At 40.3% G+C, this 107,796-nt stretch overlaps 7 protein-coding genes and 1 long non-coding RNA gene across 17 annotated transcripts; 5 read left to right on the top strand and 3 right to left on the bottom strand.

The window, feature by feature from the left end:
* The first annotated feature begins 1,968 nt into the window (after positions 1-1,968).
* On the top strand, positions 1,969-2,679 carry LOC137589654 (axonemal dynein light intermediate polypeptide 1-like). The gene has a single exon (XM_068307517.1). It carries the CDS (start codon positions 1,969-1,971, stop codon positions 2,677-2,679), a length of 711 nt encoding a protein of 236 aa, XP_068163618.1.
* A 2,636-nt stretch (positions 2,680-5,315) lies between these two features.
* On the top strand, positions 5,316-11,426 carry LOC137589732 (NACHT, LRR and PYD domains-containing protein 3-like). The gene is made up of 11 exons (XM_068307573.1): positions 5,316-5,602; positions 5,694-5,717; positions 5,841-7,593; positions 7,685-7,858; positions 8,061-8,234; positions 8,326-8,499; positions 8,774-8,947; positions 9,093-9,263; positions 9,502-9,675; positions 10,026-10,072; positions 10,864-11,426. Exons 1-11 carry the CDS (start codon positions 5,338-5,340, stop codon positions 11,424-11,426), a joined length of 3,693 nt encoding a protein of 1,230 aa, XP_068163674.1. The 5' UTR covers positions 5,316-5,337.
* Positions 11,427-13,253: 1,827 nt separating this feature from the next.
* LOC137589735 (angiopoietin-related protein 5-like) lies at positions 13,254-17,135 on the top strand. The gene is made up of 7 exons (XM_068307577.1): positions 13,254-13,500; positions 13,770-13,844; positions 13,945-13,969; positions 14,081-14,172; positions 15,058-15,175; positions 15,762-15,941; positions 16,481-17,135. Exons 2-7 carry the CDS (start codon positions 13,776-13,778, stop codon positions 16,777-16,779), a joined length of 783 nt encoding a protein of 260 aa, XP_068163678.1. The 5' UTR covers positions 13,254-13,500; positions 13,770-13,775; the 3' UTR covers positions 16,780-17,135.
* A 1,051-nt stretch (positions 17,136-18,186) lies between these two features.
* Positions 18,187-23,508, bottom strand: LOC137589733 (NXPE family member 3-like). 2 transcript variants are annotated; one of them, XM_068307575.1, is made up of 8 exons: positions 23,428-23,508; positions 23,062-23,193; positions 21,921-22,014; positions 20,281-20,718; positions 19,817-20,112; positions 19,439-19,509; positions 19,162-19,368; positions 18,187-19,077 (listed from the first exon to the last, which is right to left on the bottom strand). In XM_068307575.1, exons 3-8 carry the CDS (start codon positions 22,008-22,010, stop codon positions 18,530-18,532), a joined length of 1,650 nt encoding a protein of 549 aa, XP_068163676.1. In that variant the 5' UTR covers positions 22,011-22,014; positions 23,062-23,193; positions 23,428-23,508; the 3' UTR covers positions 18,187-18,529. The 2 variants fall into 2 exon arrangements, with proteins under 2 accessions (XP_068163676.1, XP_068163677.1); XM_068307576.1 differs by lacking the exon at positions 21,921-22,014.
* Positions 23,509-24,689: 1,181 nt separating this feature from the next.
* LOC137589601 (anoctamin-4-like) lies at positions 24,690-48,808 on the top strand. Of its 2 annotated transcripts, XM_068307455.1 has the most exons (29): positions 24,690-24,900; positions 26,268-26,333; positions 29,403-29,621; positions 32,842-33,009; positions 33,484-33,620; positions 33,736-33,885; positions 34,696-34,796; positions 34,962-35,006; positions 35,078-35,209; positions 35,356-35,462; positions 35,629-35,684; positions 35,795-35,916; positions 36,011-36,145; positions 36,438-36,534; positions 36,641-36,701; positions 40,473-40,555; positions 40,782-40,922; positions 41,005-41,169; positions 41,275-41,311; positions 41,395-41,506; positions 42,105-42,162; positions 43,387-43,484; positions 43,746-43,888; positions 44,585-44,737; positions 44,816-44,963; positions 45,102-45,221; positions 46,246-46,351; positions 46,926-47,156; positions 47,654-48,808. In XM_068307455.1, exons 1-28 carry the CDS (start codon positions 24,690-24,692, stop codon positions 47,118-47,120), a joined length of 3,366 nt encoding a protein of 1,121 aa, XP_068163556.1. In that variant the 3' UTR covers positions 47,121-47,156; positions 47,654-48,808. The 2 variants fall into 2 exon arrangements, with proteins under 2 accessions (XP_068163556.1, XP_068163555.1); XM_068307454.1 differs by lacking the exons at positions 24,690-24,900; positions 26,268-26,333; positions 29,403-29,621 and adding an exon at positions 30,656-30,717.
* Positions 48,809-60,689: 11,881 nt separating this feature from the next.
* On the bottom strand, positions 60,690-64,451 carry LOC137589476 (amphoterin-induced protein 2-like). Of its 3 annotated transcripts, XM_068307274.1 has the most exons (3): positions 64,315-64,423; positions 64,174-64,206; positions 60,690-63,620 (listed from the first exon to the last, which is right to left on the bottom strand). In XM_068307274.1, the coding sequence occupies exon 3, from the start codon at positions 63,544-63,546 to the stop codon at positions 62,035-62,037; it is 1,512 nt and encodes a 503-aa protein (XP_068163375.1). In that variant the 5' UTR covers positions 63,547-63,620; positions 64,174-64,206; positions 64,315-64,423; the 3' UTR covers positions 60,690-62,034. The 3 variants fall into 3 exon arrangements, with proteins under 3 accessions (XP_068163375.1, XP_068163374.1, XP_068163376.1); XM_068307273.1 differs by lacking the exon at positions 64,174-64,206 and having other exon boundaries at positions 64,315-64,451; XM_068307275.1 differs by lacking the exon at positions 64,315-64,423 and having other exon boundaries at positions 64,174-64,300.
* Positions 64,452-70,535: 6,084 nt separating this feature from the next.
* LOC137589026 (uncharacterized) lies at positions 70,536-76,516 on the bottom strand. Of its 4 annotated transcripts, none has more exons than XR_011034128.1 (6): positions 76,365-76,516; positions 75,735-75,928; positions 75,455-75,506; positions 74,702-74,889; positions 74,448-74,572; positions 70,536-72,206 (listed from the first exon to the last, which is right to left on the bottom strand). It is a non-coding gene; the product is annotated as an uncharacterized lncRNA (long non-coding RNA). The 4 variants fall into 4 exon arrangements; XR_011034127.1 differs by having other exon boundaries at positions 76,183-76,515; XR_011034129.1 differs by having other exon boundaries at positions 74,453-74,572; positions 76,187-76,515.
* On the top strand, positions 75,849-102,330 carry slc38a4 (solute carrier family 38 member 4). 3 transcript variants are annotated; one of them, XM_068306407.1, is made up of 16 exons: positions 75,849-75,942; positions 87,898-88,115; positions 88,275-88,371; positions 88,573-88,688; positions 89,833-89,906; positions 90,556-90,648; positions 90,788-90,869; positions 90,951-91,033; positions 92,049-92,107; positions 92,294-92,551; positions 92,794-92,873; positions 93,022-93,122; positions 93,225-93,349; positions 97,765-97,909; positions 98,769-98,866; positions 98,981-102,330. In XM_068306407.1, the coding sequence occupies exons 2-16, from the start codon at positions 87,991-87,993 to the stop codon at positions 99,083-99,085; spliced, it is 1,641 nt and encodes a 546-aa protein (XP_068162508.1). In that variant the 5' UTR covers positions 75,849-75,942; positions 87,898-87,990; the 3' UTR covers positions 99,086-102,330. The 3 variants fall into 3 exon arrangements, with proteins under 3 accessions (XP_068162508.1, XP_068162510.1, XP_068162509.1); XM_068306409.1 differs by lacking the exon at positions 75,849-75,942 and adding an exon at positions 84,391-84,507; XM_068306408.1 differs by lacking the exon at positions 75,849-75,942 and adding an exon at positions 84,860-84,960.
* The last annotated feature ends 5,466 nt before the right edge of the window (positions 102,331-107,796 follow it).

Genomic DNA, 107,796 nt, shown 5'->3' with positions numbered 1-107,796 from the left:
ATACACACACACACACACACACACACACACACACACACACACACACACACACACACACACACACACACACACACACACACATATATATATATATATATATATATATATATATATATATATATATACATACATACATACATACATATATATATATATATATATATATATATATATATATATATATATATATATATATACATACATACATACATACATACATATATATATATATCCAAATTCCTGATTCTGGAAAAAGTGACTATATCCATGTTAATCTCAGAAATTCCAACTAATTTTACAATAGACAGTAAGACAGCTCAAGTGTCCAGTTTTTCCAGCATTACGTGTTGCTACCAAAGGTCATGTTGATCTAAAATACAAGTTTCTCTCACACCATACAATTTAATATGCAAACAAACATGTGCATGCCAACATTAATTACATCATGTTTAAACAGTGACTTGCATGAACATGTGGCTTTCAGGGCCTCTTTCTGGGTCAACGAATAATAATTTAGGTTGTGGTTGAAACAGCACACTGTAAAACAAACAGTTCCAGTAAACGGCCAGAAACTGCTCATCAGGTGAGACGCTGCTTTGAACATCCTGTAGTTCAATGTTTGGACCCCAGGTGAGATGTATAAATCTTTTTGCCGCAAGATATTTATGTAATTAAAATTTAAATTATAAGACAGGAGTGAGGGAAAAAACTGTCCCCCAAAGATAACTGGTATGCTAATACATGGGCGGAAGCACACACTCTTAGTAAGACTAAGTAAGTCTTAGTGTTAGTCTCCTCCTTCATTTTAAATTTCGATAGAGCACAAGAAAAGTCACAATTGAGTAATGATGTATGTAAAGATTTAATGTGTGCCAGAACACAGAAGCCTTTTTCCTGAGTGCAAAAATAAAAAGAGAAACAAGAACCAGTGCAGTCAGAGACTGCAACATCATGCGACACCCCTGAATTCAAAATTTTACCGACCTACTTGCATAGATCAAAGATCAAAATTAGTGCTCTGATCAAAGCACTAGCTTTGATCTATGGTCGTACTCTCACTGGTCTTCTCCCTCATTTTTCTATCTTATCCAGTTCTTCAGGGTACAAAAGTTGATATTTGACGAGACCTAATTTTCTCAAGGTCATCATCTCATTTTCATCCCCTTTGCCGCCTGAGTAATTTTAAGCTTTTCGTTTCATCTTTCTATCTGCAACAGGTGCGAAGATATTTGGTGGACAAACGAAGAGACAAACGAACACACGAACACTGACAATCACAATACATCACCGTATTATAAAGTATACTATATCTTTTTGTACTATAAACTACGGTTTTCTACCAAAATCCTCTGAAAATACAATTTCATTCTCATATTTTATTGCTAGTATTTATAACATACTCCCTCTCTGTCAACAAACGTGGTAATCACTGTTTGTTGACTTCCATAACAAACGTTGAACACTTTTATACATATCTGAAGATTTAAATGACATATTGTTCACATTGAACAGTATGTCTCTCTCTCACTAGAGCGGTTCTTTCGTGTTTTTTTACTGTCTGTGGGTTTGAGAGGACTGTAATTTCATCTGTGCTGTATGTTGTGCATATATGGTACATTTGACAAGTAAGTTGACTATGACTATGTAGACACCAAGCCCTTGGAGAGAAAAAATTTGTGTTGTGGTCTAGACAACTCAAAATATGAAATCCAATGCTTTGAAATTATTTCAATGACTTTGAAATGTGGATTTCAAAGGCTTTGATCAAAGGCACAACATATATAGTATACATACATATATATAGCATATACACAGATATGGCAATATTACCTTTTTGATTCAACCCAAACTATGGCTCAGAAAACAGATACGTTGTATAAAACCATTAAACATGATCCACCGGAATCACATGGCGTAGCAGAAAAAAAAACTTGTACGCTTTCTGCACCGGAGACATGTGCAGAACCAATGATTACACCTCCTAAGTCATTACTGAAATATGAAAATCCAGTGTTGATTAGAACCACAGATACATCAAAAGACCCTTCAAGCATTGTACCACCATCTCGATTCCCTGATGGGGCAAGCACCAGTACCAGTTTGGATATCCTGAACGCCATCCTTCCACCTAGGGAATGGATGCAGGATAACCAGCTGTGGGTGCAGCATGTTTCTAGTGCACCTTGCACGAGAATGGAAGTTGTCCAGCTAGAGGAGCATCTGTATAGACAGTTGAGGCAAAGGCAGGCTAAAGAAGTTGGAATCTGTCCGATACGCAGGGAGCTTTATTCCCAATGCTTTGATGAGCTGATCCGACAGGTGACCACGTCCTGTGCGGAGAGAGGCCTGCTACTAAGGAAGGTTCAAATTGAGATTAACAGTACTCTGGATACTTACCAGACACTGCATGAAAGCAGCATTGCTTATGCTATTAGGAAAGCATTCCAGGCTGTGGAGAACAAAGCTGAAGTGGAGCAGAGGAATGCTGAACTGCTGAATCGTCTCCAAGACCTGCAGAACCAACTGAAGATGAATAAAGCTAGATGTGATGAAATTGAAAGGGAAGCAAAGGAAGAAGCAGAAAATGACAAAGAAGTTTTCATGGCAGAAATTAATGATATCATGGAAATCCGCAAAAACCTTAAGGCCAAACTTGAAGAAACGTTTGTCCAGAAGTAATGTGTAGGCAAGATCGGGCATCAACATCCAACCCAAAGTCCCCCTTTGAACCCTACCACACTCATTTTTGAATGCCCCTAAAGAAGTGTCTTACCTTTTTTTTCCATCCCATTTCTTGTCATTAGTAACTCAAGTGGTAGGAAATGGAATACCAAAAAATGGTGACCCAGATTTGGATAAGCAGGTAAAGACACTTAACTAATTCTGCTCTTCTTGAAAATGCGATGATTATGATCTCCATTTTCAAGAACAGTAAAACTATTCCTCTTCAATCGTAATTGTAGCAAAGAATGAGAAAATTTTAAGGCTACAGTGTAATTTTGTAGATTATCTTACTGAAAGCACAAGGTGAGATCATCTATCTATCCATCAAAAGATTTAGGGCAACACGGATGGATGGATGGATTGACGTGTTGCCCTATATTCTGTTTGGGTTTACTCCGGGTTCTCCGGTTTTCCAACCTTCCAGATGTTGAAGCAGTATACCCTATAGTGTATCTTTTAAAAAAACAATTCAGCAGGTATGTTTTTAAGGATGAACATGAGTGGATGAATGAATAAAAACATACCTGTATCATTTCAAAGGTGGACGGATAGATGGATGGATGAATCAGTTATTTTTCAGTCAGGTTTCATTGATAGAACGTGTCTTGGAGCTTTCAACTGACCATCGCCTGGTGATGAGTTAGATCTTCTGTTGGAGCTGTGGGTCAAACAGACTCAGCAGGCGCAAACATGTCATCAGGGCCTGTTGGGAACATCTGACCAAACCCTCCAGCAGTCCCAAGGGGTCAAGGAGGCAAAAACTCAGACCAGATTGCACAATTGTGGCAAAACATTTTTGCTTGGATGATGCGTTTTTTTGAAAACTGTTCTTCTGGACAGGTGATGCGTTTGTTCCAAACTGGTCCTCTTCAATGGATGAATCAATATCTTCAGAACATTCCTCTTGAACAGATGAAGCAGTTGATGTGGAACATTTCTCTGGAACAAATTATCCGTCTTACTGATGAAATATTTCTTATTAACTAATACTGTGTGGTTAACATTCGCGATGCACTGACGACACAACCAGAGCGTACCCCGCCACTCACCCTACCTTAATCTAATAATTATAATTAATAGTTAATTATAATGTGGGTCACGGCACATTAGTTTGCTGTGAGCATCAGGTGCACCAAGGGAACTAATCCACTTTGACTTAATTGGTCTAAAAATTGCCATTGTCGACAGTCTGTGATGTAATCTACATTCTAGTGACTGGCAGAGTAATGCAATACTCTTCCATACCACTGTGTGACAGCATGTAACTAAGTACCTGCTGGCATCGACAGCCCTGTCATTTTCAGATAAGAGAATTAGTGATCTACGCACCAGTTGGCGGTGACAGTGACGGAGTTTTTCAAACTTAAAGTCTGCTCAGTTTGTATTTGGCCCTGGACAAAATTCGGACCCAGATGAAGGCTGTCTTTCCACCAGTTTTGCTTTCAGTGGTGGTACAATGACCTGAAAGCTCTTGTGTTTATTTCACTGTCTATGTTCACAACAAAGTTTGAAGTGACACACTTCTGATTTCCTCTTGAATCTGAACTTTTCCCTTTTTTCTTCACAATTTTCCATTGGAGGTGTGATCATTAATATTAGTGTTGTTTGCTGTTTACTGCAGCAGTGGTAACAGTCATGGTGAGGATATATCATCTAACTGTATTATAACTGTATTATGGGCCGGAAAGCAAAAAATGATTTTGACCGAAACGTTTAGTCACCTATCAACTAAATTTAATTTCATATTTCCCAGCTGTGATTCTTCATATTTAAATTCCCCATTAATGTGAACATGCTCTCATTGAGACATAATGTGATGGCTCAATTATCAATCAGTACTGAACCAAAGAAATATGTCCAATTTCAGTGTATAATAATATACTGCATGTACATAAAGAGAGTTATCGGTCTGTCCCCCTCTTCCTCTCACTCTGCCTTTCAGTTCTTGTTTCAATTTCCTTTGTCTAAAGAAACGCCGTTTATATTGCTCTAAAGTTCCAGCTGGGGTAATGATTAATGTGAGAAACCTGGTCTCATTCTGTAGTAAATAGCGATTGTATTAAATGTAGACATGATGCAGTGAATTGTTCTAGTCAGTAATCCTTAATCAATGTATTATTTGAATTAAGGGGTCCACTGCCTAGACCTGATCATTTATTAGTCTGTCAAATATTTCATGAGGTTGTATCGCTATAGCTACAGAGCTAGTTTGCAAATTCATAGTACATGTTTGCTCATGATTTTATGGCAGTACAACTTTTGATCTGCCATAAATCCATATCTACATTTACTTCAGTGTTATTCCTTTTTTGGGCAGGTTACTATCCTCACACACTAACAGTGTGAACTTGTTTCATATTACGTGGAGCAACAAATTACTATGACTACAAGCTGATACAAGTGAGCAAGGGACTGTTTACTGTAAAACAGAGTTGTTGTGATCTGTGCTGGTTGTGCAATCATCTGTGACTTTAACAGGAACTGGAGCGTCAGCAAATAAACCAACCTGCATCAACTCAAAACTGAAAGTGTGGCTTTTTTATTTTTTAAACTTTGTTTCCGTGAAGATTGTCACAGAAGAGCACGCTGGCTGATGCAACTCACAGATGCAAAATGGCTTGTGTTCCAGAGCTGCTCCTCGCCACTTTGGAGGAACTCCTTGAAGAGGAGCTGAGGACCTTTCACTTTTTTCTTCATAGTAAAGTTCTTGAAGGATTTCCTCACATTCCACGGAGACGTGTCACTGGCCTGGACAGGACAGGCACTGTGGATGTTTTGGTCCAGGCATATGGCTACGACAGCGCCGTTATTGTTACAGTGGAAATATTGACGAGGATGCAACTGAACCTGTTTGCTGAGACACTGAAGAACAAGTATGGTAATGGTAAAAAAAAATTTAAAACTTGACTGTGTTGGTTGTAAGAACTTGTACGCTTGACAGCTATCTCTGTTCTTTGTCTTTTTATCAGTTCCAAACACTCAAGCAGGCAAAGGTAAGAAGATAAAGTAACACATTGATGTTGATGGATTCAAACGTTTCTTTCATTACGAAGACAGAAGATTGAAAATGTACCACACTAAAATGAAATAATTTAAAAAAATAATTCTTTGTACAGAAACTAACTACCTTGCCATCCAAGAAGAATTGAAATCCACCCTGAAGCAGAAGTACCAGAACATTTATCAGGGGAACGCTAATGAAGGAGACACCATTTACCTGAACAAAATCTACACCGAGCTGCATGTCATTGAAGGAGCCTGGGGAGGCTTCAGTGAAGAGCATGAAGTCAGACAGCAGAGAACCAACCAAATAATAACAGAAGAAACGTCCATTAAAGTTAGTGACATTTTCAAACCCAAGCCCAACCAAGAGAAGCAAATCCGAACTGTGCTTACCCAGGGAATACCTGGAGTGGGTAAAACTGTCTGTGCACAGAAGTTTACCTTGAGCTGGGCAGAAGGAGAGGAAAATCAGGACATCTCTTTTGTCTTCCCACTTCCTTTCCGTGAGCTGAACCCCAACATAGGAGAGAAGGAATCTAGTCTGATACAGCTGCTCCATCAGTTCTTTCCTGAGATGAAACCAGTTGAGAAACTGGGAACAGGATGCAAAGTCCTCTTTATATTTGATGGTCTGGACGAGACTCTTCTCCCCTTAGACTTTAAGTATAACAAGGTATTGAGAGATGAGACCCAAGCTGCCTCGCTTGATGTCATAATCACAAACCTCATCACGGGAGATCTGCTCAGCAACAGTCTCATCTGGATCACATCCAGACCTGCGGCAACCAACCAGATCCCTCGAAAGTACATTCACCAGTGGACAGAAGTGAAGGGGTTCAATAATGAACGAAGGGAGGAGTACTTTAAGAGGAGTCTACGCGATGATGACCTTGCCATCAGGGTCATCAGTCACGTGAAGTCATCAAGAAGCCTGTATATCATGTGTCAGATACCAGTGTTCTGCTGGATCACAGTGACTGTAATGAAGAAAATGCTGAGCAACAATGTGACAGGAGTTGTGCCCACCACCCTGACTGAGATGTATGCCTACCTACTTCTCTGCCAGACCGACCGGATGGTAGAAGGGCACTACAGTATGGAAAGCAGCAGTGTTGTTTTAAAGCTAGCTCAGTTGGCCTTCCGTCAACTAGTAAAAGGGAATTTGATCTTCTATGAGGCTGATTTGAAGGAGTGTGGCATTAATGTCAAGGAGGCGACCGTCTACTCAGGAGTTTGCACAGAGGTCTTTGTGAAGGAGGGAAGACGAAGGAGAGAGGTTTTTAGCTTTGTGCATTTAACCATCCAGGAGTTTCTAGCTGCTGTGTATGCTCATCACTCCTACATTGAAAGAAAGGAAAATGTTTTTCTTGGATTCTTCGGAAACATGTCTGCAAAATGGTTCCCAAAGTGTGTGTTCAGTTTTTACAAGACAGCCATTGAAAAGGCTTTGGAGAGAACAGACGGCCACTGGGATCTCTTTCTTCGCTTTCTCTTGGGTCTGTCGCTCAAGTCGAACCAGGAGCTTCTGAGTAGAGTACTGCATTTGGAAGCAGGAGCGGAGGAAGATGTGGTGAGAACCATCCAGTTCATCAAAGAGAAGATCAAGGAGGAACCAGAGGCTAATCTCAACCTGTTTCACTGCTTAAGTGAGCTCCAAGAAGAGTCTTTGGTGAAGGAGGTCCAGAGCTTTGTGAGTTCTGGCAAACTTGCAGCCAGAACGTTGTCTCCAGTCCAGTGGTCTGCTCTCACATTTGAACTGATGACATCAGAGGCAACGGAGCAAGAGTTTGACTTGAAGAAGTACATAAGGTCAGAAGAGGGGTTACAGAAGCTTTTGCCCGTCATTAATTCCTCTACACGTGCACTGTGAGTTCACCTACATGGAAAAAAAATCATTCCTTTTTCATTTTGATTTTGTTAAGAAATGGGAAGTGTCATTCACATCAATATTTTTCAGGCTAAATTGCTGCAAACTCACAGAGAACTGCTGCACAGTTTTGGCCTCAGCACTGAACTCACCTTCTTCCCACCTGCTAGAGTTGGACCTGAGTGAAAATAACCTGAAGGATTCAGGAGTGAAGCTGCTTTGTGTTGGATTTGGGAGTCCACATTGTAAACTAAGGAGTTTAAGGTCTGTTTCAACTGTTGGCAATCTTCTCTGTACTAGTGAATATGCATATGTAGAATCTTGCATCCTGTGGCAACTACTTCTTGTAGTTAAAAGGCATACAAATTAAGACAAATAGTTGTTTGTTGGCAATTATTGCTATTAAAATCCAGAAAGTGTGTTTATTAATCAACGGTTTAAAACATATTCATTCTTTTCTTGTTAGATTACGTAAATGTAATCTGGAAGGAGATTGCTGTGAAGCACTGGCTGGAGCTCTCAAGACAGAGACAACCGATCTTAAAGAAATGGACCTGAGTGGTAATGACTTCAAGGAAACAGGATTTAAGGCTTTGTGTGTCGGACTATGCAGTCCCCACTGCAAACTAGAAAACATTAGGTCAGATCTACAGAGAAACTTGGAATGACTTGAATTTAATCCAAATAAATTGTTGCATAGAATAATGCCTTTTGATTTTGTTCTCCTGTAGTTTGAATCGGTGCAAGTTGAAAAAAGACTCCTGTGCAGATTTAGCTGAAGTTCTGAGTTCAGGTACTTCTCAACTAAAAACTGTTGACCTGAGCAACAACAGCCTGAAAGATTCTGGTGTATCACTACTCACCGCTGGACTGAAAAGTCAACACTGTAGAATGGAACGCCTAAGGTCAGTGTCATCCTTTGGTTGCTATTACTAGCTGAAAAGCTCAGATAACATGACGCAAACCTCCCCAGCTCCAGAGGAGGTTAACAAGTTGCTGGTGAATATAGCAGAGCGTTAAAGGAGGAGGAATATGACCTTTGACCTTTCCCTTGGGATCTAGTGAGGAACAAAGCACGACTTGTGGACTAAATATCTATCACTCAATCTTTTCACATTAACCCACACTGTTACATGCAGCATACTGTGTCTTCACTTCAAGTCTTCTTCCATCTGTCAGGCTCAACAGGTGTGGCCTGACACAGAAATGCTGCAATGACATTGGTTCAGCTCTGAGCACTGAGTTCACCCATCTGAGTAAACTGGACCTGGGGGGAAACGATCTGCAGGGATCAGGCCTCCAGCTGCTGTGTGCCGGGCTCAGAAGTCCACACTGTAAACTGGAGACATTAGGGTCAGGTCATGCAGATATTTCTTATCAATGAATGATTCTAAATCAGCTATGCGTTTATGTAAAAGAACAAGGCATCAGATGAGTTCAACATGTGTGGTTAATATAGCATACAGTACAACTGAACAAAATGTATCTTCACCTGTAGGTTAACTGAGTGTAATCTACAAAAATGCGGTGCTGATCTGTCCTCAGTCCTCAGCTCTCAAACATCCCATCTGAAAGAGCTTGACCTGAGTGGAAACGACCTCCAGGACCCAGAGGTGATACTGCTCTCTGGTGTTTTGGCAAGTACAGACTGCAAATTAGAAACGTTAAGGTGAGATTTTTGTTTTTTATGTTCAAAATGAGGCTCAGCTTTTAAAAAAAGATAATGAAAAGGTTCTCAGTCAAAGATATCAAAATATAAAGTTCTAGGTATATAAGGTGGAAAAGTAATTAGTAAGATTTTAGTATTATGTTTTTGTATATTACTTTATAAAACATTTTATTACATATTGCATTAAAAAGGGAAATATTGTTCTTTGATTAAATATGAGTTCCTAACTTCTCCACAGATTGTCTTTTTGTGAACTCACCAAGGAAGTCTGTCCATATTTGTCCATGGCGCTGACCTCCAACCCTTCGTACCTGAAGCACCTGGACCTCAGCTACAACTATCTGCAGGACTCTGGAGCGAAGCTGATCTCTGTGCATTTGAACAACCCACTCAGTAATCTGGAGAAGCTTTGGTAAACCAGTCTCTTATTGTTAATGTTTAAATGTCCTTCATCTTAATTTGTTTAATATTCCTGAAAATGAAAGAGTAAACTTTTAAATTATCATTATGATAAATCAACTTTTAAAAGGCATAATCCCAAAAATTGCTATGTATAGCTTAACGTTTCATTTGGTGATCAACTTTCCGGTGTTTATTGCCTCTCAGTTATCTATTAAAGTTTATTATAGGGGAGAAGCTCAAACATTACAGACATGATAAACAGGAAAAAGAAACCACACGAGAGGAAGAAAAGTCAAGATATGAAGTAGTATAACCGTCTGCTAAGCATTATTCTTTGTATGTCTACATTATTGTCTGCAGTTTGGACTACAATGCTGAGTGCTTCTTGAAATCAAGGCTGAAAAACCGTAAGCGACCGCATTTTCTGATCATATTCATTTTATTGACTAATAAACAAGCAGCAACATTTTGTAATGTGTGCAGGTGACCCAGTTTCTGGCAGCAAAAGCCTAGACACAGCTGCTTATTTCCAGCGTTACAAAATTATTCTACTACGTAATAAAACATCATTGAGTCAAATGCTATAAAGGATTGTGATCATCAAAATGACACATTTATATAATATATTATATTTAAATACATTGTTTTTAGTATTGGGCTTTATTACATGAACATGTACCAGCAGGTTTGCATGCTGTATCTTTTGTTTTATCCAGCAGATGTCAGCAGAGATGTTTACCTCCTACAGTAAATTCCACTATTCTGATCTGGTCTTCTTGAATTTCTGTCTCCTTGCCTTTCTTTAGATTAGACACAGGTTAATCTTAGACCTCAGAGGGAAAAATGACTTATTCTTTCTTGTTTTCCTTTCCGCTTGTCCTTTCAGCGAACCAGTTGCCTGATTCGCGTGTTTGATTTGAGAAAAGTTTTTGACACCGGATGCCCTCCCTGACGCATAAAAAAAATGCGTCACAGCCCTTATCACATGATTCATAAGGGCTGTGAAAGATATGGGAGCACAGTGTGGAAATTTTTTCATTTGATTGTGGAGATGTTTGCTGTTAGTTAACACACTGCCAGACCAGATTTTATTCTATATGAAGTTGAAGCTCTGTTTTGTAGACAGGAGATGGAAATTATTGTTTTATATTCTCTGTATTCTTTCTTTTTTATACTCTTTACCCTTTTTTTCTTTTAGATGCATGTGATTTGATGTTGGACAAAAATACAGCAGCCAAGTCTCTCTTTCTGTATGAAACTGGTAAGCAGGCGACATGGGTCAGGGAGAGCCAGCAGTACCCTAATCACCCCGATAGGTTCGAGAGCGTCTCCCAGGTGTTGTGTCACCAGGGCCTCACCCAACGCCATTACTGGGAGGTGGAGTGGCATGGACGTTGGGTGGATGTCGCCGTGGCTGTGAGAGGAATCCGCCGCAGAGCAAGCTCTCACCTTTGTGGATTTGGCTCCACAGACCAGTCGTGGAGTCTGTACTGCTCTGAGGATCATTACAGTGTTCAACATGACCGCCAAAACGTACAAATACCAGCACCTGTGTCTCGCTCCCACAGGGTTGGAGTGTACCTGGACTGGCCAGGTGGCACCCTGTCCTTCTACAGTGTTTTCTCTGGGACCCTCAGCCACCTTTACACATTCTACGGCACCTTCACTGAGCCTCTCTACCCTGGATTTGGGATGGAAGAGGATGACTGTTCTATAACTATTTGCACAGTAGAGGGTGTCATTTCTCCATCAGCAAATTGAGGAATTTTGAGAACATATTGGTCTGAGAAAAAAATGTAAATTTAAGTGAAAGAAATGCTGATTTGGTTCTTTGAGGGCTTCCAGATAATAAGAGCATGTAGGCAGTCTACATAAATAACAAAATACAGTTTATGTCTACAGCAGCTCTAATGGGTTGTACTGTGGCACAAAGGCATAATAATTGTTAACTGGAAATACAGTGTGAACAACAAAAAAATTCTGTCTCTTAAGCTGATTTCTGGATGTAAATACATAGTTTCAATCAGGCTAGAATAATATAAAAGATAACATGAGACACATATACTGTAGATAAACTAATGGCTCAAAATGGACCATAGGCAATGCAAGCTTCCTGAGCACACTGAGGACCACTGTGAATGTGAGCAACATCAGATGTGCAACGCTGTGGCCTCGCACCAGTATCACACTTTGTTCAAAACCTTGGATCATAGCAAGTTACATGGCTTATTAAAAGAATCAAACTACAGCAGCAAATTTCATGAGTTAACTTTTAATGTAAGTGATGTGGCCCACTTGAAATGAAAAAGACAAAAAAAATTTGTTCTTCATGAGATGCGTAGTGTGAGGGTCTCGCTTTGGACATGGGAAGAGTCCTGCTTTGGCCGGTGAGGTCCAGTTGTGGTCTGGTTTAGGGTCCTGTTCTGGAAGAAATGACACATATTTACCTTTCAGATATAACATTTTGTTCTCATTAAAACAGTCACATTTTGCACAATGACGTGTGTTGTTGCTTGTGATACAGAATAAATTCCTGTAACTCTTCGTCTGTAAAATATCTAATTACTCCTTTTTTTATTAGCCTTTCTACTGCCCAAAAGTATCCAGTAGTAACAGCATTTATTATTCAAAAATAAAAAAATGTGAATAAAAGTAATTAGAATATGCACAAATCTGACTTAAACTTTACCTCATTTTTCACGTGGTTGTACACTTTGTCCAAGTTAATGGCTTCGTCTGCTTCATACTTTGAACTTTCTCAAAAAGACAAAAAATCTCACCCAGTTTCACCGCTTGTTCTTCTATTTGCATATACAGCACTCATTCCCTATGAAAAGACCCTTGAAACATCTGTCGCTGCCCGTTTGTTTCGCCATGATCGGGGTTGTCTGTGTAGGTTCTCAGTTGTCCAGGTTATGGTTATCCAAAGCTGTTTAAATCAATCCACTGGATTTTAAGAAAGTTTCTTGAAGACGTTTCACTGCTCATCCAAGAGGCTTCTTCAGTTCATCAGAACGATAGGCTATTGCCCCTCTGTGACCCTAGAAAGGATTGTGCCTATATGTAAATTGCCTCTTGAAGCAACAGCTCATCCCGATCCAGAAGGTGCCGTTCACTGATCTGCAGGTGAGAAGTAGGGTGACTCTGACATCAGCAGCAAACTGTGAGCGTTGGCATGGACCACAGGTTCCTCTTCAAAGATCCAGAAACCAGACACTTCTCACAACGCCTGCATAGCAAGTACCAGTCCTTTAGCGTCATTAAAGGGATCACAAAAGGTGAACATTGGCAAACATCTGGGGGAAAAAAAACATTTGTTTATTCGTAAATATAAAAATAAAGTCAAGAGTCATAAAATAACTAATACAGAAAAGTACAGAGGCTGTTCCTAAACAGAGCTACGGACGTCACGTGTGTTGGTTGTTTCATTAGTAGGATTTAAAAGGAGACGGATTCTGTCCACCGGCGTGCATCAACATGTCCAATAATGTGGCTGCTATCTGAGTAATTGCTCTGTTGACTTCAGTAAAGCTGCTGTTGCTTCAATGAGTCACTCTTGAGGTCTGTTTGCTGTGAGAGGTGTTGCAAATGTTAGGAAAAAAAGGGGAAGGAAAAAGGTCCCATAAACGTACTATGGTAAAATTTCACAGCCGTGTAACTGGTTTGTATAACGACAGAGTTGAGAGGCATACAGGTGACGGATGAATGGGTCTGTTGTTCAGAACTTCACGGTGGGGACATTTGTGAGGAACATGAAGGAGGTGTGGTCTTTCACTTAGTGGGATAACATTGTTGTTGTGTTTGAGCTGGGATACAAGGTTCATCCAGCAAGCAGGTAGGAACTGTTGGCTTTCCTCTGCAGTTTTTCTTTACTTTAACTTTTGTACAAGGTCAATCTTTAATGTTAAGGCTTTCTGTCGTTTGTGCTCCAGTCTTGTTTAAGAGTGAAGTTGTAAACTGAATGTTTCCTGGAAGCATTGCAGTGACCTGGTTGTACTTGTTCAGGGGGAATCAAAGGACTGGAGTTTTCATATGATTATTTATGTATCTACAAAATCCATTATCTATAAATTCTAACATGAAACTTTTAAACCCTAAAACCAGGTCATCATGAAGAGTCTGGTTATGTGTTGTGTGTTTACCTTTCTATATCTTTTGGGTGCCACAGAACAGGCTGAGGTAAACAACAACAACAACAACAATAACAATAATAATACTAGAATAATGTATATTATGTGTTTAAATAGATAAAGTCTAATTACTTCTTTGGTATTTCTAGAAACAGACTGGAGATATTTCTCAAGGTACGGTGCATGTTCCCACAACTATTTTATACTCTCATGATTTTGCTGTCTAGAATTTATTTCACAAAACAGTAAAGATCAGTTTTTCCTCCTTTGTCTCACTAACCTCAGGATCAGACTGCACACAGATTAAGACTCTCTCTCCACAAGCCTCCAGTGGGGTGTACTCAATCCAACCCGCTGGATTCAGGACCCCATTTAAGGTATCAAAAAAGATCCTATAAAGATGGCATGTGATGCACAAAGTAAACCCTGTTAAATGTTCAAGATGCTGCTGCTCTTAGAACAGAAATTCACTCATTTATAGAAATTTCACATGTCTGAGATAAATTAGCTAGCTAAAGAAAATTAATTATGATGGGCGCCTGGTAGAGAAACATAGATCACTCAATCCCATGGATGATCCTGTTTATCTTATTTATATTATAGTTTAGCACTAGTGTTACAGGTATGATGATGTGTATTATATTATTACATATTTGTTATACTTATCAATAAAGATGCACCATAAAATATGTTGAGCCTCTTCTCCAAGTAGATGTCTTTTTGCCATTCAGCGAAGTTTGATTGATTTCAATAAAGATACTGAAGATAAAGATATGTTAATCTACATCTTACAGAAACAGCCAGTCACAACTGAACTGTAAGACTGTAAGATAACTTACGTTGTACATACAAGCATTAGACTGGTAACAGTCAAGTTTTTTACTCCTAGAATGTGTAACTGTGTAAATATTGGTTGCATAATATGAGGATAAAGAATATATTGTGGCATCTGTAATCAAAACACTGCTTGTCACCTGCATAAAAACTGTGATCTAGTCGTAGCGGCTGTATTTTAAACGGGCTTTTCCGTGTGGTTGGACATTTTTACTCTGAGGGGTCCAGCTGTCTTTGTGTGTTTCACTTATCATACTCAGGTATGATTCAGCAGTCAAATGTTTGTGTGGCACGCCACAATAAAAATTAAATCACGCTGTTTTTAAAGAAAATAATATGTCATTGTCTCTAGCTTGGTAAAAAATGAGTCATTAAGTTGTGTCAGAAAACCCAAACAGCTCTTTAACGTATATTTAACACCTCCCCAGGTGTTTTGTGAGATGCGGAGAGATGGAGCTTGGACTGTATTTCAGAGACGCACAGGAGGAGCCGTTTCCTTCCAGAAAAACTGGGCAGCATATAAAAATGGTTTTGGAAACCTGACCAGTGAGTATGTGTGGCTGTTTAGAAAGATGTGAGGCTATAATGAATTTACCGTGATGGAGAAATGTGTCACTTCATATACATAGGATAGATTATACAGTATATTCCAGAGACATTTCAGGTTGTAAATGTAAATGTGTATACTTTATTAATCCCCGTAGGAAAATTATTAGCACACTCTAGATCACACTGTTAGTTTTAGTCTCAAACATATATACAGTAGTGTGTACAGGCTCGTAACACACACACACACACACACACACACACACACACACACACACACACACACACACACACACACACACACACACACACACACAATGGGCCGGTAGGCAGCTCCTTCTGTGGTGTGGCCCAATGAGCAACTTATAAAGGGGACGGCGCCTTGCTCAAGGGCACCTTGACAGTGCTCGTTTAGGAGTGTGGTTGCGGGATCGAGTCCAGCTCTGTGTGGAGTTTGTATGTTCTCCCTGTGTCTGGAATTAGCATGTTTTGTTGCATGACTGTCAGAGGGGGATTCACCCCCAAAACCTATTTGTAATAGGTTAGTCCATTGTGATGGGCCTAACTATTTGCACTGAAACCACAGATGACCACTGGCTCGGCCTGAAGAAGATTTTCTCTCTGACCAAGACCAAAGGCAGGAAGTGGATCATGAGGGTCGACCTGTGGGACCATGGCACAGCTTTTGCCCTGTATAAGAAGTTCAGACTGGGCAATGAGAGAACAGCCTTCAAACTGAAAGTTGGGAAATACAAAGGAAATGCAGGTAATGTAGGTTTTTCTCACCTTCAACTTAGTTACACATCGTTTCTTCACTTTGGATTTTATTGACTCACGTATGTTAATTCCATTAGTAGTAGTGGGAGCCATGTTTTTGCTGCATCTGAGTGGTCTTTCCACTGTTAACCATGCTTAAAATCCTTTTCCTCTCCCCCCCCGCAAGTGGAATGTCAGCAACATTTCAAGAAAGCTTTCTAGAATTATTCTCAGCCTAACCCTTAACGCTTGATCCTCTTTGTCCATTATCATGTGAGCAGAGGATGAAAGTGAACCTTTTTGGATGTACTTTTTGGAACAGATTGGTGCTTTTCTTTTACAGCTGTTCATTCCTAATGTGTTTGTCCTATGAAAGTGGCTTGATGTAGTAGTTGTGTGACTTGGTGCTTGTACTTGTAGCTATCCGTTTCCCATAAACACATCAAACTCACAGTTAAAGTTTGAGATGAAAAGAAGGGGTTGTGATGTCATTTAGTGACACACAGTGGTCCCTGTCGATCAAAGGTTTCCTCCTGAATTCTTCTTCAGGTGACGCCATCCGTGGGACCTATCGAGGCATCGATCAAAACGGCTTTGGCTTCAGCACCATTGACTCTGACAATGACGGATGTGACCCATGCATTTTTGGTGACATTGCTGAGATGGACTGCACATCTTCAAAAGGAGGTGGTTGGTGGTACAGCCGCTGTGGCTCTGCTGGTCTCAACGGCGACTGGCATCGTGCTGGTGACAACATTGGCTGGGCATCTGGGATCTACTGGAGCACCTGGAAAAAAGAGGCGCCTTACTCCCTAAAGGCCTCCAGGATGATGATCAAGTCTGTCTGAGGTGCTCATGTAATCCCAATACTTCTTTGCGTATGAAAAGATACTTCTGTTCATGTATGAACTGTGCAGCTGTTATGTGAAGCCATTGTTGATGTATTCCATAAAAGAAGCGGGGGTGACAGATGCCTGTTAAATATTGCATTTGGTGATGGGAAGTTTAAACACGCAGATGGCATGGCAGACAGGCAATACCTGACGCTGATTCTCACTGACTCCAAAACGTGCGTGAAATGGGTGAAAGTTAAGTCTTTATAAGCCACTAATATAAAACACTTTAAATTCATGCTCATTAAATGCTTTGTTTGCAAAATTCTTATTTTGTCTCATATCCTTGTCCCATTAAAATATCTAAGATATCTCAGTTTCACACTAACTTTGCTTCAGCATTTGGAAAAGAAGTAAAAAATAATGTTATTCCAATGTGCTTTTACGTATAGATCTGTCTTTAAATATAGTGTATGATATTGGCGTTAACTCATCAAACACAGACTCACCCGTATGCTAAATGATAAGATTGATATTGTTTCTGTTTTGTCTGCTGTGAGAAATGGATGCTTTCTGGCTGGGATGCCACCAGGTTAGTTAAGTTTTTCAATAGGCATATTGCGTAGGTAAGAGTAACCTAAAATATGTGGAAATAAATAATTTAGCATTAGTCTTGGATTGTAAAAAAAAAAAGCCGTTCATATAAGCTAATTTGTTAATTTTATTAATCCATCCATCGGCTACTACTTCATCCGCTGTGGTGGGTCACTGAGAGCTGAAGCCTATCCCTGCTGGCTTAGGGCGTGAGCCGGGGGGAACTCCGGGTGCGACGCCAGTGCACCACGGAGTCACACAGAGAGACAGACAAACATGCACACACTCACTCACTCCTACGGGCAATTTCATCCATCCATCCATCTTCCACGGCTTATCCCGAGTCGGGTCGCGGGGGCAGCAGCTTCACCAGGGAGCCCCAAACTTCCCTTTCCCCGGCCACATCCACCAGCTCTGACTGGGGGATCCCAAGGCGTTCCCAGGCCAGTGTTGAGATATAATCCCTCCACCTGGTCCTGGGTCTGCCCCGAGGTCTCCTCCCAGCTGGATACTTAAATACTTAGATACTTAAACTCCTTCACCTGTGGAAGGACCTCATTCCCCACTTGGAGAAGGCAGTCCCTTGGCTTCCTGCTCAGGACTATGGCCTCAGATTTGGAGGTGCTGATTCTCATCCCCACCGCTGCAAGTTGGACCAGTGATTTTGCAGCCAAGCGTGTGCCACAGGAGGCACACATTATAATGAGTGCTCTTCACTGTTAGACTAGAATTAAAACTGTTTGATGAAAAAATAAATACACTGAGTATTTATCAGAAAACAAAAGAACAATCTCAGAATTGACGTTTGTATCAATATTTTAATCACAATGGTTTATTAATTACTGACACAGCATGTTTGTCTAAATTTACTTGAATAGACTGAACATGTAGTCGGAAAGATGCAGTTCACCTCCCGAGCACCGCCCCCCACAAGATGATCATTGGTTGCTATGTGCCAGCCCGTCGCTCTACCACTCAATATTCATGCCGTGCGCGTGCGCGTGCGTGTGTGTGACCAATAGTGTGACCAATTCACCTGACCTGCGTCTGAGGTCAACCTCCTTGCTGTGTGGCAACAGCGCACCCCACTTTGCCGCCCATGCATAGAACCATAGGGGTAAATGTGTGCTGTAAGTGACTCTGAATTGCCGACCCCTAAACACCTCTAGCCCTACATTTGAGGGCATATATAAGACAATACAACATCAATCATATCTTTAACAATTGGAGGTTGTGGGTGAAGGCTGTGAGGCAGATGATGGGCTAAAACCATCTGCCAGGCATCCACCAAATGGACGTTAATCCCTTTGAACATGGCTCTGAGCACCTTGTCTCGCTGCATAGAGTACCAATCACTGTTGGTGAGCGCCTCATAAAGTGTCAAAGCTTTGAGGTTTGCTGTTCGGATGACAACCACAGTGCCTGGTTCCCTGTCCAGCAGTCGCAGCACCGCCGTACGGATGCTGTGCAGCCGTCGGATGTAGAGCTCAACAGGAAAAGTGCTGAAGTGAGACCAGATGCCAATAACTACGACAGTGTTGGGGCCTCCAGTTAAACCATCTAGTTCATTGGCAATGTAACGGAGCTCACTTGTTGGGACACTGGCAAAACGGATGGGAGGGCCATGGCAGCGGTGTGTTACTAATATGTTGTTCACATTGTCCAAAGCCATGAAAGGACCAACTTGCTTTAAGTTGTGCAGGTCAAACTCTTTAAGATCTAAAATATTAGAATATGATGTAAGACATAACAGATTAAGATGCAGAATGACAACAGTGAAAATAAACAGTAAGGGCCAGCTACCTGGGAGTGTTGCGGTAAGGTGTTCAAACCACTGCCTGATAGTGGAGTCCCCGTACAGGTGGACCACCTTGCCCCTCAGACACTGACTGATGGCAGAGATGGAATTGAATTGTCGAACTGCAGTGTCACCTAAAGCACGCCACACATCCTGGTAGTAATAACCAGACAGTCTCAAAGTCACAATCCTGCTCTCCACCTCTTGCTGATCTGAAAGGAAGACCAACGATATGCTAATAAAGGGTTATTAAAGTTGGTAGAAAATTGATTTATGATTTACCTTCTAATTTAGGAAGCACAGTGACACTGGCAGGTCCTGAAGCCGGAATAATGACTTTCATGTTGACACCACTGAAGAAGAGCACACACAATAAATATCTCACTAGCATGTAATGAGGGGGCCAAAAGTGGTCAAAAATGAGAATGTATTTTTACATTTTTGAAAAGAAGAAGCTAAAAATGGACAATAAATTGAGTCAACAACAACAGTCAACAAAGTTAAACCAACAAGCGTAATTCTCATACATTCATTTGATTTTTGTTGCACTCAGTTTTAAACCCTTTTCAATTAAAGCTTTACTTGTAAAATGTTTAATCTGGACAAAGGGAATAGTATTCTTACATACTACAAACAGTATTTTGGTCTCTGTTCCCTCACCTTTGAAAGAGTTTCTCCTCATTGGCCTTGAGTTTTTGTTTGAATTCTCCCTTGAAGTGGGAGATCCTGGTATCACATCCCAGATTCTTTGGTTTGTAGCAGAACCAAGGTTCACCTGTTCCCAGATCAGTGTAGTTGCACAGTCCTTGCTGTGTTGGTCTTAAGCAGATGTTACAGGTGGTAGTTTCAGAATTTGAGCCAGAGTGGAAGAGGCTTTGGAAGCTAATCCTGTCTGGCTGTTCTTTGGTCAGCCTGTGCAGCACTGTGATAGCCTCACTGGGATGAACCAGTGTCACCTGATAGGACAAAGTTTTCAAGTCCAATGAAGTTCCTTCAGATCAACAGAAAAAACAAAAATCTACTAATACTAATCTACGTCTTCACTCTTCCTTCACCACAACACAACTCTTCCTTTAACACAAGCATGTGTTAAATAAGAACAATCAAATGATTCATGGCATTACCTCAACTTCTGCACTTCCTTCCCAAAGTAAAGGGAACACAGCAGTGTAGCTACCGTTGAGATGATCCACCACCTGTCCACCAACACCTGCACCAAGTTTTGAGTTGTGCAGCCTGGCAACAAAGAAATCTCCCCCAGAGTTTTTAGGAATGCCACTGAAGTCATACATCTGTATGATCACCTCCAGCTGATCCCCTACATGCCACTGTCCTCCTGTCCTCCTTGGGAGGATGGTGAATTTGCTGTGGGCAGGATCACTGGTCTGCTTCAAGGAAAGATGATCTGGCAAGAGTGGAATCATGGGCCAGGCAATGCTGCACAGTATGAAGTGTTCCTCCTGAGCGTCCAGTGGAGGCAGTGGTTTGAAGGTGCAGAAATCATTACGCATTTCAGGGTCAGTGGAAACTCTGTTGAAGTCAAGTTTGAAATCCACTTTGTGCTGCAAATGAGGGAAATTGAAAGAGAAAATGTTGACAACAATGCATCCTATACGTGGTCAAACAGTAAATCACGTCAATGTTTAGAAACCTTGTAAGAACTACTGGTCAGTTGGTTGTGTGTGTGTGTGTGTTTCCGTGTGTGTGTGTGTGTGTGTGTGTGTGTGTGTGTGTGTGTGTGTGTGTGTGTGTATGTGTGTGTGTGTGTGTGTGTGTGTGTGTGTGTGTGTGTGTGTGTGTCTGTGTCTGTGTCTGTGTCTGTGTCTGTGTGTCTTTGTTTCTGAGTGTGTTTCTGTGTGAATTTCCAGTCACATATCAAAATTTCTTCTGGAACTATCAATTTTTTTCTGTAATTAAAAAAAAAACCTGAGACTTAAGTCTTAATTTTTTCATTCATTTGATCCACTCAATCATGTGTGTTGCCATGGGAACCATGATGTCATGGAACTATGAATTGAAGGACACTGAAATACTGTGCTCACTCTCTCCCAGTTTGTACATGTTTGTGTTTATACACAATCATGTACCGCTCACATTGACCCAAGAAGAAGAATGCTCTCCCTTAAAATTCCAACATTGAGTATTTGTGAGAATCTAGCCATATCCGCTCTTAAGGATATAGTACTCGAGATTATTTTCTTTACATGGCTATATCAAAGGAATTTTTTCACCACGTGTCTTGAAATGAGGAAACGCAGGCACAAATATATGAAGCAAACATAGAGACTGTTCTCTTTCCTAACATCTAATAACTGTATAACTGAGCGCCTGGACCTGATCATTGTTAGAAATATTTAGAACGGCTATATTTATTTTCCAAATTATGTTCCCGTTAGTGATTTAACAGCCTAACATGGTTACTGTGTCCTCTGCTCTGCTGCTTCCTGTGCTGTTTATGTAATGTAACCATAATATGTGAGAGAATTTATTCAATTTTCCATCTGTGCTGTCTCTTCCAGAAGTAGAAGTTGACCCCCCCTCCCCCCTGTTGAAATAAATGTGGATATTTTTCATAATGTGCTTTATAACCAGTAAGTTTGTGAATATGCAATATTTGGTCAAATCTGAGGTCTGCAATCCTCTCCCCATCCTGTTCAAAAAATCAAGTTCCTGTTAATAAGTAACAGCAAGTTTCAACGCTCTAATAACCCACATTTGAAATCAGTACATATTTCAAAGCCTCCCAGTGAAACAAAGTTCTCACCTCCAGGAAGTTCATGTTGACCAGCACAAATATGAAGACCAGCACAGCCAGAAGGATGAAGATGGTGCAGTACTGTGAAAGGGTGGGCATTGCTCTATGTCCAGATAATCAATAGATGAAATAGTGATTATTATTATTATTATTATTATTATTATTATTATTATTATTATTATTATTATTATTATTATTATTATTATTATTATTATTATTATTATTAATATTAAAAACCCTTCAAGTGTACTGTATGTACCCCTTGAAAGGCAACAGAAAGAAATCTACTGAAATATAAAAGTCACATGTGTTTTGCATACATATCGTATTTTCTGGACCTATAGCTGTATTCACTGCAGACATGTCCAGGACTTTAGATTTTAGTTTATATCTTATATTAATGTAAATAGTTATTCATGTAACTATTCATCCCGCCAATTGTGGATCACATGAAAAGAATGTTACACTGAAAACATTATTGTACATCAGGTATTCAAATACACACCTTCAGGTAATATATATACAAAAAAGAAGTACTGTACAGTTAACTTAATTTTAATATATCTACAAACAAAATGTACTTATATTCATCACTAAATAAACTGAGGGTGGCACAGTATAGTGCAGTGGGTAGGGATAGATGAATGAATGAATGAATATGGTGTATAAACTGTATATGAAAAGCTGAATAATGAATGTGAAGCTTAAAGGCAGCAGCTCAGTCTTACTAGGAGCATTTAACTGAATCAGGGCAAAACAAATATTCCATTCAGTACAGCTTTGTTATACTTAACTTATGCTTCTTCATATCTGTGATTTTTTTTTTTAGTATATATGATCAGTATGTTTCAGTATGTTCTAATTATGTACGTATTTCAGTATGTCTAATTATGGATGTCACTCAGTATGTTCGAATTATATGTCTTAATGGTTTGTTCACTTAAATAGAAAAAGTATCCAAAACTGTCAAGTAATGTCAAAATTTTACATTTAACGCAGTACAAAGTACAATAGTTTCCTTTTAGGTGCAGTAGAGTGGAACAAAAGAACAGCAAGAAATGGAACCAGAAAAACAAAAAGGCATTCATGTAAAGTCAGTTAAAGGTCAGATTGACTAATACATGTGGGGTAGTATTATGGATTTTCTTACCTTGGCAGAGTCTCACTGGGGATGACAGAAGAGTTTACGAATTTAAATTTGTTAACATCTGACCTTGTGTCTGTCTTCTTTCTCCATCTGGGGGAAACACCGTACTGTGGTGGTTTAGTTTCACTTTTACAGCTGCTTAAAAAAGCACAGGAAGTAGAAGGGTGTGTGAAATTTTGGAAACACCCAAATGAAATAAAAGCAAACAGATAAAACACAATACACATACGTGGATGTGATATAACATAATTGCCAGAAAATTATATGTTGAATGTGAAATTATTTTGCTGTTTGTTTTTTAAATCAAATTTTTGATTTAAGAGGGTTAAAAAGACAGAAAGATAAGGAAAAAAAAATTCATTCAATTACCTTTTTATCCGCTTCTTCCGCTTTTGCACTGTCAGAGGGGTTACTGGAGCCTAACCCAGCTGACTTACGGGTGAGAGGCAGTTGCTATCTCTAAAATATACATGGTTTGCGTACTTCTTTATTTTGCTGACAGTTTTATTCACAGGCTTTCCGCAAAATGCCACACACTTCAGTCATGCCAGCTGATATTTTTACGTCCAGTCGGCGTCCTACTGGAGCAAATGAGGCCTCAAGAAGCTTTGTAGTGGAGTGAAGCAACTGGATGAAAGGCTTAAAAGCTTCATGAAGCTAGAAAACATAAAAGCCACATTAACATATTAAAAACAGCCCAGTTTACAGCAACATATGCAGCAATCAACTCCTGAGCCGCATGTTGCAGTGTGTGACTGCGTTGGTTCCTTTTTTATTTGTGCTGCACCACCTGTACACTGACACACGTGCTCAAACTGTATTTAAAACTCTTATATGCAACAGACATCCTCAGATGACTCCTGCTAGAGATAATAACAGGTGTTGAGTTGATTCCGAGCAGAACACACTACAGGTGACACTGTTGGATTACCTGGCTAATTATGGTCTGCACCGTGCTTGTAAATGTGGAGCATTGTAAAGGATTTCCTCCACAGCAGAGGTGTCAGTGGACAGATCTGGGCTACTTCTCTTGAGCCAAGGGGAATTCCTCAAAATAATTGTCTTCCTTACTGTTGGAGTCCTCCACATTTTACTGCCAACATATTACTGGGTCATCAGTGCATCTCTGGGTATTTAATACTGGAATTTGGTGTTCACATTTTTGCTCCTACACCTTTCATTGTTGATGATGTGCTTTTGACAGTGATTCCAGTGCATTTCCACGGATGCCGGTTTATTCTCAACAGCAATCATGTACTATTACATGTACTATTAGTTCACATTATATTACTGTGACTCTGTGTCACCATTCTCACACTGCCACAATGGAAAATTTGTTCATGGTTTACAGCTTATTTTCAGTCCTGGCTATAGTTTTGAGTGTGTTTTATCTCTCTAAGGATGTATTTGGTTACATGCTCCTTAAATCTGTATTTTAGCAATAATGATCCTATAATAATAATAATAAAATATATATATATGGAACGGAGATGACCTGATGAGGGGGGGGGGGGTGGTTCGAACAAACATCCTTGGATCTAGCGGGGTGGGTGGAGTTTAGAAGACCGACATTGCTGCCTTCAAAGGTTGGAGCCATGCGTAAAAAACGGTGACCGACGCCGGTGAGGAGAATGCTGGACGCAGGAGCAGACGTGCAGATCAGCCAGCAAGGTATGAAGATTCAGCCTGGGGGGGAGCACATGGGCTGCGGTAAGGTGGGGGAGAACCAGGACAACCAGGTCTTGTGTTTGCGATGCCAAGACGAGGTGATGCGGGTGTGTCCGGGGAGTCCGCGCAGTCCTCGCCGCGCCATCGCGACGCGCGTCTCCTCCGGATCCGCAGGTACGCAGGTGTGACGTATGGAGCCAGAACAGGACTTTACATGCATTCTATGTCATTACATTGTTGGGTAGATTGTTTAACATAGTAACAGTTTATATACTGACCACAATATTCGAAGTAAATTTCTATAATTTATCGGGATTTTAATTTTCAATTAGGAACTGAAAATTGAAAAATTGTAAAAGTTGTTTTTGATAATTGTTCATGACACAACAACTAGTGACACACACACACACACACACACACACACACACACACACACACACACACACACACACACACACACACACGTGCTAGTATTCCCTCCATGATCACTCTGTCATCAGTGTACTGTATATGACTGATGTGATTTAAGGTATAAATATGTAATATAATGTAAATGTTTTTGGTAGAACCCATAAACCCAACCTTTGTAATGAAATAAATGTTAACTGGAAGCTGCTCCCATGCTTGTCTTCTGTGAAAAATTATACGAGCAACTTTATCTCCAAACATGCAAGGTGCAGTGGTTCCTGGACAGTGATGAATGTTGCTGTACGTTAGTGACTGTAAAGTCAGTGTCGTCAGAAATCCTATTGTGGTAAATGAGAACGAGCTTATTTACACCTCTGTAAATAGGGAATTTTCCAGTGTTGATTTAACCTTCATCTCCCTGCAGTTCCACATTAAGCTTTATTTTAGTGATCGAAGACAGAGCATACAATGATGCACTCTGTACTTACTGTTCTTTTAGTCACTGATTCACACATGTAAGTCTGTTAATTTGCAGCCTGGTTGAAAGATGAAATCCATTAGTTTCATCAGGGATGAAAACTAATGGCAAATCAACTGGAAAGTTAGGGAAACACTGCGTTTCATTCAGTGAGACTGAGGCTGCAAAAAGGCAAATACAGCCAGCATTTTATTGAATCAATAAAAGTCCATTAATAATGAAGCAAAGGAAATTTTTGCATTCAACTCCATCAGACACGAGGCGAGTCGAAGTGCTTTACAGAATCACAGAATGAATTAAAGTTGAGCTACGAAGAACATTAGGAATAAATACATTCGGAGTGTGAGAGAAAATGAACACATTCAAATACTCCAAATGTGATAATGAAAACAAACATGCTTGTCAGTTAAGATAAGCAAATTAACATAGATTAAGAGAAATAAACAGAAGTAAATCCACAAATATGAGGAAGGAAGGAAGGAAGTAGCGAACAAATATCATGAACTATTCAGAGGACAGGCGGGAAAGAAAACACAGAAAGTAGAAAGTGAAGTTGTTCTGAATAAAACAGTCCAGCTTGTATCATACTGTATTTATTAAAAATAAATAAAGAATAAATCCTGCAACTTACGTTCTACCTGCCTGCCTGTTCCAGACCCCAGCAGCAGCAGCTACGTGTCTTCAGGAACCTTCTATAGCTGCGTCAGTCAGATCACCATCGGTGAGTGATGCTTGTTATCTTTTTTAATATCACCTGCTGTGTGTTCTCCATTGACCATCACCTCTGTGCTACTGGCGGATCGGTAGGCCAGAGAGAGATTAGATATAGAGAGACATACTGTATGTTCCGATGCAGATAAAATTCAACCAATCTTAACATGTTTGTGGTAATAAATGAGCTGCTGAAATGATGGTATTGAGCATTTTTGTTGCATCAGCTAACAGACAACAACATGAAGCCAATCACTGACTCAGTCCAACATGTTATTTAATGAAGTCATGACTGTTGATAATGCTGTATTTACTGAAGACTAGCTCACTGTCATAGGTGTAAATAAATGTGCTGTTTGTGCACACAAATAGACAGATTATCAGTGGTTAAACTGTGTGATTCTGACAGTTTTATAACTGCATTGATCAAATAATCACTTTTAGTGTGTGCTGTCAAAACATTATGTATATACATCTAGTTATTGTACAGCAACGAGTAATACAAAAAGATCCGTCACTGTGCTGACAGGAGGCTGGGGCTGGATGGGAGATTTCCCCTGACATGCTTCTTTTATTATGGAACAGGAAATATAAAAGTTTTTCATTCCTGCCCAAAAACTGGAACCTCCTGCACTCCAAGTGTAACTTTTCTTAGGTGTAGTTTAGAGCCTGATTGGTGAATAACAATCTTGTGATTGTTGTAATGGTTAATAGTTTTAGTTCTACCTGCAGGCCTTCCTCTCTTCTCTCTCTGCTAAAAAACAAAAAAACTAATGAAGTGCTGTGGGAGAGCTGTGGACCGTTGAGACTTTCTTTGTCTGACAAAGGAAAAGATCTATGGCCTTGCCCTGCATCTTGAAAAAAGTTTTAATGTACCGCCTGAGATTTAAAAATCCCCGGTCTGTATTTTAGAGGAAAGTCCTAGTCAGCATCAACAAAGGTTCTTCTGAAAGTCCTAATCATCCTCCTTCATCGTTGTTGGGCTTTACTGCAGTCATTGTGCTGATAGACGGTGCCAATCTTCATCCTGAGGCAGGGGGTCGGTGATCACTGATGTATACGTTCATAAAAATGAGGGATCAGGTGAGCTCATACAAATTAAAATTTCCTACCAGTGGAGGCCAACATCCACCTGGACCCAAGGGTCTGAATTTTACTCAGTGTAACTAAATCTCACATAAATAACATAATAAAATGATGAGGTAAAGATGTTATACATCAGATGTCACCTTCTCTGAAACATCTTACTCTCTTGCTGGCCATTAGTCAGCACTCAAACTCAAGAAAAGGAAACACATGATGCTGCTTGTTAATGCTCATTAAGACTGTCAAAGCAAACGTGGAGCTCTTGTTGCACGGCAACCTTTTCTAATCCCTCCAGATGCTCAGCTTCAAACGGTTGTTGGATATTTCACCACGTGGCCCAGATATCTGCACCTGCATTTGTTTTCTTACCTTTAAGGGTGTCAGGAAGTGGAGGTGCTACATATGTAGGTCTCGCTCACCTCAGATAGCAGCGCTGGCACTTTTTGTGATGAATGCGACATAGATATTGCTTAGAACACACAACTCCTCACTGGGGGAGAGGAACTACACAAGAGCTAAGGGATAACTGTCTGATAAACCATAAACACCATAAACACTTTAACTCTTATGCTTATTTATGCCTTTTTTTATTTGTGTATTTTATGATGTGTCCACTTTTAATATAGTATTTTATATCTTGAATGGTGCCGTACTTCTTTCAGTTTGCTGTTGTGTGCTCACTGTGCTGCGTGTAGTGACGGAACCTCCTCAAGGGATCAATAAAGTTACTACTACTACTACCACTACTACTACTACTACTACCACAACCACTGTCAGAGGTCATTCAGGTACATGGCAGGTGTAGATTACTGCCCTTTCCAGTGACTTTCAAAGTAAAGCAGCAGCTAAGGCCGCAGATGCTTGAGCTGTTTTTGTTGTCTTTGTCGATTATTAACCTCCTCATAAATAATAATTCAAAATTTTAACTCAACATTTTCGAGGTAAAATGTTGAGTTAAAATGGAACCACAAGCAATTGACAAATTCCACTATTTTCTTTTATACTACATTGTACAGTGTTATTGATTTCTGTTCCCCTCTGGAAGTGAGAATTATTCAAGCATTGGTTCCACTTCTGCTTGTTGTCCTCCTTTCAGTTCTGGACACCCAGACTTTGCTGGTTTAAAGGGGCCCAAATGAGGTTAAATGTTTATTCTGAAATTGGTCAACTAGTTTTGCAAAATAGATGGATGATTTATCATAGATGCTATCATTGAAATAGTTTATCAGCACACAAGGTACGACTAAAGGACACTTTTATTTGTGTTATTAGTTCTATATTCAGATCAATAAGGAACCTTGGAGTTCAACTTCAATTCACAGTGCTGGTTTAGATCTGGAAGAAGAAAAACTAAATTCAAGGCCAGTTTTGGCCTAGCCTTGCTTCCAATTCACTGAGATAAGAGACCCGCCAGCCCAGATATGACCTGCGTCGGGTCGCTGGTTTCAGAAGCCTACCTGTTGAAGTAAAAACAAAATGTGTTACCAACATTTCATTTCATGTAATTTTACCATCCACCTATAGAAATCAAATTCTGTAACAAAAACAAGCACAGTTAAGTTAAGAAAAGGATTTTCCGATAACAATTTATTGTTGATTTCATTTTTATTGTGTTTTATTGTTTATTTTGTCCTAGTAAATATGACTCTGGCAGTTTTAAAATAGTTAAACACATCCTGCTCTTTTTAAGCTCTTGGTTAATTAACGCTTGCTTATCGTTTTAATGGTGTTATCAGCTTTCACCACTAGAGGGTGACATTTCTCAGGAGTATCTTGTGATACTTTTCATGTTTACTCCAGATTTTAGAGTACTGTAAGTTAAAATGTCAACAATAACAAGTACTTAACAGTAGATTAGGAAAGCAAAAGCATGAGAAAATGTATCCGTCATCTCTGACTCATTCAATAGAGCGACTGTAGAAAGAGCTCTTTGTTTATGATAAGACAAGAAATGAATGATAGTGAAAGGCCTATTTTTGGTTTTTTTTGCCAGGATTTGACCCTGGGGGTCAAATGGCGATCGGGTTCTCTCACTGGAAGAGTCCTTTCCCGGAGAGCAGCCTCTCCAGTCCGGACTGCGTTCACTCTGAATCCTCCGCTGTACCCCCCACCAGCGAGCATCTGGAGCCGGCGTCCTGCCCGGCGTCGCCGTCGGTCAACCCGCTGCCCACCTTCAGTTCTAGTCAGGAGACGCTTGGCGACAGCAGCACATGTATGTAGAGTGGAGTTCAATATGTTTCATCCACTGTGTGTGTGTGTGTGTGTGTGTGTCCACGTGTAACGGAGGTGTGGTCTCTACACCACCTCCTCCTTCTTCTCCTCATCTTCAAAAAACAAATGAATTTAGTGACTTTTCACACAAGTGTTTCAGGAGCATTAAAGGTGTGTGTATTTGTTCGTTCCTTCTCCTTCTTTTTCTTGGTTTATTTTTTATATACATTTGATCTGATTACATTTTTAAGTCATTTTGATATAGTTCTCACTAGATCATAAATGTTTCTGTAAATTTTCTCATTCAGGACAAAGACAGAATGTGTATCAGACCCATGACCAAAGCTGTTCTCTATTCTTTTTTTTTTTTTAATAAACCTTCTAACAAACCAACCAACCACAGACAAGGTCAACAAGATAAGCTGTCGGGTAGTAATTTTGTTCCATATAAATTTGGACAATTTTTATTTTATTTGCACAAACTGCTGAACCCTCTGTCAGCTCATCCCTTACCCTGAAACTAGTGTCGATATCATACTATGAATTTACTCATGTGTGTGTCTGTGTGTGTGTGTCCTTGAATGTCCCTCAGGGGACGTCCTCCTGACGGTGTCTCAGTGCCGACTGTCTTTGTTACAGCAAAACTGACACTCTTTCTTCTGATTGGCCTCTGCCAGAGCAGCATGACATCTGATTGGCTGATTGGAATGCGATTACTCCCACCTCCCTCTCTGCTGCTCTCGGTGTAAACATTCTTCTCATGCTGCTGTTCTCTCTGACAGCTCTCAGGAGCTGATCCGCTGCCTGCGTAATCCTGGTGTTTGGATGTCGTATCGATAGATTCAGGAGGAAAAACGTGAGGATGCTGCTCCTCCTCGCGGATATTGGTGGTTGGTTATTCTCCTCAGGTCATACTCTCTGCACGCTGGGGCTCCGGGAGGGTGGGAGGAAGGGTGACTGCTGTTTGTGTGCATGTGTTCACGTATGGGAAGAGTCCTCCAGCGGTTTGGGCACCTGCTGTAACTCCCACAGAGCATTTCTTCTCTCCACCCCTCTGAGGGGGTGAAAGAACCGCTCTACCTCTCCACCTTCACACGGTGAGTGTTGTCTAGTTTGTCCTCAAGCAAAAGCATGGTGATCTCCAGAGTGGATGTGTGTTCTTCAGAGCGCTTGTGTGTGTCGTGTTCCTCTTGATGCTGATGGAAGCATTTGACCTTCACCTACACGCTCTCCCAATTTCTGTCCGACGTGTTCTCATTTCTTTATACTCTCACCTTCATCCTCCGTGATGCATGGTTTGGATTATGCAGAAATAGGTTGTGACTCTCTGGAGCCTATATGTGTGCCACGCTATGGAGGCACCAGCAGCAGGTTGGCAGCTGCTAAATCCCTGTTGTTTTGCCATCAGGGAGAACATGCAGTCCACTGGGCGCCCCAGGGCATGATGGGAGCATCCATATGGAACAAACCATCCCTCCTCACCATATAGTGACACCTGATCCCTTTGGCAACATGCTGCCCACCCCTATTTCCCATTCTTCCATTTCCCGTTCCTTTCCATCTACAGATGGGCTTCTGTGGTGCGGTTTAACTGCAATGTTACGGAATGTGGTTTTTTTTAATATTCCATAATAAAAAGACAGATAAGATGAATGATTTATTATTTCTGAAATAATGAAATGATCAACATCATTAATAAAGCTACTCTTGTATGGTGCTAACGCCTGCCTAGCAAAGCAGAAACAAACATGGTTTCAAGCTTTAAATGTAAATGAGATCAGCTATCTAATATACAGTATATACTGCTAAAATAGCTCCAGAAACACAATCCAAACTCAACAAGATGTATAAGATTTACTTGTATATTAAGAAGGAAAAAAAAAATACAAAATACAACCTTTAAATGATATGAACAACAGAAGATATGAATCCGTCCATCATCTTCTTGTAGTACAGCTCAACTGGTTATGGGCAGGATGCAGGGTACACCCTGGATGAGATACCGGCTCATCACAGGGCCAAACGAAAGACAAAGCATCAGTCACACACTCACCTTCAGACAGTTTGATGTGATCAATTCACCTGAAGTGCTTTTTTTGGACGTGGGAGGAACCCAGACAGAACCCATCCACACATGGAGACAACATCCAAACTCCACACTGAAATCAAACCTGTAACCTTCTTGCTGTGAGGCATCAGCGCTACCCACTGCGCCACTGTGGCCCATAAAATATGAATATGTTGATTAAATATGTATCTGACACCCTGAAGGGTCAGCATACTTACTTCTGAATGTGTTCATTTTGATTAGCAACGTCTTTATAATGCTGAAGACCCTGACGTGAAACTACTGAGATTTTGAGATTTCATCGTCTGATGATGTGATTTAAGCGCTTCATAAATAAAGGTCGATTGGTTGGATTGATTGATATAGTTTTCACAGTATGACATTATGAAGAATTCAAACAGCAGGAAATGTAAGGATTGTCCTATCACAACTGTCTACAGGTGAGAGGTGGGTTACACCCCGGATGAGACGCCAGCTCATCGCAGGGATGTCAGGACTGTGAAAGTCTAAACTTACTGAAGCCATTGTGCATTTTGTGGATTTGGTAGTGACTGTCTGTCCTTTTACTTGTTAAGAACAATTTCGTACCAAATTTTAGTTTATGAAAAATACGAGGTTGTATTTACTGAGATTTGACGGAGGGCAAACCGGTTTCACCTCTGCCTGTGTGCTGGACCGCGTTGATGGAAGCTGTGTCTTGGGTTGCAGATGAACTGCATGGTTGTTAAAGTTTGATGTGTCCATTGTCTGACCAGCAGCATGATGAGGGCTAATCTGTAGTGTCGGTCATCTGAGAGCCCAAAAATTTCTAGTAAGCAAATGTCTTTGTTTTAATGACATCTGCATTTGTGTGCTGAGAAATGTGTTGGAGCAGATTCAAAAGCAGGTGAATTAACATAGTTTGTCCACATATGTACTGTTTAAGAATAAAAAACAAACAAACCCTCCTTTCGCTAACATAATATATACTACCAGGATTAACATTATGAGCACCTGTCTAATATTTCTTCACTGTACTCTTTGCATCTTTACTATGAAAGCAAATTAAAAAAATCATAAATGTGACAAGTTATTCAAATAATTTCATTTGAAAGGCTTGGAAATCTAAAGAAACCAAGTGTAATGAGGACTATAACAGAAGTCTGTCCTGCAGGTGTGAGTTTGTCTCTACATGGGTCTGGAGTCCCACTGCAGGCCTCAGCATCCGGCTGCTACTCAGCAGACCGACCTCTGACCTTCTCCTGGGGACAGACCAGCATCATGGAGGACTACTCAGCTGAAGCCCCAGATTCGAGCACTCAAGATGATGCTCCTCCGCTCGGTGAGACCTGGGCTAAGAATCTCTTTCAGACTTACAATTAATTGTTAAATATTCCAGTGTGAAGATATGTTAGCTGGTCATCTTCACATGTTTATTTTCAGTTGAGAAAATACCCCCAAAACTTTGTTAGACTTAATTTATAACTATTGCAACTGGTGTAGGAAAATGAAGCTAATTAAAATACAATAAACCAGAAGCAAATTGTAATAATAACTTTCATTATTATTTATTATTGTTACACTAAAATCAATATATAAAATTATCAGATGAAATGTAAATACAAACAAAACTGCTGAGATGTGTTGTTTAAGTGAACACATGTGTGGTCATGTGACAGTCAAAGCATGGACATGTATGTTTTTCAGGACAGTTTTCTGTTTTTGTGCAACAACATGACTTTTATTGTGACTTGACATGAGATAAATAGTGTGTTCACTGTACTTCACTATAATATTACCTCCACTCATCCTGTAGTTGTGAAGGAGGTTCATGTTAACATTCAAAGAGAAAGGTCAGACGGGATCAGCAGTCCCTCCAGAGATGGCTCCATCCTGGTGAATTCGGGAACCCACGGGGATGACGACACAAAGACGGACTGTGACCCCCCAGAGGTCGGTGTTAGACCTTCCTGACGTCACTTATTTATCAATAATAAAAAAAAGATTGAGAAGCAATTCCAAAAAAGGTGGTAGATTCTTCATCTCTCCCGTTTGTTTCTTTTGTCAGGGGAGGAGTAAGCACTGCGGTCTTTGCTTCAGCGATGGAAAGAGTCGTATTGACTACATCCTGGTTTACAGAAAGTCCAGTTCACAGTCAGAAAAAAGAGAGATATTTGAGCGGAATATCCGTGCAGAAGGATTGCAGCTGGAAAAGGAGGTAAAAAACACAAAAGTCCATTGAAGTCGTCGTGTTAGTATTTTTCTTCCATTCAAAACCAGATTCAGCATTTTAAACCTTTAATACATTTGCATATATGCATCCATCCATCCATCCTGAGGTCAGTTTCAGCTACATCATACCGCTGTCTATGTCAGTGGGGCTGAAGCAGACGCTCTACTCACTAGAGCCCCACGTAATCAACCTGTACACTCGCATCACATGAAGGGATTAAGGGATTTTTTTTATTTTTTATTCCCAAGCACAAAAAAAATAGTCACCCCTTTTAAAAAACTGACGATTCAAACCACACCAGAAGCCAGAGAGCTTTGTGCGGGCAAAGAGATTAACCCTGCAGCCGCACCTACGTGTTCAGCAGGACCACAGTCAATACCATGTGTGTGAGGACATCATTAATTGGCCCATCCTGTAATACGGGTCATCTCATTGGCCAGACAACTAAATATTTAATATAATTTCTGTCTTAGTTGAGATTTGTGCATACATTAATATGGATTTTGGTTAAAGCATTCATGATTTGATAACAACCTCTAAAGAAAGGAAGATTTATTCAACTTCTTGACCATCACTTCATTAGGTACAGTCTTCATCAGGATTACGCATCGAAGAAGATAATAGCTGTCCATCACCAGCCCCTGTCTGCATCATGCATGTAGTCATTAAGTCATTTTTAGGTTTCTGACTCTTGCAGCTTAAGACTCACTCCAACTATTACCACTAGAATACAGGTTTCTCTGTCTGCACTCATACTTCTCATCTTCTAATCTTTCGTGTGTGATTTCTTTACAGGCCTCTGTAACAAACAGTGATGTGATTTTCCTCAAGCTTCATGCACCCTGGGATGTTCTGTGTCACTATGCAGAGCTCATGAACATCCGAATGCCTTTTAGGTAAGAGAAGAAACGCATCTAAGAGTTAGAATGAGATTCTGAAAGGTTCTTGTCAGGAGCAATAGAAGCCTCAGTTTATTGGTAATGGTTGCGTCCTGTGATGCTCATTACACAGTCTGTTTTTTAGTACTAAGATAATAATTCCAAATGCTTTATGCATTCTAGGAGAAAAATCTTTTACATGCATCGACGGCACAAGTTCATGAGCAGGTGAGTCATCAGTCGTAAAGAGTCTGAGATGAGCCGATGAAGCACAACCTAACAGAAACTTTCAATTTCAGGATTGAGAAACGGTTCAACAGATTTCGCGGATGGCTTCCCCACAAGCCACTGAAGTTTGGAAACAACGCTCTACCCGACCTCGCGGAGAACGAGAGCTTTACCGCCCCCTTCAGTCGATCACGAATTCATCAGTACGTTTTACCGAGCTGCAACATAAAGCCTCATCCATCCTCATCCATCTGTTCTTCATCGTCCAATTTCACACATACACACACGGATAGAGAGAGAGAGAGAAAGAATGAACCATTCATAATAAAAAAGGTTTCTTTCTCTGCAGTTTCATCATCCACAACAAAGACACCTTTTTTAGCAATGCCACCAGAAGCAGGATAGTCCATCATATCCTACAGAGGGTCAAATATGAGGAGGGTAAAACTAAGATGGGTGAGTTTTTCATTCTCAAAAATGATTCGTGGAAATATTTGAAAAAGATGATGATTGGGCTCCAGAGACAGAATGTCAGAAATTTACTGCTCACATCCAGTGTGTCTTCTTTTTATTTTTGGGGGTTTTTTTCAAGCCTTTCCAGTGATTCTTTCTTTCATTTCAGGACTTAATCGTCTCTTAAGCAATAATTCTTATGAGGCAGCTTTCCCTCTTCATGAGGTAATTCATCTATCTTCAGAAAACTATGCATGAACTGATTCCTGTCATGTTTGTAGGTCATTACTTTGTTTGCCCCCGGATTTGTGTATATGTGTGTGGTGTGACCCCAGGGCCGATACCACAGCAAGAACTCCATCAGAACACACGGAGCAGAGAACCACCGCCACCTCCTCTACGAGTGTTGGGCCTGGTGGGGGGTTTGGTACAAGTACCAACCTCTAGACCTCATCAGGTAACTCGTGCATTTAAAGAGGTTGAAGTCACATGGTCAGGTTCCTGCGTCGTGTGGACAAAGTCACTTAATGTTCCCTTAAATATCCCTTTAGGAGATATTTTGGGGAGAAGATTGGTCTGTACTTTGCCTGGCTAGGCTGGTACACAGGGATGCTGTTTCCTGCAGCCTTGGTGGGCCTCCTGGTGTTCTTGTATGGGCTCTTCACCCTGGAGCACTGCCAGGTCAGGTAAACACACCTCCAGCTTCTTAGGAAGAAAAAACTCACTTCTCCCCTGATATTTACTGATAGTTTTGTTTTTCTTCCCACAGTCTTTGCTCATTTCTTGTTCTCTCTTCAGCTGTCCTATAAAATAAACGCCAGAGATTATAACTTGAAAAAATATATTTTAAAGTGTTTTAAAAAGAGTAGTTTAACTACTAAAATTTGACCACAGTGTATATAAACTACCTGTATATGTGTGTGTGAACAAATTCATTATTTTGGTTGCTAAATTTGATGGATTGCTGCTTTTCCCCAGTAAAGAAATCTGCCAGGCCACCGACATCATCATGTGCCCCATCTGTGACCAGTACTGCCCCTACCTGAAACTGTCAGACAGCTGCATCTACGCCAAGGTACTGGGACCGCACACAATGTTCACAACTGTTCATTTACTTCATCTGCAGCTGAACTGCTTCCACGTTAAGGTTCACTGTTTCACACTCCTTTTCGTCTTCGCAGGTCACCCATCTCTTTGACAATGCGGCAACAGTTTTCTTTGCTGTGTTCATGGCTGTGTGGGGTGAGTTCAACAGTTTACATTTCTTCGCAAGCTTTCCAGGTGATCGTCTCCCAAAGACACTTCAGAGCATTTAGTAAAAAATTAGATTCTCTCAGGAAACACTTTGTACATCCAAGTGTCTTCAATCTTCCTTTTTGTTTTCATTGGAATGATAAGAAAATTTCAGGCATTGGGGAAAAAAAAATCTCATTATCACTACATTTTAAAACCAACATGTGGCAGCATTGCATTCGTTTCGTCCACTGAAGAAGTTTCTCTGACTAGAAGGTAGACATCTCCAAGCGTTTAAAACAAGAGGATCACAAATGTTTCAGAACGGAACGAGGTCTGAGGGTATGGACGGTAGGAACACAGAATATGTGACGGGTCTGTGTTGTTCAAAGGCTTCAGACAAGACAGGTGATGAAGCAGCATCCTCATCACGTGGCTGAAAGGAGGCCTCTGTATACAGGTCTCTGTTGGAGAACGGTGGAGCTGAGGAATAGAAACGTGACACAGATTAACTAAGAATCACTCCTAAGGAAAGGATTCAAGGCAGAATGGTTTTTTTTAAGCTGCTTGATGAAAACTCCCTCATAAAAAAGAACGATTGTTTTCCAGCTTTGTTTTTTTTTTGTTCATGTCGCTGAACTTGCAAAAGAAACAAACAACGATAGAAAAACCCTAACGTATTTGGCTTCATAAGTTCTTGCACAAAGAAGTTCATCAGGTCTTTTTTCTTTTTTCATGGAAATATTTTAGATTGCTGTCAGATAAATACAAGTCAGAGTCCGAATAAAGCAAACTAAATGCTCACCACTGAGTTTGCTAAGAGAATCTTCATGTTTGAGAGCTTTTTGAATTCTGTTGTCAAATCGCCAACATTTCAGCATGACGTACAGAATCAAACACAGCTGGAGGGCAAAGGTCAACACTCCCAGCACCACTATGGCGTTATCTATGAGGGGGGAAGAAGAGAAGAATGGTATTATCTGGTTTGCTGCTACGTAAAGAGGCCTGACATCAAGAAAAGAAATCAGTGTTTCAATGCCATCTATTCAAAATGATAAATCGAGAGGACATGAATGTAAAACAAGAATAAGGAGGATTTTCTCTCTCACACACACACACACACACACACACACACACACACACACACACTGAAGACGTCGATGTGGGACCAGTTGCATTTGTGTGTGTTAATAATTCAGACACTCAAAAAATGTTCAGACAATGTCCTCCTCACAATAAAAACACTATCAATTTCTCACTTGTAAATGTTTTATGGTGAGTTCCAAATATATAGTGGGACAAATGCTTCGTCAATGCTAAATAAATGAAAGGTACAATAAAATATAAAGAAAAAAGAAGATGAAGAATAATTTAAAAGGTGCTTAAATCTTTATCAGAAACCAGAGCAGCTAGATTCTCCATAATTTAAACATAGAATCATGAACTTATTGAATGGTGATGGTGACCGTACCAGTTTGGTGTGGTGTTGACTCCCACTGGGTGACCTCTGGCTGAGACGAGCCCAGATTCAAGCTTTGGTTCTGTACCAGTCCCATCTTTCTGATTCCTCACTGCTCAACAGCTTCTCCTGTGCAGCTGGCAACTGAATTCAAAATCATGTTTTAGCTTATTTGTGGGGTTTTATGCAATGTAGTCCTTCAGAATTTCTTGAGGTCAAAAGAATAATTTGAATGTATCCCTAAAGATTTAACTGAAAACCTATTTAACTTAAAAATTTTACTTACTTAAACATGTTTGATGTATCATAAAAAATAGGGCATATTTTCACGTAAAAGATTAAGTTCAATCTAGAATTGAAAGCTAAAATATTAAATTGTGAGTCCCCCTTTTTTCTTTAGCACTGACAATAATACTTTACAACAGCACGAGAAAGTCATGCAACTTTAGAAGGCGTAAGCTTGACGGGATATAAAATGACATTTGTGTTAGTCGCTGACTTTAAAATCTACAGGTTTTACTGAACAGAAGAGTAGAAAAAAAGAAAAAACCCAGAAATCACAGAAACTATTTGGCTGCATTACAAAACTGAGCAAGTAAAGTGTCGAAGCTCTTTTAAATATCCCTACGTAAAGAATAGTAGAGCATTAAACACACATTTAGAACATAAACTCATAATTATACATGCAGATTGTTGAAATAAGCCAAAATCTCATAAAGCATAGGATCCAGGAGTGTCACTCAGTAAAAATAAAACCTGTTTTCACAGCTGCACCGATTTGAGTTCATTCTCCTTTCTCCAAAACACCAGCAAACATTCCACTGGGTCATGGTCATTCAGTTTAAATAGACTGTTGTCAGAAAATGAACAGATATACTGACCTCACAATCACTTTATGGTTAGTCTCTGCTGCTGCTGTCCACATGAATGCACTTCCAGCTCAAATCCCTTCATTAAGGCTCCTCAGACATGGGCTCCCCTGCTGGCTCCATGTGGGAAGTGATGACCTTCGGCACCTCACCTCCAACTCTCGCTACTCTACATTCTAAATACGTAGTATAGAAAGATTCCTGAAAGATTCCAATCAGGTGAATAGAGGCTTGTTAAAAAACGTGCTTTGGTTTTCAGTGGAGAGACCGGTGAACGTGAGCAATAAGTAAACGATCCCAGGACTTTGCTCTGCCCTAAAAATGCTGAACCCTGGGAACGACCTCTTCACAAAGGAAGCAGATTCAGTACGGTAAATACTGGATCCTAAACCCTTACAGCAGAGACTGGTTGGCTTCACGTGGGAAAGCATTCTGTAGAGGATGAATCAAAAGTTACACAGGATGAAGCGGTGTAGTTGAAGCAAAGTTTTGGGATTTAACAAAAAAGAGCAGCGAATCACCTGAGCCGTCGCCTGATGTGGGCCGGACTAAGATCACCTGACAGCTCATGTAGATGGGATTTAAGAATTTCCCCCACAATAGAATGCATTTTATTGTCATCATACACAAGTGTACAACACAATTTTAAAGACAACTCTGGGTGGAAAAACGCAGGTGCAAAGGCACATGAATAAAAAAACAGAACACAGGTACAAGAAACAAGACAATTATAGAATGTATTTAGAATGAGCCAACAAGAGTGTAGGAACGTAGGAATGCAAGTACAATTTTAATAAAATGAAGCTGAAAAAACCCAGACTACAGTGTGAAAATTTATTTCAATCCACAACAAAGATAATATAATATTTTTAGAATTAGTTCCTAATATTGTGCTCATTGGATGGCATCAAGTGGCTTCAGGATAGTCTCAAAGTTTAGCTGATGATCGTAACAGCACATCAGGAAAAGCTGAAACTATCTTGTGTCCATCTGAAACACAAATCTAAAAATAACCGGATGTGTCCTCAGTTTGTTAGCATGAGGTAATATTGTTTACTGCTTCCTCCATTGACAAAGGGGTGAACAGAAATCCACTAATACAGATATATACTTTATTAATCCCAGAGGAAATTGCACAATATGTTACATATTTGTCAAAAAAAAAAAAAAAAAAAATATATATATATATATATATATATATATATATATATAAAATTAATAGTAATATATCATAATGTATAATGTAATATAACAATATATAATATATGTCAATATATCACAATATATAATAATATGACAAGCAATAAGAAGAAAAGAATATAAATGTGATGAAAACAATATAATTATGGTCTGGATTCATGATGCCGGATCATTACAGGATGGAATATCAGAACATTTAAACATGAGGATTAACACTGTTACCAACTTTCACGTTCTCGTCGTGTCTTCCAGCCACTCTCTTCCTGGAGTTCTGGAAAAGGCGCAGAGCGGTTCTCGCGTACGATTGGGACCTCATCGACTGGGAGGAAGAGGAGGTGAAGTCCTTCTTCACGTGGGGGCTTCAGCTGGATGTCTGAATCTTTTGCTGCTCTGCTACATTTCAGATAGCATGAAGATCATCCTGAGGAGAATATTAAATTCAAATAATAATTATAATGACTATGTACAGTGATTCAAGGCGTTTCTTAGCGTTTGTTGGACATTCCTTAGCTGGTTTGTGCTGCACGCAAAATTTACTGACTGCTTTTCTTCATTCTTCAGGATGAAATTCGCCCCCAGTTTGAAGCCAAATACTCCAAGAAGGAGAGGATGAACCCCATATCTGGGAAACCTGAGCCCTACCAGGCCTTCACGGATAAATACAGTCGTCTCATCGTCTCATCGTCTGGGATCTTTTTCATGGTGAGTTTCAGGGGAAAACGTCAATAAGATCATTTGGATGATTATTGTTAGTCATGCTGTTTGTGTCACTATGATGTCATAGATCCTGGTGGTGATCGCCGCTGTGTTCGGCATAGTAATTTACCGGGTGATCACCGTCAGCACCTTCGCCGCCTTCGGCTGGGCTCTCATCAGGAACAATTCTCAAGTGGCGACGACTGGGACGGCGGTGTGCATCAATTTCTGCGTCATCATGCTCCTCAATGTGGTGAGTGCCCTCACCAACCGTGACAGGAATCATCAACCGTCGCCTTTGTGCACGTGAACGCTTCATCTTTCTCACTCACTAATGATAGATGTTGTACTTTTCCAGCTTTATGAAAAAGTGGCTCTCCTCCTCACTAATTTAGGTGAGTTTCCTCCAGCGGATGTGATGTTCTTGAAGTTTGAAGGCGTTTTAATGAAGACGTTGTTTGTCTGTTTTCCACCACAGAGCAGCCGAGGACAGAATCAGAGTGGGAGAACAGCTTTACGCTCAAGATGTTCCTCTTTCAGTTTGTCAACATTAACAGTTCAACATTTTACATCGCTTTCTTTTTGGGAAGGTCAGCAAAAACATGTTAAAAGTTATAAATCCATCAGAGCGTGTCGCTGCAGAGAAAACACACGGGTCTCTGTTCAGTTTTGTAAAGCCTGCTTCATACATGAGCCGCAGTAAACCACATTTAAAAGGTAAAACCTTTTAAATAGCTTAACTCTTGTCTTCAGACACACTTAAAAATTAAATTCACTGATGTGACTTCACTGTAAACACAACTATAGACCTGTGTATCACCTGAGTCACCATGGAGACAATCGTGCATTTTAAATAGACAGATGCTTCAGATTCAACTCTACATTAATCACACAAGCATTGCCAATCTGTGGGAATATTAAATTGATATTTGTATTATTACTAATAGTAATTACTAATAATTACTATTAATAGATGCGTAGTGTTACTGCATCCATGTTAACAACAATTATTATTAAGTTTCAAGGTAACATGTAGATTTTTACTAGGGTTGATGTACGTAGGTCTCGGTAGATGAGTATATTGTAATGTTGTTACATATGACTGCATCTTGATAGTAAAGTGATCACTTGACATTGAAAAAAACAGAATTAATGAAAATAAGGATTGTTTCTTTCTTTGACTGACAGATTTACTGGCCGCCCAGGTGCATATCTACGACTCATCAATCGCTGGAAACTGGAAGAAGTGAGTCATTGATTTGTTTCTTCATGGGGTCATAACAGCAGAGCATAATGGATGTATGTATTTTGAAATTGGACATAAAGCTATTATTTCATGCCCAGTCACCGGGGATTTTTTAAGTGTTGCTGCCAGCTGAACTTTTACGTTTAGGGAAATAACACAAGCTGGAGCGATCGAAGGGCTAAAAACCTGAGATAGCACTTTTAGGTGCTGAGCTAATCTGCTCCCAGTGGTTCCCACAGCTGCTGAAATGGAACACTCTCACTGTTGCGACACGTGCTGCACTAGAGCACCGTTTGTCAGCCTTTTGTGGCCACGTGGTGCAGCTCTTGGTTGTACAAAAGTGGACTGTTACTAAGAACAAATAACAAAGTACAAAAGAAATTTAGAATTCTGCCAGTGGAATATAAAAACATGGAATAAATTAAAAGCTGACACATAGTTGAAGTCTGAATACAAGCTAAAAAAAACCTTTATTCTTGAATGTATTATGCTGTTTTAGTGTATTTTGCCACAATGCAGTGAACAAAGGAATATCAATGATTTCTCACGCGTATACCACTTGAGTTTTTTTATAATATTGTATTTTATTGGAGATTTTTAACACTCATTTTGAATTATTAGGATTTATGTGATCCATTACGGAGGTTATGCTCTGGTGCGTTTTGGTTGCTTGGTTTGAGAAGTTAAATTTCGGTGCATAACCAGACATACAGAGATCAGATGTGTTCATAATTTTCCTTTACACTGAAATATTTCAGAAATTTCCACAGGAAATGATCCATAAATCATGATATTGAAAGAAAATCATCTATCTATCTATCTACTGTATGTATGAACTGTATGAGTGCACGTAGTCTTGTGCAGGTCCAAATAACAGACCGGGTCTAAAATATGTATTTGCTGGAGTCTAAGCATTATTTAACTTCTAGAATTATAAATGAGGCTAGAGACTCCTGACTATCAGATGAGACAAAGGTGAGTCCAATGGTTTCAGTTGGCTTTTAAATTTTTTATGTCAACATTTACGTTTTGATTTTTGGCAGATATCCAGATCTGAATACTACTGTATTCCATTTTTCTAATGTTTGAGTGGAACAATTTGAAAATAGCAAAAAACAAACCAAACCAAAAAACAGCTCATTATGACAAAATAATGTCAAAGGTTTTGCTCCTTATCACCAGAGGCCACAGTGTGACTGTATGTGTGTATCTGTGCTGATGCAGTGCCACCCCAGCGGCTGCCTCATCGACCTCTGTATGCAGATGGGGATCATCATGGTGCTGAAGCAGACCTGGAACAATTTCATGGAGCTGGGTTATCCGTTAGTTCCTAGTTTTTTCTATTTGTTTGTTTTTTAAATTCACAATCACCTCCTAAACAACGCTAACATGTTTCTGACCAAGCTACGATTGATTTAGAGAGAAAAAAAAAACAAAAATAAGAGAAATAATTGCAGGTATCCTCAGTCAAGGATGAGCCAATTGAGTAATTTTCTGAATGCTGAATAAAACCAGTTGTTTCCTTTTTGTGGGTCTTTTTTGTCACTTCCTTATGTTTGTTTTATCGTCCTTTTTTTTTGCAGGCTGATCCAGAACTGGTGGACACAGCGGAGGCTCAGGAGGGAGCACGGACAGAGAGCCGCGGCCAGCTTTCCACAGTGGGAGAGGGATTACAACCTGCAGCCAATGAACGCCTCCGGACTCTTTGACGAATACTTAGAAATGAGTATGAAGTGGGAAAACATGTCAAACGTGTTTAGCACACGTAGCTCCAGTGATACTGAAACCCTAACCCTAACCAGTGTCACACTGTCATGCATGAGATTAAAGGTTCGCCCATAAATGTGCTGCACAGCTTAATCTTGTGAAAAAACATTCATTTGGTGACCCAGATGCGGCGGCACGTGTTGATGTGACCCTGAGCTGATTTGTGGTAGATTGAATGCGGGCTGGGAGCGTGTCCAAACATTTTCATCTTTCTGTATTTTAAATCGTGAATGATCAAATCAGAAATGTAACTAGAAGGGTTCTAAATAGAGCGCATCCGTCTCCAAAGAGTTCTATTGAATAAAATTAAAATCTAATATAAATTCGTTATTAACTTAACCTAAGATGCAAGTTTCCAGAACAGTTTGAGAAATACTTTATGTTGAAATGGATTAAAATGATTTTTGTTCCAAAAAAGAAAAAAATAAATCCTGGAAAAGACTACAGGACTAATCAAACGTATTGATCTTTGTGACTATATTCAATAGTGCGCTTATATTTACAGAGTGAATCATGAATAAATGAACCACACAGTTGCTCCATATCTGTTGAATGGATAGATAGATATAGACTGAGAGATGGAGAGACAGGGAGAGCTAATGTGCTGAACACAGATGGAATCTGATGCTCACCACAGTTTTTCTGTATGTTCCAGTTTTACAGTTTGGCTTCACGACGATCTTCGTGGCAGCTTTCCCCCTGGCTCCCCTCTTAGCTCTGCTCAACAACATCATCGAGATTCGTCTAGATGCCTACAAGTTTGTCACACAGTGGCGACGACCGCTGCCTTCACAAGCCAAAGACATAGGTGACCTTTTCTCTCCAATGATGGAAATGCCTCCATTCTTGGGTCTCACACCTGAAGTTACGTCTGATTGTAATTCAGGGATTTGGTATGGCATTCTGGAGGGCATCGGCATCTCGTCTGTCATCACCAATGCCTTTGTCATCGCCGTTACCTCAGACTTCATCCCTCGTCTGGTTTACGCCTACAAGTACGGACCGTGTGCTGGTCAAGGACGGGCAGGGGAGGGGTCAGTGATGACTACAGTTCAGTTGTTTTACTTCATGAGCACCACTCCTCATCCTGTTAGTCTATGTCAGTAAATAACTGTAGTAATGGTTTGAGTAGGTCCTATTGTAGATAACGCAGTGTCACATGTGTTCCTCAGATGTATGATGGGATACGTCAACGCCAGTCTCTCGGTGTTCCGAGTGTCCGACTTTGAGAAGAGATCACGGCCCACGACCTCTGGCGCCGAGCTGGGTGGAGAACCTGTGGAGTATTGCAGGTAGTTTGTGTGTGTCTGAACCAGATCACAGTTATAGGCACAGACAAAGAACAGATCAGATCACATCATCAAAATACATTTATTGATTTCTGATTTGGTTTCCCACCACCTAAGCACCAGAAGCTGCTTGAGGCCGGCAGCTAAACCTGAATGATATTTAAATCTCCAGTCACACTGGCTGGATTGGTCAAGATGTCATTTTTTATGCAGCATTGACTGCTAATATACTGCTGTGTTTTCCATTCCAAAGATCACACACACTCACACACACACACACACACACAGTCCAGGTCTATACAGTGAAACTGCGTGTAAATCAGTATACCTGATACTGTACTATACTATACTAACAATCAGCTAGTGGTAGACATGGAGTTAAATTACTTCTTCTTGTACATTTGTATTATGTATACTAGAGTATGTATATCTTCTTCCTCCATCCATCCACCTTCATTGATTGTAGAGCAGCCCAATAATTTTTTTAAAAATTGTAAATATTTTTTGCACAATAATGCATCATTATTTTCTACGCACATTATTATTATTATTATTATTATTATTATTATATTATTATTATTATATTATTATTTTTTTTGAAAGACATTTACTTTTTTGCTGTCTGCCTGTTGAGAAGTTTTCCCCTTAAAGTTACTGACAGAGCCATAACAAAATATTGCTTTATTTATTTAATCATTAAAGCTGTAAAGTTTGTACAAATTCAAGAAGAACAATGTGTAACCTATATTGTGTGTTAATCCTCTCTGTTATTAATGATTCTTGACACACTCCCAGTGAGCTCCGCCTAAAACATACATCATAAGATATTGAGCGTTTGCCAGAGTGGGAAATATAGTTCAGAAAACTGCTCCACTGCTCCAAAAACACACACACACACACACAAAGGTCATGTAAACAGAGGTTGTGTGAAGTATTAAAGATCAATGAGACATTTATCATCTCTGGTGAATTTGTTGATCCGTCTGTCATCGGAGCAGGGTGGTGATGACCTTCTGTTTGTCACCAGATATCGTGACTACAGGGAGCCTCCGGATTCGGCCGATCCCTACTCGTACACTCTGCAGTTCTGGCACGTCCTCGCCGCCCGGCTGGCCTTCATCATTGTGTTCGAGGTCAGTGATTTTATCTTTGACCAGCCTCTCTAGAGAGCAAACAAAGATGTGCGTATCTGCAAGTTTTATGTCATCCTGTAAACCACCTTAATGTTGCTGTAAAAAAAAGAAAAAAAGAAAAGCACTGGAGTTTCTGTGTGGAATAAAGACGCCGTCTGTTCTTCTCCTTGATATAATCTGTGTTGTCTTTTGGTGTCAGATAAATAAATTGCATTGAATGTTTTTGTTTCATGTTTTCTTGATGAGCTCGACTGAATAAAGGAATCGATTTCACCCTGCGTGTCTTCGCCCTGACAAACATGACCATGTTGACACCGAAAGATTAAAATTAAAGATTTAGTTTCTCCTCCTTTTGCGTCATATTAATCTGACGGAAATATTGTTATCCTCTACCAGCTTACCCCATTCTGGAGCATTCTGTATATTTTGAAACAAACTTGATCCCTTAATAGCCATTGGTAACTTTCCGCACCTGTTTCAAACTCATAAATATCCCTTTTCTGAACATTTTGGTTGTTTTTTTATCGTGGATGTTTGCCTCTAGCATTTGTTATAACCCACTCTGTTTTTGCAGCATATGGTCTTTGCCATCAAGACCCTGATTGCGTATCTGATCCCAGACCTTCCCAAGGATCTGCAAGACAGAATGCGCCGGGAGAAGTACCTGATCCAGGAGATGATGTATGAGGCTGAGCTGGAGAGACTGCAGAAGGAGAAAAACAAGAAGAAGAGGAAGAGAGAGAGATCCCATCACAAGGAATGGCCATGAACTCGTGCAGGTCCTCTGGAAGGAACCCTAACCCTGGTCTGCCTTTTTATTTTGATGTGGAGAGAAGAGAAAAAACAAACAGTATTGTTGAAAAATTGTTAAAAAATTCGACTCTATATAATTAACACACACACACACACACACACACACACACACACACACACACACACACACACACACACACACACACACACATATAAACCATGCACTTCAGGTGAATTAGCCAGTTTCATATTGTTCGTAGGTGTGAGTGTGTGTGTGTGTGTGTATGTGTGTGTATGTGTGTGGTTTTTTTTTTTTTATTGTATGTGGCTCCGCGGTGCTCTGGCGTCGTGCCCGGAGTATACCCTGCCTCATGCCCCCAGTCGGCTGGGATAGGCTCCAGCAATCCGCAATAGCGGATGAAGCGGGTATGCAAAACGAATGAATGAATAACGCAGCTATGTGTTATGTCATGTCATGTCAGCAGTGCGTATTATTTGTGTCTCTCCGATGGCCAGCAGGTGATGTAATGCAGCTCCTCTTGTTTCCAGGTTCACTTTGTGGTTTCATTCCACAGTGGAGGACGGGGGACGGTCCTGGATAAACCTGCAGTATCAGACCAGAGCCTGTGGACAGTGTCTGAACTGGACCCACACACACGCCTACAAACATAACGGATGTCCTTTTGGACTTTAACCAGCGTATGTCTTCAGATCCTGAATGTAGATTTCAATCAAGACGCTAAATTTGTACAGATTTCCTCTTTCAGATGAGATAATTACCTCTTTCAAGCATATTGAATGACAAATATTGTAAAAAGTATTTAAATGAATTTCAGACCATGTGCTCTGCTACAGGATAGTGCAATAAAAACTAGAGAATGCAACTTTTTTTAAACCTTTCGGTGGAATTGCTTTAGAGCTTTGTGTATCACTGGACATTAAACTGTTGTGTGTGAAGCTCAACGCTGAACTCTGCTGCTTCAGCTTCAGATGGAAGCTGTGCAGCATCAGTTGATGGATGTTTGGGAGTTACTCTCTTAACTTTAGAGAAAGAAACTGTAATAGAGTTTTACTAAGACGGATAAAACACATATTGTAAGCAATGTATGTTCACATAAGATTTACTGAGGTTTTTTTTAACTTTTCATATCGCTGAAAGAACTTTCATCTGTCTGTGTCTGCATGGGTGTGAGACTCTTTCATTTAATTTTAAAGTTGTTGTTTTTTTTTAATTTCATCAGGGACAATTTGAACATCTTGTATATAGAGGACTAAAAAACTCAAATGAAGCAGCACAGAAACAGCTTTAAAAAATAAGTAAATAGACAGTACAAGAAAAAGTGCGTAAGATAGTTAAGTTGCTTTGGCGAGTTTGACAAAATTTTAATGAAAACTATAGGGAGTATAAGGACTTTTAAGATAAAATCTAAATAAATGACTATGAATAAAGAAACTCCAAGACTTCATCCAGTTTAAACATGAACAGTTATCTTAGACCTTCAAAAAGCTTATGAAACAGAAGCTTTCAGATATTTGACTGAGAGCTAAACACATCAGACATGAACTATCCGTATCTCAAAAATCAGTGGATAGAATAAAATGCTTTGTAGAGGCAAAGAAGTGATAATTAGAAGAAAACTACCCCCAGGGGTTGGTAAAGGTGACACTAGAGATCCAACAAAACTGGAAATGGTTTCTGTTTGAATGTAGATGAAGAATTTTACTGAATAAAGAGTATTGTAAAAACATTTGCTTTGGCTTTCTATCTTATTTTAAAACATTCAGCTCAGCAACTGAAGACCAGATGATTATGATTGTTTCTTTTTCAAAATGATGAATGAAGAACAAACATTGTGAACAAAATGTATACAGAGTTAAGGCAAAAGAAGATGTTTGAGCGTACAGCTTACAGCAAACATGACGCTGGATCCATACAGCTTGAATGATACGTGTTCTTAAATTTAGAGGCCTTATATATTGTGTTTCTCCTCATCAGGACTGTTTAAATCACGTTATATTTTGTCTTAATTTGAAAAAATTTATTTCACAATTGCTTCCATAATACCACAAAGATTGTTTTTAATACAATCTTGTGAAAAATCGCTGAGAAAAATGTTTGTGAATTTAAAAAAAAAATTGGGGTAACCATTAACTTTTATTTCCAAATTAAAAAAAAAAAAAAAAAAGAATTCTGTTTTACCGGTTTAATATCCTGGGAAACAAATACAGTACTGAAGGATTTTATTTAATCATGATGGTCCAGCAAAAAAGAACTTCTTTTTCCCACCAGCAGATGGCCCCAGAGGGACGAGTGCAGCAGCAGCAGCAGCAGCAATATTTCATAGACATGATCTCACAATCATATTTTACATTGAAAACAACTTTATTGACACAAACAAAAACAGCTGTTGTAAATAAATATATCAAATTAAATCTTTTTTTTCCCAAGTGCTGACATTGTTTATTTTTAGTCAGCCAGTGAAAAAATGAAAGAGGAAGCATGTGTGTGTCCAACATCCTTCAGCATTCTCGTACTATTGATGTTTGCTGTAGTATAATCATCACACACTGTACACTGTTCAAGGCTAACCAGCTTGTTATTGCTTTTGATGACCATAATTTCATGCTTTATGAAACACTACCATCAGAAAAATCAACGCTGCCTATGAATTAAACCAGATCACCTCTAATAAAACTCTAATAAATATCTAGTCATTTTGAGCATGCAAATAATCAGAGATGAGGGAACAGAGGCTTGTCCTGCAGCGTGGATTACTCCAGTGTTGTGGCCCCCACATAAACTCCATTATGGTTATTAAAAGCAAGGGACAGAGGAGGCAAACTGTGTTTTGTTTCCTATTAAGGCGACTCCACTCCTCTGTAAGAGGATTAGCTGCGACACACGCTCAGTTATGTAAGACTGTCAGAGGATAATATCTGACATTTCCTCATATGATACATTTTGGAGGCCCCAGAACGCTGTTCTGTTTAGGTGAGCGAACATCTGTCATGTCTTATTGGTGCATATTTCACTTTTGTTTGTGTTGATATTCTGACATATGTTAGTTCTTCACTCTGAACCTTTGAATATGTTCATTTTTCCACCAAGGTGAATTAATATGGGACACTCACGCCATTTTATTCAAGTGAGGCAGATGTGTTTCTGAATTAATGAATAATAATAAGTGTTCGCTTTGACAGCAGGTTCAGCTGCTTCAAGTTGAAGCAAAATAAGAAATGACCGAGACTTTTTTGTTTCATCTCCATGACAGAACCTGACAGGCTCACCATAGATGCTAAAAATATTCTTTATTTAGATTCGACCTACTTTCAGCACATTTCTATCGCTAATTTTAACTTCAAATCAACACTTGGTAATATTTCTGTATTAACTATGGAACAAGTGAGTACTAGTGTATAATGTAAAAGGTCACTAACCCATGCAACGAGAATTATCATCCAATAATTTGACTCTCCTCTGGTCTTCACTGAGTTTCATTATCTTTCAGCTCATTGCTTTAGCTTTACGGCCCACAGCCTCATCGATTTGTTCTGTTCACTGCTCTCATTAATCTCATTTCCAGGCGCAGCAGGCAGTTGATTTAAGCTGCTGAACACACACTTTGCCATAAAACCCTATCGCATTCCCGGTGCAACGTCTCGTGATTCCTGAATCCAGGTGAAGAAGAGTTGCATCTGGATGAGATGCACCAGGTTTTAATGTATGAAATTATGTCACTTTAATAGAAATTTTATACATAACAGGATCCAGTAGAAACTTTATGCTAGTTTTAGACAGGAAACCAACATAGCTGTGTCACAAACCGTCAACCTTTAGTAGAGGGGGAATGTGGGACTGAGCAGCGGGTCAGATTTACATCATTCACTCAAAGGCTGCATCAGAGAACCCTTTTCTAAACTTAACCACACAGTTTTTGGGCCCTAAATTTACAAAAGTGTTATTTTACATTAAACATGTTAATTTATTTTTCCCAGACACCTCTTCCAGCTCATCCTTGGGGGGATCCCGAGGCGTTCCCAGGCCATCCGAGTTTATTACTCTTGATAAAAATCAAAAGTATCTGTCTGCTTTCTTAACCTGGTAGATGTTATTCTGACAGGGAAACTACATGGAGCCCTAAAGGGGCTGAATCCTGTCTGGTAAATGATCATCATGATTGGGGCACAGCCTCGGGCTCATTGGGCCTCACAGCAGCACCTTTGTGGACTATTTATCGTTTTTTTACATGCTGGACTTGCTCAAATGTTTTACTTTCAAGTTTTATTTCAATTTAAGAAATTAATTCTAATCATCATTTGCACTCAGCTTTTTATCTGACCTCAGGCGATGCAGTTAAATCTGATTTGTAAAGCATTATATGAAAATATAAAGCATCCAAAGCGGTGTTTTAAATCAGACATGTGGAACTTCCTCCCCCCACTGCTCAAATTCATCTGTGGTCCCTCAATAATCCCTCTTAACATGGAGTAACTGCATCCTGACAGCTCGGGTCCGTCACGTGTTCCTCCCTCCTACCTAAACGCTGAGCAGACGGACCGACTCCTTCAGATGTCAAGGCTGCAGCTGCCTGGCTCCAGACGCCAGATAAAGAACGCCGTAAGCTGCAGATTGTTTGGACTCACAAAACGGCCAGAGTCTTGATGTCACTTCCTGGATCATCACTCTCAATGCCAGGAAAACAAAGGAAAAGCAGGGAGGTTTCCTGTCTGCGGTTACCAGGACGACATCTCCATCTCTATATCATTCTGCTTTCAGATTTTTCTTTGTCGGTGTGTTTGTCTTCACTCTGACTGCCATCTCTGTTTCTCCTTCTTTTTTTCTTTCTCCAGTTGTGTTTTAATACACTCACAGTTAGGGTCCACACACACAAATACACACACACACACACACACACACAGAGAGAGAGAGAGAGAGAGAGAGAGACATGCTAACATGTTCTCTAGCTTTTCTAACAAAGGAACGATGCATTGAAAATAAAATTTTTATATTATGAGAAAAAAATGTCATAACATGAGAAATGTCATAATTTTATTCCCAGAATTTAGTTCCTAGGAAAATATCATAACAAAGCCTACAAAATATTTCAGTTATAAAGTCATTTTAAGATAAGATTAATATATGAGAATAAACTTCTAATTATAAGAAAAAAAGTGATAATAATACAAAAATACCGTCTGACGTGTAATATTAACTTTGATGTTGATTGAACATAATCGGACATTCCCTCATAAAGCTGCAGCACTATTCTCATGATGCTTCAATTCTGTTTTTCTCAGACTCAGTATCTCTCAGATTGAGCAGCTCCCGTGATCCTACTGTGTATTATTTCACTGCGACGTCAAACTGCATTTTTTTCTTTGCTTTTCTCGAGACAAACCTAAAATACTGTCTGTATATTTAAGCTGTCCCGGTTTGACCTTTCTTAGCAATGGCAGAATTTAAATTTCAACCACCCCTGGTCAGGTGACCCATTTCTAATATAAGATAATAATGATATAAAATGTATATCGCCCAAAGACATTCAAGCATAAAAATGAATCTTTTTCTTAAAACTGTCCTTGAAATCTGAATCCTTACTTTGGATATAAAACATAAAGTAAATATTTAATCTTTCTGCTGCAGACTTAGAGGCCATTTGGCTTTAGTTCATGCACATTCCCATAAACAGTGGACAGATAATAATAACTAATAACATGCTGGAGATGTGGGTAACAAGCTGGGAAACACTGAAATATCTAATCAGACCATTTTAAGGGCAAAGCCGCCATTGCCCTCAACAGACACAGGAAATTACCGTGGAGACGACTTTCACCTTCTTTCCAACAGAATCTGGGTCAGCCTCATCCTCAGTATCTGTGGCAGCACATTTCTCCATTTGTCCCTTCAGTACTAAGACTTCACATCCCCCTCTGTCTCATTAGGGTGACGGTAGAGTGATGGACTGCTGCACTTTACACCTGGTTACCTTAGAGTAGTAGTAATTGTCTATTGTTGGACCATATAGTGGCTGTCTGACATGCAGAATTAGATGAGAATATGTTAGAAGAGTTGGAGCCACTACAGTAACATAGAAGCTGCAGAAATAACCCAAATTACTGGGGAAGTCCAGAACGTATCCGTCCACCATTCTGTCTGAGAGCCAAATGAAACCGTCATTGGAAAACACAGTTCTGTTATCTGTAATCAATAATCAAGTTTCAGTTTATTTGACATGACAAAATGTCAGAATCTCTGCATAATGGATAAAGTAATGAAGCGGCTGTTAGCTTAGTAAGAAAAAATAAGAAAATATGTCACTTGATTCAGTATAATTCTAATCTAATCTGGATCTGCATCAAACTGGTTTCATTTGCAAGTTTAGCCCTGATCTGTATCTGCACATGAATTCAGAACTAATCATCAAAATGTCTTGTATTTCTCCGTGGTATAACCTAATCGTGAGTAATATGCTAACATATAATAAAAGAAAGTAAATACCTCGTCATGTGGGCGGATAGGAAGTCACTTTTACAGACTGTTGTGTTCTCTTGTTGTTTTGTTGTTTTCCTGAACACATCATCAAACCAGACACTGAATCAGTCAGTCTGTTTTTGTAGGATAAAAATCACATCAATCTGATTTGAAATCAGTGAAATAAGAGTAAAATATATTTGTTTTGTCTACTTTACTGAAATGTTGATGATGTCCCAGAAGAAATGAACACCGCTGACTAAAACAAGAATAAAATGCTGTGGTTTTCTTTCATTAATTAATATGACCGAAAATCAATCAAGGACATTTGACACATGACAAAAATTAAACAACAACAACAACAACAACAACAACAAAACAGCTGTTAAAAAACAACACTAAGAAGCACGTAACAAAATACCCTAAAAAGGAACCTGTCAGAGAACAAGACAACCTGCTGATTTAAATTCGGTTCGAAGCATTAGTCAGTTCCTGTAAATAAAGAAAAGAACTTCTTCACAGCAAAGAACTCACTGCTTTCACTTCAGCTTCTCATTCAAGGAGATGTTACTTCTCAAATATTTGCTGTGTTTGAATGCAAATGAAAGCCGTCTGAAGGTTTACTGAGAATAACATAAAACGAAATCCTTCGTCATTTTCGGAAGCCGAAGGTTCACATTTAAACTGTGTCACCAGACTTGTGCCTTGCATAGATATGTTTGACTAAAAGCTCTTGACATTGTCATGCAATCTCTTGCAATACTCATACACCTCTGCCTACAGGCTGTTGTTATAACGACGAAGCCTGAAAATGAATTTGACTTAATTATTTGTGTCCTTGTGAGATTCCTTATGCCTAAACTTCCATGCATTTCCTTTCCACTTCATTAGGCTGCGATCATTAGCTTTGATTATAATTGCTCCGCTTCATTCATTAGCTCTTGAGCCTGATTTTCTCCTTTCTCTCAGAGGAAATTTACAAGCCGTGTCTTAGCACCTCGAGGTTTAGAAAAACAAACACTTCTGATAGAAAAGGGCTTTCAGCTCTGTGGCAAAGCAATGAAGTTTGGGGTTAAGAACTCAATAGGAGGTTTTTGTTTGACGTAAAAATATAAAATGATTGTTCTCGTGGTGTTGAGGTCGATGCCTTTTTCTGCCCACTTGACCTGCACAAATTTCAGCTTTGAGTCTTTTTTTTTTTAGGTTTCATGGTGATTTCACAGGAAATGAGCTCTACATCCTGTTAATCCTGCTGAATTATCTACCAACATCTGCAGCACGTACTTCAAAAAATTACCAAATGTAAGGTATCAAAACGTTATCCGCTATTGCAATGTTGTTATTGCACAGTTAATTGAAAAAATATATTAGCTTGCAATAGCTTCTACTTCTTTTGTATCTAAACTAATCCTTTGACATGATTAATCCCATCCATTTTATTGTGGACTGAACATTCCACAATAAAATGTTCAAATAAAATAAAATAAATAAAAACATTTAATTTAAAATAAAAAAAATAAATAAAATAATTTTTAAAAAAGTACAACTTCCTCCGTGATTATTAAAGTATCTATTACATTACATTATTATTACATTTTATGGACTGAACATTCCCTCAATAAGAAGCTCACATCACTCTAAAAACAGTTTTCCCTCCTCCCGATATCCTCATTAGAGCTGAGGAAACAATCTTAGAGTATGATCTTAATTTCTCTTCAGGGATCAGATTATTATGTAAAAAAATTTTTAAATAATAATTTTTAAAAAATTGTTTCTGTTTTTTTTTCTATTTGTTTGCCTGTATCATGTCCAATTTCTTTTCGCCAACCTAAAAATGAAAATGTTACTTTCACATTTTGCTAAAAAAAAAAAAGAGTGGAACATATTATTGTCTGGAATTGTGACAGTAACTGATGTGGCATATAATGTTTTGGAATATTTTTGTCTTTTTAATATTGAAAGATTAAAAATGAATAATCATGTGAATTTAGAAAATTGTAATATTGACACAATCCTGAAAACGTGACAGTAATAAATTCCATGTCTATGATCCCCCCCCCATCCCACATACACACAAACACAAACACACACCATCGTATTAACATCAAATTGACTGAGTCTGGCTGTGTTGAAAATGAAAAGCTGCGTTTTCTTCGAACAGGAAATTAGATTTTTGTTATCTGCCTTTATTCTCTGATGAATTCTTTAAGTCTCTAGGAATCCACAAACCTGCTCGTTTCAATTACAGAACCAGTGATGGTTTTCTCTGCTCTACTGGGTTTAAAAAAAAGAAAAGAAAAATAGATGATGATAGACACAGGCTCGTGCACAACACTGCATTATTACCTGGAAATAAATACAGTGCAGAGCATGTATAAGGTGTCAGTGACGTAGAATCAGATCACACGGTGGTTCCATGTGCTCCAGACAGCTGCTGTCAGATAATGCTGTGAATAATTGAACTCTGAGTAGAACAGCATTCGTTTCTTCTGCAGGTTTGAGAGGATATTTGAAGGTTTTCCATTTACAACGTATCCTGAACTCAAAGAGGGGGCAGAGGTTTGGGGACAATCACGCCAGAATTGATTAAATTCTTGCACGCAGAAAGAATGAGATCCTTTCTGAAGAACGATTAAAGGTAGCTGTTAGAACATATAACCTGAATAGATCTGCAGGGAGCGTGACCCCAGTATTCTGGAATAATACAATAATACATCTACACAAACGAGTTGTATGGACTCTGCAGAGACTCGGCTCCAACCGTCGGGGTGTGTTGGATCCACCGCTCAGTGAGAGGCTCCATTAATGAAATAAAGTTAATTAAGCTATTTGCAAAATGATCCTGGGGTCTGAACGTGTTCGCATTAAGGTTCCTATTTCTGCTACCCACACTTCCATTACACTCATCTGAATTATGAATAGTCAGGAAATGATTACATTCATACTGGATACGGAGGAGAGCGTACCTGACCATGACCAATTGTTGAGGATTGCAGAAGGAATTTTGAAATTAAGACTATGAATATATGAAACTAATGTAGAATTCTACATACTGCTTTCAAAAAACATTATTTCTACTCTAAGATTATTAATTTCAGCACTTTATTCTACAGTAACAACAATTTTTGATTAGATAGATAGATAGATAGATAGATAGATAGATAGATAGATAGATAGATAGATAGATAGATAGATAGATAGATAGATAGATAGATAGATAGATAGATAGATAGATAGATAGATAGATAGATAGATAGATAGATAGATAGATAGATAGATAGATAGATAGATAGATAGATAGATAGATAGATAGATAGATAGATAGCTTGTGTCTCGCCACGTGCTGACCTCGTCTCCTTCCACACGCTCCAGCCAGTGATGTCTGAATGGCGCCCCACGGGGCTGCAAACTGCTTGCGACAATTGTGCCAAAAACTGTTTCATTACTCGGCACCCCATTCATTGAGAATGTGGACGCCTTCTTTGGTAGGGTGCCTGTACTGCAACCACAGAACGCTCAATGAGCACAGAAAACAGCACTTTGACGTTTCCTTTATTGCATATATTTTCTGAATAAAACCGAATATAATCTAATTCAACTGTTTTAATCCTTGCTTCCTATATTATAGCCACATATTATAGGAAATTGTTTTATGATTATCCTTGCAGGATTCAATAAGGCATTAAGAGGTATAGATTACGTGTTCATGCATGTACATAATATAAATATATACATACGTGTTCGTGTGCGTGAGTTACATATGATTAGTGTCACTGGGAAAAAAACAAGGTCTATGTTGTGAGATAAACGTTGGAAATCCGAGACGTGATCACAGCAGCACCACCGGCTTCATTCTCATGTCTGTATTAGTAACGCCTCATCATTGACGTGTTGCTACTGTATGTCAGGTGCTGGGAACAAAGCAAACACTTCACCTGTGTGGTTTATTATTTTCTACCATGTGAGCAACAGAGCCTGAAAATAAGTTTCTTAGACATTTTGAACTGGCGGCACCAGTTCAAAATGTTCCCAGACTTAGGATCTCTCTCTGGTTGGATCCATTGTAAAGTAATGATGACGCTAACTGTCTGTCAGCAATTGGAAAGCCAATCTGATCAATCCAAGGGATATTGACATGATTGGCAGCGCACCGCGCTGTTTCATCCATTCTAACACATCCGGTGCTTCGGATCACCCATTGACCACTAAACTGTCTCACCTGTTGAATGGAGCCCCAGTGTGTCACCTGGTGAATGGGGTGCTGGAGCACTTGGTGTGCCAAACGTCATCAGTCACATGGTTTGTCCATGTTTGAAGCAGGTTCTGGAGCAGTGTTTCACATGGGAACGTGTATCGCAGCGCCGGAACAAATCGGACATCATATTCAGCGCCGGAAGATTCCCTAGTCATGCAGGCTGTGTCTCGCCACGTTGCTGACCTCGTTTCCTGCCACGTGCTCCAGTCTCAAGATTTTGTTTCCAGTGATTCTCTTGTTTTGGTCTATACGAGTATTGCCCTGAGTAAGGTGATGTTTCTGTTGTTACTTTGTTAGTCTAGTTTTATTCCTCACAAGGTGATTTTTTGTTACTTTGTAGTGTAGCTTGTCTTTTGAAGGTGATTTTCTGTTACCTTGGTTTCTGGATTTTCCTTTGAAGGCGATTTTCTGTTTACTTTGTAGTGTAGCGTTTTCCATTGAAGGCGATTTTCTGTTGTTACTTTGAGCTTAATAACCTTGTTGCTCTTGTACTCTGCATCCGGGGTCATGGCCTTGCTTTTGCCATACAGCACATAACACGTACGATATATATAAAGGCATTCATACTTGTGCACAAACACTTACAGTATATGTATGTATACTGTACATACATGCTATAAAAATGTGCATAGATGAGTATTTACTTTTAAAGGAAGTGCTGAAATATAAGAACTGTTTTTCATTCTGACAGGTATTCGATAGTAAATAACACAAGCCTCACTTTCTTTTTGATTTCCCATTTTCTTCAAGCGGTGCTTAAAGATGGAGGTATAAGGTCAGTCAGCTGAATACAGGTCAAATCTTTTCAGATCCTACAACGAGAAGTCTTGATTGAGATACTCTCTGTAAAGGCATTGTAACAACCAGCCTTCCATCACCGCCTTCTCACAATCATGTCTTCACTTTCCGTAAGTGTCATATAATGAATGTCTTTCAGGAAATAGTCGATATATTGGGTTGGTGTTTACACCATTCTCAACAAATAAAAACACAGTTCTCTCTTTTCTGACAATAATGTGTAAAAACACTCAGACCCACAGTTTTACTCACTGAATCACTCAAATATCAAATGTTCATGTCTTCTGTTACGAATGTGTTTTATTTAATCCTAACCTGAGATCAACCTCTGAAACCAACATAAAAAGACATTAAACTAGACACAACTGGAACGATTTCTTTAATTACAGATGCTATAAATTCATCATCTTCATCACCGTCAGTGTTAAAATTACACAATTCAGTGAAGTGTCACCTAACTGCTAATTAGAATGGGATTTTCCTGACAGGAATGACAACACCCGCAAATGTCACCAGCGTGACCTTTGAAAAGAACCTCATCTCCATGAAAGGTGAATAAAGATTAAACTAATCCCAACACGATCCATCCCTGAAGCCTCTTCACCTGCTGCCATCGACCAAAGCACGAAACTATTCCCCTGTCCTGACTACCACCACTACATTTGTCACGTTAGTATTTCATCGTTAAATCCTTCTGATGTAATACCACTTTTCATTTTTCACCCAAACTGCCTCTTTTCAATTTAGATCCAAACACGATTTGAGCATATCCCCACAGAAGAGGCAAAGATGGATGAAAATAGATTTGAAACATCCAATATAAATATTACTCTTGGGGCTAAAAACATACTGATCCTTCAAAGTGAAAGCCTTCATTTAATACCTACGTCTCATCACTGCTATACCTTCCCTGCTCGAGCGTAATTCATCCTGCGTCTGATCAAGCATAAAAAACATAGGATTTAATATTCAGACAGTGGCAGTCTGGACATGTACGACTGTGGAAACAGAACAAGCCTGTTGGTAGTCTAAAATGATTCCACGTGTCTGGAGGAATCAAACAAAAGGGAGGACGGAGGAATGTGGGTCACGGTGAGCTCGGGGCGAGCTGCCAAACTGTCTCATTCCTGGCATTAATCTGTGTGGACTGAGGCTGCATCACTGAGCACAAATAACACTGATGTGATGGGCTCCTCTCTAGGTATGATGCTTGTGGAAATGTGGGTGGCCGTAATGAGATGTAGGGTGGGCAGGGAGGATGTGTCCAGCCCTCTGAGATGAACACACCAGCTCCAGGTGGAACCTGAGCTCTGACACAGGTTTATCTCATACAGAAAAAAAATAATTAGTTCTAATGTACGGAATGCCAGAGATAATTAACGACCGCTGTCGACTCCCACAACACATCCAGTATTTATGAGGACGGAGGGAAAAAAAAAAGCCCACAGTCGAATAACAACAAATCAAAACATGCCCCTTGATTTTCCACAAAACATACTTTCAATAGATTTTCTAATACGGTGATACTGTAAAAAGAATTTTAGCCCAACAGTGACAGTGAGCAGCACTTTGGACTCAAAGAGAAGAGGTCCTGGGTTGAGATGCACATGAGAACCCGTGTGGAGTTCTCTGTTCTCCCTGCTTCTCTCTCTGAGTTCTCCAGGTTCCTCCCCCATCAAATAACATTCAGTAGAGGAGAACCAGTGACACTAAATTAACTGCAGGCATGAACGTGAGTGGGAATAGTTTTTTGTCTATCTATGTGGTCTTATGTAGTGAACTGGCGACTTGTCCAGGGCAGACTCCGCCTCCCTCCAAAAGCGGGCTGGGATTGGCTCCAGCCCACCGGTGACCCTCCACAGGGTGAGCACTGACAGGAAATGAATGAATAAAATGGCATTACAGATGACCTGCTGACAGATGTCTTTACATGAGGCCTTCACACAAACACATTTTGCTGACGTTTGTGCAGTGAAACACTTTCACTGCGTTTGGATGGTGTAGTCGAAGATGCAAAACGTTCGTCAGGAAGGTGAGAGAGAAGAGTCGAGTTGGGTTACCCTTAATTTATTCATCATTTCCATTCACTCCTCTAACATTACATCACTCCACTGACCAACTATTAATGCAGTGTAATTCAATCCCATGACACTCAGACTATGCAACAAGATCGCATTCTGAGTTGAATGGAGAAAGAAATCAGAGACTGATGGATAAGAAAATCAAAACCCAAGAAAACTAGAATCTCAGGTTCATTCGTCCAAATAGCCACCTCTCTGGTACAGACTTTTAAAGAAATTTAATAAAGCCATGGCGTTTATTTTGTGTGACATAAATGAATCCAGTGAATAATTTCCAGGGAGGAGAAGTGTATAACTGGATCACATGGAGACTCCATCACAATGTCAGCAAAACCAGTGAACTGCAGGTGGACTGAAGGATTTCATCTGTGTGGCTGGTTAAACTGAGAGAACATGAAACATGGATGCTTCATGTTCAGATTAGCAGTCGTCACTGTTTTAAGCTCTATCCCAAAATCTCTGCCACCAGTGTGGTATGTGAACAAACACGAAACATGGTTACGTCTTTCTTCTGTTCCTGAGTTGTAGTGTTGAGTAGCAACTACAAAGTGCTTTAGCAGAATTCCATCGTGTCACAGTGAAGCAGATCTTTTGATATTTGGACATAAAACATTCCCAGGTCATAATTTTATCCAATTTGACATTTTAATGACATTTTGCCAGAATTTTAGTGTATTATTTTTTAGGGTCGCTGGGTACTACAGCCTATCCCAGCCGACTGGGGGCATGAAGCAGGGGACACTCCGGACTCGATGCCAATGCACCGCAGTGACAAGAGAATTTTTTTTCTTCTAATGCCTGTTAAAGACGTTCTGCCCCATCTGACTTCATCCATTTTTTGTGTTTTTGTCCAGTTTGTGTGTGCATATATGCAAAGTGAACATTTTGTACATCTTCACCTTATCTGTGTCTCTTCGGTTTTTAAAACCGCTTCCACATGGTTACACAAAAATAACCGAGGGTCACTATTATGCCAGAGTTATGAATGGATGTACAGTATAATCACTATAATTGTCTGTTCAGGTAAGGTGCATAAAAAGACACCCACATTTAAATGAACTTTGTGATCTCTACAGGGACAATTTCCTGCGTGAACAATAAAATTTCCATACAGCCTCTCAGTGGAGACATAATTGAAAGTCTGCCCACAGAAGGACGGCATTTTCTACTTCAGAGCAAAACAGCCCAATCCCTACAGTGCTACTTCACAGGAATCACAGTACACTACTTCACAATAAAAGGTTTTCTCACTGCGTACTGAAACATGACATGAAAAAAAAACTGACTGTCCCCAAACAGGCATGTGACAAATGTCTTGTTCTTCTCAGGCTATGTTAGCAGGGTCAGCGAGGCTCTGTCCGACTGTCCTACTTCCATTTTTGAGAATTCCCTCAGTGGCAGCATGGCCAAAGTTCACTCCAGGTGTTTTTGGGACACCAGTAACACAGTCCTCTACCTGAGGCTCTAAGAAAGCAACCCTCTTTCCGTTTGACCGCCGGTGACCTGACTCCACCTCTCTGGGGTCTGAACAGACGATGATGGCTCGTCCGCCACATCCTCTCGATCCTCCACTCCGGCTTTCCCGACATCGACAGGGAGTGAGGTAGAGATAGAGCAGCACCAGAATGATGCTGACTACACAGGAAGCCAGCGTGGTGAATGCTGTGTTGAAGTGTTCCGCGCTGCTGCGGCGTGCCAGGCCATTGGTGGAGGTTGTGCTTAAGTTTCCGACCGTCACCCTGACTTCCAGGAAGTCACTGGGGTCATACTTGTGCCTGCGAGCCGTCACACACATGTACACCCCAGAGTCCTCCAGCAGGGCTGACTGGATGTCAAGAGTGCCATTGGGGAAAACTACAAGGTGGCTATTTGGATCATCAGTTGATGAGTTCACAACAGTTCTTGGAGTAACCCAGAACACGACTGGGCTAGTGGTGGCTGCAGAAACCAACCCTGGACACGACAGTCTCAGCCATCGGCCTGGCTCTATTTGGTAAGTCTGTTCCTCCAGGGACACATCTGGTGCTACCTCCGGGCGACATTCAGACCCCAATCCTGAATCCCCTCCACAGGGGTATCCACCTATGAAGTCTACCAGGGGCCGATACTGTTTCCACATCCAGTACTGCAGCAAAGCCAGGAATGCACAGTCACAGACCAAAGGGTTTTCCTGCACGTAAATTTCACCGTGTTGGCTGAGAGATAACAGGCTCTGGATAGGCACTTTGGGGAGCCTGTTGTATGATACATCAAGAAAAGACAGATTATAAGGCCCTCCGGGTTCCCAGTAAAGCCCCAGAGGAAAAGCCACCAGTCTGTTTCCAGAGAGGTAGAGTCTCTGCAGGCTGTGAAGATCACTGAAGGCTCCTGGGTTGATCTGGGCGATCTGGTTGCCAAACAACAGCAGTTCTTTCAACTCCTTCAAGCCAGTGAAGATGGATGAGTTCAGAGTTGTTAGCCGGTTGGAAGAGAGGTCTAGGTGGTGGAGACGTGGCGTCAGAGTAAAGACATTTACTTCAATTTCGCTAATGTCATTTCGACTGAGAACGAGTGAAACAAGCCTTCCTAAGGGTTGAGAGATCCAGTCTACAGGTAGGACGGTGATGGCGTTATGGCTCAGGTCCAACCGTGTGGCATAGCTGGGGACGTCGGAGGGCAGGGCAGACAGATAGCGACCACTGCAGGAGATAATATCACTGGCGCAAAGGCAGGAAGACGAGCAAGAGGACACCGACGAAGGCAAGCCAAGACACAAGGAGAGCAACAAGGCTGCAGGTGCAAGGGGGCAACCGCCGCCTCCAATAACAGTCATAAGTAGTGATGCAGAGGGATGCATGCTGGTGTTCCCTCAGGATTACATCTCAGGTTACATTCCACCCCCCGGGACACTGATGTCAGGTTCACCAGCCTCTGAAGGTGGAAGACAGAACATGACATTAATATTCTCTCTATACTATTGAGCAGTAATAACGTGCTCCCTCTGGTGAACATAATCAACAATATAACCAGGATAACCAGGAAAACCATTATCACACATGGAACACGTACAAATCTGTCTGTCTCTAAATAACAAACTCATTCATGTGCATTAACATACTTTGCATGAACCTCATTTAGTTGTAGGAAGCCTCTATATTAACAAAAGATATTTATTCACGTGTTCAAGTTATTTATGTTTCCTGTCATGAACACTCAAGTTACTTCTATAATTCACATCGGCTCAATAGAACAAGGCATTAAATGTGACATTTTTTTGTTAAATTTATACAGTAAAAAATTCAACAGAAATTTTATATGCTGTCAAAAATCTTGCATTCAGTGTTTAATATTTAATATCTATTTCATTTGTTTAACTGAGAGCTTATTTATTACACCATCCTAAACAACCAACTTTATTTAATAATACATTTAAAATGCTACAAAAGACCAGTCATGAATAATGAAGAGTGGGGCGTTCCATTACCTGATTAATGGAGAGGATAGTGAGATCTGGAGTCTAACATAACATCCAATATAGAAGATATGAAAATACTTGTTAGTGTCAGATGAACAGTTGATGTCAAATTAATTCCAATCCTGTTCTGTCTCAGTCAGCCACGCTCACCTTTACGCAGTGGTTTCTCCCGCGTTCCGATCCAGACGCTCCGCCGCGATCCTCGAACGCGTCCCGGACGTGAATCCTAAAAATCCTCCAGATAACTTGTCTCTTTCAGGAGGAGTGAAGAGTGGCGTGTCCTCCTCTCTGCACAGAATCCACAGAATGTGAGGAGGAGGAGGAGGAGGAGGAGGCGTGGAGGGTGCAGATGAGCCGCTCACCTGCAGGTCGGGTTGCACGTTGCTGTGGGAGGGTCGTCCCGAAAGTGTGGAACATGACAGGAGAGACGGGGCAGCCAATGGGCGCGCAAAGACAGAATTAACAATTACCAATTAAAAATGACACAAAAACAAAGAATCCTTCTTGTGACTTCAACTTTATCTACTCACAGTGTACATTAAGTTCCTGTTAAAATACAACAAGAGTGTTTTTATGATCTCGCAAATTCATTGAAATCTAACATCTTACCTCCAGAACCTCTAACATGTGCTGTCCCTCTGATGTTCTCATTCCTGATCCTATCCATCCTGGTCACTCCCAGAGAGAACCTCAGCATCTTCATCTCTGCTACCTCCAGCTGTCTCCTGTCTTTTCCTCAATGACACTGTCTCTAGACCAAACAATATCGCTGTTTGGTCTAGAGTATTTTAGTATTTCAGTATTTTAGTACAACTATTTTAGAATGCAGTTTCTTTTAACCTTTTTAACGTCTTTCTGACGTTGGTTGGAGGAAACCTGGTCTGGATCCTGTCCTGCTGTTCTCTCTCTATTACTGTCTTGTCTCTCACTTCAAACTTTAAAATCATAAGATTAAAAAAGACTTCAAGATAGGTGATGAACATAAAAATCCTTCCATTACTCTCAGACTCCTGACAATTTTTTCCAAATTCTGACTTCAACTCAGAATTGTTGCTTCAGTGTCAAAATTATCACTTTTTTTTTGACTCTTTCAGATGGTGAGATGTTTCTGTACGACTCCATGCTGGTACTGCCTCATGTCACATTCAATTCCCATCAGATATACGGTTTTCCCACCTCTGCTGTGACAGTTTCTCATTAATAAGTAAGATTGTCATGAACATCCAGGTCGCATGAAAAGAATAAGAATATGGGAATCCTTCCCATCGTGTCTTCAGGGGCACTTCATAATCCAGTCACATGTCACCTGTGGGTCCACCCCTACATCTGCCAATGTTACACTCCTTATAATCTAAAAAGACAGTGTTATTGTACCTTTTATATTTTAGTCATTCATGACATGTAACTTTGATAGTTGGTCTTAAAAGGAATAAACCAACTTCAGTCCTATTATTATTATTATAATTATATTTTTTTGTTCCATCACAGTGCATGAGAAACATAAACGAAATAATACATCCCAGCAGATATCTGTCTTTGCAAATCAATCCTTCAAAGGTTTAGATTTTATTCTTTCAAACTGAAGGCTCCTAATCCCCGCAGGGGCTGTCAAACTCTGTCTATACCACAGCATTATGCTGTTAATGGTGGCTTTGCAATGATGGGCGTGTTTAATTAGAGATAACATCACTGCAATTAAACATCTGTGACCTTCAATGTCTTTTTCATTTATTCAAACAGCCACAGCTTTATCGCAGCTGGGTTTGTACCGTGCTGTAGAAGCTACGTGCAAGACTGCTGATGAAAGAATGAAAAAATGCCCTCAGATTTATTATTATAAAAAAAACAAAAAAACAGCATTTTGGGATTTGCCGTGGAGGCAAAATATTTCAGATGGCGTTAAGCCGTGGAACGGGTTTACATAATCCTTTCATTTTTAAATACTGCTTATCCGGCAGTGTTGGAATACAAAACTTAATCTGCTGCCTAATTTGTTCACATATTGATTGTGGCCACGTGCTCCCCTTGAAGTCACATGAAACCAAAATATTTAGTGTGTGTGTGTGTGTGTGTGTACATCAATTCATCTCAAAACATCCTGGTTCCTTCCAAGCACATACACAGACACACACACACACACTTCTCTTTTTGGACGATGATTCAACGCCATCAGCTGGAACACTTGTGAATGATGCACGTTGTCTTGTAATCTCAACATCAGAGTACCCACAATGCACTAGTAATTATAAGCTGTCCACCCAGGACATCATGATCAACAAACCACAGAATGTTTCCGGTAATCAAAGGGGAAGGTCGGAGAGGATTTTAGCAGATTGGTCATCTTCACTCTTGGATGTCGTGATCACACGTTATGTAGGGGATGGATGGACAAACACAGTTTCTCCCTTTCGTTAAACACTCTCTACCAGGGTTCCGAGGTACTAATGAGAATCCCATCAGACGTTGTGTCACACATGTGCCACTCGGTTTAGATTCTCATTAGAGAAATAAAGTGAATTAAATAGAACTTCACATGTCACAAGTACAATGCAACGAATGAACAAGTAATCCTGATCATTCAGGCTACTTTAGAGTAAGAATAGAAGGGCTAGAAATGATTAGAAATTAAGGTGGCTTGTCATTTTTGTGCAGGAGTCTTATTTTTTTCTGGAAGTTCCAGTTAGTGTTAATATATTGGACAGATTTGGGTCTTTATGATGGCAGCTAACAATGACAGCAGTAACTTTTCTTTTGTTGTGTACAGCGTTCCCAGGGGACACCACACGCACTCTTGTCCTCCACTCCAGCACCAATGGAAAAAAATAATAATCTATTTTTAGTATTTTATTTTATCATGAGATGACAGAAGCTTTATTTTCTGTGATAAGAATATACTTTGTATTGATGCAGTTGAATTGAAAGGGATTCAACGTCATGTCCTATATCCTTTAAAACAAATAACACAGTCCTAGAATGAATAACTTTTCCCAGTGTTTGCCAGATTTTTGAAACGTTCCTTCAAACCTTTAACTTCAGAGACAAGAAAGACGAACGGTGTCTAACATTATGTAGAGAAACACGCCATCTAGTGGATGAAATAAGTGAAGCCACTCAATCAGATCAATTTATCAATCTATTATTATTATTATTATTATTTATTTTTATAATTATCATTATTATTTTTATTATTATTATTTAATATTATTATTATTATTACTATTTTATTTTATTTTTTATTTTTTTAAATGTTAGTAATACTATTTAGAAAAATATTTAATTGTACTTTCCAACATATTCTTGTATGTATCAAATATGTTGTTTATACAAAATATTATATTTTATAATATAATTTAAAATATCATATAAATTAAAAGTTTTTGATCAATTGACAGCTGGGATGGGTTCCCGCCTTCCACCAGTGACCCTAAACAAGATGATTGGTTCAGAAAAAAGATATGTTTACAGGCTCACTGGAGAAGTTTAGATTCATGTTACAGTTCAGCTTACAGATAACCATCCCTGACCTCCAATCCTAGTGATCACAGTGTCCATGTTTCATTTGTGTTTGTGTAGCTGTGTGTTATGTATGTATAGGTGTGTGTTTTGAACTTTTTTCTCATGGTGTGTGTGTGTGGGCTTTGTTGTCAGGGAATATTTTCCTGCCATGTTGACACACGTGTGCTTGTAGTGACAACGGGGGTGGAGGGAGGTGAAAAGGGCCGCGCCAGTCAAATGTCATGCTATTATCACTGTGTGAATGTAAAGAGGACCGCCATGAAACACAGACATGCACGCGCGTATGTCCTTCTGTCAACCTTTACCCATCAGCCACTGGGTGAAGGTGTAACAGTATGGAGGTTGTGGAGTTCACATTCCAAGTAGAGAACATAAAAGTTGCCCTTGAGTAACAGGCAAACACACAACTGTGGGTTTGTGTAGCACCCCCCATGAAGTCCCCTTCAGGTCAAACCCAGAAACAAAATGTTGACAGGAAGTTGACAGGGCTGGTGTAGTTAGGAGGCGTTCAGCCGTTCTCCCTGTCACTAGAAAAGCGTGTCACCTTGGATCAGGAAAAATGAACATTTTCCCTCAAGGATTTCTTTTGGTCTGCCCAACCCCCCGCCCCCCCCTTTAACAACCAGACAAAAGCCTGTTTCCACATACTGAGGAAGTAAAGGCCATAAATACCTGGAAATGCATGCACAACCCTCTGCTGGAGTTAGGACAGCTTTAGCTGTTTGTATTTGTGTTTTTGCTGTGGGTGGAATTAAGTCAGATGAAACAGACTTAAACAACAGACTTAAATGCATTTACTGTGTTTCTTTATATTATAGGTGTTATTAAGGGATAAACACGTGGAGTAAAGTTTGGGTATTTTTGACCAGATTTTAACTTCTATTGTTATTTATTTGATTATACTTTTTTTTTCACCCTGACCAGACTTCAGTCAAGCATTAACTAATTTTTCTAACTTTAAGGGTTCTGATTCTGACTCATCTTCTGCTTCTAATGAAAACCCAGATGAAGATGAAGAGACAGACCTTGTTCCTAGACGTCAGTCAGGACAAATAAGGAATAGAGTGAACATTGGACCTGGAGGGTTAAATGTGTAAATGTGTGCCAATGTTTGCTAACTGCTCAAGTCAAGGCTTTCTCAGATCAGATTTGTTTTGGCAGCCGTCCACAGATTCATCTCATCGACATGTTTGATGATGAAGACGTGGTCACGTTGTGTGACGGCGTATCTGGAGCCGGGTGGCCTTGTCTGATCAGTGTCTCCACAGGCCTGACGTATTTCTGTCTCCTTTCCACGCAAACTCTGCAAAGCCGGATCTGACATTCCAAGAACTGAAGCTGATCTTGTCATTCAGGAGACGTTAAACACTTTTCATAAAGAAGAATGTGCAACAACACACAAAAACCAAGATTAACGTAGATTAACATAGATTTTACTGGTTCCTGTGTCTGGTGGACAGATGCTGAGCTTTAATGTTATCTTATTACAGATGGCTTTTGCAGCAGATGTCACCGACACGACTTCCCTCAGTTTAAAGCTGTTATAGTTACCTGTTGTCTGCTGCACGAGCACACAGTTACCAACTCCTAAGAGAACGCATATTCCTTCAGCAGTTGGTGGATATTAATGGATCTCTACTGAGAAACCCGACTAAGAAGTTTTATTTTGGTGGTACGAAGGCCAAAGTAGTTCACGTTACAACTAAATGCAGTATTTCATGAATGGAACAAAAAGAAAACCAAACGTGTGCTTCAGTTTCTCATCTGTGTTACTGTGACACGACACATGTTTTTGTTTGAGCAGCTGATTTCTTTCACAACCCACCCAGGAGAAAGTGTTATTCCAGATTGGTGTGTAATTCATTCCTTCTCCCCCCCCCCCCCCCCCCCCAAAAAAAGTAATCCAACGAATAGCAAAGTGAATAATATTGCCACAGTAGTGCATTGGTGCCTCACGCCCTCAGTCAGCTGTGATAGGCTCCAGCTCCCAACCACAGCGGATCAATGAATGAATGAATAAATGAATGAATGACTTCTATTGCCAGTGATCCGAACTGTGCAACAATCGCCACGTGTTCCTGTTTCCTCCAAACCTTTTGGGACGTGCCTGGAGACAGGAAGCTGACCGCCTGTGTGGGTTTGATGCAGAGGAGTGTTGGGCTCCTTTCAGAGGCCTCATCCACTCACAAACCTGCCCCCAGACCCGTTAGGGAACAGGGAAACAATAGCAGACAAAGGACAAACAAGTTGCGTAATGACTTATGTAACAAGACTCTGAAATTAATGGTCAGAGCAAAGAAGTGGAAGAATCAGGGAAATGATGAGGCCTTTCAGTATTGTGTTGTTCTGTCATGAGGGGTGCACAAGGGGCCCCTGGAGGATTCACACAGAGGAACTCACTAATTAATCATGATCACAAACTCTGAGTTGAAGGCTTTAAATCTGACACAGAACCACAGAAACGGGTTGGTTGGGACGTCCTGGTGAAGAAAAGCTGAATAAATTCCTCCAGACTGATGTGTTGAGACAAACACACTCATCTGAGGTCAACGGTGTCAATAATCCAGGCTGAATGTTGGCAAACACCCCTCAGTTTAACGCTGCGGAGATAGGGAGGAATTGTTTCCTCCTGTCGGTTATCATTGGAACGGCGATAACACTTGTTCGCACACTGCTCGTCGTCGGTGATTATTTCTGGTAACAAGGCCACGGGTTCAGTTCCATGAGGTGCACATGCATGCACGTGTGAATGAATGAATTTCATTATCCTTTTACGTATCCTCATTTCAACTGCATGAAGGGAGACTCGAGCTCCAGCAGCCAAAAGACAGCAAGAAAAATTTTTTACAAGAAAACTTGTTTTTTTCTTTATTCAACACCTAAAGTCAAACATGTGATTAAAAAAAGACAAAATTATACTTTTTTTTTTTAAAACTTGATGTCCAACAAATTACTTAACATCTCAGTCTATCTGCGTTTGTCTTTTTCATTCTAAGCGCATTAGACGTAGCCTCTGAGTGCTCACTTATAACAAAGTTCTTCTCTTCTGTAGTGAGGATTCACATTTCTGTTACACGTTGGACAAAAACGTCCCCCAGAATGGCTCAAGATCAGACTGATGTGATTTTTACACACAATTTGTATTTAGGTTTGCTGTGATAGCATTAAATCGTCAGTAGCTGTAAATAGCAAGCAGCGATTTCACAGCAAATATAATTTTAAATATACAGTATTTTCCGCACTATGAGGACCACTGGATTATAAGGTGCACCATCAATTAAAAAAAAAGTAATATATAAGGCGCACTGTAGGTTTTTGAGAACATTAAAGGCTGTTAGGTGCGTCTTATAGTGCGGTAAATACTTTACATAGGATTTATTTGTTAAATAAGCCACTAATGGAAAATGTGAGGTTCTTTCCTAACCTGAAGGAATGTCTGAGTTGAGACTTCTAGCTCTGGGTCACGGTCCAAGAATTTCCTTCAGGTCAAGAATTATTAGCATTTTCTCCTGCGTTCTCAGGATTTCACATCTATTCACACCAAATCCTGAGCCTGGGGCCACACTGACCGACTGCAGAAGTGTTTTTTTTGTAGGTAAAGACTTAAAAACGGGGTAGTGAAATGAAATGGATGAAGAAGAAGAAGAGACAATTCTATTAGTAGCACACAGCAAAGTCTGCTTGACACAAACGTCACAGAGTCAGAATCATCACTGAAAGATCTGTTTTCACCCATGTTTGTTTCCTAAACATTCCCTTACAGAATGGAAAAAGAATTCTTTCCACAGCAATGCGACAGAGATTTTTCAACATTTCCTCTTCAGTCACCTGAACTCTGGTGAACCACAGGACTTTATGTCCAGGTGACGCAAAAAAAACAAAACCGATCAGATGTTGATGATGTGAGATGTGGTTGTTGATGCCTTTGACGGAGTCCAGCGGGGTGCAGATCCAATAATAATCCAGACGTGACTGTTTGAGGTGAAAGGTCTTTGTGAGGGTCTCTCCTCTGACACGTCTGACTTCCGATCAAGCACACAGATGTTGGATAGGACAAAAACATGTACGCTGGGTCTCAGCATCACCCTCCTGTGCTGCTCTTCATGAAACCAGAGCAAAGCACAGATGATACAATTCAGCACACAGGAGGCCGTCGCTCCGTTCATTTCTTTTCTCACACGATGGTAGGAGCTCCTGAAGCATCCCTCCCCAGTTCAGGTCCAGCAAAGTCCAGTTCTCCAAAGAATCACATGAACAAGAAAAAGAATTTGCTTAGCACATTGTGTCATCTGAGTTACATAACAATGTAATGTTTAACGAGTTTGATCAAAAAGTATGACAGACGTTTACGCAACCTCTATTTGTCAGCAGTACGTACACATCCAGACGCTCAGGTTCTACACTGTTTGACCAGCGCAGGCAGGACAGGTTCACTCACATCTGACCTGCAAAGTCGACCTTCAGTTTTCTGCGGAAAGGCCGGCTTTTACTGAGCACTACCAGGTGTTTGCTATAAGTTCACACCACTGCCCAAAAGTGAAGTTGAATGGAGAAAAGAACAAAAAATCATTAGATGAATTTGATGAAAACTATTAAGTCACTCATCATCATGTAAGTTCATTGATTCCATTATCTTATTGACAGGTTAAAGGGTTAAAATGGAGGAAAAGGAAGACTTTAACGATAGGCATCTTCACCCCTTTGGGTCAATTCAGTGGAGAGACAATAAAATTTTGTGAATTAATCACCATTATTCCAGTTTGGAGGTAAAGCAGTTTATCAAACATAATTATTTGAGTCAAACTGTACATAATCTTAGTGTTTCTACATCAATCTGGTTGTGCAGACAAAGCCCTAAGTACAATACTAAAAAAGAAAATCTCTGATTTATGAATTAATTCTGTTGCAATTTATTAATAGCAGGCAACTCTTTCATTTCAAATAGACTTTAAAAAAAGAAAATATAAAATAAAAGTTGTGTTTTGACTGCTGAATGTGTTTTATTATAAATATCTGATGAGGTTTCCATTGAAGGAACTGGTTTCTCAGACCCTCTCAGCCTGAAGATCATTTAAGAAGCAAACTCTGAAGGTCTGTTCACTGTGGATGTGAGAACATCACACGTAAATATTTAACTTTAAAGAGAGATTTTTTTCACTGACCTCCACCACTGAGAGCAGGAGGAGATCATATGATTGTCACTGTCTGCTTGTCTCCAAAATGGACACGCTACCTCAGTTAATCCTGTCTGAGAATTAGTCACACGCAGAGAGCAATTTTCTAGTTAACTCAGACAACCATCCGTTTTTTTGTTTCGTTTTATGAGGCATGTGCTTGCACTGTTGTTGTTGTTGTTGGGTTTTTTTAAGATGATCAATTTGGAGTAAAATATTTGAGATTGAAACAAACCAAAACGCAGCGTTTGGATGTCATCTGGTTTAATCTGGAGACAACCTGTTGACTGTATAACTGATGGATTTACCTTGTTATAATTGGAAATTCAACGTCTCTGATCATTTTGAGACCATATGACACACAGAAGACTGCCAGATGCAGAAACTTTATAGCTTTTGTTAACATTATTAACTGTTTGTCTGCTACAATAACATTTACATTAAGATTATTCTCCTTCAGAAAAGAGAAACTTGCTTTTTATGTCAACATGAAACCCATCCATCCAACTGCATTTGTGATTGGAAGAGATTCTGACTTTTGTATAACAGATGACATTCAGATGATAGTTAGACACTTGTGATTTAGGGTCACATGAGGATAATCAGAGACTCTTATTAATCATTGATGGGATGGGACACTTTCCTATATTAGCTGATGGGTCTTTTAACTTCTTCCATGCATTTCTATTCATATATTACTTCTTTTGTAGGATTGACCATGCTAAAAAATCAAATAATGAATGGAAAAGACGACTTTCCTGCTCACCATGGATCACAATGGTGCATTACAAGCAGCCGATTGGTCCTCTGATTACAATGCACCTATATATTTATTCTCTATTCTTGCCTCTTTCTATTTTTTGAATTTGGTCACTATACTCTAGTTTATTTTTCATCAGAAAGCCAGACTAAATTTAAGTTAAATGTGCTGCACAAGGTTTGGCTATGAGGCATGTTGCTGAACTGCTGGATGTCTGTTGGATCAGCAAGAAGAAATTCACTCTGGGTTCCAGCTGCTGCTCCAAAACGACAGCCGTTGGGTTAATTGAAACAGTTGTTCATATAAATAATATTATTCATCACCAGCAGATGAGATGAGATGACGAGACAAAGATCTCCACAAGTCGTGTTACTCCTGAGAACACCACCAACAATGTCTACATGGCCACGTTCTTCACTAGAAATGTTTTTTAATAAAAGTGTTTTTTAACAAAGGGTTGACTTGCAACACTCAAAAATCCCCGTGAAAAACAAACAGTCAAGTCAAACACAAACTGCTTTATTTCAAGCAGTTAACATTAACTACATGTGCAGGAATGACATGTTCATTATTTCCAGTGTTTTCCGCACTATTAGGCACACCTAAAAGCCTTTAATTTTCTCAAAAGCCGACATTGCGCCTTATAGTCCAGTGCGCCTTATAGGGCAGAAAATACTGTATGTACTGCAGAGAAAAGGAGTTCATATCTGTAAAGAGTCAGAAGAAATGAACACTCTGCTCTCTGTCCTAATGGTACTAAAATAACACGATCAGCGTGTCCTTATTGACGTGAAGAGGGTCAAACCGTGCTCTAATGGAACAGTATCAAATACCTTACACAGTCCACCCCTGTAACGACTGGGATGTTAAGTCCTCTGGATGCAGGACGAGAGGACCTCATTCAGATCTGTTTGTTTCAGATACAGACTTTCCATCATTGGACCATATCTCTGGCTGTCTGCATTACACAAAGAACAATATCAGCTATCAGAACGTTTTGAACCTGTTGACAGTGACGATACACAAATACTAATATAACTTAAAATAGCTCTACAGTTGATGAAAGCTCGTATTTAGAAACATTCACTTGAAATCAGGTGTAATGTTTGGCCGAACAGGTGAAGACAGGCTGCAGACAGACGCCGTCCTGACAGTATTACTGAACATGTGTCTGACTGTTCAGCTCACAGGGTTGCCACGATAGAAATATATGAAAATTTAGGAGGTCTTCATGAATTCCTGTCGCTGTTTCTTCAGGCGCTTTTGCATCAGAGGCTAAAGAACAGAAACAAGGCTCTGTAAGAAACACATCAATGATTGGACAGACAGCAATCTGAGGAGAAATCACCCTGTTCCACGTGTTTAAATGAGACCTTGCCTCTGAGTGCACACTCATAATACAGTATAGTCTCTCTCTTCTGTAAGGATTCACATTTCAGTTACTTTCTGCACAAAAAATTTCCCCCAGAATGGCTGAGGATCAGAATTAAGGTGCAGACCCACATGTTTCTCCTGCATTATATGAGTCCTTATAGTTTATCCTAATTATTGGAGGTTTCGTTTTCATCTATCTTTGTTTTTTTTTTTTCATTTATGGGGTTCAGACTGACATTGCATCCCTGTTTCCAATATTTATGTAGCTGCTGATCATATTCTCATTTATTTATTTCACCTCTAACATGCACAACTCACTTCAGTTTAGACTGACGTCACAAACAATAAATAAATACTAAACAACAAATTCCCACGTTAAAATAGCTGCAATCAGGAAATCGCAAACGTTTTTGTCGCCACTTAACTTAATTCCACACTTCCTCCCACCTCCCTGTGTTTTACTCACACTTTCCCTTTAAGTCTGGCTTTGCGCTCCTTTTTTCTTCTACAACGTGGCCCTGCAGAATGTAAACAAAGGATCCCATCAGTAAAGGGCCACAATCATTAAATACACCTTTTTATTTGGTCTGACTTGTTGCGCAAACACAAAGCTGGCCCTGTATAGAATGTAAATAGCCATTATATTATTTCTAATCATTATATTTTCGGTTTACTGAAGGAAAACATTTGACCGCGTTAACCCCCACCAGTCAGTGCGTTAATTTGAGACAATCGTCAAACATTACCTAGTAGGGGGGTGACCAACAAGGAATGCGGACCCCACCAGCAGGGCTTTGGCGCTGAAACGCCTCAGGAGTTGCCCTCATCACATGGCAGATGGAAATTTCCACTCAGACTCCTTACTGGTTAAATGGGAAGGGTCTCCAAACGCTGTCCTCACTAGTGCGCCTCCTCCTCCGTCTCAGACAGCTGTCCGACTCTGAAACATTATAGGTAAGCGTTTACAAATGTCTTCCTTAGTTTTTTTTTTCTCCCTTTTATTCTAACCTGTATGTGATTTAAATTCTCTTGATCCAGTTTAACTTTAATTTATAATTATTTAATTGTAATGCAAAAGATTATAATGATTTAATGATTGTTCCAACATAATTACATGAATGCAATGCTTTCTTGTGCATGAGTTTACTACTTTTAAAATACTTTCCAGTGATTATTTGACATATAAACTGTTACTTGCGTGTTGTGAGGAGCAGCAGCGTGGAGCGCTTCCTGCAGGGTGTTGTCTTAAGTCATTATTAGAAAGCTCCAAACGCGTCTTCATTTTATCTAAGACTCTCAAACTTTGGTTGGTAGCGACTGAATTTCCCTCCAAATGACGCGTTTTTTTCCTGAAGTCTCAACATACTCAAACTCGCCTGTTGTGTTTTTGCGCGTTTTGCTGTGCGTCTTTCTTGAGTTGACTGGGAGGGAACACAAAGGCGACTATTTTTTTTTTTTAAAAATTTCCCCCCAGATTGCATCATTCAGTCTGCTCCCGGCGCATATCCATCTCACAAAGTACAAATATACACCAAACCCCATAATTCTGGCGCGCTATTTTTATTCAGTAGAGGAGAACCGTGTCTAAACGCACAGCGTGGATCCTGTCTTTACGTAACCAGCAGGCAGAAGAATGCTGAATTAGGTCTGGGGGGGGGGCACACTGAGGACTAGTAAACCTCTGATGACATGACCTCAAACTGCTGCCACGCTCTGATTAACTAAACTAACTTAAACTTGATTTAATTTAACACAACTGAAGCTCAGTCAGGTTTCTCCCTCTCTTATTGACATCAGTTTGATTCCTCCTCCAGTCAGAAATGAAACTAAATAGGTTAGAGGGGAAATATCAAATAGTTTGCACATCGCTGCCTAGATGGAGTAAATCCTGTCTGTGAGTTAACAAACTTTTCCACTCCAGCATGAACCCATGACAGGAATCACCATATGGTTAGATGAGCTGACAGCTATCCCCGCAGGATGATCCCACAGGAGATCTCATGAGAGCTTCTCTCATTTCTTCTAAACATAAATGAGCTATTTTTAAAAATCTCCTGTTTGCTCCAGGGTGTGTTTGGTGTAGAGCGACTAAACCAATAATTTGCTTCCTCTGTTAACGTAATGAACACCTGACAAACCCGACTGTCCCAGTGGAACCACACACTGCCCTCTATCACACACTAGAAACGCCTCTGGACACAGACAGCTCTGATAATTAACACCTACGAGTTATTATTTGACACCACACCAGAATGACTTACGCGTACAAAATAATTGCATTGTTCAACAAGATACTTAAAAAAAAATTCATGTGACATTAAGGACTTTTAGCAGCTGTTTGCTCCTTTTTTTTTGCACCAATAATTTCTGTTCTTAAAGTGAAGCATTTAAACAGAGGAGCTGCTGCTTTAAATGAACACAAACACTAAATCCAGCCAGGAGAACTAAGACATATTTAAGTTGTGACTTCAGTTTCTTTCATTCCTCTCTTGACTGCTATAAATACCCCGTCGCCACAAAGTGACAGTGTACCCCCCCCCCATCCCTTAAGTGCTTCCTCACATCAGAGAAAGAAGTGGCCAGTAATATCCATCCTCCTTATTAATAATTTATTCATTCATCCATCCATCTTCAACTGCTTAAATAATGATAACCAAGTGTGTGTGTGTGTGTGTGTGTGTGTGTGTGTGTGTGTGTGTGTGTGTGTGTGTGTGTGTGTGTGTGTAATGGTGTTGGTGTTATGTTTGCATTCACACAACTGAACAAATGTGCTCTAAAAGAAATGAAGCGATAGAAGGTTTTAATGTGAGTTTAGCAGAAGAGAAACTATTATTTATATTCCTCTCTTTCCCATAATGCATCTCTTCAGTAGGCTTGACCTACAGGTAAATGTACACTTTTTTTCAAATTCTATCAGTAGTTTCACCTCGGTGGCGTTACTAATGCTCCTGGTGAGGGAACTGACGTCTGACGACCATGCTGGAACAGAAAAGGGTGGTGGATTCTCTCTCCCCCTCAGGGGTTGTTGGTGGTGGGTCTTACCCCTCTGGGGCAGATGGGGGTTGAAGGACTGACCAGGCGGATATCTTTTTAACACAAAGAGACAGGGAGAGAGTCACAAAGCGGAGAAACTTTTGGAAGTTTCTAAAACAGAGACGTTGGTAGTGAGACGAAGTGAGAAGCTACTGATTTGACCTGAAAGACGAGACGACAATCAGTCCTGAGCGTCTACGCGTCATTTGAGAGGAGATCCAAGCAGAGACATTCCTTTATTCTCCCTGGCTCTCCACGCGGTGAAAGGGATGTTTGCCGACACAGCTGCTGGAACGCTTAGTTCACCGGCCAAAACTTTTTATAACCGATAATTGCTACTGACAACAAAGTTAAAATGACTCCCTGGTTTATTCAAAAACACCATTTCTATTGTCCTGACTTTCTCTCCAATCGCAGCATCCAGTGATTAAAGATAATCATTAAGAATCATCACATAAGTGGTATCTGGTGCTGTTTTCGGTATATACGCAGTAGATTGTAGTTATTGTGTTATAGCAGCCAAGACAACTGCGTCATGATCAGTGGAGGTGTTTCTTTGTGTGTTGGCACGGCGACCGGTCTCTGGATTCATCTACATCGGGCCACGCTTCAGTATGAACCCATTGTGATCGGTGTGATCACACGGTTAAATAATCCCCATAGGAAAGCCACATCCAGAAGTGTTTCTCTCATTTCTTCTAAATATAAACGAGCTATTTTTAAAATCCAGATTGGCGTCGTGCCTGGAGTGTACCCTGCCTCACGCCTCAAGTGCACTGGGATAGGCTCCAGCAACCCCCCGCGACAGCAAAAGAAGCGGGTTACTGATGATGAGTGTATGGACGTGTGTATTTTTAAAATGAATGTTAGTCTTTTTCTCGTGAGGCTCAGATTCAAATCAGGAAATAACCACCACACACAATCTCCTTAATGTCTGATTCTGATCAAACCAAGAGTCTCTAACTGTTCCTGAAGAGGTGAAGTGTCCTGGGTATGAGTTTACATTGACCTTGGTCTCAAACTCATCATCACATATTTTTTTTCCTATGTAGATTAAAGTGATCTGAAAATGATAGATTAATGGGATCTGATTACTTCCTGAAGATTTTAGAAGAGATCATTTAGCTAAATATTTTTAATCTGTCTTTTGCCTCTTGGTGTGTTAGTGTAAAGCAGCTAAACCACATTTGGCTTCTTATTTTAATGTAATGAATACCTGACAAACCTGAATGTCCCAGTGGAACCACACACTGGGAAACGCCTCTGGAAACAGAAACAGTATGGGGACAGATAATGACTTACACATAAAAGATAATGGTATTGTTCGACAAGATCAGCACATGAGATTAAAATCATTAGCTCAGGTGACTTTAAGGACATTTAACAGACGTTTGCTCTGTTCTATACTATAAGGCGCACCTTAATGAAGTGCTTATTTTAAAAACATTTTCATATTTAAGGCGCACTTGGATTATAAGGCGCACTGTTGTTTTTTGAGAAAATTAAAGACTTTTAGGGGCGCCTTAAAGTGCAGAAAATACTGTAAATCAATCCAACCAGGAGAAGTAAGTCATATTTAAGTGGCGACTCCAGTTTCCTTCATTCCTCTCTTGACTGCTAATAATACCCAGTCGCCATAGAGTGACCGTGTACCCCCCACCGCCCTCTAAGTTCCTCCTTACATAAGAGGAAGAAGTGATGGTGTAACATCCATTCATTCACCTTCTTGAAAACGAGACGATTGTAATCTCGTCTTCAGCTGCTAATCTGTATCACAGGTTACCCCTAGAGTCCATCCCAGCTAACTATGGGTGAGAAGAGGGGTACACCCTGGATAGGTTGCCAGTTCAATGCAGCGAAACACAGAAAGACAGACACACACTCAAGCTCACACTCACACCTGTGGGAGGAAGCCAAAAAATGGTGTGATTCTACACACGTTTACAAAAGAAATGAAAAGGTTAGAATCGATAGAAAGAATTATGAAACAATTATTTAAGGTTGGAATTTGAGAGAAACGTCGGCGATAATTATAATCCTCAGATGGTTAGTCCAGGTAGTTTCACAATTAAGTATAGGCACACATTTTCTGTAGTGATTGCAGGTTATATAAGGAACGACGTCACTCTTCTTCAAAATGAAGACGTTCCCTAATCATAACGTTTTGCCAGATTTGAGCACGTAGACAAAAACAAGCTACAAGTTTTTGATTTATTGAAGGCTCATTATCTCATAATAATGGTGCAACTTGCAGTAGAAAGGTGCCAGTTCACCTCCTGAGCCCTGCCGAGGTGCCCTTGAGCAAAACACCGTCCCGTCATTGGGTGCTCGTTGGCTCTCTGCCGCTCTGCCCGTCACTATTTGCATTCTTCTTCTTCACGATGATATTATGAGAATAAAATTAATGTTTCAATAAGAAGCTACAAAAGTTCAGGCCTTGACTCTTTTCTATCTGTGGTTCTCTTGTAGCCTTGATGTAATGTTCTGTTCAGAGTGTCTGTTTACGTTGGCCAGTTTTCAACTTTGGAAAATCAGGGAAACCAAGAAATAGTTTCCAGGATGATTATTACTCATTCATCAAAACAAGGTGTCTTGCTGAATGAGTAATCATCATCCGTGACGCCCAATGAAATCTCTGTACAAAGGACAAAACAACAACTTAAAATATATGTTAAAAAAACAAATCTCCTTCTCCCCAGAGACTTAATGTGACCTTCAGCTAAGAGCAAGGTCAAAAACCTCAGTGTGAGCTTTTCTCTTTTTCTTTTTTTTTTCTTTTTTGTGGAAAGCAAGTGGCCACCATCATTATTACAACATGCAGATCAATAATAACTGATAAGATGAACTGGGGGGGGTGCTGCGAGAGCAGATACACTCACAAGGACACTCGTAGGTAATGCCGATAGGGCGTTACCTTGGGACAAGTGTTACATATATCAGGTGAAATTAGTCACATGTTTGTTCTCCTATAGAGAAGTTCATCTAACTTGGATAAATTGAAGCTGTCTATGCAGAGCCAGAATCTATTTCTAATTGGTTTGAGTGACAGGTCAACATTTAAGATCTGGCAGCTTTTCAGATACTTGGGTCACATGTTCTGTCTGGATTTTTTTTTTTTTAAAGTTAACAAAAGAAATTTATATTCTACAAAACACTCCCACCTAATTTGTAGTTTAAGCACATGTAAATATGGAGAATCCATAAATGTCAACATCATTATGTATCCCCCCACTGCTAAAACTTCAAATAAATTGTAAGATTTCCTCAAAATCCTCGTTCTTTAAATTCCTTTTACATAGATTTAATTCAGATTAATTCAGTTTTCTTCTGTGTTACTCTTCCAAACATTTCTAATAAGTGCATTCACGTTAGCAAACCTTTTGCCATGATTCTCCATGAACCCTGACAACTGCTGTTTAAAACCCATCACTCTGCGGAAACCATAATTCCTGTCTGATTACATAAGGACATGAGTGAACATACTGTAGTCAGACACATATAAAACCACATGCAAGATTTACTAACATGACCCCACTTTAACCCAATTTACCCACTTGGGCATTAATAAAGTCCATAAGATACATAAATTTGAAAGGAAGGCGTTTATTTCCCACAGGGAATAAACTGTGAGGCCCTAAAACTCCATATGACATTTATGGTAATGATATATGTGCAGTGGAATATTAGCTTATGGATTTATAACGGATTGGCGTTTCAGAACCATTGCCGTTTGAGATTTAGTACATTTCTGGATGAGCTAATTCAAGGTTAAATGTAATAAGAAGAAAATCTATGAGAAATCTGTAAACTCTTCAACTTCATCCCACTATAGTGAGCCCTGCTGGTGGCTTGTAGCCCACATGTGTGGAGAGTGTAATAGAAAGGTCAGAGGAACTTGTCCCAGCATGCCGTGGGCCGTGAACTCCCCCCAATTGGAAGCACAGACTGGATCATCTGGAGGATCTTTTGCTCTCGGTAAAGCACAGTTGTGTGTGACCATCAGTTGTGTGATATGCTGTACCTTTTTCATGATAGTAGCCTCCAAATCTGATACAACCAGCTGTAGTCCTGTTTTTAACTTGCTGTGTTTCATTAGCATAACCATGTGGCATGACTATGATTGGAAGAGTCAGGTTTAGTCAGTCACACGACAACAGACTCACACAAAAATGATCACTTGAGTTACGACTAAACCAAAGCTGTTTTATTCCTGAATGAGTTTTTGATATTTTGAAAACTGTTTGCAGCAGTCAGAGAGGCAGGCTGATTATGTCAAGAATGAATCACCAGACTTCCATTTCCCGATCACATCTACGTTTGGGATTCCAAACCGTTTTTGTTACCTTCATTTGTGGCTGGCAGCGGAGGATTGAGTTTCCAATTTGCAGCTCCTGTGACTCGTGTTTGTTTGTGTGACTGAGCCAGTGTGAGTCAAGGAGTATTAGTGTGAGGCCAGCAGTCAGAATGCGAACCTATAGAAACCATCCATCCATCATCCATCCATCCATCGCAGCTTTTTCCATGTTTTAATTGACAGGTGACGCTGGAGGCTATTACAGCTGACCACAGGCGAGAGGCGGGGTACACCAGGAAGTGAACCTGGAACCTTTTTCCTGTGAGGCAAATATATATTTGTTCTTGACTTCACATTTATTAAATTCAGTGAACTTCTAATAAAAGTAAGTCTATTGTCATAATGATCCTTGGGGTCCACATACAAAGACCCCCAGGTTCCTCTGTAAAGGAGAAGTGACAAGCGTAGGGTACATTCCTTCTGTATGATGCAACGCAAAGCACATGACATAGTGTGATCTATGTCACATAAAAAAAACTGCCACATACATGCAAGCGCGTGACACAGGACAGAAATATTTGTGCTGGACTATCTCTGCTGGACTTGTGAAATTCCTGAGGAGGCTACTTGACTTCCTAAGAGTTCTTAAGGTTTATATTATAGTATTATTATTGTTATTATTATTAGTACTATTATTATAAAAATAAATATTTGCACCATTCATTACATAATGCAAGAACAAGCTGTGTTTTCTGTGTAATGTTTGACATTGGGTCTGGCTTGTGATTGGTCCTGCACACTGGTTGGTATTTGCAGTCGATCACACTGGACTGAGAGGCGCTGCCTTAATTTAGAACTCTTCAGATTCCGGCTCCAAACAATCACTGACAGAGTTGTTGTGATGTCCAGCTGCACAATAGTGAAAGAGGCTGGTGGTGATGTGTGTGGGGGGCGCTATAGGTTATAGTCCATGGTGTCATATGACAGGTGTTTTGGTCTGAAGACTGGAGGTTATTCACCCCTTCAACATGAATGTCAGTCTCCGTAGTCTTACGTCACCACCTGACGTCACCGCTGCGCTCATCACTGAAGTGACTTTCACACGATGCACGTCCGCTTCTGTTGTTGTTCTGAACATTTCCAAAACAGGATGTTTGATACCTGCAGGTTAAAGAACATGCAGTCAGTGTGGAGCTCAAACACGACATTTTACACCTATGAAGCACAGATAAGTCACTTTTAGATTTCGGCTGTGTCACCGGCTTTATAATTAACATGGAATCAGTTATTCCCTTTTCTTGAAGACGAGATGACCGTAATTGTCTCATCTTCAGTCGCGTTTTTCGCTTCAGCTGGAGCCCATCCCAGCTGACGATGAACGAGAGGCAGGGTACAACCCCGAATGCGTCGCCAGCCCCTCATAGGGCCACATGAAACCACTCAGTGATCAGTGATCATGTTTTTGGAGAGAATCCATGCAGACATGAGAACAGATTAATGGTTTCTTTTTGATCTCAATGGGAACTGGACATTCGCTTCAGTTTCTAAGTTGCACCCCGTACAGAGCTGAAGCTGAGTGAAGGAAAAACCAGTGTTTTTGTTTGTTCCTCACATACCGCCGCCAGAGATAAGATCTCATCTTTGACATGATCATGACCTTGGGCGCAGCGATATCACCCAAACTGTCCTCTGATTGGTCTTCAGTGACACGGCCTACTCAGAAACCACTAATAGTTGCCTGCTATGCTGTTGGGCATCTGTGAGTGAGTGTGTGTGTGTGTGTCTGGGGGGAGTGGTGTCATGAAAGGGAGTGTGGATGGGGGTGGGGTGCTTGTGCAAACAGTTTTCTGTGTGTCTTTGTGAGTACAAATGAGGTAGAGTCCGCCGTTTGAAACATGGGACGTTTCTGCTTTTCCTTACGTGTCTGCATACTGCCCACGTGGAGACATCCTGTACAAACGACATACACCCTCTCCAGTCCTTTTGGTTTCTCGAACTTCCAAAGTCAAGTCTCCATAGTGTAAATAATTGATTCTTAGGGAATATTCTCAGAAGTTAGTGTAAGTGTTCCATTTAGTTAAGTATCCTGAGTTTAGGATGATCGTGTCAACTTTTGCGAGATCAAGTCTTCAGACCATTCGTGATGCGACAGCAGCTCTCCATAGCGTCCACTGGGATGTCACGGTCATGTGGTATGTATCATGTGATCACATGTTGGAAGGGCCCTGGGATTTTCAACATCACTGGTTGAAGCCCTTTAACATGTTTTGTGGCGAATGTTCAGAAGATCGATTGATCGGTTCTTTTTCCTTTTGCGCTCAGATTCTATGTTTGAATGAAAGAGTTTAAACATGTTTATTGTGGAAGCAGATGTGTGTGTGTGTGTGTGTGTGTGTGTGTGTGTGTGCGTGCGTGCGTGCGTGTGTGTTGAAAGAGTGCTCAGAGAAGGAGGAGTCTGGCTAAAGCCTGTCTGTCCTCATTGGTCATGAGAGGCCCTCCCCCTCCCTTTTTATAGTATATTTTCTCACCTGAGTTAGAAAAAGGGCTGCAGCTTCACACACATCAGCTCGTCTACATTCAGGGTTATATAAAAATCAGTCAGAGAGAGAATAAAGGAACATTTCGTAAAGGAGCCTTTGCTTTAAGTGAGTATGACCACCTTTGCTTTTCTAACATGAAATGTGCAGCGGTGCTTCAGTGGGGGGAACTGAGTCTCAGGTGGCGGCTGATGCAAGAGTTCGTTTGAGTGGAGGGTATGGGAGTCAACTTTAGGTTCCTGCAGAGGAAAGGATCTGCTCATTCTCCTTACATTCAAACCACCAAGAAATCATAATAAGCTAAAAAGATAAGATGGAATACTCGAGATAACATTTAGTGTTCTTGTTCTTAATCATTCTTCATCATTCAGGGCTCCAAACAAGAAGCAGAGGTGTGGCCCTCCGTGTCTACATGTATTTTTTTTTATATTCTTGTTTTCTATGTGACCTTTACATGAATTGGTTGTACTGAAAAACATATTAAATGAAGATCAATAGAAAAATTAACTAATTCAGCCACAGAAGCTTATCAATATTTGCAACCTAGTTTTGAGACATTGTGTTTTAGTAGTGTGTAGTTTAGTGTTTACATTTTTTTTTACGTAATCTAATACTTTAGGTAAGTTTTCCTGTTTGCACAATTCACCATGCGTGCAAAGTGAAGACTCAAACTAACGGATATGAAATGAGTTTTGCACCACGGAGCGCTTCTACAATTTAAAAGCTTTGTTGTGAGATAAAGGAAAAATAGTTACTTATGTTTGTGTAATCACAAAAAAAAAATCTGCAGATCATCATCACATGCGTGTCAACCGGTTATTGTTATATGTTGGAAAAAGCTGTTAGTTAGCATTCTGTGTGTTTGCCTGGTTTTATCCACCGCTCAAATGTTTCTACTTTTGTCTTGAAGAAATCCAGTTCTTCAATTTCAGTTTTAACAAATGAAGTTTCCTGCAGAGGAATGTCTTTCACTGTCATTAAGTTAATTGTAACTATGTTGTCAGCGTGTGAGGTTAATCAGGTTGGACAGGTTGATCCCCCTTGGCAGCGAAGACCGTCGTCCGTCTCTCTTTCGCCATTTAGCAGAGAGCGACACGGAGAGACTGGGTTTACTGACGTGTGTGATGCGGGTGTTGATGGTAACACAGCTGCTTAATCTGACTTGGCTCAAAGATATCATGATTTAAATCTTTTAAAAACACTTTGTTCATCCGTTGGTTGTTTATTGGAGATAAATATCAGGTAAACCGGCTCACCGGATGTGTTTAAAGCAGAGGGAACCCTAACCCTAACTAACTGGGTCTCACTTTCCAGACCCATGAAACTGGAACTGATTCACTAAAATGATTTATTACGATTATTATAGTTATTATAAACGATTATTATAGTTATTATAATGGTGATTATGATAATTACCATTATTATTACCAGAACCATTATCATTATGTGTCAGTGATTAAAGCATTGTTTAAATGAATGCTTGGCTGATCAGTTTAGGGTCAAGGTGGAGTTAAAAGCCCCTCTGACATTCTGCTCAGCTGTTGCCCTTGTCTCTGAATGGAAACTTTTTGTAGCCATATTTACTGTAAAAATACTTAACACACTGTGAGGCTGAACCATTTTTCATTTGTAGGAACTCTTGCTTAAGTAGCAACCATTGGGTTTTTGAATTGGCAGTTTTAATGCAGTTATCTTTAAAAGATAACTAACAGTGATGATAGAATGAGAGCTTCTTTTTTCCATTAGTAAGACAAAAACCTTCTTCAAGACATGTTAGAATAACTGTCTGTTTATTTTAATTCTTGTTGACTGGACAAGTGTTTGTTCATAATTTTAAATACTGGTAGAGCTGCTCCTAAGTGAAAAATCTAATGAATTTTATATATCCGTTAACGCCACATTAGAATAATGAGTTTAACCAAGATGGGTTTTTTTTATCCCTCACAAATACATTTTAGGTCACTTTACAGCTTTCAAAAGGTAAATATTTAGATAAATAATGAAAACCAAACTACATTATAATGTAATTTGAGAGCAGCTGTTAGCCAGGTTTAAAATATGTATTTCCACAGTGGGTTTTTTCCACAAGTTGTTCACCTCAGTGAATGCTTTGTGATGATTGTACTGACATGAAGCTGTAGTGCTGCAGCGTGTCAATGAGTTTGTTTGACGAGGGACAGAAATGAGCAAACCAAAAGACTGCAGGTGATACTTTTTCATTTATTTTTATACTCACAAATTCAACAAAAAAACTCTTGAAATGCTTTCGGCCAGGGCCTTTACACTGTTGGTGACCAACCGCCCTATCAACGGAACAGAACATAATAATCAACAACAGTCTGACCCAAGCTGCTTAAGAAAAACATACGTTTAGACTTGAAGACTCCTCACTTTGGATGCATTCTATAAGCGTAACATTTATCACACGTGTTGACATGGAAGTAAAGCTTGTGTGTCTGATGTGGTGAGGCTCTTCATATAAATCTATAGAATCATCAGAGCGATGTTCAAAACTTCATGTGAAACTAAAGTAGCTGTCATTGACTCAGCTTCAGATATTAGATTGATAATAGATCAAATTAATCCCCCAACTTTTATTGAGCTTTATGGAACTCCAGTCATCCATGGACACCCTGGAGACAGAAGAGACCCTCGTCAGATATTATATTTTAACACATATATTGTATTTTACCTTAAAGCACTAGTAGTAAAGCTAACAGGATGACGAACCTGTTTTGCGGAGCCAAGGTTGCATCACCGCCCAGCTTCCCTCTTCAAGGTAGCATAACAAAGAGTCCCTCTGTTACAGGAGATGGGTTGGACTGGTTAGGAGGACAGAGAGTCCTGTTTTACTCTGAAAAGTCCTTCAGCAAAGCCAAAGGGGCTTCATGGAGGCCGTTAAAGCCAGACAATGTGTCCACAGGAAATAGTCGTCTTGTGTGATTTTAGTTCAACTTTATAACGTGGACACAAGACGTTCGTAAAGACTTCCCAGTCACTGAGATGCTTCATCGAACATTTCCTTCTTTCCACCCGTCTTTCTAGCCGAGGTTGAGGAAGAAGCACATCTCCGTCTGGTGAACTGTTTGAACCCTGTGACCCTGAGAAGCTTCACCTTTCTTCCTGCTGTACGCCGTTATGCCGGGGGCTGTGGATCGCATGGAGCTGAGCAGAGTCTGCACGGAGGCTGATGATGACAGCACCGACAGCCTGGACGACCGCTTCACCGAGCCCATAGACTCTGAAAAGGCCACCATCGACAGGTCAGCAGCCTGCGGGGGTCTACGTCCCTGACACAAACCAGACGGCAGCTCTGTTAGTGACACCACGTGATTTAGATTCATAAAACTATGGATCAAATATGAAACTGACTCTGCTATGTCGGTCTGTGTTCATCCTTTTCATTGTTTTTGGTCCTACAGTCAGTTTATTGACGATAACGAAGATGGAGAAAGCCAGAAATTTCTGACGAATGGGTTGATGAAGAAGAAGAAATACGAGGAATACCATGAGGAATATGTAAGCTTATGCACAAGTCAATTAAAAACTCTTGAAATGAAACTATCCTGCAGATTGAAAAGCATGCATGCTGTTAGTAAGGTGTTCAGAGGACAGCTCATAACCTTCAACAATACTAACTATCTGTTTTTAGTGTCAGTTCTGATCCTCATACACATTTCTCTCTTTTCTTTTTTTTTTTCTCGTGTCGTCTCTGAGCAGCATCCCGGCCACACGTCTTTTGGGATGTCTGTGTTCAACCTGAGCAACGCCATCATGGGCAGCGGCATCCTGGGTCTGTCCTTCGCTATGGCCAACACCGGTATCGTTCTCTTTACGTAAGTTCCACTGCGTACAGAGACCACACAGTCATCCAAAAAAAACATTTCTCTCTCTTCTGTATCTCTTTCATTTTAGATTCAGCGACGTATTTATTCCCCCAACATTTTTTTTTTGACATTTCATTCATCGAGGCTCAATCTGTTTGGGTCCTTCAGTCTAACTGTCTCAAAGTAGAGTTATATAAGAGAGACGACGCGATGAGCCTCGAGGTGTTCCAAATGTCACCTCCAGACAGATAATGTGCGTAAATACAGAGTGTGTGTGTGTGTGTGTGTGTGTAAACATGAGTCAGTCGCACCAGATGCTGAGCGAAAGGCACATGACTGTGTGTTTTCAAAACTAAAGCTGGTTTAACCTTTTGACACCATATTTAAAAGGCGGCGTTCATCCACAGACCAAAACTGGACTTTTAACTACTCGCCTCATGCCGGGAGAGGGGGGGTTCACAGTCCATTAACCTGTAACATGCTGCAGGTTAATTTAATTGAACCTCAGACTGTTCAGAACACAGTCGTGTGATAATTATCACACAGCTACACCTAAAACTGATGTTAATGTTGTTGGTTTACGGCTAAATTGTAACAAAACCAAAGTGGTCCCTAAATGAAACATCATCCCAGGACTTCAGTTCACCAGCAAATGAACCCCCACCATCATCTATCTGAAACCCTTCTGTCACCTTCTCCCCTGCTGTGCCCCCCTCCTTAGCTGTGTATTCCAGAGTTGGTAAAAGTGTAACTCTACCCCCAGTCCTTCCACAGTCGCTCCGCTGACATGTCGTATACCGCCTGCAGAATGTAATGCATGGGCGCATTGACGTAGCATTGACGTTATGCTGAACTGGTAAAGCTGGAAACGGTGCCCCCACCCCCACCCCCCACCACCACATGGCTGAAAAGTTCCATGACTGCTTTTTTTATTCCTTATTTATAAGGAAATAGAAATAAATTTAAAAAACAGTGACTGAATCACACATCAACCAAAGCTCATTTTTCTTTCTCCATCCATGCTATTCGGTCCAGATTTCCCCTTTTCACCATCCCCGCCCCTCCACACACACACATACACACACACACACACACACACACACACACAGGTTTACTGTTATAGCTGTCACAACTGTCTGTTTTATCTCTACAGGGTCCTCCTGGTCGCTGTGGCCATCCTCTCCTTATATTCTGTGCATCTGCTGCTTGTGACGGCAAAAGAAGGAGGTTGGTATTTAACTTCATTTCATCTTGCAGAAAAAAAAACGACCCAAATATATAATTTATATATAAAGGAGCTCTAAATCAAGCAGCATTAAAACACGCATGCTTCTGGTGAAAAACTCATTTTAAATAGTTTCACATCCAAATGAAATCAATCAAATAAAATGTCTTTGAGCTGAATATTCTGAACTTATTTCTAAATACAGATATGATGTTTGTATTAAGGTCCCACATTATTAATTGTCCCCTATCTGTTCATCACGTTTCGATGTGTAAGCATAACTTCAAAACTTTTTTTTTCCTTCATTTTTCACAGAACTTTGTTCACATCAGAGCCAGTATTGAAATGATGCCTTTAATGTTCATTATTACTTCTTTTTTTTTCCTTATAAAATTGATAACTACTGCATGGTGCCTTTTGATAATTTGGAAATTTAGATTATTGGGTAATTTTATTTAATTTCTGTCTTTCTAAAATGATCAGACACACCAGGGGTAAGGTATCCCAAAGATGTCCACATTAAAAGCTTGTCCAAACCCTACTCTGACCGTGTCAAGGGGCAAATAAATACAAGCGAAGTAGCTAAACTATGTGGACTGTAAATTCAGAATGAACAGGGGGGGTTCACTCCTCTCTCATTTGTCTGTACAGGATCCCTCATCTATGAGAAGCTGGGGGAGAGGGCCTTTGGCTGGCCGGGAAAGATGGCAGCATTCGGATCCATCATTCTGCAGAACATTGGAGGTAGGCTGTGATCGTCTGTCGGCTGTATCTGAAAACACACAAATAGTCATTTAATTTTGTATTTATATTTACTAAACCCATCGGGGCAAGTTTCATCTGTACGTGACGCGTTCATTCCTCTCTGCCCCCCCCACCCCAGCCATGTCCAGCTACCTCTTTATTGTGAAGTATGAGCTGCCTGAAGTCATCCGAGCTTTCTTGGCTTTAGAGGAGAACTCTGGGTGAGTGTGTGTTCATTAGTCGGAGTGTGTTTAGCGTTTACAGTCTGGTCGGTCTCTGACCTCATTGTGACCTCTCCACAGTGAATGGTACCTGAACGGGAACTACCTGGTGGTGTTTGTGTCGGTCGGAGTGATTCTGCCGTTGTCTCTCCTTAAGAATCTCGGTAAGGACTTGTTATACTGCAGGCACAGCTAACATACATGTACTGTAGTACATGTATGTAACCTCCTACAACGTCTATGGCAGGAGGTCTCAACATGAGTGTTGGGGCCCCTCCAGGGGTCATAGGTGGGGTTGGGAGATTTTTTTTTTTTCCTTGATCCCAAATCAAATAGGATGAGACTATTAGTGTGTGTGGTTAATGTTGGCAGGCTTCAACCACCTTCCAGGGACAGCCGGGAGTGAGAGGTCCTGAACTGTTATTTTGGGGGTTGGTGGGGATGAATTTAGGGGGGGTGGGGGGTTCGGTTGCAGGAGGTTTGACGCGGCTGAATTCCTGCCAGCTGACGCCAGTTTTGTTTCAGTGTTTTACTTCCATCCTGCAGCTGTCTGTAATCCACCAAACCAGAAGTAATGGAACACCAGTGGGGGGCCCTCAGCCAGTTTGGGGGGACACTGGAAACACTGGAGTCAGCTGCAGCGCTCAAACATTATCAGCTCCAAACCGGAGTCCAAAATAAAGACCGAGATAAAGAAACAAGCTAATCGTTATAAAATAACAACCAGGGGTATGATGGGTTATTAACAGACATTACAGTATTTTGCGCACTATAAGGCGCACCTAAGAGTGTGTGTGCATATATGTATATATATATATATATATATATATATATATATATATATATATATATATATATATATATATATATATATATATATATATATATATATATATATATATATATATATATATATATATATATATATATATATGCACACACACATAGGGTTACATGATTCAAACTGGAGTTGAGTCTGAACGACCCATATCAGATTTTTGTTCTATTTCTGAATTGGGTCCACTGCTTTGAACAGGATGTGACCCATTTCTGAAAATAGACACCAGAATAAGTTGATGATAGAGTGGAGAGGAAACGTGGAAGATTACATTATTACGTAACGCAGTTGTCTTTGCAAAGGTTGTGAATTCTTCCACTCACTGGTTTTGTCGTCTTCAGGCTACTTGGGTTACACCAGTGGGTTCTCCCTGTCCTGCATGGTCTTCTTCCTGGGTGTGGTAAGTAGAGAGATGGAACATCTCAGCAGTTGTGTAAAAGAAGCATGGCAGGCTTTTTTAAATATATATATTTCAGTATTTAGACATGCAAAAGAAAATAAAAGTACATAAATAAGATAATAAGCGGGGACATGGTTGGGAGTGTGACACGCGTTGACCCTGACACGGCTTCATCTTCTTCATCAGGTGATCTACAAGAAGACCCAGCTGCCCTGTCCTCTTCCTTTCTTCTACCAACACCCGTCCAACCTCAGCGTGAACGCCTCAGACGCTCTGGGTCTGCACTCGCAGCTGAACAGCTCAGCTCTCATGGATTTCTCCCGCGCCGACGTTTCACCAGTGATCCAGGAGCACGACTCCCATCACCCCACCGGCATCCACGTGGAGCCTCACCCCGATGATGAGGAGATGTGCACACCTAAGTACTTTGTCTTCAACTCACAGGTAGGGTGGGTTTGGAACGTTGCGTGTGTATTTAGGGATTTGTGTGTCGGGCCTGAGAGAACATGAAATTCAACACATGTCACTTCATTCACAAAAGGACCAACGTTTGATGAACTACACTGAACAAAAGTTCACATTTTTCTGGCTGACACCATGTGATTGTGTGGCTTAAACGTTGTCATTGCGGTGGTTGCCCCGCCCGACAGCAGCCCTGAACGTTTCTGCTCGTTCCTCCTCCTCAGACTGCTTACACCGTTCCCATCCTGGCTTTCGCCTTCGTCTGCCATCCTGAGGTCCTGCCCATCTACAGCGAGCTGAAAGAGTAAGTCACACCAAACACACACATCGCCTCCCGACGAGGCCCTTCAGGTTGATGAAACCTCCGCCGGGCGTTATGTTTCATTCAAATATAATCTCTCAAAAGTCTTGAAGGTGTTCTTATAAACTATGATTCTCTGTCATTTCCTCAGCCGCACCCGCAAAAGGATGCAGAACGTCTCCAACCTGTCCATCCTCACAATGCTCATCATGTACATGATGTCAGCGCTGTTTGGCTACCTCACCTTTTACGGTATGAGCATAGTGAGAGTCCTGACCTGTCACACCTTAAATTCCCCTTTTCATTCACCCATAATTCAGCTCTTCCATATTTTTCTGTCTCTGTTCACCACAGGTAACGTGGAGGCAGAGCTGCTCCACACCTTCACCAAAGTCTATAAGTTTGACACCATGCTGCTGCTCGTCCGTTTAGCCGTTCTCACCGCCGTCACGCTGACCGTCCCTATCGTTCTGTTCCCTGTAAGTACACCACTTCTAAACTCATCTTCAAAACCTCATGGCTGTTTCCTCTCTCTCATTTTTAGACCAGTCATTTCAGCTCAGATGTCATTTAACTCCGATCACAGCAGAAATAAATAAACGTGTTCCCCTTTAGTCGCACAAAAGCACCCCTGTCATTTAATTTATGCCAACAAGCTACTTGGGAGACACGTAGAAACATGAAACACGATGGCCATGTTGTGTCATCATGTTTACAGACGGGTTTGTGTGCATAAGGAAGGAAGAAAGGAAGTGAGAATGAGAGAAAGAAAGAACTGTAAACAGTACAGTAACAGCTGCAGTAGAGGAACAGAGGGTTGATACACATGATTGTTCTTCTCACCTTTTGATATTTTGGATTTTATTGTAAATTTTGTGTTGTTTCTAGATTTTAAAGGAACTCTGAACGGTGATTTTCTCCATAGTGTAGATAAAAATTATATACAAAATATTTACTACAGTATTCTCACTTCATTGTATGCCGGTGAGTGATGTGTGCTGATCATCACTCGTCCACTCCTTCTTACTCCATATATGTTCACAGGCTAATTTTAGCTTGACCCTCATCTGACATGAGGAGAACGAGAATGCCCCCCCCACACACACACACACATACACACAGAGAAAAGTTCCTCATTTTATTGTCTGTGGTTGCATGTACTTCAGGTACCCAGCAGGGGGCAGCAAAGTAGTTGGTATACAAGCAAGCACTGCCAGACAGTGATGCAGTAAGGCCTCCCACACACACACACACACACACCACTGCAGTAGACACTGCCATTATTGTGTGCTGAGAGGATCCCCTGTCTCTGCAGTGGAAGTTTACAGCCTGAGAGTGGACAGTGGAAAAACCCCCGCCCTCAGTGGGGGTACCATCCCAGACACAGAGGGTGGGGCTCATGAGACTAGGAGGTTGGCTGGCAGGGGGGTGGAGGAGACAGACACTTTGCCGGGTCTGTGTTGTGAATCCGTGTGGAGGACTCTGCACCTGGATCTGCTTCAGCGATAGTAGCTGAATGTTGTGTTCCTGGTAACCATGAGAAAATCTCATCCCAATCCATCCAGGAATTCTGGGAAAGAGAACCAGATTCTATTTAGTAATGTCCTTCTAATATTGGCATTTTATGGTGCTGGGTCATCATTAGGGTGAAATTAAATCCTGCAAAGTTGTGTTTTGATATGTTTCAGGCTGCGAATCTTCAAATGATTTATTATGATATTATTGTACACGTATGTACATGTATTATTGTCGGACAAGTTTGTGTCAAGAAATCAGAAATACATTCATTGCCAAAATATTTTGTGGAATTTTTAATTTCATCTGATTTTAATGTTATTATAAGTATTAAATTTATAAATAGCTTATTTCCCATTTGTAAATAAAGAAAATCATTAAATTACAGTAAGTGACTTCGTGTAAGTGTACAGTATTTGGTTATGAAAATTAGCTGGAGTCACAAACACCTGCTAAAGCTTACTAGCTTTGCAGAGAAGCAGGTTTAGCTCTTTATTCTAGTTCAGTTTGTGCCGTTCATATGTTAAAATGAGCTGAAAAATGTATTTATAAATTTACTGAATAATAACGGACTCAATTTTTGATGCTTTTAAACTAGAACTGCAACACTTAAACTAGAGGAAATATTTTTTTTCCATCAATGTTTAATGTGATAAGCCACAAACTGCAATCATATTAAAATGTGTTTTTGTAATCGTGCGTGAGAATGGATCGATTTGCGTCATCTTCGAAATAAATTCATTTGAACTTGATCGACTCTGGAAAAAGGTTAACTTGTGAAACTAAAAGCTGCTGAGAAAGTGTGAGGGAGGATGGCCGAGATAATGACAGATAAACATTTGATAAAGGCGTCTGAAAGGAGCAGCTGTGTTGAGGTCCTGATCGCCCAAAAAGAGAAAGGCAGTGACGTGGACGCCTCGGCATTGAATTCCACTGCAGTCCTCGCGCAGCCGACACCTACATTTACTGTCAGATTTTTGCTCAAACCTCTGTTCTCGCGGCTGATTGAACGGCTGTAACATTGGTGAAAGATTGATGAGCCTGGATGCACGAAAGGCATCAAATGAAAAGAACTACATTGTCACACAGCTTTGCCAAGTTTCCATCTGACATTTGAGAATCTCACCTTGGATCCTGCTGACCTTAACTGTGCAAGAAAATGTTGCCGACCTCAGTTAGAGATTAACGTGAGCTTTGTCTGAGACTGTCCTTGGCTCCAGTGAAGCCCAATATGAGAGGAGAGAGTGTGTGTGTTTGTGTGCGTGTGTGTGTGTGTGGGAGTGTGTGTGTTTGAAGGCATGTGTTTAAGCATGAAACTGTACTTGTGTGTGTGTGTGGTCACATGAAGGTAGATATTAACAGGAGCTAGATCACACAGGGCTTTGCCAGGATCCAGTATGTAATGAAAGGGCTTTATGTGCAGTCAAACATGTCCCAGTTCTCAGGCTCCCACTGGAGACTGGTCCATGGGAGAGGCCTGCAAAACCAGGGATTATAGCAGCACATTCACCTTTGTGTCTCCACATCATGTAGTAAAATTGATTTGAGTAATTGACTGTAAAAGCCTTATGATGTTAACAGTCAGTTTATTCTAAAGATGACTTCTCTTTCCAGTCTCTGTTCAGTTCACTGGCTTTAAATAAAAAAAGACTTCATGACATGAGATCATAGGAGCCGATCATTAAATGTAGTAGAGATCTTTATGCACCTATATAAGGCTGCCCCCTCTGTACATGAATAACAATGTATGGTCCACGTCTCAAGTATTAACAAGTCATTTATGTCACTTTCTGACAGCTTCCTATTTTTGATGCTTCAAGTCTGAAGTCGTAAACGTTCATTTATTTTTTATGAATTCATTCTGACGGGAGCGCAAACTGGCCACTGAAGTGGTCCTGTGATGAATTAATAATGTTATAGGTGAGATTTTTCAGAGTGTGGAAACCCAAATGTTGCTCTTAAAGTTAACCCTTTGAACCAGAGGCTGCGGTTTGACGGCTGGATCGACGGCTTTTTATTCCTGTCTGGTTGTCTGGTTTCACATTATCCTGTGCCTCTAAACATTTATTGTTTTCCTGATGATATTTTAGGTTAAAAAAGAAAAGGTGGGGGGGGACTTTTACTGTGGTTAACTTTATTTGGTTTCAGTTCACATTCAACATCTGCAAATGCAAACGTTTGAGCAGACTTTCACATGCAGAGAAATGTTGTTGAAAACCCTCCCCTGTGGGCTCAAAGCAAAAAAACGGGTTTGTTTGAGGGAGCTGAGGTGATCCTACAGCTGTGTGTGTGTGTGGGCGTGTGTGTGTGTGTGTGTGTGTGTGTGGGTGGGTGTCTGTTTGCAGACTGGGGACAAACGGACGGAAAAAATGATTAGAAATATCACAGATGATCCCGTGGCTTTGGCCAGGTGACAGAAGGGTGCGAAATAGTTTGAAACCTCGGAGAGAAATACCTCAACCAAACGCTACTTCTCAAAGCTACCCCACTTATGCAACAGCTGGAGGTAGGGGGGGTGGGGTGGAGTGAGGAACAGTGTCAGAATTGTAGGTTCTTGATCCACAATTGAATGAATTACATCATGTGACCCCATCTGATCTGAAAACAAACGGCGGTGACTCTTTTTTTTTTTCAGCGCGAAAAGAAAAGAGAAATGAGCAACTTTCTCCTCCAGTTATTCTTCATTGTTCCTAAACTGTTTGTCCTTGTTTTGTAGTTATTATAATTATTATTGTGTAAATGGATTCGAGCAGCAGGAAGTCAGAGTCTTCACATGTTTACATTGTGGGGAGAAAAAAAAATTTAAAAAAAAAGAAAAGAAGAGGATGATTAAAGCTGAATGAGTAACAAAAGGAGGGAACAGGAAACAGACGCCGGCTGTAAATGATAGCTTCGAATGAAAACTATACCTCCTCTCGCCGTTTCCAGCTGATGCAATCCCGTGGCTCCACTACACAAGCTAATCCCCTGCCTTTCTGAATGGCTGCCGTAAGCCCCGCCTCCTTGTTACCTTTCACCACATGGCCCGCGAGCCGACGCTTCCTGTCCCCCCCCCCCACCTGATCCCGTTGACCTTTCTCCCACATGCGGCTTTTGGAAACGGGCGTCTAGCTGGGATCTACTGTTCTGTGTTTCCCTCACACACACACACACACACACACACGGTGACACAAACATTAGCGGTGCAAGCTGTGACACACTTCAGTCAGCAGCCAAGTGTAGGAATCAGGCTGCGGCCGGCAGAGACACGCTGGAATGGGCTGATTGTAATCCTGGTTTAATATGTTCCCCCGTCCTCTCATCATATTAATGATCATTTAATCCAGACTGAAATCTAAACATACTTGTGTTTTGGTTTTGGTTTTTTTTTTTTACCCAGATCCGCTCCTCCATCACCACGCTGCTGTTCAGCGGCAGAGACTTCAGCTGGACTCGCCACTTGCTGATCGCCGCCGCCATCCTGGTCTTCAACAACATGCTGGTCATTTTTGTCCCCACCATAAGAGACATTTTTGGCTTCATCGGTGAGTCCTGTTTCAGAAGTTTGCTTAACATTTAAAAATAAGACGCAAAGAAAGAGAAAATATGAAAGGAAAACAGACATTGAACGCTCCATGACAAGATCAGCTGCAGAAGTTGACGCTGTCAGGTCTTTTTAAATTTTTAAATCAGACAGAGGGCTCAAATGTGGGACTTGGAGAACCTTCTGCTTGTATAAATATGAGTTAATGTCAGTCGACAGTAAAGGCCCGATTAGCACCGTCAGGTCAGGGGCGATTTCATGTAGTTAAGTCGTTGGCAGTACAGAAGCTTACAGTGTGACCTCCAGTCAGCTGTGCAGTCGCGTGAGCAGTCTGTGACCGCTGGATCTACACACGGAGAGAACACGTAGACATGTCTTCAAAAGACAGAAACATTAAGCAGCGGTGGTGTTTCCCGTTTTCTGCGCGTTAGAAGTGGAATTAGAGTGAAATCTAGTGTAAAGAAATGATCTAGAGTAAAGAAAAGTTTATAAGAGTGGTTTTTGTTCAGGTTAGCATGCAGGCGCTCTGAGAGGATTCATGTTTTTTTGACAAATTTAAGGCAACAAAGAGTTAATATCATTTAACAGCTCTGCAATAAAGACGCCTGAATGCAATTGTTAAGCTCCACCCATCAACTTTACAACATATTGATGACATCACTACTCAGAATAACCTCAGATAGGTTGTTGAGGTCAGTCAGATGTTATATTTGTACTGTTTGTAATCGAATATAAGATTGAATATACATTTAACCTTTGTTGCCAGCGAAACTTCCTGACATCCTTGATAAATAAGTGTTGATGTTTTAAACGATTCGCTGGATTAACTGGATTAATCTTCATCCCGCTCTTCAATTCAGGCTCTTCTGCAGCCACTATGCTCATCTTCATCCTCCCGGCTGCCTTCTACCTCCGTCTGGTCAAATCGCTGCCGATGCGCTCCCCCCAGAAGATCGGGGTGAGTGTGGAGACACACACACACACACACTCACGGACACACACTCTTTTTCACTATCGTATTTCACGTTCTATCCCTTTAGGAGTAATATTAATTCTTAATCCCTCTCCTCAGGCGGCCGTTTTCCTCATCGTGGGAATCATCTTCATGATTGGTAGCTTGACGCTCATCGTCCTCGACTGGATCCACAACCCTTCAGGTTCCAGCGGTGGTCACTAACCCCCCCAACCCCCACCCCCAGCCCCCCCTTCAACTCTCCTCCGTGGTTTAGTTGGCTTCACATCTGGGATCAGGGTTCAACAGTTCCTTTATAGTTTGTCTTAAACCACAATGGACTTGTAATGAGCTGCACTGGCTTCAGTTCACCCTCCAGTCGGCACCACTGGGGTGTGGTGGTGGTGGTGGTGGTGGTGGGGGGGGGGCTCCCCTTTAACAACCCTTAAAGGAGAAAAACATAACATTACCTCCAAGACCCCCTGAAATCATCGCCATCGTGGTTATTTCCAATCCTCAAAAGAACAAATAGAGTACACGCCGTGCAGACGAAGCAGATCTGTCATCTGTTATTCAGGGCTGGAAAGACAATACGAGTCCCTCTGTCCCTCTGCACTTCGAAGGAGATATTTCAAGGTGACTTTTTGTCATCCCGCCATTAAAAAGGAATCCTCTTCACTTTGTCTGTCAAGCGAGCACATGTACACAAAGCATGCAGACAGATTCCAGTTTTCAAGCAAGCAATTTCCCGAAATGAAATCGAGCAGAAGTCTCATCTCAGAACGACAAAATCAGTCACTTCGGTCGCGTCGAACTGAAAGCTTTTCTTTTGCTGCTGCGCGTTAACAATCGTAATGTTCGACTCACAGTTTCACACAAGCGCTTCCTCGTCTGCTGCTGTGATCCTGTTCTGTACGCTAAGCAGTATTATTATCACAGGAGAATCTTTATCAATATATAGAATTGAATCTGCTAAAAAAATATATTGTTGATAATACCTCACTTGGCCTCCGACGGCTCTGTACTGTAAGTAAACCTGAGGCATGTTGTGGGGTAATTTATTAGGCACTACAGGGTTGAACTGCTAGATATACATTAAAAAAAAAGTGGTTGGTATGTTTTATATATCATCAGTAAAATATGTCAGAAACTTCTAAAATATGCATATCGTTAACAAAATATTTAAATCAAACAACAATCAAATGTGAAATTGGTCTGTTGGAATCTCTTTAATTACAAGATGATGTAGAATTTTCAGCTCGTGCCTCGAAAGTGTCTTCAAAGTCAAATACGAATTTTCCGTTGGGCTTCCAGCAGCGGTTGGAATTTTGAGGAAAGGTGTTGGTTTGCTTTGTTGTCTTTAGTTAGAGGAGAAGATTATTCTCCCATCATCTCACGCGTTTGTACACCGCATGCAGTCAGATTAGCTCGTGTGAAGACAAGACGTGCAGGACAGGAGGCGACCAACACGTTAGTTTCCTATTCCCAGCATGCAATGTCAGTGTTTCCATACAGGCTCAACTAGTGAGATCCATGGGTTCTAGTGAGCTTCGGTGGTGCTGGGAAAACTGAACTGATCATCTGCAGGAGCTGGATGCAAGTTAAGAAAAGATATACCCCGTGTTTAAAGAACAAAGCTGTAAACTGAGCAATCTGTGCTTATGATGCGTTTTCATACTAAACTCTTCCTCTTGCTGCAAAAAAGCTTACCCGAACATGAATTAGCTTCATCTGTTTCATTGACAAGATTCAGTCATTGATCAGTGGTTCGATGATCAGATAATCTAATAGTGTACTCAATCGACAGTCAGATTTCAGAAGATAGAAATGTAGGATTTTTTTATTTTTTTTTTAAAGTATGCTTTTCATAATCAGCTTCTATTACCAGTGCCTTTGGTGGAATTATTGACGACAACATCATCACCTCATCCCACCTCCTCTCGGATGCGTGTCACCAACACATCCAGCCAAAGTCGACACATAAATAGATCCTTTGTGGATCTCTGTAGTGAAACAAATAGATATTTCAAATGAAATAGTATATTATGTGCATGTTTTTAGATGACAAACATGGTCTTTTTGGACAACAATGTATATTCTATGTAAATAATCTTTATGTTATGGTACACTGACACGCCTGTCTGTGTGGATTGTTGGGGGTTCTGTCTCAAGTCTTCTGCAATCATAAGTTTGTTTCAGACATATATATATACATACATATATGCGCGCGCACACACACACACACACATACTATATATATAATATGTATTAGACTTTTATTGATTTATGACAGACTTTTTTTTTCTTTATTTGAAGATTGTATATTTGTAGAGAATGTGATGTGTGTATTCGATGTCCATTTTCATGTTTTAATGCTGGTATGCGGATGGATGGCCTGCTTCACTCACAGGTTTTTACTATAAATCACAGAAACAAACGTGATGAGTTTCTGTTGCTACTGGGTCGAAAATGAAGACACAATGAAGCAGTGTAGATGTTGAATGGGTTACTAACAATAACCCCAAGAGCAAAATATCTGATGGATTTTTACTTCCTCAAAACAGGACGTGTTAAAAGGACAGAACAAGGAGTCTGTGGCTGCTTCTTGCTATTTATTGCCTGGGATGTGACTAATATAGGTGTTCTCCAATGCTATTCCTAATATGTACAAAATGCCTGTCAGTTCTGAAGCTCTTCTAGCCTCTATTATGTTACACTTATCATTCATGTGATGCTTTTTTTAATTGGTGCCTCTGCTCTTATAAAAGTTTTAGTCTTTTTGTTCTTATGACATTACTTGACATGAAGATTTCCACGGCCTGATAAAATATCAGCAAGCTGCATAACCAAAGGGTCCCTGTGGTCCCTTCAGTATCCGTTAGGAACGCTGGATTGATTTCTGTATGGATCCAGTTCCCTCTCGTACTTATTTCAAATGCTCTATGGCAGAACACATGTAGAGTTTCATTGCTTCCTGGCATTGGGCTTTGTTTTTCATTTTGTTCTTTTTATTACTAAAAGCAGTAGGCAGCAGGTTTTCAACAGAATGCTCCCAACAACACCTCTACTATCTCAGGTATTTGGTCTCAATGACTTTTTCCATCTTACTTTTTGGAGAAATTCAGCTCTCCTCACTTTAGCTTGATTGAGCCATGCTGTTGAATATTGTGCTGACTTCTTTGTTGATTTGTAAAACTGAAAGAAAAGTTCTCATCAAATCTTGAGCATGTTAAAAAAACGATTTGTGCAAAAAAAAAAAAAACCTACAACAATTGAATAAACGCCTATCTTATTTTTGTATGTCCTTCAGCCATGGAGAAGCACTCAACGTCTCTGCTGTTCAGCCTCTCTGCTGTATGTGGGTCAGGCTGAACATTCAGATTTGTAATTAAACCCAACAAAATGGGATGTTTTTTTTGTATCAGTGATGCTGTTCCTTTATGATGAACAATAAAAATGTGAAATGAAAATGTTTTTCTTGACCTTTACTTTGTATTTTCTGCTTTTACGCAAGCCGACTGATAGTGAAAGCTCTGTGATGGCACGATATTACACAAGTCCCCTTGTTAATGTTTTATGAGTTGCTTCTTTCAAACACAACAAAAAGAAACCTTTTTTATCACACACTGTGATAAAATTATATAACATAAAGCCTGTCAAAATAAATTACATTCTCTTGCTCTTGACAATTTAGTATCTACTCCTGACATGTAACACCAGCTTGTAATGTTTTCCGATGATCCAACAAAAAAAGCAAGGAAATCAAGTTAGGTAACCTTTCGTATTTTTTCTCAGATGCATCATACTGGACAAATATTTGGCAGACAGGAGTCATTATATAGTCAGAAAGCAACTCAAACACGAATGTTACAGAAAATCACACATCCAATAGAAAAATTCGGTTGATGGATGATTGGGTTAGTTTGTTGGACATTGGGTCGGTCAGCTGGTTGGTTGGTTTGATCATACCACAGATTTGTTTTTTAGATTTACTAGAACACGCTTCTCCACAAGCTTTTTGAGGAAATTGGAAAAAGAAAAAAGAAACATCTAAAAATGTCAAAGGAAATTACAAAAAAAAAAATGCTGTATTTGTCCCTTTGACCTGGATCTGCACCAAAAATGATTCTAGGCTATTGTAGCCCAGGGGTTTATGGAAATGAAGCTCCAGTAAGAGTCATGGAAATAGATTGGATAGAATGAAAGCTGGGAAGATCGAACGGGAGAGATGGAATTATGGTCAGGGCCACACACACACACACACACACACACACACACACACACACACACACACACACACACACACACACACACACACACACACGTCTAACCACAATGAGAGCAGCAGGAATCACTACAGGATTATTGTTTTTAATCTTTTAATGTAATTATTACAATAACAACCCTGATAAAAATAATAATAAACATAATAAAAATTATTGTGATGACAGCAGTTGAATCTGTGCCATAAAACATGTTTAATAAGAACAGGTTCAATGGAATGAAACTATGGGGCGTGTTACCGCAATACTTCACGGTTTAGACAAAGACAAAATCTCTGGCAACGTGTGTGTTACAACAAAGGTCAGTGTTTGTTTGTCTAAGAATGTGTAGGTGTGTGTACGTGTGTGTGTGTGTGTGTGTGTGTGTGTACAAAAAAGACCAAGGAGGGTGTGCACATCATTGACAAATCAGAATGCATGTCATAGTATAAACCTGGTTACACAACAGTGCTGACCTTTGACCTGTGGATGATAGCATGCAGTCCTATTTGTGTTTTCTGGTTTCATGACTTCCTGTTTCTGTTCACCTGTTTCACCTGGACACCTCCTCACCTGCCTCTTCACCTGCAGCTCCTCCACACGTCACAACCCCACACCTGTGTGCCCCTCCACCAGCCAGTGTGTTAGTGTGTTTACCCAGCATTCCACTGTTCCTGAGCGCCTGCCTGGTTCCTGGACTTTTCCTGAACTTTGCTTAACCCTCACCCTCACCCTTATGTAATGTGTTTGCTAAAAAAGAACGATCACTACTGGATCGAGTGATCCTCTGGTTTGGACCTTTGTCTGTAGAGTGAGTCTCTTTAGGTTCTGAACCATCTGCCTCGTGGTCGTGCTTTTTGGGTTGACTTTGACCTACCGGTGCCTCAGTGCACCTGCAGCTATGGGACAAAGCTTCAAAGTCTCAGAGGATGAAGAGATGAACAACATCACAACACATATTAGTACATATACTTGTATAATTATTCTATTCAATAATATATTATATATAATATATATTATTATCTTTTGCAACCCAGGTTGAATGTTGAACTTTTCCTTCAGTTTGAACCCTGAGTGATTCCCAGCTACTCTGTTACTTTCTTCTGGTAGACCCCCACCCCCACTCCCACCCCCCACCCCCCTCACCACCACCTCCCTTTCTTCTCTTTACACCCTCTATGTTCTCCCCTTTATCTTTTTGTGGGGATTAACTGTGTTGATCTGCACTGTGAATTCCAGGAATATAGTCAACATTAATATCTGTCTGTGTGGGAAAAAGCCTCCATAGCCCCAATCTGAAGAGATTCTGAGTGAAACTAGTTCACAGTAGGTTTTATAGTATTTACTAAACGACTCTAGGAGAGGGTTTGGATTAGCCCGAGTTGCTGGCTTGATTAAGACTGAAATGTACAGTAAGAACAAACTAATTACCAAGTAGACAACTGTGTAGGAAAGTTTACAATCAAATGTACCCACATAAGGCTAAGACATGAGAAAACTAACCAATGAGGACACAGTAACATACGGAACAGGCTTTTAGGTGCGCCTTATAGCTCGGAAAATACTGTGTATTGGATAATTTGGTATTTGAACTATGGAACTCAACTTGACTCATTTTAGATTAAACCCTCTGTTTTGCCTGAATCCTTCCTCTGCCCTTTAATTCTGAGTGCGGTTCTTCCGGTCACACCTCCAGTCACAAAATGACACAGCACTTTCTGGAAGAAAGTGTCGTGTCATGTGATGCTTAATGAGTCCAGAAGGACAAGTGGCATTAAGTTAAAAAAACAAAAACCTGCCGGGTAGGTGTGTCAGTACACACACACACACACACACGCACACACACAGTTACATGCCACAAACATAGAAGGAACAGTCAGTGAGCCAGAAAGTGCCAAATATTCCGAGTAAAAAGTAAACATGGGTTTCTATTCGACATTCTGATCATGTGACTTTCAGGATCCAATCATGCTTATGTGCAAACACACACCCCATCACAGCAGACGCACTTCAGCTCATGACCAACACAGAGAGAGTGTACTGTCAACAATTATTTAAAAAAAAAACACACACACACACAAAGATGTCAGATGACAGAAGGACAAACCTGAAAACAGAAGACAGGCTCCATCTGTTACAAATACTTAATCAATACTTTGTGGCCTGGTGTGGTACACATTCCAACGCATCCTCTAATTTCTTTTTAGAGCATTTTAAATAGTCACAAATAACACAATATTGTAGCAATTCAACACAATATCAGATGAGCATGTTTTGGGCCTGATATACAGTTATATGAGACTTTTGTCTCTTGTCTTTGTTTCTTCATGCGTGGTGTTGTTGATTCAGAGAAGAAATCGAGTATTAATAGTAGAAGTGTGTGAGATGGAACCAGCTGTTTGATTTGGTGTGTGTTACTGGAAGGTGCTGCAGGACACACTTGGACTGGCAAAGATGGCGACACAGTGAGAGAAACTGCGTCACGGTGTCAGACGGCAGCCATGCCAGCACAAAAAGAGGCTGGTCTTGATTCTGACCGTCCACAGGTCGGATTAGGAGTGTGTGACGGTCATGAACTAATCTCACAGATACACACACTCTTCAGAGGTAACACCTCTGTCCATGAACTAGAAGGTAATCCATACATTTATGAAAATTAAAATAATCAAAGTAGCTCATATGATGTTATTTTTAGACGAGTTTGACGATTATATGACAATAAATAAAGCTGATCTTGGAAAAAAAACCCATCTAGAGACAATCCTTGGTTTCCTCTACGGTGTTGGAGAGTAAACCTGTTTAATGGTGCAAAAGGGGAAAAAACACAGCATGGAATGGATGACATGTCCTAACCTGGGGTGTGATATTTAAGTAAATATGAAACGGGACATTCAAAGACTGGTTTCTCACCAGCAGGTAAAGTTGTGACACTGAACTTATTTAAACCCTCTCCTCTCACCACCCTGTTCCAGTACCCCACTGAGCTCCTCACACCTTTTCCCAGAACACACTGAAGGTTTGCTATGTCTTCAAACATTAAACTCCAACCCCGCTGTTTAATACACCAACGTGAAACACAGAATGTACAGTACGGTGGAGCCATCCCATCCTGAGAACCTCATCTCCCTCTGTGTTCATATGAATGAACGATTGACTGTCGTAGCAGATTTATTCTGTAAATGGTCATTTCTATTAACTCAATGGGTTTTTACTTAAAAACGAAATGTACAAACACACGTAGAGATAGGATGATATATAAAAAGAAACATAAATGTAAATTAAAAGAATATAAGAGAATATATGATACATGCAAAAAATTAAATCGACAAAGAATACATACATCCGACATACATTAAACACACTACAAAAGTGAAAACCCAGTCAATGCAATCAAATACAAACTCCTGCAACACACACTGTGAATACACTCATGGAGTAGTAATGAGCAGGTCAATACAAAATGATGTAATCCTACAATCACAGCTGTTTCTGTTGTAAGATTGATATATAATATTTAACTATCAATATCTAAACTCAATAATACAGGATGAATGTTTGTTTTATCACACTGTTAGTAGCTTGTAATGAATCGTAAAATGGGGTCATTGTTGGTCACCTTTGAGCCAGAGGCTGTCGAAACAGTGGAGATTTATCATCTTTGCCACAACGGCAAAATATCACAAATTACAACATCTATCTGCAAGTCTATTCAGTAAAAGAGAGAGAACAACAACAAAACAGAAATCTCTGTAAATAGCAGGAAGCTTCTGTTCCCGGTTGAAAATAATGCTGTGATTCCTGCTTAGCGGTTAGGATTGGGGTTTCTGTCTGTGCTTGTGAAACATCAGCATGCTGTTTAATTCACACATTGGAGCAGTGTTATACCAGTGCACCCCTTTTTTACTGCGTGCAAATAAACTGATGCAGACCCTATGCTAAGGCACATAGTATACAAAGGTATACCCTATCCCTTTGTATAGAATGCATATGTTTCAGTTGGTATCTGACTGGAACTGAGTGGTATTTCACATCAATAATGCATAAATACACAGGCACACCAATATGACCAACTATAATCCACATAGACCATAATCCAGAGAAATATGTTACATACATTTGTTTTTGAGGGTGTGCTCAGTTATGATGACGCAGTCAGTGATGCTTCAAGTCAGCATCTTGTTCCCAGAAAACTAAATCACCTCAGAAACCATGTGCAGTAAGACATGACAGTAATGAGTGGGAGTGTGTTTGCAGTACAACGGCCTGAGGACAGACCCTTGTGGAACACCCCAAACAAGGAGTATTTATATAAATATTTATTACAACAGGTGATGTTTGAAAATTAAGCTGTGAGAAAGTTTTGGCCTTTTGCACTGAGCAAAATCTTCTGTTAAGAATTTAAGAATATTTTGTGGTAACAGCCTCATAAATCATGTTTTTGTCATATGATTTTGTCTGTTTTTGATGAAATCTTTATGTGCAGTAGGAGTACATTATGTAAAATAGACTGACGCACAACAAACACCAACACACATGTTATTTTGGCACATGTCGGTATCTGCTTTCCCTTTGAAGCTGCTATTTCACTTCATCATTCTACTACAATCTTATCTAAATGTTAGCAGTAAAAGTTACGACATGACATTCATCACTTCCTGTGTTGAAAGACTTGTG

Source organism: Antennarius striatus, chromosome 22, assembly GCF_040054535.1.
Source record: "Antennarius striatus isolate MH-2024 chromosome 22, ASM4005453v1, whole genome shotgun sequence".
In the NCBI taxonomy this organism is placed as follows: domain Eukaryota; kingdom Metazoa; phylum Chordata; class Actinopteri; order Lophiiformes; family Antennariidae; genus Antennarius; species Antennarius striatus.
The sequence above is the reverse complement of the archived record's forward strand: the minus strand, read 5'-3'. Positions and strand labels throughout refer to the sequence as shown.

What these genes read in the sequence shown, in the direction of transcription:
- LOC137589654 (XM_068307517.1), top strand. Translation starts at nt 1,969, where the DNA reads ATGATTACACCTCCTAAGTCATTACTGAAATATGAAAATCCAGTGTTG.
- LOC137589732 (XM_068307573.1), top strand. Translation starts at nt 5,338, where the DNA reads ATGGCTTGTGTTCCAGAGCTGCTCCTCGCCACTTTGGAGGAACTCCTT. An exon ending in AATTCCTCTACACGTGCACT is followed by an intron (nt 7,594 to 7,684) that starts GTGAGTTCACCT and finishes AATATTTTTCAG; the next exon opens with GCTAAATTGCTGCAAACTCA. An exon ending in GAAATCAAGGCTGAAAAACC is followed by an intron (nt 10,073 to 10,863) that starts GTAAGCGACCGC and finishes TTTTTCTTTTAG; the next exon opens with ATGCATGTGATTTGATGTTG.
- LOC137589735 (XM_068307577.1), top strand. Translation starts at nt 13,776, where the DNA reads ATGAAGAGTCTGGTTATGTGTTGTGTGTTTACCTTTCTATATCTTTTG. An exon ending in GACTGGAGATATTTCTCAAG is followed by an intron (nt 13,970 to 14,080) that starts GTACGGTGCATG and finishes CACTAACCTCAG; the next exon opens with GATCAGACTGCACACAGATT. An exon ending in GAAATACAAAGGAAATGCAG is followed by an intron (nt 15,942 to 16,480) that starts GTAATGTAGGTT and finishes ATTCTTCTTCAG; the next exon opens with GTGACGCCATCCGTGGGACC.
- LOC137589733 (XM_068307575.1), bottom strand. Translation starts at nt 22,010, where the DNA reads ATGCCCACCCTTTCACAGTACTGCACCATCTTCATCCTTCTGGCTGTG. An exon ending in AAGGAAGTGCAGAAGTTGAG is followed by an intron (nt 20,113 to 20,280) that starts GTAATGCCATGA and finishes TTGTCCTATCAG; the next exon opens with GTGACACTGGTTCATCCCAG. An exon ending in GAGGAGAAACTCTTTCAAAG is followed by an intron (nt 19,510 to 19,816) that starts GTGAGGGAACAG and finishes GCTCTTCTTCAG; the next exon opens with TGGTGTCAACATGAAAGTCA.
- LOC137589601 (XM_068307455.1), top strand. Translation starts at nt 24,690, where the DNA reads ATGCTGGACGCAGGAGCAGACGTGCAGATCAGCCAGCAAGGTATGAAG. An exon ending in AGTCGATCACGAATTCATCA is followed by an intron (nt 35,210 to 35,355) that starts GTACGTTTTACC and finishes CTTTCTCTGCAG; the next exon opens with TTTCATCATCCACAACAAAG. An exon ending in ATCGCTTTCTTTTTGGGAAG is followed by an intron (nt 41,507 to 42,104) that starts GTCAGCAAAAAC and finishes TTTGACTGACAG; the next exon opens with ATTTACTGGCCGCCCAGGTG.
- LOC137589476 (XM_068307273.1), bottom strand. Translation starts at nt 63,546, where the DNA reads ATGCATCCCTCTGCATCACTACTTATGACTGTTATTGGAGGCGGCGGT.
- slc38a4 (XM_068306407.1), top strand. Translation starts at nt 87,991, where the DNA reads ATGCCGGGGGCTGTGGATCGCATGGAGCTGAGCAGAGTCTGCACGGAG. An exon ending in GTCTCTCCTTAAGAATCTCG is followed by an intron (nt 91,034 to 92,048) that starts GTAAGGACTTGT and finishes TGTCGTCTTCAG; the next exon opens with GCTACTTGGGTTACACCAGT. An exon ending in TCCCTATCGTTCTGTTCCCT is followed by an intron (nt 93,350 to 97,764) that starts GTAAGTACACCA and finishes TTTTTTACCCAG; the next exon opens with ATCCGCTCCTCCATCACCAC.